Consider the following 124,526-nt stretch of genomic DNA (forward strand, 5'->3'; position numbering starts at 1 on the left):
TGGGCCAGTGCAAGGCGGTTTATCCACACACTGGAAGATACTTCAGCCTTAAACAGGAAGGAGATTCTGACCCAGGCCACAACATGGGCGAATCTTGAGGACACTCTGCTGAGTGAAAGAAGCCAGTCACCGAAGGACAAAGACTGTATGATCCCACTTGAGTAGCCAAATCCGTAGAGGCAGAAAGTAGGACGGTGGGTGGCGGGGGCTGGGGGAGGGGGAGCGGGAGTTTGTGTCTGATGGGGACAGAGTTCCAGTTTGGGAGGATGGAAATTTCTGGAGGTGGATGGTGGTGATGGCTACACAACACTGTGAATGTGCTAAGTGCCACAGGATTGTCCACTTGCATATGGCTAAGTTTATGTTACCCGAATTTCATCTCAATTTTAAAGATTAAACTGAAGAACAGGTGGCTGGACAGTCTCGGGCCCCTGAGCCAGAGTTTGCCAACCTCTAACCTAGTCCATTATTCAAACTCCCCCTCCTGCTTCTTTCTCCTCACCTCCCCTAACCTGCAGCTAAACTCCAGCACCATCCTCATGCTCACGACCCACCCTCCACTGTCCCTGAACCCCCAGCCTCAACCTCACCCTGTCCTCCTGCTCTCGCCCCCGCCCCTTAATCTACCCTAATCTCACTCCCCTTTCCCCACCCCTCTTCATCATGCTACCTGCCAACACGGCACGATCACCCAGGGAACGTAAACAAGATGAACAGTTTCCTGGAGGGTGAAACACAATTCTGTGATTCATGATCTATGTGCGATTACATTTCATTACATAATTCATTATATTGCATGATAATTACTGTGTTCCTAATGCTACAATTACATATAATAGGTTCCACAATTATGCATCCTACAATTACACAACCATTCTTCCCATCACCATAAAGTACAGGAATAAACGAGGAGGAAGTGGTGGGTTGACATCAGAACCCGCCCCGATCCAACCTCTTTCCAGGCAGAGGCTGCAAAGCTGCAGCCAGGCTCACAGAGTTTCCCCCGCAGCTGGGCACATGCTCAGGTCCACCCACGGAGATGCCTGGGGGCATCTGGAAGGCAGAAGAGACCGGAGCTGTCTTGGTTTTTGCTTCCCCTGTTCACAGCCAGGCATAGAAACACGTGTTGTTCTGGAATCTGCATTCCCTTGTCCAGTGACAAGCTTGGTGGGTGTTGAAAAGCAGTTGTGGTGGACACAAAGGGGGCGTTCCATTTCTGGATCGCAGCTACAGGGTATGTGCCCCAAGTCAGAGGTGTCAAGGACCTCCTGCCTCCCTGCCTTGATTTCAGGGAGCCTCAGATCCCCTGGTGAGCAGGTTCTGCAGAGTCATTCCTGTAGGACCAGTCCTGGTCCTGCTCTCCTGCGCCAGGAGTGGAAAACTCTGCCCCCTGGACCTCACCCAGCCCACTGCCTGTTTTTGTAAATAAAGCGTTATTGGCACAAGGCCATGCTCCTTCATTCATTCATTCATTCAGCTCAATCTGCGGCTGCTTTCATGCTACAACCGCAGAGTTCAGTCTTGTGAATTTCCTGTATTAAACCCTTTGTGTTAAAAGACCTCAAGTGGTTTTTCGGGATGCCTGGCTGGCTCAGGCAGTAGAGCATGGGACTCTTGATCTCTGGGTCATGAGTGTGAGCCCTGCATTGAACATACAGTTCACTTAAAAAAAAAAAAGACCTCAAGTGGTTTCTATTTCCCACCCTTAATCCTGACTGCTATGCTACACCAGGATACAGAAGAAATTATGATACATCACATCCACAGACCCAGCCACAATTACAGTCTGCTAAAACGATGCATATGGTAGACTGAATAACCCCTCCATCAAAGATACCCACATCCCATTGCCCGGGATCTGTGAAAGTTTCTTTCTTGCTTTTTTTTTTTTTTAAGTAGGCTCCACACCCAGCATGGAGCCCAACACGGGGCTTGAATTCACAACCCTGAGATCAAGACCTGAGCTGAGATCAAGAATCTGACGCTTAACTGACTGAGCCACCCAGATGCCCCGTGAATATTACTTTAAATGGCAAAAGGAGTGCTGGCTTTGGCAGCACATATACCTAAATTGGAACGATACAGAGAAGCTTAGCATGGCCTCTGCGCAAGGATGCACGGAAATGGCAAAAGGAACATTGTAGATGTAATTAAGGATCTTAAGATGATGGGAAGCTTATCCTGGATTATCCAAGTGGGTCCTAAGTGTAATCACAAGGGTCCTTGTAGGTGGGATGGAAGAAGTAGGAGACGTGATGAAGAAGTAGGAGACGTGATGACAGAAGCAAAGGATTGGGGAGATACAGGAAGTGGCTGTGAGTCAAGGCATGCCAGCAATCTCCAGAAGCTGGAAAAAACAAGGACATGGAATCTCCCCTAGATCCTCCAGAAGGAATCCAACCCTGCTGACATCTTGACTATACCCAAGTGAAACTGATTTCAGACTTTTGAATATAACTTGTGATATATATATCAGCAGAAACATGGAAATATGACTCTTCTGGAGATTTTATCAGAATAAAATTGGGATTCCCAGTCACCACTTTTAAGCTTCTAACCTCTTCAGTCTGGAGGCAGAATCTGTTTTAACCAGAGAGATTTCATAGCGAAGGATGCTTCACTTCATGCCACAAAGAAGACCCTTCTAGAGACTCATGTCCCCAAGAGGCTGAATGGGATTGGTGCAGGATTCTCAACCAGAGCCCTGTGGACTTCTGGGCCAAATCAGTCTTTGTCACGGGGCTGCCCTGTACACTAGAGGATGTGCAGTGGCGTCCCTGCCCCCCCTCCCAGATGCCAATAGCACCACCCTGAGTCACCACAACCAGAAATGTCTCCAGACATCACCCAATGTCCCCGAGGAACAAAAACACCCCAGCTGAGATCCACTGGGTTAAGATAAGATTTAGAAACATCCCACGTAACTGGAACACATGAGAAATGACTGTGATGTTCTATGAGAGATTAATAAACTTGCATCATCCACCTCCGTAAACACACGATGAACAGTCAGGACTAAGCAAGAAGGGTAAATACGGTAGCCGCATGAAATGAGCCGTGCACACACGTGAATCCAGCATTTTCACCTGCATTGACTCACCCAATTGCAGGAAGGATGTGTCGTGTAACACGGCTCGCAGTCGGGCGGTGACAGTCCGGGGTCAGAACGGCCGCGTGAGTGGTGGTCCATCACCATCGCTGAACATTGTATGTGACAACCCAAAAAGAACTCATAGACGTCTGCCCTGATTAGAACGCCCACAATATGTTGTTAAATTTAAAAAAGAAAATTGCTGAAAAACCAGGTGCAATTTGATCCCATGTTTATGGAATAAAAATTTGAGTCGGGTGGAGGATGTGGGGGGAAGGTCGAATCCATTTATGGAACATGATCCTCTCTTTGAAAACGTGTGTATATTTGCACCATGCGCATGGGTGAGACTGGAAGGTTTTTCACCAAAACGTTAATTGTTGTCGTCTCTGAGGATATAGGATTTAATTGGGCTTTTTCAATTTGCTTAGCTGTATGTTCTAATTCTTCCACAAGGATTACACACCGTCTGTGTTATTTTGTAGAAGCCTTGGGTGCGTACTTACGCACTCCAAGGGCTTAGGAATCTTGAGAACCTTTCAGTATTTGACGAAGAGCTGGGTGTGGCTAAATGCCCCGCCTCCATCACCTGGGGTGGGACCACTCTGAGGCACATGCTCTGTGCTGTCTCCTGAGGTCCCCAGAGGCCCAGACTCAGTTGCTCATTGACGCCTCCTGCAGGGTTCCCCCCTCCTCGTCTCACGTGCCCACCCCCCATCGGGGCTTCCTGGGGTCACTTCTGGGACAACTCAAATCCTCATCTTGGAGTCTGTTTTCTGGAGACCCCAAAACATGATAGCGTCTCTCCTCATTCTGTCATCGGAGATGATCCTGCAGTTGACCTCACAGGATACATTGCGGTAGGCCCCAGCTGTCCCTGAGCTATTTCAGGGAAGTTTTATGGGGCAGGCCAGGAGAAGGGGCTCTCACTACACCCTCCCCCCTCATCCCTCCACCATTGGGCTTCCCTCCAGCGCCTGGTCTCCTTCCACATCTTGGCCAGCAGTGGGGGGCGAGGGGGGGGGAGCGTGAGTGTGTGTTGGTGGTGAGTAGAGCAGTGGACCAAGAAAAGAACACAGACTGATGTGAAAACCAACCAGGAACGTTTAATAAAAAAATAAGCAAGTTATCCAGGACCTGACCCAGTGAGCAGGTATCCCTAAGAGAGCAAAGCACCGCTGGCTGGCTCTGACATTCATTCCAGGCTGAAGGCACAGCGAGTCCTCCAGCCCATGCCGGGGAGCACCTGGTGCAGCCAAGCCCATGCAGGGCCCCAAACACACAGTCCCACCAAAGCCTTGAATGTAGGAACCCCACGGAGAGGGCAGAGCCCACGCCTGAGATGCAGGCCAGGGAGGTCAAGCAAACGGGGTGACAGGTCAACACGGGAGCACAGGTGAGCACAGGAGACCCAGCCCCTGTCTTCATCCCTTGCCCCCGCCAGGGGGGCCGGGTCCAGGGGAGCCTGCGTGTGGCCATGTGGTCGCTGGGGCCTGCAGCTGCCCCTGGTGAGGGGAGAGCCACCCTCCCTCCTGGGTGGTGGGGGGACTTTGTCTGCGCACAACTTGGGTGACCGAGGGACAGGTGGGGATCAAACTCTCAGCCAACCATTCTCCAGTCCCACTGGGAGTCCATGAGGTCTGGTACGCAGTAGGCGCTCGATAAACGCCTGCTGCATGAAGAAAGAAGACTCATCTTGTTCATCTCGGTGGCCCAGCCCTTGGCATGTGGCCCCGCACACACGTGGGTGATCCGATGCTGACCCAGCAACTGCCACAGCGTTTGGTATCACTAATGCCTGGCCCACAGCAGGTGCTCTCTAGATGAGTCGGGAAGAAGCCAATCCAAGAGTGAAAAGCACCTGGTTCATCTTCACCCCCAGCACCAAGCTCAGTTCCCAGCATACAACAGGCATCAATAAATGCTGAGTTAATAAGGACTTGTCTTTGGGTCACAAGTACCAGGCACATAGTGGGTGCTCGATGGGTGTTCAGAGAAATGAATGAAAAGTGTCTCGTTTACCCCAATATTCTCAGAGCCCAGAATGGCTGGTGCCCAACATACAGTAGGCATTCAATAAATACTTCAATGAATTAAAACAATGACTATGTATCACTAGTGCTGATTCTTGGGGGGGGGGGGCGGGAATCAAAACAAGCTTGACGCCTGAATCAGTCACCGGCCGAGGGGATAATTAGGCCTCACCCACCGCCGAACACGGGAGCCCGGTACCCGGTGAGGACTCCAAGTGTTCGGCACCCGAAGACACGAACGAGGTCTGGTTCCCCCGATCCCCCGGCGCCAAGGCCCGCTCCCGGCATACAGTAGGCCCTGCGTTAAAGCTGCCTGCGTGCACGTGCTTGCCCAGCCGGCTGCACGCCCCTCGTGGGGAGAGAGCCCTCCGCCGCCTGCCGGGGTCCGCGGGGGGCTGGGGGGTGCCGGGCCCGCGAGGCCGGCTTCGGCGTTTGGCCGCCGGCGCTCAGAGCTCGTCGCGCGCCGCGCTGTCCAGGGGCGACTGCAGGACGTCCGAGTTCTCGGCCTCGCGGCTCAGGGCCTGCTGCTCCCGCATCTTCTGGGACTTGGCGCGGTCCCAGTCGGTCTTCACGTGCTCGTTGTTCCACACGACTGAGGTCTCCGTGTCGCTCACGTACCCATCGTCCCCTGTGTAGTGCGTGGGGTAGACGAGCAGGGGCTCCACCGAGAAGGCGCGCAGGTTGCGGGGCGAGAAGTGGGCCTTGTACTCGGACCTGGGGGGCGGGTGGGGAGAGGGGGGACCGGCGTGGATTGGGAGTCGGGGAAAGATGGAGGGGGAGGTGGGAGGGGACAGACTGAGACAGAAGTGGGCGGGGGGGGGGCAGGCATGGAGGGAGGAGTAGGCAGAGGAAAAGAGGCGACCCGGGGGTCCGCCAGCCCCACGCCCACTGAGCCGGGACAGACCCACGGCAAGACCCCGGCCCGTGTGCCCGCAGTGAGTGTCTCACACTGGGTGCTTGTCAAACATGACCGGCAGGAACTCGTCGACGGGCAGCATCTTGGAGAGCGGCTGGGCGGCCAGCAGCTTGCGGGCGCCCTGCAGGGAGATCACGTAGGCCAGCGTCCAGTAGGAGTAATCGGCCTCCACCAGGTTCCTCACGCGCGGCACGGCCTTCTCCGGGTGCTCCACCTGCATCCGCTTCCGGCCCACGTAGCTGCGGGTGCAGAGTCAGGGTCCTGTCACCCTCTTCCGCCCGCAGGAGAATGCTAACTGTGCAAGTCTGAGATCCAGTGAGCCTCCGTCACGCCCTGGGGTGGGAGCGGGCTGGGTGTGTTCCGGGGAGCAACCAGGAGGCTGGTGTGGCTGCCGGACCAGGGAGGACCACAGGGGTCTGGGACGTGCAGGGAGGAGATGAGTTTTTTCCAAGGGTACTAGGGAGCCATGGGAGGATTTGGAACTGGAAAGGGGAAGACGTCCTGGACACTCTCTGAGGCTGAACCACAGGAAGGAGTGGGGCTAGGAGGGAAGCTGCTCTAAGTTCAGAAGGCTGTGGGGCAGCTGGGCAAGGTGCAGGAATGTGGTGAGTAGCTGGGGATGAAGGGATATGGCTTCTACACCTATTACTAGCACGGTCCAGAGTCTGGGGCCTAGAACCTGCATCAGGGGCCCTGTGCGCAGGAGAGAGAGAAGGGGCAGGGGGGAGGGCGAACCAACTCACCTAGAGGAGATTCCAAAGGACTGTTCCAGAAATATGCTGGCCACAACCTACCTAATGCTGGTCTAAGACCCAGGCTCCCTGGGTATGCCCCCACATTCAGCCACGCCCCCAGCTCCTGGGCACACCCCCAAGCCCTGGCCACACCTACCCCAGCCCACACCCCAAGACCTTCAGCCATGCGCACAGGCTTCCAAGTCAAATCTTAGGCACACCCCATCTCCTACAGGACTCACCAAGTCTCCAAGCCCTGACAGAGCCCCCTCCCCACAGGCCAGGTCCCTAGATTTCCAGGTCATCCTCACAGGCCTTTGGCCCTACCCCACAGGCCCTACCCCCCAGGCCTTAGGCCCATAGGCCCTACCCTACAGGCTTTAGGCCAAACGCTGACTGCTCTCAGATCCAGGGACCACGGGGCCCCTCACACAGGCTACACCCGAGTCCCCTTCTGCCACACCCCCAAGAGTTGGCCCAGCCTATTAACCTGCAAAGACCCTCAGACCTCCAGGCTCTGCGCCACACTTCTGAGCTCCAGACTGCAGCCCCACCCCACCCCAAACTGAGCCCCCGAGCCCCGGCCCCACCCCAGTGCCACCCAGGGCCCAGACCCCATGGCCAGCCCTGCCCCACACCCACATGAGGTCCCAGTCCAGACTCTCCCGCTCCACGTCCCGCATGAGGTTCAGCAGGCGTCTCTTAAAGAAGATCTCAAAGCGCAGGTCGTCCTCGAAGACAAGCGACTTCCGCAGCCCACGGTCCACAACCTGAGGGAGGATGCCCTGCCCACGTCAGACAGAGACCAAGGGCAGACCTGACCCTGAGGTCAGCTCTGCTTCAAGGCCCTGGGGCAGCAGGAGAGAAGCAAACACAAGCCTTCCTCACCATCGTCTGGATGGACCTCTTGGCCATCAGCTCCTCACACACTTGGTGACATGCGCCCTGACCTTGGCCGTGGCCCGGCTTCTACTTCCTACCCCAAGGTCTGTGCCTGTGCCGATGCAGAGCACCCCCCAGTGCGGCGGCAGGCAGGCCCCCAGCCTTCAGGCCTCAGGTCAAATGTCACCTACTAGGCCCTCCCCAACCACTGGCCAAAGCTGTCAGCCGAGGACAATTCATGGCCCTCCTGTGGGTGCGTCGCACTTAGTTTATTGTGGTTTGCCATCAGTCACCCCACATCCCTGGGCTGTGAGCCCCCCGCAGGGGCCCACATCTGTCTTGCTGGCTGTCACATTCCCACCACCAGGCCGGATGCACAGCAGGTGCATGGGTGCTCGCCGAATGCACTTGAGAATCCTCAAGACTGAGGAGGGTGACTGTCATCTGCAAGAACAGGGCACCCTCCTTGCTCACAGAGCTCACCCCTCTAAGAGGCAGGGCTGGGCTTGAACCGGGGTCGGGCCACCCGGATACTGCAGCCTCTGCCCCATGCCATCCATGACGAGTCTCACTCAGGGAAAGAGCACCGTCACCTCAAACGCCCGGATGCCCCATCTGGCCCATGCCCGGTGGCTCCAGGTTTGACTCTCGGCTTCTGAGCTTGGCTGACGAGCCGCTGGCGCGGGGTTAGTGTTGCTTACTGTCCCTGCGGCCATCACTTCTCCTTGCAAATGCTGAGCACAGAGTCCAGGCTCCAAAGACCCGTGGCAGCAGTGGGGTGGGAAGAGGCCTCCCTTGGGGGTCCTGGGCCTGAGACCCCACCTTCTGTGGGAGCCGGGCTCATCCCTCCCTCCCTAGTCTGCTTGCCCATCTGCACAATGGAAGGACAGCAGCTGCCCCAGCCAGGCTGCAGGTGACACGCAGGTGAAGTCATCTCCAAACAGAGGCCCTGTGTCCTGCCCAAGTTTCAGAAGCCTGCAGGGGGCGCCAGCGAGTCCCTCCCTGAGCTGCCAGAAGCTTGAGGACGGCCCTGCCCTCCCCTCCCCTGCCAGACCTACCTCCTTCCAGATGTTATAGTGGCTGAGGAAGCAGCCCAGCTCGCCCTTGGTGAGGGGCCGCCCGTGGTAGGGGTCCCGGTAGCCGGGCAGCATCTGGATGCCCAGCGCCTCCACCTGGCTGGTGTTCATGGCTCTGGGGGCGGGGAGGGGGGGTCAGAGGAAGACCCACCGGGCCGGGCCTGCCAGGGAGTGGTCTACAGCCCAGTGCCCACCAGCTCCTCCCCCACGGGGGGACTCCGGACGCACTTGCCGTCCACGGCCTCCACCAGCCGGCTCTCAATCTCCTGAGCCTGCAGGGCCCGCAGCATGCGCTCCCGCCGGTCCTGCCGCCGCTTCAGGTTGATCATGAAGACCTGCGGCCCAGAGCTCTGGTCGCACCCTCCGGGCCGGCCCCCGCCCCCCACCCCAGCCCGCCAGGGGAGGCCTGGCTCACCTCGTCGAAGCCCATCTTGTCTGGCGTCTTGGGGGGCACTGAGATGAACCTGGAGGGCTCCGCCGGCGGGTGCTTCACTGTGAGGCAGACAAGCCGGGGGTTGTCAGCGGGGTCACTGGGGGAGGGGCTCTAGCCTCTTAACAATGTCCCTTCCCTCCCCCAGCCCCTCTGGGACCCCCGACACCCTGAGCTCCTTAGCCTGGCACCATTCACAATGTTGGTGCTAGTCTCTTTCCCCCAGCACCCCCTCACTCTGGCTGTTGGCACTGCCCCAAATGCACCCCTTCCTACCTCAGGACCTTTGCACATGCTGGGCCTCTGCCTGAAACACCTTTCCCTCCTCCCCTCCTTCCCCTGAGTTCTCAACTAAGATGCCCTCTTGAGCTGGAGCAGGGAACCTCCTCCTGGCTCCCACAGCATCTGGCTTTCCATCATCAAACCCCAATCCTGTGGGCCCACCTCCCTGGCTTTCTGTCTGTAGGCCACAAGCCCTGCAGGACAGACACCAGGTCTGCCCACTGAGTCCCCAATGCCCAATGCTTGGTACACAGCAGGCACTCAATAAGTACTCATAGAATGAACAAAGAAATGATGGCAAGCTGTATGACCTTGACCTATCGGGGCCTTGGCTTTCCTCATCTATAAAATGGGGCTCCAATTTTATTTTTTATTTTTTAAAGATTTATTTATTTGTTTGAGAGAGAGAAAGTGTGCATGAGTTGGGGAGGGGAGGGACAGAGGGAGAGAGAATCTCAAGCAGACTCCCTGCTGAGCGTGGATCCCGACACGGGGCTCAATCTCAGGACCCTGAGATCATGACCTGAACTGAAACCAAGAGTCAGATACTCAACCGAATGAGCCACCCAGGTGCCCCTGGACTCCAATTTTAAAAACCTCCTCCACCCAGAGGTTTCAGGAGAAGATGCCATGAAATGACACACATTATGGGTTGAATCGTGTCCTCCCCAATATGTGGGCATCTTAACCTCCAGTACTTCAGAATGTGACCTTATTTGGAAATAAGGTCTTTACAAAGACAATCAAGTTAAAATAGTGACTGGGGTCCTTATCAAAATGGGCAGTTTGGATCCAGCCACGCACACAGAGGGGAGACCACAGAGACACACCAGGGGAAGGGGACTGTGTGACTGGAGTGGCGTGTCTACAAGCCAAGGTATGGCAAGAATTTCAGAGTGGCCATGATCACTGCCCTTCTCGCTGCTATGAACAGTGCTCAGACCATGTCCCCAGGGGCCTGGCCTGGCACACCCTGGTGGCTTCCTTCAGAAGGATCAGATCCACAGGCGGATAGGAGGCTGGGGAGGCTGGCCCAGAGGAGCCCAGCCTGACGGTGATTGCGGCATCTGCCCCGTCAAGAATACAGGCCCTGTGTGAGTCTGAGGGATAGACACAGGCCCCTCTGTCTGGGACAGGCCGGGGAACAGCCCAAAGCCAACCTGGTCCCCCAGGGACACTGCATCCCTGGGGTTTCCTCCCGTCCAGGGCTCTTCACAGCTCTGGCTAGCCCCTCCCCCCTGCCCTCTTTGGGGAGCTGGAGACCAAGGGCAAGATGCTGGGATCTGAGCACCCAGGTTCAAACTCCAGATGCCTTTTCCCCTCTCCTGAGCTTCTGCCCCTCCACTTGCGGCTATGGAGGGCAACAAGGCCTGCCTGTGGGGAGGGGGAGGATCTCCTCACTCTTTGTCGTCAGTTCTGGGAAAATGGAGCACATCAGGCATCCAGGAGCAAAGCAGTGAAGCCTTTCCAGAAAGTCACATCACAGTGATTATAAAAACCTAACACCTTCAGACCCGTCATGGGGGTGAATAATCAAATTTCGCCAAAGAGAGGCCTGGCCTCTGTCCCCAGCTCCTGAGAGGTGGAAGCCCTCTGAATATTCTGCCTGACAAGACTATCTTTGTTTGCCTGGGATCTTGGGCCACACTGGGTGGTCTATGCCAAGGGTGTGATTTAGGGTAGGGGGTCTTAGGCCACGTGGAATCAGCTCGCCCCCTGCAGGGGCTAGAGACGGAGATCACCTGTGTGGCAGTCCGCCGGGTCCGTGTGAGTGAGCCCCAGTAAAAACCCTGGACACCGAGGCTCAGGGAGCATCCCTGGACGGTAGTACACCATGCGTGTTGTCACACACTGCTGCCAGGAGAAGTGAAAGCTGTCCACAAGACTCCACAGACAGGGGACACCCAGAAGTTCCATGCACAGAACGCCCTGGGTGTCTCCACCCCAGACACCCCTTCCCTTTGCCGACCGTAACCTGTGTCCTTTCGCTTGTCATAAACCCTAACTGTGAGCGTAACAGCTTCCAGTGAGTCCTGTGTCCTGCTAGTGAATTATCAAACCTGAGTGTGGTCTTGGGGACCCGCAGACCTTGCAACTGGTTTAAGAAGTAGAGCAATCTTGTGGGTATTTCCTCACTTCACGCCCACTGAGCATGTCTGGATCTCCCTCACACGCGTGCACGGGAAATCCACAGCAACCCTGGGGAAGATGGGAAACACCCTCCGTGTCCCTCATGAGAAGGCTGGTAAAGTAACGTGTGACGCAGCCAAGACTGGATAAATCTATGGTTAACACAACACAACAAGACAGGGAACGAGCCGCAGCTGCACATGGCGGTCACGCCAGCGCCCGTGAGATGCTGGGCAGAAGACATGGCGCTTGAGAGAGGCACGCTGGGTGATTCCACTTACAGAAGCACGGGACCGCCACAACCCATCAGCCGATGAAATTGGGGTGGCGGGAGGGCCAGGGGAAGGCCAGGGCCTGGCCTGTGGCTGGTGACAGGATATAAAAGCAATCATCACGCCACACGCACACCACCCATTAGCACAGTGTGCGTTAACACTCAACAAATAGGATTTATACTAAGCAAGGGTTACGGGGCCGATGGGGAAACATGCTCCATTGTCCACGAGCAGGGAGCGGGGAAGGAAGCAGGTTGCAGGATTCCCCACCCACAGGGATCTCACTGAGCCTTTCTGCAAGTCTGAGATTTCATCGTCAGACTTTCGAATGCATGAAAAATCATATGCACAGCCCGGGTCCAGGTACCCACATATGGATGGAGAGAAAATGCAGTCTCCGCCCAGACCAGAAGGAAGGATTTACACAAATATCTGAAACCTCCAGACCCTCCTTCCATTTGTTCTGTATGCTTTGCTCTGGCCCTCGAGACACAGGAATATATTCACCCCTCTGGTGACTTCAGTTTCTAATAGTTTCTAACTGAGCCTGGGTGGCTCAGTCGGTTGAGTGTCTGACTCTTCGGCTCAGGTCATGTTCTCACGAGGGCCCCGCATGGGGCTCTGCTGGGCGTGGAGCCTGCTTAAGTCTCTCTCTCTCCCTCTCCCTCTGCACCGCCCCTGCTCTCGTACGTGCTTTCTCTCGCTCTCTCAAAAAATAAAAAATAATAAAAATAAGACTTATTAATAAAAATAAAATTTAAAAAAATAATAAAATCAAGTAGGAAAACTATGGCGGCCTGGGAGACATTTCTCAGGGGCCAGTCACCAGTCGGAGCTGGTGATGAGCAGAGACCCACCTCTGTGATTGCGGCCTGGTGGGGCTGCTGGACCAGGCCTGGGCATCTGAGTGACAAACACTCAGGTACCGCAGGGGTCTTCACCCTGGTGACCTTGCAGCCTCCAGGTGTCACCTCAAAATACCCCAAACCCCCAAAACAAAGAGGGCAGAGGGCAGGGTGCGGTTCCATCTCCAGCCACCAGGGGGTGCCATAGACAGAACTTTCTAGAGAGAGGTTTAAGAGTGGGAAAGGAGTCCCAGAGCAGGGCTCCTCCCTGTCTGTGCAGTGGGGGGATCAGCCATGCTGCCCCAGGGCCTTCTGGGGGATGTGTGTGGCCAGCACACGGCCAGGCCCTCATAGAAGTAGACATGTATCACTGTGTGGTGGCCCCGGAGCTCCCCAGCTGGGGCAGGAGCCAGCTCAGCCCCGTGTGCTTGTCCCAGGTCAGGGGCCCACTAGAAGGATGGCTAGTTTACTAGTTTATGGATTTATCTGTATATATATTAGAAAGACATGAACTTGCAACTATGGTAAAAATACCTAGTTTCCTTTTTTAAATAAATGTATTCAAGTGAAAAAAAAAAAGTGTCTGCTTAAGATAAACATTAAATAATGGTGCGTCTGGGGTTTGGCAGGGGCATGGATGAGGACACAGCCCGAAATGGCGGTGTCCCACGCACTGCCGTGCACATAAAGGTCCCTCAGCGAAAACCTGCTGCCCCTCTGCTCCCATACCCTCTACGGCTCCCAACCGCCCTTGGGGAAAAGGCCCGTTCCTCAGCTTGGTGTCCAAGGCCCCTGCCCCAGTCCCGCCTGCCAGCTCTGCCCAGCTCGCCACCTTTATTTCTGCCCCGTCAACCTTGGCTGTTCTCTGAGCTCACGTTCCCTCCAGCCTCCTGGCCTTTGCCCGCGTTGCTCCCTCCAGCTGTAATCCTCTTCCTGGCCAACTCCTACCCACCCTGCATCTTCATGCCACCTCTTCCCAGAAGCCCATCCTGACTGCTCTCAGGATGCCGTGCTTGCAAGAGTGGGGACAACCATCCACCTTGCTCATGCTGGGTCTCCCGCTCCCAGCAAAGCGACAGACACACGCGCCATCAGCGCTCAGGCGCCAGACTTGAGGTGGCAGAGAAAGGGAGGTGACTGGGCCCTCCCCGTTTGGCGCGGGCGGACTCACCCATGACCTCCAGCTGCACGTGCATGAAGCTCTCGGCCTCGTCCTGCAGGGAGCTGTGCGCTCGCAGCGGTACCGGCAGGAAGCCGTACACCTCCTTGTTGCAGACGTACATCTGGACCTCTGCGGCCGACGGAACAACCCCACGTGAGCACGGCGGAGGCGGCAGCGCCCCCCGCCCCCAGCCCCGCCGCACCGCCCAGGGCGGGCTTGGAACCTCAACAGGTCCCCCTGCTCCCGGCACCCGGCAGCGACTCCTCAGCTCTCCAGCTGGGACCGGGAGCCGGAACAGGGGTTCGCGCTGGCAGGGAGGCCCGGAAAAACTCCAGAGCTGTTAACGGGAGCGCCTCGCACGGCCACCGCCTCGATCCCCCCAGGGGTTCCGCGGTTCCGCCACGCGGCCGCCCCCACAACGGGACAAGAAGCCACCCTGAGGCAGGAACAGCAGATGCGGCTGAACCAGGCGGCAGGAACGGCACCCCCATCTGCATTTGCCCTTTTCGGGGTGGTTGAAGCTTTTGGGCGTATCTTTTTTTTTTAAGTAAAAAAAAAACCCAGTGAAAAATGATTTTCACCTGAACTGGTTAACTTTTCTGTAAAGGACCAGATGGTCAATATTTACGCTTGTGGGCCAGACAGTTCTGTCTCAATGACTCAGTTGCAGCTAGAAGGCAGAAGCAGCCAGAAATGAGACTTAAATGAATAGGCGTGGCTGCGAGCCGATGAAACTTTATTTATAGGCACTGAGATTCAAATTTTATACAATCTTCAGATGTCACAAAATGTTATTCATTTTTTTTTTCCCATTCAGATGACCAAATATAGACTTCTCATATATATTTGGTCTTTGTCCACAGTTCCAGGCTCAGTTCCCAAAACCCTTGGAATTTCCTAGATGTTGAGAGCTTAAAGGTGTCTCTTACGTTAATAAGTGACTTTTGGGAAGCACTTAAAGAGGAACCTCCCTCCCCCAACACACACACTGGTTGCCAGCGGAATCAACCATGAATAGAGGGTTGGAACTTTCAGTCCTACCCCTCTGATCTCTGGGGAGAGGAGAGGAGCTAGAGGTTGGATTGCCAAGCGCCAATGATTCAGTCAATCGTGTCTATGTAATGAAGCCTCCATAAAAACCCAAAAGGATGGAGTTCAGGGAGCTTCTGGGTTGGTGAACACGTGGAGTGTGGGGAGAGTAATATACCTGGAGCCTGGCGGGGGCAAGGAAGCTCTGCACCCCTTCCCACATACCTCACCCTAGGCATCTCTTCAACAGGCTGCTCCTGAGTTATATCCTTTTATACTACACCGAGTCATCTAGTGAGTAGATGGGTTTCCTGAATTCCGTGCACTGCTCTAGGAAATTAATGGAACCCAGGGAGAGCATCTTGGGAGCCTCGGATTTATAGCCAGTTGGTCAGAAGCACAATGAGAACATGGGTTTGTGGCCGGCATCTGAAGTTGCGGTGGGCAGCAGTCTTGTCAGACTGAGCCCCCCTCAACCTGTGGGATTTGACGCTATCTCTGGAAAGATAGTGTCAGAATTGACTTGAATTGGAGGACACCCTGCTTGTCCTACAGAGACGATGGCTTGTTGGTGTGGGGAAGTTTCCCCCCTCCCCCGACACACACACTCATGACAGAATTAGGTCAAGGAACCCAAAAGACATACTTGGCTTGTGGCTATAGAAAAACAGATGGTGGGCCAGATTTGGCCCATGGGCCATTGTTTGCCGAACCATGGTTTAAAAAAAAAAAATGAGAGGTCAACTGTGGCTGGCTGTGTTCTCTTTCTCTTTAAAATGTTTCTTCCCTAACTGTACAAATAGGGAGTAATTATGCTCAGCTACAGAAAACTGGGAGAACACAGGAGAATATCAAGATGAAAATAACCTTCAATAAAGAGGTCTTAAAGATATGGGGAGTGAAGTGACCCGGCAAAGCCGAGGCTGGGGAGAAAGAGAGTCCTGGGGACATCACCTGAACAGCTGGATACAGCCACACCTGTAGCCATCCCTGCACCCTGCAGTTCTGGTTCTGCGAACCTTCTGTGGGCTCGACGCTGGTCCCAGAGAGCCAGACAGATGCCCCCGTGCTGGCAAACTCCCTGTGGGCTCACCTGCTTGCTTGCAGGAGAAGGCAAAAACGATGATGTCGTCAAAGGACCACGTGTAGTCAGGGTGAGGAGGATAGAACGCCAAGTTCCTGGATGCCGCCTTCCGCAGGTCGATCAGGAAGGTTGAGTGCACCATGGGAACGGCAAAGCAGCCCCGGCGGTCCCGCTTGCGAATGGGGATGTAGGCAGGCGTGCGCTTGTAGTAGCCCTGCAGGGAGGAGGGCGCAGCTCTATATGGGGGACCCTAGAGGTAAGGCTGGAGGCCTGGGACAAGGGGAGGCACAGAACAGTTGGAGAGCAGGACCCAGATGCCAGCCTCTGGCTGTGGTGGGCTCTCCCCGAATGCAGAGCTCTGGGCGCGGTCAGGCCTCGTGTCCACCCCCGGAGCCTCAGGCGGTGGGGCAGGGGCAGATGGGGGAAGGCAAGCAGCTGTGCGCCCGCAGACCTAGCTCAACACGTCAGATCAGAAAGGAAGCACTTGAAGGAGGAAATGAGAAAGCTGAGAAAGGGACTGGATATTTGTGACTTACACAGGATTGAACATCAGAAGTAGGACTTCAGGGAACTTGGGCTACGACATATTTTTTTAAATAGAAACCACTTAACTGTTCACTTTAAGGTGGTGAGTTTTATGTTATGTGAATTGCACGTCAATTAAAAAGATAGGAGGAGACAGGAGGGGGTCCTGGCTCTGGCTTGGCCCCCACTCCAGCACCTACTCTTTCACTCCTCCTGGTGTTGCCCACAATCCCAGCCTCAACCCTAGGGTGGGACTTATGGCCCAGGCTTTGGCCAATCAGAACCTGGCATTTTCCTGGCTTCAGGAATTGGCTCAGGTGTAGGAGGAGACTAGACAAGGCCCAAAGTGGACTTTGGCTGGATGGTGATGGGATTGTGTCCCAGGAGTCTGAAAATGAAGCCACCCAAAGGATGGAGGAAGACAGGAATGTTGTTTGAACACCTGGATCAAGCTGTGCCTAAAGTCCTACCTGGCACCACGTCTTCCTAGCTGTGTGAGCTTAGGCAAGTCAAGTCCTCTCTCCCTGTATTTCTGTTTCTGCCTCAGTGACTGGGAAGGGGGTGGGGAGGAGAGGGCACAATCACAGGCCCTCCGTCAAGGAGCTATTTAAGGATTATCACCATGGTGTTGTAAAGTGCTCACCATGAAGTGGTATGATAAGTTAGACTCCAGCCACGGTCCCCACTCGCTCGCCCCCACCATCCCCCGCCCCCACCCTACCCCAGCAGCACCCTGACCTGGGAAGTCATCCCGCACCAGAAGTTGGAGTACGCGGCCCGCGAATCCAGCATGGGAGCCACCACTGTCTTATTCTCAGCGATGAGGAGACTTAGCATGTTCGGGTTGAGGATCAGGTTGTCTGCATCCACAAACTGCAAAATACCCAACAGAGCATCAGCAGGGGCCACGGGACTGACCTGGGCTGGCCATAGCTCTGAACAGCTGGGGTGGAGGCCAGAGTCCTGGAGGGGAGGAGGGGGGCGGTCTGGGGATCCTGGAGTAGCAGACGTGGCCCTGGAAGCCAGCCGGTTCCGGTTCCTCCACGGCCGGCTCTCCCCCTAGTGACAAGCCAAGTAACGCTCACACAATGAAATGCACTCCGTAGCAAGAGAAGGGACAGACCACACAGCACAAAGCAACACAAATGGGGCCCAGACGTGCCTCTGGGGGGGCACATGGAACATGACAGCGAGTGTACCATACAGCGCCATTTATGGGAACTTTTCAAATAGGCAGCGCCTGTCCATGAGTCGGACGGTGGGAGCAGAGGCCAATTCCTCGGGGAGTGGCTGGGAGGAAGGCACTTTGTCTACTGTGAATTACGTGCTGATAAAGAGTGTACAAATCCGATCTTTACGTAAGCCTTTTGTTTTCCTTTAGCGCCTTACATGTTGGGATAAAAAGATGGTAGGTAACTTGCTTGGTGCAGCATGGAATAAAATCCACCAACCCAGGAACAGGGTCACCATCGGGGGCTGGGGGGGTCCTGCTGGTCCCCCCCAAAACCACGTGTCACCAAGGAGGCTCACTGCAGTGCTGTTGGTCACACAAACTGGGGAACAACCCAGGAGTCTAGCAGTGGCGAATCAGCTAGAGAAGTTCCGGCCCCATCCCACTGCAGAGCGAGTCGAGACAGCTAGGAATCGCGCCACGGAAAAGGATCAGGCGAGGGTGTCCCTGCGCACTGGGATGTGAAGACACGCAGGCCACGATGCATTACAGAACTCTTAGGAGGAACTCTTAGGATTGATTGATTTTTAAATGCATCTGATCCACAGATACGCTTTCTGCCTCCCACGCAGGATTTTTTTTTTTTTTTTTTTTAAAGATTTTTTTTATTTATTTATTTGAGAGAGAGAGAATGAGAGACAGAGAGCATGAGAGGGAGGAGGGTCAGAGGGAGAAGCAGACTCCCTGCCGAGCAGGGAGCCCGATGCGGGACTCGATCCCGGGACTCCAGGATCATGACCTGAGCCGAAGGCAGTTGCTTAACCAACTGAGCCACCCAGGCGCCCCCACGCAGGATTTTTAAAACCTTTAAATCACTTGCCACACACAACAGCGAGAACTAGAATTCCAGCCTTCTCTGGCAACTCCAGAATGGCATTCCCACAGGGCAACCCCCAGCTGGAGATGGAAGGTGGCTGTCCCCTGGGACAAGCCGCGGGGCTGTTCCCTGCCTGGCCCCTGCGAACATTGATATGTGTGACCTTTGAACATATACACAATAAAAACACCCAGAACGGTCTGGCAGTTCCTTGAAGAGTTACACACAGAGCTACGTATGACTCGGTGATTCCACTCCTAGGTACGCACCAAGACAACCAGAAACAGACATCTGCACACCCATGTTCACAGTGGCAGTGGCCACGAGAGCCAAACAGTGGAAATGACCCACGTGTCCATCAATGGAAGAATGGATGAACAAAACGTGGTCCATCCACACAATGGAACATCACGCAGCCTTAAAAAGGAACAGAGCTCGGACACACGGCTACAACATAGATGAACCTTGAGAACATCGTGCTGAGTGAGAGAAGCCAGACAAGACATGGCACATAGCGTATGATTCACTTATGTGACTAGAACAGGCACATCTATGACAGAGAAAGCAGACTAGTGGCTGCCAGGGCCTGGGGCAGCGGGGGGGGGGGGGGGGGGGGTAGTGACTATTCATGGGGACGGGGCATCCTTTTGGGGTGATGGGAATGTTCTGGAACTAGAGTGAGGTTGTGGTTGCACAACATAATGAATGTACAAAATGCCACTGAGTTGTTCCCTTTGAAACAGTTAATTTTACGTTATGTGAACTGCACCTCAATTAGAAAACACGGAAACCAGCCAGAAAGTGAGTCTCTCTGGGAGGTAAGATTACAAGGTTTGCTTGTTTTTTCTTCCCTAAGTTTCTTATTTTTTCTCGTATATTTTCTTACAAGTAACACCCATAGCGTTTGCAAAAAGAGAAAAAAAGAGGTGCTTTTTTTTCTTGTAAAAAGAGGTCTTTTTTTTTTTTTTAAAGAATTCCTTTTAATAACAATTTTAAAATACCGGACAAACGATTTCACATCCCAATATGGATTTCCAAAGTCCCCAGTTACAAAAAAATACTGGTATGTCAAAAGCTGTTTTGAGTTTTGAACCAACATGTAGAGTTCCACCCAAGTTTACTGAGGGAAAAAAGTGAAAACCAGCCAGCCTCAAACCATGAAAGCAAAACCCAGGGAAGCAGACAAGGTGGTCCTGTGCTAGATGGTTCCAGGAGGTTCCAGTCCTACCTCTGCGCCTCACTGGTTCCGAGACTCCAACAAACACGTTGTCACCTCCCTCTCTAAGCCTCTACTTTCCCATCTGTAAAATGGTCTGATTAAGGCATCAACCTACAGGGCCCCCAGGAAGAGCTTGTTCCATTCTTTCTCCTCTCTGCAGTGAGAAGCCAGGGATATGGGGTCCTCCTGTCACCCCCACGTCCAGGGACCTGTCCCCTTGGCCCAAGAAGGCATCCTCAATTTACTTGCCTTTCTCTACAGTCCTGCTCCAGGCCTCCTGCTGTCCCCCCTCCTGCCCCAACAGGCTCTGCTCCCCATGACAGCCACAGGGCTTCTGAAAATCATAAATCAGAACACAGCTCTTCCCTGCTTATATACCCTCTGTGGTTCCCCATTACCCTCAAAGTAAAAGCCAAATCTCTGCCTTGGTCTGACCCCACCCACCACTTCAGGACCACCTCCATCACACCCACACTGGCCTCCTCGCCAGTCCCTGACGGCCCCAAGCTTGCACCCTACTCCGTTCCCTCTGCCTCAGACACTGTCCTCCAGCTTCCCCCGAGGCTGGCTTCTTTGCTCCTTCAGGTCACGGCTAGGGTCCCCTCCTAAGAGAGACCCCCAACCCTGCTCACTCGTCACTACACCCTGACTATGCCATCTGTTGTGACTTGAATGGTGGCCCCCAAAAGATAGGTTGAAGTCCTGACCGCTGGTACCCTGTGACTGTGATCTTAGTTGGAAATAGGGTCTTTGCCAATGTAACTAGGATGTAGGTTTAGATGGGGTCAGACTGGAGTAGGGCAGGCCCTAAAGTCAATGACTGATGACCTAATAAGAGGAGGAGAGACAGAGAGACAAGCCCACGGGACCACAGAGGCAGACAACGGAGGGACACGGCCACAGGCCACAGGCCACAAGCCGAGGAGCACGTGGAGCCCCCGGAGCTGGAAGAAGTGAGGAAGGATCCTCCCCTAGAGCCTGTGGAGGGGGCAGGGCCCTGCTGACACCTTGACTTCAGACTTCTGGCCTCCAGAACTGGGAGACAATACACTTCCGCTGTTTGCAGCAACCCCCCCCCCCACCAAGGTGTGTGGTTCTTTGTCACAGCAACCCCAGGACACTGATCCATCACCAGCTGCCTTTCTATGAGCACAGCACTTGCTGCCTCTAGGTACTTCCTCACTCAGTTTTGGTTTCTGGTCACGGCCCCCCTTCCTGGGACACTAGGAAGGCAGGGCTCAGCCTGGGCTGATCCTCACTGCATCCTCAGGCTCTGGCAGGTGGCGGGCCAGGGAGGGGCTGACTGAATAAAGAAGGTACAGACCACAGCTCGGGGCCTGGCGCCTAGATGGAAACCAAGCACAGGCTCTCTCAGGCTGGCATCATCGCATTCAGCCTCCACGGGGAGGCAGGCCCAGCGGCCAGCGCCATCCAGCCCCACCCACACCAGGGGAGGGGGTCACGGCCAAATCAAGGGGTTGGGCTGAAGGAGCTCTCACAGGCCTGCGCGCAGGTACCTTCACACAAATGCATTCCAGCCTGAACCGTCCCTTCCTCCAGAGGCAATGGCCGGCCCAGGAGAAGGAAGTGAAAGTCACGCCTCAGCAGCCCAGCGTCTCCAGCGCCCCCCAGATCTCCACCCCATCTTCCAGCTTCTCGGCAGTCACCCAGAGGAATTGTGGGGTGCACAGAGGTGGCAATAAAGAGGAGACAACCCAAGGGTCCAACCACGGGGGATGGTTGGGGACACCAGCTGACAATTAAGAACCCCGGAGGCCCTGGATTGCACCCCAGCTCCTCCGCTAACCAGCTGTGTCACCTCTGACGGCTCACTGCCCCTCTCAGAGCCTGTTTCCCTCTGTAAATGGGCTTAAGGATGGTCTCCACAACCCACTGATCTCCTCCACGATCTCAGAGTAGCTGGCTGAGAGACTCACCAGGATGTAATCAGCCCACATGTCCCGGGCAGATTTCAGGGCTGCCTGGCGCAACTTCATGACGTGCTCATAGCGCGAGTCAGACCAGTGTTTGGGGCCCTCCTCATCCAGGTAGGACCTGCGGAGAGATGGCTGTGATGCGCTAAGGATGGGGCCCTACGGCAACCCAGAGGGCAGTGGTCAGAGAGGGCTTCCTGGAGGAGGGGATGCAGGCAGAGAGGTAAAGAAATAAACCCTGAAAAGCTGAAAGGAACCGGGGGCCTGCACTGCCCAGGGGTGCATGGGGAAGCTAAGCAGCAGGGCTGGCCCTGGGGCATAGAGTGAGACTGGGAACAAAGCAATAGGCGTCCACCAGGAGGACAAGGGAGTGAGAGAACTCTAGGTGCAGGGAACTGTGGGGGCAAAGGTCCAGCTGGAGGACTGCGGCGGCGCACTGAAGCTAAGAGCGGGTCAGAGTAGCCACGGGCAGCCCTTAAGGCTGCAGAGTTGGGCTGGAGAGTCAGGGGCAGAGGGGCTGGGGTTATCACAGGACAATAGGGAGTCATGGAAGGTGTGTGAATAAGGATACAGCCCAGTTGCCTGGTGTGGGGGGGGTGTCAGGGCAGAACCTGAAACTCACCTGGGCTCTTCTGCCGGCCGCCACTCCACGGAGTGGTACAAACTCTTTACAGCCACCAGCCATTCCCGCAGCACAGCCGATGTGTTGTCTGAGTTGTGGTCTGTGGCCACCCTGCAAAGCAGAGCAAGGCCGTCAGCGCGAGACGGGAGACTGAGGCAGCACCGGGCAGCCTGAAGCAACAGGGGCTCCACACCCCCAAGCTGGCCTTCCAGCAGCTTATAGCCCTGGGCAAGATGCTTCCCCCACCGCCATGCCTGTTTCCTCATCTGAAACAGAGATGAGGACGGGACCTGCTTCACTGGGCTGCAGAGGGGATTAAACAAGCCAATTTTGGGAAAAACACATTAGACACTGTTAGTACTACTGAGCACCTAGGATCTTATAACCACATTAAGTACTAAATATTGTGATTTAATTTAAAAATGTATATATCATCTACCCCCATCCCACCTTCCTCGATTCTCTCTTATGAACAACACTATCTCATAGTGGCCTGTGCTTCCTCATTAATTCAACAAACATTTCCTTTTTCTTTTCTCTAAAGATTTTATTTATTTGACCAAGACAGAGAGAGAGAGGGAACACAAGCAGGGGGAGTGGGAGAGGGAGAAGCAGGCTTCCCGCCGAGCAGGGAGCCCGATGCGGGGCTCGATCCCAGGACTCCGGGATCATGACCTGAGCCGAAGGCAAAGGATTAATGGCTGAGCCACCCAGGCGCCCCTCAACAAACATTTCTTAAGCACCAACTGTGTGCTTGCATTATCCAGGCTGGGGAATCTGGGATGGAGGGGTGAGGGCCATTTAGGAGTCCACATGAAGAGGAGAGCTGCTATCCCCTCAAATAAGTTGTTATTAAGTTGCCAACAATAGCAGTGGTGACTAGTAACGACAATATAATAATAGCCACAGTTCTGGTCACTGAGCACCAAGCCAGAGATGCCAGGCACAGGGCCTCACGTGCATTAACTGGTTAATCTTCGGAGATGAAGGCAACCAGAGTTATATTAATGCCCCCATTTTCCAGATTAGGAAACCGAGGCAGGAGGCGGGAAGTGGGAAGTCACCAGTCAGCCGACATGGCTCTGCCCCATTCCCCTTGCGGGAAGGATCCACTCCCCGACCCTTGGCCACCTGGTCCCGTTACCCACCCACCCACGCTCGTTAGAGGGCAAGGGATCTGACTCAGGCTGGGTTCAGGATCCAATGCAGAAGCTGAAAAGACTTCCTGTTAGTGGAAGTGCAGTGTGGAGCGTGGGGGCTCCGCGCTCCCCTTCTTTGGAGCTGTGAGTGCTCCGAAGGCGATTTAGGGGTTAGTCCCAGGCAGAGCGGCCCAGTCCTGGGCTGGGCACGAGTGGTCCCGGATCTGCCCTACCCGCGGGGCCAGAAAGCAGAGTGCGGTCGGACAGTCCCACAGCGGCGGGACAGAGACGGGGAGGGAGGGACAGCAAGCAGAGGGCCCGCACGTCTGGCCCGCTCCGAAGAGGGAAGCAAGCAGGGGACACGCGCGGGTCCGGCCAGCCCGGTGCCAGGGCAGCAGGCAGCGCGCGGGGTGGAGCCGCCGGCGCCGGGGAGGGGGCGGCAGGCCGGGCGCGGGGAAGGCGGGTGCCGCGCTCACCACAGCGCCGTGCGCTCCCGCGGGTGCCGCAGCCTCTCGAGCGCGCCCAGCGTGGCGGGCAGCGCGTGGGCCGCGTTGCGCGCCACCAGCGCGATGAGGACTCGGGGCGCCTGCAGCGGCGACTCGGGGCTCCAGCGCTCCTCCGGGAAGTAGGCGGCGGCGCCCGGCGGGCCCCCCGGGGGCGGCAGCGCCAGCAGCAGCAGCAGCAGCAGCAGCACCGGGCGCGGCCGCCAGCGCCGCCTGCACGCGCGTGGGGCCGCCGCCATCGCGCCACGCGTCGCCTTTAAGCCGCTTTTCTGACGGCGGACGCGGACCGCGCCTCGAGCTTGCCACGGGACCCCGCCCTGCCGCGCGCCTTAAAGGGGAGGAGAGTGCCTGGCGTGAATCAGCCGTCTGGGCCCGCTTCCCGGACCCCTCCTCCCGAGGGCCTTAAAGGCACGAAGTGCTGCTGACTCGACTCCCGCCAGGAGTCACGTCAGTCGGCTGGCCCGCCCCGACGCCCGGCCCCCAGCTCCCGCCTTAAAGGCACAGAGCGCTCCTAGCTTTCCCATTTCACGTGACTCAGTGCCGTAAAGGTGTCAGAGCTCAGAACGCCCCGTGCCTCCTGACGCCTGCCCCAGCCTGGACCTTCGCCTGATACGCCATACCGCTTCCATTTGTATAGGACCCAGTCTGTGCCACCAGGCGGACCTGGCTAGTTAGGACCTGGTTTCACAGGGATGTACTCAAGGGCTGGTGGGTATTAAGCGCGGGGTCCCTGGCGTCCCCAGACCTGGCTTCAAATTCAGCCCCCACCGTGGGCTCCCAGTGTGAGCCTCAGTTTGCCCATCTGTAAAATAGGGTCTTACCGACCCCGCAGGGTTGGCGTCAGATGAAGCCACATGATACTTGCAAGTGCTGAGCACGCGCTCCGGAGGCAGGGTGGGAGTTTGCATAGAAATGCTACCAGGGGATTGTTTCCCCATACTCTAATGTACTTTCTAATTGTTTGTTTTTGTGTCATTCTTAAAAATTAAGTTTTAAGAAGGATGCTCAGGTATACATTTGTTCATATGGTGGTCGGGAGGAAAAGATTCAGTATTGTTAAGTAAAATTCAGGGCCCAGGTCATGTGGCCTTGTGCTCAAGGGACAGTAGGGCCTGAACTTAAGGAAGTAGGACAGGGCGGTGGGCTTGATCCAAAAGCCCCAAATCTCCCAGCTCGGCTAGCAGAGTCACCTGATACTTGCCCTTCCTCCTCCGCATGTCCTTCTACTTGTCCATCCCCTTCTTCCAATTTCATTTCTCTCCTTTGCTTCTGTTCTCCACATTTTTTCCACAACAATCCTTTGCTCAAGTTCAGTTTTTAGCTGAATATTTTGGAAACACAGCCTAAAATGTGCTGGTTATACAATTGACTAAGGGGGTGAGGGATGGGAGTGGAGGAAAGGGATCTGGCCACACTTGGTCACTGCTGAATCCGAGAGGGGGCACACAGGGGTGTACTTTTGGGGTACGTTTTGAAACTTTCTGTAACAAAATGGCAAAAAATATTTTACACTCTATGGACCTGACAAGGAAAGATCATTCATATTAAGTTAGAAAAACAGTGACAAGACACATCCCATACCCTGATAAACTGAGAAAAGACTGGAAGATTTTAGAACCATAAGCAAATAGTGATTTTCTCAGAGGGCAGGATGACAAGTTTTTGTTGCTCTAATTTTACAGAGCTAACATCACGTTCTGGGTTAAAAATTAAAAAAAACAAACAAACAAAAACAGCTGTACAAGGGCTGTGAAAGCACAAATGTATGTCAGAAGTTTGAGTTGGAGGGTAAAATCAGGAAAAGTGAAGAAAATCTTCCTTTTTGGGGAGGCTGAAAACTCCAGGGCGGAATGGGAGGAAACTATCTCCATGGAGCTGAACCCCTCTGAAAGCTGAACCAAGAAGGACCCTGGGGAAATCCCTCAGAATCTGCTCCGGAAGCAGCTGGAAGGCTTGTGATAGGGAGAAGCTGCCAACCCCCAGTAGACAGATGACTCTTCTGGCAAGCAGAGGGAAGTCAGCAAATGCTTCACTCTCAGCTGGGAAACTTGATACCAAGTTAAGATTTGGAGCAAATAAACAAACCCAAAAGGCCACAGCAGGCTGAGGATAAAAGTACCTGTAACCTGTATAACAAAGCATTAATATCTTTAATATACAAAGAATTATTAGAGATCAATAAGAAAAAGATAAACTCTCCTGAAAAGTAGGTAAAAGCCATGAACATGCAATTCACTTAAAAAACAACAACAACAAAAAGCACAAACATAAAAATGGCCAATAAACATATTTTTAGGTTCAGTGTAATCATTAATGAAATTCAAACTAAACAATGAAATGTGTGTGTGTCTCAAATTGACATTTTTTCTTTTGTGAAAATTTCTAGTGTTTGGAAAGGATATGGAGAATATGCACAAATGCTGCTAATGGGAGTGTAAAAAAAAAAGCCCAGCTTTTCTGGAGAGGAATGAGGTGGAGGTATGAGGGTTATAAAAGCCTTGAAATGGTGCATATGCTTGACTCTGAAATTCCACTAGTAGACATTTATCCAATGGGAACGAGGACTGAGGTGTCCAAAGACTCAGCTGCGGAATGTTCTAGGAGGAGGCAGCGGGCAGAGTGACTGGACCTCGGTACCAGAGCCTGGCTGCTCAGGGCAAGTTCCTCTCTGAGCCTCAGCTTCCTCATCTGTAAAATAGAAAGTGTCATCAGGATGCCAAAACACATCAAATGCCTGGCACAGAGTAAATGCTCTGTAAATGGAAGCCTAGCAAAAGAAACTGAGCAGAAAATGACAAGCGCCCAGAAGATACGTGGGCCAAGGAGAGGAACAAAGTTTCACAGAAAAGAAGCTAAAAACAGTTCTTAAACACACAAAAAGATGCTTAATCTCATCTCCAACAAGACATGCTCATAAAAATGATGCCAAGATGCCATTATTCACTCAGAAGATCTGAGAAATCCTGAGTCAGCTGGTAGCCTGTGCAGTCTGTGGGGAAATGGGCCACCTGCACACAGGTAAGGGTCACCAGGTGGGACCAGACTGGTGGAGAGTGCTCTGGAGACTGCTGTTGAAACACCAAACACAAATGCTCAAAACCCTGAGATTTCATACTGGGGGATTTACCCACAGAGACCTGCACTTGCCTGGAAAGTATGTACAAGGTCATTCCCTGTAACATTAACAGTTAGTTGGAAGACGAGAAGCAAAATGGCCATCATTGGTTAGATTCTGGTCAAATAGATTAAGGGGCCCATTTGCAATCCCTCATCCTCACTTGCGAATCCCCAAATATTCTGACACCTAGAAGTCTTTCTAAGACAGTTTAATCTCCATTTATCCCAGCACTTATGTATATTCATCAGTTTATCTACAGTGATCAACTACGGGAGGCTACCCCAGATCAGCAATGTATTAGTGTATTAGTTAGCTATTGCTGTGTAACAAATGATCCCAAAAGTTAGCAGCTAAAAACAACACATATTATCTCAGAGTTTCTGTGGCTGAAAAATGTGGGAGCTGCTTCGTTGGCTCTCACAACAGCAATACACAAGGGGATTGAGCTGTGAGCTGTTCCAGAATCCCTGCACCTGCCCTGGATTCTGAACATCCAGGTTATAGCCGTCCTGCCCACCGGTCTGCTTCTAGTTGGACCAGTTGTTTTCTGCCCCATTTCAGGGAAGTCCCCATGACACATTTCCATCTCACGGCTGGAGTTGAGGATCCCTGCCCCACCAGCAGTGTCAGCCTCAGCCCTACGTGCATTTACTGCTCCAACAAAGAGCTCGCTGTAGGATCCTGCAGTAGGCCAGGCTGCCCTGGCCCTGAGCCTGGCTCCCTATACCCATCTCCCAGAGCAGCCCTTGTTGTGGTGGACCCAAGGCTCCCATCACCACAATCTCCCCTCGCAGTGTTGGGAACTGGTAGCTGCTGGGAGAGACTCCATGGAGTCCTAGTCCCGGCAAGAAAAAATGGGACACAAATTCCTATGCATGCCAGAGAGTACCTCTGTGGCTCAGACAAACACTGGCTCCCCATTGCCCTTTTACCATGAGCTTGGCCAACCTGGCTGGGTCAGGGGATAAGATATATATGCTGTTCCATCCAGGAATCCACACTTAAAACCATCCCTTACACCCCATGCCAGGCCCCACTACCCCCCAACAATTCACTGGCATGGCCCAAGGGCTTTTGAGGTCCTCACCTACTCCTGTCTGGTCCCATGGGGCCTCCGAGCAGCCATCCAGAGTGCAAGACACGTCACTGGCACCAAGGGCCTTTTTCAATTCTAAAGTGAGAGATAAAACCTTGGACCCACCTGGGGACTCCATGCATTCTCTCTGAGAGGCCACAAGAGGGCAAAGGATGGGAGGAAATGTCTCAACCAGGAACCCCTATTCAAATAAGCCTCTCTCCATACCTGTGCCCATGGCAGACATTGCTAGCCGATCCCCACACTTTCACTGAGCCCCCTACCAGCCCCACCTGCCAACACAGCACTCCAAGCAGACATTACAAGTCAATTAAGGACATGTAAAACCTCTAGGAACAGAAACTCTCTGAAGTTAGCTGTTTCTGGATTTTTTTTTTTCCAATTAGAGAATAGCTTTTTCTCCATTAAAATATCCCTTTTCTAAGGGAATTTAGTTCTTTTTGTTTGGATGCCCAAAGACCAAGGACATCCTCACCCTCATTTCCTGGCTCCCAGAACCCTACTGTCTTTGGTTTTCTCCCAAGAAAGAGGAGAGCTGCCTGAGTCCATCCTTCACCTCCAGGACTGTGCCCTCAGCCTCCTCCCTGGCTTCCAGGATGGTCACTGTTGCCCTCTGCTCACACACTCTCCATGGCTCCCCCTTGCCTGCTCAATAAAGCCTAACCTCCTCTGCCTGTTATTTCAGGCCCTGCACACCTGCCCCGGCAGCCTCCAGCCCCCTCTCCTTCCATTCTCCTTCATGTCCTCGGCATCAGCCACGTGGATGCCATGACATGCCCTCAGTCTCACATGGCTCATCCCAGCACACATCTCTGCAGTCTCAGGCATTAGGTCGTGAACAAACTGATGAAGCAAGAAGGAGAAGAGATGGTTCTGGAGCTGCTCCCCAGCCCAGAAGATCCAAGAACTCTGGGGGTTTCAATGTCAGCCCAGAAAGAACAGGGAGTGGTTACTGAATGAATAAATATAAATGTCTACCCCCAGTTTCCGAATTTTGCCTCCTTCCCCTCATCCTGAGAACTCCTACACACCCCTCACGGCCTTGCTCCAATGCCCCCTCCTTTAGGGAACTTCCATCACTGCCCCTCGAAGACTCACTCACCCTAGTCCCCATCTGTCCCAGTCCTACCCTAGGGCTAGTGTTAACAGAAAGTAAGAGGTGATGGGGAACGTGGTAGAGCATGGTACACACAGCCAGGGGTCACCAGGCTTCCTTGAGCCATAGAGGAATGGGGCTCACCTCTGTCAATCCTTTGCAGCAGGACCCCCTGGACAATGTCTTTAGAGATGCCCTCGATGGTTAGGGCCGGGCTACCCACAGCAAGGACGTCTCCTTCAAACTCAAGCAGCTCCTGGAACAGAGGCGGCTGAGGGGCTGGGCTGGACGGGAGGGTTGCAACTTTGACCCTGATTAGCTGGGGGGGGGGGGGGGACTAAATTTCCTCATCTCTACAATGGACTCCTCGATCCATATTCCCTCAGGCTGTTCTGGGGATCGGTGAAACACAGCACATCACATCTCAATGGGAATAGTGCGGCTATCTCTGCTAGCCCTCCCACCCAACTGCCTCGGCGAGAGGATCTTGTCAGCAACTGAGGCAGACCCCTGCCTGGCGCCCCTGTGTGACCAGGCCCTTGTGACCTTCTCTCTCGCCCCCTTCCTACGCCCTCACTCACCGAGCTCCAGCCATGCGCGCCTCCTCACTATTCCTCCCACACACCGGGCACCGTCTGACCTCAGGGTCTTTGCACGTGCTGTGGCCTTCTGCCTGGACCACGCTTCCCCGGGACACGGCTCATGCCCTCGGTTCACTGCTTCTCAGGTATCATTCTCACCGAGAGCCTCCCTGACCACCCGGCAAACCCCCCAACACACACACATTCCCTCTTTGCCTCCTCCCTTCCCTGAAGCCCATGTCACCCACTGATATACGATGCCTGGGCCCCCACCGCAGCTCTCAAATGACAGACGCTGAGCACTCTCATGGGAGAAGCAGAGGGCATCGTGGGAGCCCAGAAGAGCCATCCACCCCAACCACAGGGCTTAGGGAACAAGAGTCTCTTATGGTCACAGTGACTCCGAGGGAGAGAGCACTCTGCCCACTTTATAGAAAGAGACAGACACTTGGTTGTCCTCTAGGATGTGCACGCGCGTGCCCTCTTACTCACCACTTTGCAGCTCCCCTCCAGCTGGTGCAACACAAAGGGCAAGAAGATGCAGAGTAGCCACCCGCGGATGAACTTGCTCTGCGCCGAGCTGCTGTCCGACTGGAACTTCTGCCGGACACACACAGTGGCCGGTCCAGTGGCCATCGGAGCAGCCAGGCCCACTCCCATGCCCTCCCGGCGGACCTCACCTTCAGCACACGTCCCCGGACTTTCTCCAGCTGCTGGGCAGCCTGGGTGCAGTCCAGGGCTGCGGTCAGACCCTGGTCCGCCAGCTGTAGGAAGGTGGTCACGGCGTCGGCCATAAGCTGCAGGAAGAGCATCTGATAAGCCCCCTGGGAATCCATGCTGCGGCCTTCTGGGCCCTGCGACTACCTGGCTGACCCTTCTCAGCATCCAGACTGACCCGACCGGCCACTTTTCCCCAACCTCCTTTTTGTTTCAAGAAACAGCATCTCCCTCCACTCAGGACTTGGGAGTCAGGCAATCAGTGGGAATCTATGTGTAATCTAGCAGAAAGTGCCCTCCCCTCTGGAAGATGGTGCCAGGGTGCTCAGTCTGGGGAGCAGAGAGCTGGTCGGAGTTCAGCCTCCTTGTCTGAGTGCTCTTGTGCAGTGTACAAATTGAACAACTGTACTAGGCAGCACTTGGTCTTCTCAATCCCTGTCTCCTTCACTCACCATGTCAATTAGCAGGTCCCATTCCCTTGGCCTTCAAACACACCCCACTTCTCTCCATCAACAGCACCCATTCTGGTTCAGGCCTCCTTCTTGCCTCTTCTACTCCTGCCCCCAACAGTCCCCCTTCCGCAGGTAGGGCTTCCTAAATCTTGAATCTGATCACACCCCTCACCTGCTCACACACCTGCTGGCGCTCCCCATTGCCCTCAGGACAGAGCCTGGCCCCTTAGCCCCATATTCAAGTCCCTGACCTATCTGCCCATCCACCTTGCTGGCACATCTCCCACCTTTCTGCCCTTGATTGAAACCTACAACCCAATTTCTCTAAATGGCTTCATTTCCTCCACATGCAGGCAAACTCCCTCACCTCTGGGTGCTGATCCACAATTTTCGCTCTACCAGGACATACCCCACCCCCATTCTTCCCCCTGCTGTCTCAGTTCAGAAGTCCTCTCCTCCTGGAGGTCCTCCTAACTGGAGATGAATCGAGCACCTCCTCAGGGCTCCCATAGCACCTCGTGTGTCCGCACCACAGCCCTGTCCACCGCATGTGAGCCCAGTGAGGGAGGCTAGGTCTGTTGGTCATCACGGTCTCCCTAGCACCTGTTCAGTGGACTCTGCTGCCCCTGCCTCCTTCAGCCTCCCTCTCCCCCTCACCTGCTGTGCGAGATCCTGGGCCCCAAACACCAGGCTTTGTGTTCCAAAGAAGCCAAATGGCACCACCAGCTGCCCCAGGTGCCCCTGGCTTCGCTCAGCCTCATGGTAGCAGGTCTGCATCAGCTCTGGGTCCCACGGCATCTCCCCAAATGAGTAAACCTGGGCTCCAATGGCAGGCAGGTGAGAAAAGCACCATCAGTTGATGGAAAAGCAGGGCCAAGGACCTCACAGCCAATTCATAGTAGGAGAAATGCAAATGGAAATACATCCCACCTCAGTCATTACCCCCAAAATGCATAATAAAAGTAACAGGTATGGTGTGATGGACATAAAATGGTAAAACCTGAAAAAAATGGGTAACATGCAGTGCTGGCATGACTGAGAGGAAATAGGCACACTCAGCCCTTGTCACATCTACACCCACCACCTGATGCCCTCTCTGTGCTGGGGGGCTCTGCAGCTGCAGAAATGAAGTAATCCAATATGGTCTTTGGCCTCAAGGAGCTCACAGAAAAGTTGGGGGAGATAAACTATAGACAAACAACTACAGGGGCATGTAAACCCATCTGTGAGGAAGGAAACACAAGTAGCTGTGGATGCAGAGAGGGAGCAGGGAAAGTTCCTGGAGGAGATGATTATGAAACAGAAGCTTAATGAGTTGAAGTTTTCCTGGCTCTTAGTAGGTCTTCATTTAATAACAGAAGAACTGAGGTGACCTGTGGAGCAGAATTCACTGGCTTAGGGAATGGGGTGGGCTCCAACAACAAGGGAATGGGAAGAGGAGGAATTTGAGGGTAGGTGACTCCAGACTCATGTTGCTAAAATGCTACTCTTGTCATTTTACTCCTCCCCCAACCATGTTTTAAACTGTGCCCCCAGTGACCATAGCGTGGTGATCTACAACAAGTAAAAAGCAGCCTAGAACAAAGTTCAAGAAAGGTTTCCAAAAGAGATTTTCAAACAGAAAGATGAAAGAGTTCATGCAACTCTTCTGTAAATTTAACACACTGCCGGTCCATCAGATGAACACCCCCCCCCACACACACACACACGCACACACTGGAGCTCACCTCCTTGCGCAGCTGCGTGCCAGAGGAGTTCCCACGCAGATGGCGAGACAGGCGGTCCATGCCCTGAGCTAGGAGGGTCTGCACTGCCGAGAGCACGGCTTCCATGGTGCTCAGCAGCTTTTGCGTGACCAGGGACAGCTGTGTGTCCACCTTCCCGCGCAGGCACGACTCCAGGGGGCGCTGGACCTCGACTGGGAGTGGAAGACACTAGCCTGGGTCTCCTCCACAGGGGCTCCGCAAAGGGGGTGGAGGCGGCTCTGGGCTCAGCACGAGGAGGACAGGAGCTCAGACTCTGAGCACCCTCTTCTATCATTTCACACCAGAGAAAACTGAGGCTTTGAGAACGGCAGCAATCAGCTCAAAGTCCCACGCCCCAGAGGGAGAGTCCGGATTCCAACCCGGTTCTCTTGGTTACTGAGCGGAGTGGGAGCCTCCGCCATCTGACCGGGATATCCCCGGTCAGGTCTGCCACTGCCTGTGCCTCCACCAGTCTCCCGACTGGGTGTCCCTCTCTCCATTCCTAACCCAACGCCCTTCCACGCCCGGACCTCCCTCTTGACCCCGCCCTTGTCTCGCATCCTGGAGCCTCGGCCACGACCAGACTCTCACTGAGACCCAGTCCCTTGTGCCCGCCCGCCCTTTCTTCCCCTTCCTTCCTCCCCCTCCCCCACCCCGCCCCCCCCCCTGCCCCTGCTCTGCCCAGCTGGGTCTCGGGTCGGGATTCTCGGCCCCACCCCTTACACCCACCCGGTTCGCTTGCCACCTCTCAGGCTCTCGTCCCCGCCCCTGCCTGCCCAGGCCCCGCCCCCCGGGCTCACCCCGCAGCCTCCCCGCCAAGCGCTCCTGCTGCCGCAGTATCTGGTCCACGTCGGGCCGGAGGGTTTTCTCCAGGACCGCGAGCAGCTCGTCCTTTTCCGGCTGGAAGGCGCGGAGCCCGGCGGAGGCCCGGGCCAGGACGGCGGCGTGCACTGCGTCTAGGAGCTGCCCGGCCCGGCCGAGGGGACCCCACACGGGCCAGAGGCGCGGGAGGGAGCCGAGATGGGGCGGGGGTGCGAGAACAGAGAGACGGAGACGCAGAGAGACGCAGAGAGAGTTTAGGGGACAGTGGCGAGGAGGGGGGAGATGGGCCCCCGGGTCCGGCCCCCCCCGCCGTGTCCCGGCCCCACCTCCGCGACCCCGCGCCTACCTCGGTCCAGGCCCAGGCACGGTTGCGCCCGGGCCCCCGCAGGCCGGGCAGGGTCTGGGCTCGCAGCGCGGGCAGCAGCTCCCGCATCAGCACCCCGGTCAGCACCTGCGGGAGAGGGGACCGTGAGCGCTGCGGCGGGCCTAGAGGGTCCCGGGGACGGCCTTGCTTGGCACTGACCTCGGCGTCCGAGCCCAGGGTCACATCGTCGTCGCCAAAGTGGCCTTGGTGCCGCCGATAGAGTCTTACGGCGTCCAGGAAGGCACGGGCAGCGGGGGCCTGACTTCGCTGCAGGACTGAGGGGGCAGCTCCTCAGTGCCAGCCCACTCCTCCCCTGCTCTCACCTCCGCCTCGCTCCCTATCGCCCCGGGAAGGAAGCCCTCGACCTCCTCACCAGGTCCCAGAACGCCCAAGGCTCACCCATCTCCTGACCCTTGCACAAGCAGTGCCCTCTGCAGGGAACACGGTGCCCCAGGACCATCACCCGCCCATAAGGCACCTTTATAATACGATTTAGGAAAAAGCATCCGCTGTGGGCAGTCACAGCCCGGGCTGCCCCTCCACATAGGCACATCTGTGCACTCAACAACCTGCTCAACATATGTGTCGGTCCTGTTCCCCTTCTTCACCTAGCTGGCCCCTTATCCTTGTCAGACCCCAGGCTTGACTTCCCTTCCTCCCCTCCTCCGAGTAGCCCTCCCTGATCTCCCAGGCTAAGCCGCCACAAGGCTGTGTCCCCAGCGCAGCCCTGCAGCCCAGGTCACTTGTAACTGCCAGTTGTCGCTTCTGTCTCCCCCCACAATCCATTTCATGAAGAAACTAGACACTTGGAGACGATGACCCCATGGCCAGCAGGGGCAGCCACCTTACCTCAGACTCCAAGACCCACAGCTGCCTGGCCTTTCCCAGGACCCACCTGTGCCACGAAGCCGGATGCCACCCTGTAGGGCTAGCCTCCAGGCTCGCTGCGCTTCTCCCGTGGCTGCAGAGAAACAAAGGTGCCGGCGGAAGGGGTGCTGCAGGAATAGGGGGAAGTTCACCGGCATTTCCAGGAGGGGGTCAGACTCTTCCTGCGTATGCTCTCCTGCAAGCGGGCAGAGGAGATTGTGTCTTCATTCACGCACTCACTCTACAATCATTCGTTCACTAGAAGAAAACACCCATGACACGCTTAGAGGAGCCCCCAGCGTGGGCAGTTGCTCAATAAGGATGAACCACGCTTTCATAATTGCACTCTCCTGATTCTAGCTCAGTCCCAGAGGGAGGTGGGCCCATGGCAGACAGACATCAGCAATCCATCCCAGCATTGTTTCCCAGCCTCAGGATCCTCCTTAACCCGGAGGCCTGGGCAGCCACCACCAATCAAGCTGAGTGGGCCCGTGATCTGAGCCCTGCTTGCCCTGGGGGCTCAGCCAGGTCCAGATTCAAACCCCGCCAAAACATTTGCTAGCTCTATGTGTAGGGCGCAGTTTTTCTATCTGAACCTCCGGTTTCCTGCCTATAAAATGGGCTTAAAAGTGATACCAATGAGATATTATTGGGAGGACTGTTGGGGGGATTGTTGCGGGGGGACAAAATGAGTGAATTTCTTTTTGGTTAATTAATTTGGGGTGTCCTAAATCCTCAGTGTTTGGTTCTGATTTCCAGAGTGATAGATGGGACCACAGGAAGATGCAGGAATCCGGAAGGCAGAAATCGCTGGTCACCCCACCCCTTCAACCGCAGCCCACCCACCAGTGCCCATCTCCCCATATGCTCGCCGAACCCAGGTTTTATTGTTTTACCCTTGCTACTTCGATTCTGGTCCAATGTTCTAAGTCTCCTTCTCTCTCTGATGAGAGTGGATATTTCTCTTGCTAGAGCTGGGGTGCTCACCCAAAGGCAATACTGCCCTCAGCGGATACCTGATGATGTCTGGAGATATTTTTGATTGTCACACCTCTCATGGGGGGGGCGGGGTGCTACTGCCATCAAGTGGGTGGAGGCCAGGGATGTTGTTCAACATCCTGCAATGCACAGGGTGTCCCCTTCCCTGCAAAGAATGATTTGTCCCCAACTGTCAACAATTCTAAACTAAAGAAACCTGCTCTTGAGGTCCCAGGAAACTTACCTGAGGAGACTGGGCAGAGAGTATCCAACAGGTGGAGATATTCACGCTGGGAAGTCAGGACAGTATACCCTGTCAAGGCCATGGAACCCAAGGGATGGCCCCCATTTTCATATTCCTATGAAAGGCATCCAGAGAACCAGCTTGGGACAGGTCTAAACGGTGCCTTCCATGTCCCAACTGTGGGATCGGGGGAAGGCTTAGGGCTAGCTAGGGAAGTCCTCCACCCACTTTCCCTCGCTCCCTGTAGTCAAGCACCCAGCACCCACTGTGTGCTAGGCTAGTCCCAAATATTGTCTGAGGATTATTTCACTAAATCCTCACAGCCCCGTGTGGCCTGGACCACCATCATCCCATTTCACAGAGGTGGAAACTGAGTCCCAGGGGCACAAATGACCTGCCCAAATTCCCAGCCAGATGTGATACGCAGAGGCCTCTCACAGTTTCAACCTCAGCTCTGCTGATGACCATGTGTAAATCCCTACTCCTGGCCTGGACCTCAGTTTACCTACCCAGCCCAGCAAGAGATGGTCACCCATCCCAGGCCAATCTCATAGGGACCCTCAATTCATACTAGGTAACTGAAGAAAGGAAAGAGGACCATGTTGGGAGCTGGACCCCAAACCCATGCTGAGGGGAGTGGGATGGTGAGGCCAGAACGGAAGAGACAAGAGACACTTGCTTACCTCCCTGTGGCTGAACCACTCCAGGCGGCCATCCCCACGCAGGACACAGAAAATCGGCTGCCACCGAGGTGGGTGGCCCCCAAACCGGGTCAGAGGCCCTCGGTACTCCCGGACTCGGGGAAGCTTCTGCAGGAGGAGGGGCCGATGGATGTCAGGGGCACAAACCAGTGTCCCCATGTCCAGACCACCTGTAGAAAGCATCCTCCATCCATCCCAGCCTCCACCAAGTACAGGGAGGTCGGGTGCTGTTGCTATGGCACCTCTGTTCTTTCTCACATGCTGAGAGCATGCACTTGTTTGTGACACTTCCACATACAAACTGATTTAATCCCCCACAGCCCCCACTTGGAAGCGGACTGTTCCCCACTTGAGCCTCAGAGGAGACCCCAGCCCTGGCCAACATCTTGATTGCAGCCTGTGAGAGACCCCAAAAGAAAGAACTCGGGAGGCTGTGTCTAGATTCCTGACCCACAGCAACTGTAAGGTAATACACGTGGGTTGTCTCCAGCCACTGACGGTGTGATGTGTTGTTACGCGGTGTTAGCTAACTGATACAAGAGGGATTGGTGGGTCATGGAGCAGGTGTAGTTCGCCTTCATTCGAAACAGCCAGTCCTCTGTCCACAGACCCCTCCCTTGGGCATCACTTTATTATCTTTGTTACTCTTCTCACTACCTGGCCACCTGAATTGTGTGCATTTTGTTTCATCACTGGGTCCCAGAGCAAGGCCCAGTGCACAGATGGTGCTCGATAAATATTCAATGAAAAAATTAACTGTATTTGTGATGTTTTCATTCTTCAATGGGGCAGTAGAAACTCGGGTGTTTGTTGAATGATTCTCCAAACTTTCTCTGAGGCCTGAGATTTTTCATAATAATATTGTTAGAACATTGTTATAGAGGGGCGCCTGGGTGGCTCAGTCGGTTAAGCGTCTGTCTTCGGCTCAGGTCATGATCCCAGGGTCCTGGGATCGAGCCCCGTGTCTGGCTCCCTGCTCAGTTCTCTTGCACTCTCTCTCTTCCCACCTCTCTCGCTATCTCTGTCTCTGTCTCTCAAATAAACAGATAAAAAATTTTAAAAACTTAAAAAATAAAATAAAATCCTTAAAAAAAAAGCATTGTTATAGGGGTGCCTGGGTGGCTCAGTCATTGAGCGTCTGCCTTCGGCTCAGGTCATGGTCCCAAGGGTTCTGGGATCGAGCCCCGCATCGGGCTCCCCGCTCAGCGGGAAGCCTGCTGCTCCCTCTCCCACTCCCCTTGCTTGTGTTCCCTCTCACTGTGTCTCTCTCTGTCAAATAAATAAATAAAATCTTTAAAAAATTTTAAAAAAACATTGTTATAGAAATGATATATAAAATAAGTATATGATAAAATGTTCAAACTGAAGCAAGGGGAAATCCCCCACCCTGCTTGAACCCCAATGTCAACTGTGCCTGGGGCCCAGGTGGCCAGAACCTACAGGTGGCAAAAGGTGCAGGTGGGACGACACCTGGGGTCCTGTGATCCCCCAAGCATGACAGGGAGAGCCCCAGGTGAGAGAAGGCTCTGGGTCCACAGGGTGGGGGAAGCCTCCAGCCCAGGGCAGGCACAACTGGGAAAAGAGGCATCTGAGAAAGATGGGAAGACTGAGAGCCCTTGATTGGTGCAGGGACCCAGGGTCAGTAACCAGCATGGACTCCAGGTTCAAATCATGCCTTGCCTCTTCCTGGCAGGGTGACCTCAGGCAGGTCACCTCACCTCTCTGTGCCTCAGTTTCCTCACTGGTCGAAGACTCATTTCACAGGCTGGTGAGGACTGGGGGAGTCGTACGGGGCACGTGGAGCCATTTGTTGGCTCAGGAGACATCTGGAGCTGAGCCAGGCAGCTCCACACTCTTAAGTTCCATCGATAAACTCTTCTTGAGCTCCTACTCTGTGCAGGTACCAGGTGAGCACAAGGGATATGGGGGAGGGGGAGGGGGACAGACCTGGCCCCTGCCCTCACAGGGCAGACAAGTGAGGGAGGCAGATGTGTGACCCAAGGCTTCCCTGGAAAAAGAGCGGGATGGGGATCCCAGAGGAAGCACCCAAACCAGGAAGGGGCTGTGGTGATCAAGGAAGGCTTCTTGGAAGAAGCGTGGCTGGAGCATGAGGAAGAACAGGAAGAAAGCACCAGGCAGAGGGCCCCACATGTGCAAAGGTTTGAGGGTCCAATGGGCATGCTTTTGCATGGGCTGTCCCCTCTGCCTAGAATTCCCTTCCCACTCTGGCTTCCAGATCTGGTTCTTTCTCATTTGTTACATCTCAGCTCAGAGGGGCCCTCCCTGCACCCCAACCCCCTGCCCCCCAACACTGCCTTTCATCTTGTCTTCATAGCACTTATCAGAAGTCATCCTGCATCATGACCTGTTAACTTGCTTGCTCATTTCTCCCCCCAACAGACTGTGAGCCTGGAGGGGGGTGCAGAGCAGGATCTTCGACCACCACTGCTGTGCCGCCCCCCCCACCCCCCCCACCCCCGGTGTCTAGCCTAGGGCATGGTCTGCAGTAGGCGCCCAGGGAATGTTTGTTCAAAGAATGAATTTTTAAACAGTCTCCTCAGGTCTTGGCGCCCCCCTAGGGTCAAGGTGGAAGGAGGCCCCCAACTGAACCAAAGCCGCCCCCCCAGCTTCCCTCACTCAGCCCCCCTCCCTTTGCGGCACCCACTTTACTGCGCATCAGCTGGCATCCGGCTGGCTCCCGGGGCTCCAGCTCACGGGAGATCTGTCGCAGGACAGAGGCTCCCAGCTGCCTGCGGTAGCAGGGCAGGAAGTTCCTCAGCAGGGTGTCCACCTGGCCTGCAGGGGCAAGGGGACAGTAAGGTGGTGGAATCAGGCCCTGGAGACCTGCCTGGGGAGGCCAGAACAGGCAGAGAGGCCCCTTGTGAGCTCCCGCCATCGCCCCAAGGGTGCCCAACAAGACGTGCTCCAAATTCCACTCACCGTCCAGACTGTTTCTATCCACGTGGGGGCAGGGGGCGGGGGAATTAAGTGACTCAGGCTTAATTTGTAACTGATGCACAATAAACTTTAATTGCATAAAGCATACAATCTGATGAAATCTGACACCTTTACACACCCAAGAAACTATCACCACGATCAAGATAATGAACTAATCCATCCCACCCAAGTTTCCTCTGGCCCCTTCCCTGGGGAGAGTTTCAAAATCTTTTAAAAGCCTCACCCTAGCACCAGAGAACTTTCTGCATCCTGATAGGAAGTGATCACACAAGTGTTAAAGTCCTTCAAGCTGTTCCCCTAAGATGTGTGCACTTGGCTGTATCTAAGACATAAATCCATCCTGCTGCCTGGAATGTGGACCCAATGGCTGGAGCTTCAGCAGTCATTATGCGCCACGAGGTGGCCTTAGGCACAGAAGCCACACATGGTAGAACCATGATGTGGAAGGAGTTCAGGTGTCTAACTTTTACCAGGTTGCCTGCCACTGTACCTCTCTATAGGCAAGAGAAATAAATCTTTATCTTGTTTAAGCACCTATAGGGAAAAAAACAACAACATGGCATAGAGTAATTTACTCAATCTTCACAATGGTTCCATGAGGTAGGCATTGTTGCTATTCCTGTTTTACAGATAAGAGAATGAGACCTAGAGAGACGAAGTCATTCACCCAAGGTCACACAGAGAGTGAAGGCAGGGCTATGGTGCGAACTTGGATGGTCTGGGTCTGAGTGTTTGCAAGACACGCCACATGCCTGTGGACATGCTGTTCCCCCTATCTAGGATGCTTTTCCCACATCTCCCACCCACCAACTCCATCACAACCCTCCAGCCCTGGCTTGACCATTATCTCCTCAGTGGGCAATTACCCACCCCTTCTTCTTCCCCCGACTTGAGGAACCTACGGGTTTTCCCCTGTGCTTAGTCAACTGCCATTTTTGTAATGATAACTTGATCTTCTTTCCTGGTCTAGATCATGAACCCAGGAAGGGTGGAACCATTCTCAACCCCATTGTGTCCCCAGTAACCAGCACATACTAGGTGCTCAACCATGTAAAGCCACCAGCCCCCTCTTAGTCTCGAATCAGAAACTGAGCCTGTTTCCCCCTGCTTGTCCCTTCCCACCTAGGAAAATCACCCCAGGAGATCTGGCTGAGCCACCTCTCACCTGGTCCCTCGCCTTCATCCTGAACCCATGCCCTGAATAGGGTTACCAGATTTACCAATTAAAAATACAGGACACCAATTAACTGTGAATTCCAGATAAATTAGGTGTCATTTTTTAACATAAGTATGCTCCCATGCAAAATTTGGGACATACTTATACAAAACAAGAATATTCATCACTTATCTGGAATTCACATTAGTAGGGCATCCTACTACTTTAGTCAGACACACAGTGTCTGACAACCTTAGCCCTGAACCCCACCTGCCCCACTCCCACCCCACCCCATGCCAGCTCACCCCTCAGGTGCTGTTGCTGCCGCTTGTCCAGGGGGCTCGAGGGCCGCCCACCCATCCTGCTGCCGTCTCTAGGGGTTCCCTCGAGAGCAAAGCAGACACTCCCTCCCCTCTCACAGCCCCCAGGTTTCTGGGTTCAGGGGCACCCTGGGAGCCAGGCAACTGGTGAGGGGCTTGGATGCTGTTGAGACCAGCTGCCTGGGAAGCCAGAGCATGGCCCCTGTGTGAATGTGTGTGTCGGGGGTGGGAGGGAATGCCCGCCCCACTCCTACCCTGCCCTGCCCCACCCTGCACCTGCGTCCTCCTGGTTCCCCTGGGGCCAAGGCCTTCAGAACTGCTGGTTTCTGCGGGGGCTGCCCGGGCAGCCCCAGGGGTGGGTTGGGGGTATGGAAGACTAGAATCCTAGCTTTGGAGGAGGGATATGCAGGGCCAACACCAAGCAGGACTGGCAGCAGTTGGTATGTGGGGCAGAGAAGGGGGATGGTCAGGAATGGGGCGTCTAAATCCTGGTTCCCACTTCCACTGTGCCTACCCCCTGATGGGTGATGCTGGGTTCTGAGAGGATCCAGCACTGACCCAGCAGCCTTCAGCAACCTCAGACTGGGGAGGCAGAGCTGGACAGACACCCCCAGTTCCTGGGGTCAGTGCTGGGGCAGGGGGAGAAGGTGGGGGGGGGCTGTTGGTGTGCCATGGACTGGTGCGATGCGTCCCCTGTGTTCCTGTTTTGTCAGCCTGTTCTCAATCAATGCACATAGCTCTGGACTGGATCAGCCTAGTTGGATCTCCCTACCCCTTCACCTGTTTTTCCAGTGGCTGGGAGAGAGCAGCCCTCAGTTGGGTGAAGGAAGGAAGGGAGGGAAGGAGCAGAATCTGTGTTCCAGGCTGAAAATATGATCAAATGGGAGTCTCACAGGCTTTCAGATGAGGGGAGTGTTGTGTTCCAGTGGCCGGAATGTGGATGTGATGGCTGGAGCATGTGCAGTCCACCTTGGACCATGAGGTAAAACCCACAAAATGACAATGGCACAACTATGATGTAGGAACTGGGGGTCCGTCATCCCCAGAACTCTTGGAAATCTGAAACTCTACACCCATTAAACAGCTCCCCATTCTCATGACATTGCTCCACCAACCCTGGGTGTCCTCCCTCCAGAAAAAGAGCTAACCCTCCATTTTGTTTAAGCCACCAGGAACATCTGACTGTAATCCTCACCCATGCCCCAGGATTCATTTCTCCTCTCAACAAACATCACTCCTTGACAGCCTGAGTGTCATCCTTGAACTATGTGCCAGGGATGCAGAAGTGGGCAAAACTGACCGTGGTCCAGCTCCCATGGACCATCAGTTGGCACACCAACAAAACTGTCAGATAATGATAGAGGTAAGAAAGAAAAATAGAACAGGAAGAGGCAGAAAGTACCAGGGGTGGAGTGGGATTGGGGAGGTGATGTTGCACCGCGACCCAAAGCAAGTGAGGGCGACGCTGTGCAAAAAGCTGGAGAAAAAAAGAATACTGGGTCGTGGGCACAGCACACACAAAGGCCCTGAGGTGGGAATGTGTTTGACAGGTTCCAGTAGAGCACAAGGTAGGGAGGTTAGTGAGGGGCAGACACAAGCAGGTCTGGGGCAGGGAGATCTGTGGCTACAGGGAGAGGGTTGGAGAGGTAACACGTCCCAGAGGCCCCCCACATGGGGTCCCCATGTCTGTCTCATCACTTCCCTCTGCTTCTTGGCACCCCCCTCCTGAAACACTGGGGTCATGGCCACCTGCTGTTGCCTAAGCCTGTGGCTGGGTTGCTTTCTCTGCTTTTCTTCATGTTTCCACCCTGGCCCTGTCCCACTTCCTCACTCTCACATCTGAGCGACAGACCCAGACAAGATGTTGAAGGAAACTTCACTTTCTGTGGTTTTGGCTTCGGGGTTTCAACCCCCCCAGCCTGATCAGGTGCCTCTGCAGGATGCCCCCAGCCTCCAAACTTGGCAAAGCTCAAGCATGGCTGAGGGACCCCATGCACCCACCAGCCTCCCCCACGAGGCTGACGGGTGGGCCATGCACAGTCACACCCCAGGAAAACGCTACAGCGCCGGCACATCACTGACTGGGGCTGCTCGGCATATTCAAGGCTCTGAGAAGGCCTGCAGCAGAGCGGGACACAGAGGCTGCCACTGTCCGTGTGTGTGCAGGGAGAGCTCAGTTACGTGTGTAGTGGGCTGAATGGTGTTCCCCAAAAGGATATGTCCACAGGCTACTATCAAGAAAACCAAAACACGTGTTGGTGAGGATGGGAAGAAATTGGGACCCTTGTGCCCTGCTGCGATGGTGCAGCCGCTGTGGAAAACAGTATGGGGGTTCCTCAAAATGTAAACGTAGAATCACCATATGAATCAGCCATTCCACTTCTAGGAATATCCCCGAAAGAACCAAAAGCAGGGTCTTGAGATATTTGCCCGTCTGTGTTCCCAGCAGCTCTATCACAATAAGCGAAGCGTGGGAGGCACCCAAGTGTCTGCTGACGGATGGATGGAAAAACCGGGGCATGTGCATACACTGGAATATTCTTCAGCCCTAAAGAGGAAGGAGATTCTGACCCAGGTTCCAACACGGATGAACCTGGAGGACGTTACGCTGAGTGAAAGACGCCAGCCACGAAAGGACAGACACTGTATGATGCCACGTATAGGAGGTGCCCGGAGTAGTCAGATGCAGAGGGACAGTGGAATTGTGGGTGCCGGGGGCTGGGGAAAGGGAGGATGGGGAGCTGTTTAATGGGTGTAGAGTTTCAGGTTTCCAAGAGTTCTGGGGACGGACGGCAGTGACGGCTGCACAACAGGGAGAACGTACTTAACACCGCTAAACTGGACACTTAGAAGTGGTTCAGATCGGGGCGCCTGGGTGGCTCAGTCAGTTAAGCGACTGCCTTTGGCTCAGGTCATGATCCCAGGGTCCTGGGATCAAGTCCCACATCGGGCTCCCTGCTCAGCGGGAAGCCTGCTTCTCCCTCTCCCACTCCCCCTGCTTGTGTTCTCTCTCTCGCTGTGTCTCTCTCTGTCAAATAAGTAAATAAAATCTTTAAAAAAAAAACAAAAGAAGTGGTTCAGATGGTAAATTCTGTTACGTTTTTTCACGAACACACACACACACACACACACACACACGGAGGATATGTCCCCTGGAACCTCCGATTGTGACCTTATTTGCAGCTGTAATTCTTAAGGATCTTGAGGAGAGTTCATCCCGGATTTAGGGCTGTCCGATGTCCACTGGTAGGTGTCCTTACTAGAACGGGAGAGGACACACACAGAGAGACACAGGGGAGAAGGACACGTGACAAGAGCGGCAGAGATTGGAGCGATGTGTCTACAAGCCAAGGACGGCCGAGGGGTGCTGGCAGCCACCAAACACCCGAAGAGAGGCACGGGACAGATTCTCCCTCAGAGCCTCCAGGAGGATCCAACCCTGTGGACACCTTGATTTCAGACTTCCGACCTCCCGAACTGGGCGACCATAAATTTTGTGGCCCTTTGCTCCGGCAGCCCCGGGAAACTCATCCAGGGCGCTGCATCCCTGCCCTCCCCCCCGCTGGGCCAAGGGCTTTGGGTCACACGCTCAGCCTGGGCATCCCCGCTTCCGCCGCCCACCAAGGACCACGAGACAGTGGAGACTTCAAGCAAATGTTCCCTTTAATATCTGGTCACGCAGAGCCATGGCCGGTGGGCTGAGCACCCCGGGGGCACGGGGCTGGCGGCCGGACCCTGCGGCCTTCCCGTGGCACCACGCAGCTTTTTGAAAATGAAGCCTGGAGCGGTGGTGGCAGCAGGCCCCAGCCCAGGAAGGTCCCGGCCCACGAGGGTCATTTGCGGTCCCCGCCGCGGTGTCCCTAGGGCCAGCTACAACGTGGAATGCTTCTCAAAGGGCACAGTCAGGAGTCCGGCCGCCGCCTCGTCCAGGAACCAGCAAAGTTTCCCGGTGTGGGGCTGGACCAGGGCGGCGGGGAGCGGGTTCTCCTCCTTGTCCTCTAAAATGCGCTGCATAGAAGAAAGGGCAGGAGCGTGAGGCCCCACCAGCAGCCCCAGCTCCCCTCAGAGCTCCCGGGTCCCCCCACGGACAAGACTGTCCTCCTCTCAAGACGTGATGCTGCCCTTCCAGCTGTCTTAGCTTCAAACAATCAGCAGGTCCCTTCCTTCTCTATCGTCCGTGACCGCCGCCGAACAGGGGCGTCAGCACACGGGCCCTGCACAGACCGGAGTCACTCCTGCGCTCTGCAGATCACACCTTGTCTCTGTCACAACCGTGCAGCCCTGCTGTTACACAGCAAAAGCAGCAGCGGATGCCACATCGACAAACGGGCACAGCCTGTTCCTGTGAAGCTGTATTTACGGACGCTGCAATCCGAATTTTCGTAGAATTTTCACAGGTCAGAGAATATTCTGCTTTTGCTTTTTTTTTGTTTTCCCCATCCGCTTTCAAATCCTTCTTAGCTGGTAGGATTTGGTCCCGCAGGCTGCGGCGTGCTGATCCTTTGATGTGACCTCACGATCGGCGGGAATCATAAATACCGCTTTCTGATAGCTGGGCCTGCCCCATGCACTCTGTCATTCACAGCCCTGTGAGGTCACCTCTATTCCCACCCCCATTTTACAGTTGGGGAAGCTGAGGCTTGGGTGGCCTCCCATGAGTGTACTCTGAGCTAAAACTGCCTGGACTGACCCTCAGGAGGTCCACAGGGAGGAGCCCTCCCAACCCACCTTGCAGATGGGAAAGTTGAGGCTTGCGGGGGGACTGAAGTGGCTGCCCAAGGCCATGCTGGGCATCACCGGCAGGCACGCTGGTCTGCTGGATTCTTTACAGTCTGTACCCTTAACCCCAACACCAAGCCACCCCGTGAGGACATCTGGACTCAACAGTTTGGGAGGACGAATTATTATTTGTTAATTTTCTAAAAATATTGCCAGTTTCTTCCATAGTTGGTCTTTTTCAACGATGGCAATTAAAATATCTTTTTTATTATTTAGTTTACTTTTAATATCTTATCTATTCTATAGTTTCCTAAAATACTATGTATAACTGTCTCTTTTTTTCTTATTCCTCCTTTTTTACTTATTCCTACTATATAATTTTCCTCCCTGATTAATTTTGCCAGGGGTCTATCTTTGGGACCTATTACCATTAAGCTTTTAAGAGTATTAACCAATTCAATTAATTTCTTTTTTAAGATTGTATTTTTTTTTTTATTTTAGAGAGAGAGAGAGCACGAGCTGGGGGGTGGGGGTGGGGTGAGAAGCAGAGGGAGAGGGAAAGAGAATGCAAAGCAGACTCTGCACTGAGCGCACAGCCAGACGTGGGGCTCAATCTCACAACCACGAGATCACCACCCCAGCCAGAACCGAGAGTCAGACATGTAACCCTGAGTCACCCAAGTGCCCCTTAACCAATTCATTAATTTCTGATTTTAACGTCATGTATTCCTTCCACTGACTTTTTCTACATTTATGGTATTGTTCTTTTTCTTAAGTCTAAGGTGCTCAATTTATTTAACTATTTTTTTATTTAATAATTTTTTTAAAAGAATTTATTTTTAAGTAACCTCTACATCCAATGTGGGGCTTTGAACTTACACCTCTGAGATCAAGAGTCACATGCTCTACCGACTGAGCCAGCCAGGCGCCCCTATTTAATACTTTTTAAAACTGCCTTTTCAAAGCTATAAATTTACCCCTGAGTGCAGCTTTGGCCTCATCTCATCAATTTGATTTGGTAATTGTTTATTCCTAACTAGCCTGTAATTATAGTTTCCATCTCCCCTTCAGCCCAAGAATTACTCAAGTACCTTGGGACCTGGTGCTTCCAGCACAGTAATATCTGGGGTCATATTCCATCCCTGGGCCCACATGCCTTTGATCTTCTTGGGAATAGGGCCCTCGGCCATTACCTTCAGGACAGCTGCCTTGCCTTCTCCAGTTGCCACGAAGATGACGGTTCGGGCCGCATTCAGCACAGGAAGTGTGAGGGTCACGCGCTGTGGTGGTGGCTTTGGGGAGTCACTGATGGGGGCTACGATCTTCTCCCGCTCCTGGGGGAGGGAAGCCCAGATGGAGACAGAAGGACAAGGTCCCTTCAGCTTCTCAAGCATTCACACACACCTGGCATGGTCCATCCATCATTCCATGCCCTCCTACCGGTCCTGTGGTACTTGATTTAAACCCTCATTTTAAGATAGGTGAACTGAGGCTCAAAAGGGTTAAGCCCAGCCAACTGGCAGAGGCTGACTCAAACCCCGCTGGGGGTACCTCCTGGCCCCCCAAAAGTGGCCTTCCCTCTGGAAGCCCCAGTCAGCAGAGGCTCGTGTGGTGCACTTACCTGCAGGAGGGGGTGGTCTGGGAAGAGCGAGCAGGTGTGGCCATCAGGACCCACCCCGAGAATTAGCAGGTCAAAAACTGGAATGGAGTCCCCTTGGAAGGCCTGGGTGGGGGAAAAGACAGTCCTGCGACGTTGTGGGGGGTACTCGAAAGGCACAAAGACAGTGGTCAGAAAAAGAATCCCAAGTGGTTGTAACACAGGGAGCAACACTCAGCCTCACCTGCATGAAAGGGACTCTATGAGGTTCCACGTTTCACCCGTCTGCCTGGCCAAGAGTCTGGGGACACAACGTCCCCAAGATGTGAGAACCAAGACCCACTCCCAGAGGGTCAGAAGCTGGGCCACCCTAAGGGACCCAAAGGCGGGGCTGTGGCCTCTCAGAAGGGGGATACTCAATGGCATCTGTCCAGGGTGGGGTGGGATTTGCCAACCACCTGTGGGGGGAGTTTTTGCTGGTGACAATCATGCAGCGCCACCCGCAGGGCTGCTCCCTCACCGCCATGTGGATGAGGCCTCCCTGGGGCCACACCGGGGGACTCACCTGTCTCAGCTTCTTGGCATAGTCCTCAGCCGCCTCCTCCACAGGCAGTTGGGGGTTAATGGTGATCACCTGGCTGTCAGGAATGGGCAGCCTGGAGAGCAAGTGGGTCTGCAGCAGACGGAGGGACAAAGTCACCCGACAGCAATACACGGCTCCCAGAGGCACGAGGTTTGCATGGGTGACCACCTGGATTCTCCAGGCGAGGATGCCTCCAGGACAGGACTGTCCTTACACCCACCTCCTCTGTGAGTCGGGATCCCAGTGGCATTCCACCAGGAGTCTTTCAAGTCCAGCCTGATTGGGGGCCTCCTGGCCCTAGCCGGCACCCGTGTGGCTATAACCATAGCCCTGTTTCAAAGCCCCCAGGGTCCCCTGCACCTCAGGATAAAACCCAGCCCCTCTCTGCCCTCCACGAGGCTCTGCTGACCTTGCCACCCCAACCCACACATAAGCCACTGCCCTTGCCTGGGAAACTCCTATGCATCCTTCAGAGCACCTCCTCTGAGCATCCACACCCGAGCCTGCGCCTCCCCCATACGGCTGCGTGGAGACACCACATATGAAGGTGGTAAGCACTGACTTCTCTTCCGGCTGCCACTACGGGGTATCCCTGCCCAGCATATAGCACACCCTGGCCTCGGAAAGGTGGATTTAATTTCTGTGGAAGCACCTGGAGTCAGGCCTCCTGCAAGGTGGAGGGCTCTAGCCCTTTCCCTCATCGCCCCAGATGAGCCTTTGATCTGCTCCAGGAGGGACACCGGTGACCCCGACCTTGGTGCCTCCCTTCACACAGGATCTTGGAATCCTGTACCATGGAGACAATGCCAAGTTGAGCCACGGAGAAAAAGGAGGAAGCCGCAAAAAATACTGTATTAGAAGGGGCATGGGACAGGGACATGGAGTAAACACACCAGACCACATAGGGCTGCCTGCCCTGAACACTGGCCCGAGGAGTAAGAGCTCTGTATGGAGGGTAATGGGGTGTCAAGGAGGGTGTGTGAGCCAAGGAGGGACAGGGTCAGATCTGTTGTTGGAAAGACCTCCTGCTTTGTCCAAGGTCCCCATCGATACACACCCTCAGGGATTACATTGAGCAAAGCCAGTGGGGAATCTCAGTGCCCTGTTTCTGTCACATGATCCTCTCCTTAGCTGCCCTTCCCCTAAGGCTCAGAGCCATGACCTCCTCCTCCACCTGGCCTCCTGCCAGAGAGCCAGGGGCTGGAGTGTCAATCAGGCAGTTTCCTAGAAATGGAACTGCTGGTTGATTCTCTCTTAACATCCCTCGGGCATTGAGGAACCATTGCCAGGAAGGAGGTAGCCCCAGCTAATCCTCCCAGCCCAGACGAAGCCCTGGCCTGTGCAGCAGAAGATGCATAGAGCACACAGGGTGAGCAAGAGAACACTCCCGCTGAGAGCCCCAGGGTGCACCGGATCCGTCTTGAGGATAGAAGCAACCCTGTGTTCCTATACTGGGTTGACTTGTGGCCCCCCAAATTCATGTCCACCAAGAACCTCAGAATGAGACCTTATCTGGAAGGGTGTCTTTGCAGATATCATTAGTTGACTTCATAGTAGAGTAGTGTGGGCCCTGAATCCAATGACTGGTACCCTTATGAGGAGAGGACACAGAGAGAATCAGAGAAGGCCATGAAGAGGCAGATACAGAGATTGGAGGCCAAGGACCACCAGGAGCGCCCAGAGGCTGGAAGAGGCCAAGGATCCTCCCCTCGAGCCTACAGAGGGAGTGTGGCCTTGCCAACACCTGGATTTCAGGCTCTGGCCTCCAGAACTAAGAAAATAAGTTCTTGTTGTTTTAAGCCACCCAATTTGTGGTCCTTTGTTAAGGCAGCACCAGGGGAGTCACTTGACTCCCCTCACAGGGGAACTGGCAGAAGCAGCAAATCTTTGCCCCACATCTATTCCCATGGCATCGAGTTTGCCTTTGCCATACCCTCTGCCCCGGCTCTGCCCCTGGCCAGGTCCTCACACCTGCAGGCCTCAGCTCAAACATCATCTCTCAAAGCACCCCTGCCCCTCACCATCCTGAAGGATCTTCCCGGGGCACTTTCTCTCTCACACTATTATCTTTTGTCCATACTGCATTATGTGAATGCTCTGAGTGGATTTCCCTGATTTATTTCCCTGTGTGTTGGTGCCCGGTGCCCCTATGAGCCCCATGAGGGAACTGCCCAGCACCCCCATGTCCCCAGCGCTGGATACAGGGACACATAACGAACATCCCCGCAACATTTTTTTTAACTTTTTTTTTTTTTTACTGTTTTGTTAGAATTTTGTTACTTGAGTAAGTACAGTTTGCCTAATTAAAAAAAGAGTTCTTCAAAAAAAAAAAAATTCTTCCAATTCATGCAAGGTAAAAAGAAAGAAATGCGAGCCCAGTTTTTAATGAAGCTATTGAGGAAGACACAAAGGGAGGCCCCTGCCCGTGAGATGTGCCCCAGGTGCTGTCTGGGGGGTCCGGTTCAAACCCTGGCTCCCCTGCTGGTCATCAGGAGACGCTGGCACACAAGCTCTCCTCTTCTGGCCCCAGTTTCTCCATCTATGAAATGGAGGAAATAACGGCCCCGACCTCATAGGTTATTGTGAAATTACATGAGATGATGTGGATAAAATGCTTGGTAATCAGTAGACCTTCCTTCTTATGACAAAACAAACAACAAACCAGGAAATCTTCAGCTCAAGCTTCTATGCAAAGAGAAGGCAACACACCCAGAACCTGAGCAACCTGAAGCTTCTGGCTAAGCCCGCCCCTTCCACACCTCCCTGGGCGTGTCTTCCCCGTCCAGGGCAGGAGGAGTCGGCTCAGATGCAGCCGGAGGACCCCAGGGCAGACCACGCCTCCTCCAAGCCTCAGTTTCCCTGATTCTATAGGACCTGAGGCCACAAGCCAAAGATAACCAGCCTGGGAGGTGATCAGAGCCCAAAGCTGCGTGTAGATCATCACGAAGGCGTCCAGGTTGGAGACGAGAAAACTGAGACCCAGGCTCCACGCCAGATACCTCCTGCCTGGCCCTTCCCTAACTCTGCCTTGCAAGCCACCAGGCTGGGGCGCCTGAACTTCCCTAGGTCCCTGGAATGGGCCACTCGGTTTCACCTCCACGCCCTCGCGCAGGCTGTTCCCTCTACCTGGCCACCGGATAAAGCATAAAGAGACTTCAAGGCCCCTACCGGCCCACTCGGGTGGCAGTGGAGGTGGGAGTTCAGCGCACCCAGCAGACCGTTCCCAGGCAGTGCCAGAGGGCAGAGTGTGACCCTACGCGACCCCCGTGGCGGGGTTCAGGAGGTGGGCGCGGCCTTCTTGGAATGACCCCCGGCGGCCCCCGTAGTCGGGTGCAGGCGGTGGGCGCGGCCCTCTCGGCGTGACCCCCGGCGGCCCCCGTAGCTCTCACCCGGTAGAGACCGTACGTGCTCTCGGCGTGCTCGAAGGGCACGAGGCGCTCGTCGCAGAAGCCCACGGTCCAGCGCGCGAGGCTGGCGGGGCCGGCGGGGGCGGCGGCGGCGGGCAGCTCACGGGCCAGCATCGAGACGAGGCTGCCGCCCGACAGGCCGAGCGCGAAGCGGGCGCGAGCCCCCGCCAGGCAGCACGCCGCCCGCTGCGCCACCAGTTGCGCTAGCGACGCGCCCAGCTCCTGCGGGCTCGAGAAGACCGAGATGAGGTCCGGGGCCGGCGCGGCCATGGCGACGGCGGCGGCGGGGAGGCGGAAGCGCTCCGGGCAGCCACCAGTGCGCCTGCGCGAAGGCCGGCCCTGCCACACGGCTGTCAGTACCTTCGGGCGGCCGCCTCTGGCACATGCGCAGTCCCACGAGTGAAGTCGCGGCAGGGCCGGGCCTTCGGTCCGAAGGGGCTCATTGATTCTTTGCACGCCGTTCCTGGGCTTGAGCGGGCGGAACCCGTGCGATTGCTCTCAGCCTAGTGGTGTCAGGGCGGGGCCGAAGAGAGGATCCTAGAGGTGGGGTCCCCAAGAGGGGATTGCGGGGTGGGATGGAGGGAGGAGATGGGAGATTTCCTGGAGGAAGGCACCTCTTGGTGGACTTTGAAGTTCCCGAACCTTATAACATTTATCTTGTTGCTCTTTGTTGTTTCCCTCTTTAATTAAAATATAAGCCACATGATGGGGCGCCTGGGTGGCTCAGTTGGTTGGGCGACTGCCTTCGGCTCAGGTCGTGATCCTGGAGTCCCGGGATCGAGTCCCGCATCGGGCTCCCTGCTCGGCAGGGTGTCTGCTTCTCCCTCTGACCCTCCCCCCTCTCATGCTCTCTGTCTCTCATTCTCTCTCTCTCAAATAAATAAATAAAATCTTTAAAAAAAAAAAAATAAGCCACATGAGGACAGGGTTTGTTTTGTTCACTGATGCCTGGAAAGCCCCCTGAATCAAGCCTGGCGCAGAGTTGGGCCTGAAAACATACTTGTTGAATTGCTTCTGCAAATGCTCTCTGGGGATCTCTTGTGTCTCTCTGAGGTTCCAGAGAGGCCTCCACCCTGCTGTTGCCTGGAGAAGCTCCTAGAATGGGGCAAATGGGTCTTGGCTGATGAGAAAGGGTGTTCCAGGGAATAGCATGGGCAGAGAAGTCTGGAAAGGAGAGAAGGCCTGCTGGGCCTGGGGAGCTGGGCCACTTATGGGGCTGGGGGGTATAATTCAGTAGCCTATAGTAAATGCAAGGAGACATGCATAGGTAGTACATCTTTAAAATCAGTAACAAATTAAGGAAACAGTCCATTTACAATAGCATCAAGAATAAGGTACTTAGTAATGAATTTAATAAAAGAATTGCAAACCTTGTGCACTGAAAACTACAAAACTTTGCTGAGAAAAAAAGAGATGATCCAAATAAATGGGAAGACATCTTACGTTTTTGGATTGGAAGATTTAATATTGTTAAGATGGAAGTACTCCCCAAATTAGTCTACAGATTCAATGCAATTGCTATCAAAATTCAGATTTCCTTTTTTGTAGAAATTGACAAGCTGATCCTAAAATTCAATATGGAATTAGAGGAGGCCCCAAGTAGCCAAAACAATTTTGAAAAAGAACAAAGTTGGAATACTCACACTTCCTGATTTCAAACTTACTACAAAGCTGCAGTAATCCAGACAGTGTGGTATTGGCATAAGGAGAGACATATCAATGGATTAGAACAGAGAATGCAAATATAAACCCATACATCTGTGGTCAATCTTTTTTTTTTTTTTAAAGATTTATTTATTTGAGAGAGAGAAAGAGTGCTGCACATGAGCAGAGGGAGGGGCAGAAGAGGAGGAAAAAGGAAAGAATCGGAAGCAGACTCCATGCTGAGCGCAGAGCCCAACGTGGGGCTCAATCTCACAATCCCAAGATCATGACCTGAGCACCCAGGTGCCCCAGTGTGGTCAATGAATCTTTAACAAGGGTGCTGGGATCATTCAATGGGAAAAGAATGCTCTTTTCAACAAATGGAACAAGACAGTCACATGCAAAAGAATGAAGTTAGACCCTGTAGTGGTAGAACAGTAGACACCACCCCCCCCCCCCCAGTCACCAAAGGTGTCTACACCATAATCCTCAGAACGTGTGAATATGTTGGGTTCCTTGGCAAGAGGAAATAAAAGTTGCAGATGGAATTAGGTTGCTAATCAGTTGTCCTTAAAATAGATTACCTGGATGGGCCCCATGTAATCACCAGGGTTCTTATAAATGGAAAAAGGAAACAGAGGAGGGAGAACCAGAGGAATGACAGCATGAGAAAGACTCACCCACTGTTGTTGGCTTAGAAAATGGAAGAAGGGGCAATGAGCCAAAGAATGTGGGTGGCATCTAAAAACTGGAAAAGGCAAAGGAAATGGGTTCTCTCAACCTCTAAAGGGAATACAGCTGTGACAGTGCCTTGATTTTAGTCAAGTGAGATCCATTTCTGACTTCTGACCTTCAGACTGTAAGATAATAAATTGGTGTTATTTTAAGCCAATAAGTCTGTGGTAATTTGTTACATCAGCACTGGAAAATTAATACAGATCCCCACCTCACACCATATACAAAAATTAAAAAGGATTGGAGTGCCTGGCTGGCTCATAGCATGTGACTCTTGATCTCGGGGTTGTGAGTTCGAACCCCATGTTGGATGTGGAGATTACTTAAAATCTTAAAAATTAAAATGGATCAAAGACTTAAATGTAAGAGTTGAAACTAAAAACTCTTAGAAGAAGAAAACAAAGGCATAAATCTTCCTAACCTTGGGTTAGACAAGGACACCAAAGCACAAACAATAAAAACCAAGTAGATGAACTGGACCTCATCAAAATGAAAAACTTGTGTTTCAAACGACACCAGCAAGAAAGTGAAAAGACAACCCACAGAATGGGAGAAATTTGCAAATCATATATCTGATGAGGGTCTAGTGTACTGAATATATTAAGAACTCTTACAACTCAACTTTTTAAAAACCCAGTTTAAAAACGGGCAAGGGTTCCGAATAGACATTTCTCCAAAGAAGATACAGAAATGGCCAATGACCACATGCAAAGATGTCCTGTCCATTAGCCACCAGGGAAATGCAAATCAAACTATGAGATACCACTTCACAGACCCACTAGGATGACTATGACACAAAAGGACAGATAGGGGCACCTGGGTGGCTCAGTTGGTTAAGCATTCCACTCTTGGTTTTGGCTCAGGTCATGACTTCATAGGTCATGAGATTGAGCCCCAAAAGGGCTCTGTGCTCAGCAGGGAGTCGGCTTGAGATTCTCTCCCCCTGACCCTTCCCCCATTCGCCCTCTCTCTCTAAAATAAATAAATAAATAAATCTTTTTTAAAAAGTCGTAAATACACGTGTGCGCACACACACACCCTCTCATATTTCAAAGTTATCTAATTGCTTCTGTAATATGGCCCCACCCCTTTAATCCTGAAAAATTACGAAAGCTCAGGTTCAAGACAAACTTGGAGGAAAGAACTGCTTTTATATGCTAGACACCTAAGTAATATAGAGCATAGGCCAAATCTCAACACTACTCATTAGATTGGCTGCTCTAACTCCATTTGCTGGAAATAATCTTGACTGCCTGCATGCAGTAGCTGGAGAGTAAAAAGGAAGGGCTGAATCCAGCCTGGGGTAAGGGAGAGATAACTGCATTCACTCATTTCCAAGATGCTGAACACATTTTATCTTTCAAGCTTCTAGGCGATTTTGGTCCTCTGTGGTTAAAGGGTAGTCTTGGAGCAGAGAGCAGAAGGTTGGGATATCAGATTGGAAAAGGAAGGCAAGAAAGAAAAGCATAAATGTCGCCATCACAAGCAGGCATACTTATTCTAGAAGGTATGATCATGTGGACACTGTGTTGGTAAGAACCTGGTGGAGAGCATGGGGCCCCTTAAGCACCACAGTTGGGGGAAGTGAATGAAGGTGCTGTAGACAAAGGTGTGGTCAGGTTAAAGGATGGTGAACAGCCTAGAGCGAGAGCATCAGCTAGAGGATGTTTCCATCATTCAGTAAATGGGACAGGAAGACGGAGAAGTTATGGGGACCTAGAGAAGGGTGGTTGCTGGAGGAGAGGGTGGCAGACAAGAGCCATGGCCTTCAGTAGAAGAACATAACCACGATCAGACCAAGGTCTCCCGCAGAATAAATACTCTGACCGCTTTCCTCCTGTGATCTGTTGGTGTCACCCAAGGGTTGAATCCATTGTACCAGAAGGGCCAGGGAGCCAACTGAGGCAGCCCATTGTGACAGCTTCCGAGGAAGCAGAGCTGGGTGCGAAGGGTGGAGGGTAGCTCTGGAGGGACAAATGGGAGAGGATACAGCACAGACATGGAGGGGGGGAAAGCGTTATTATGCAGGCTGATCCACAAAGTGTTGTTCAGGCGAGCTTTATTATTTAGCACGCTTTGCTTCAGCCGAAGTTGGGACTAGAGGCTTTTGCTCTGATGTCCTGGTTCTCACGATGCTGATGCTTTGCACCTATAAGAAGCTGTCCTGCTCACCAGGGCTCCACACGTCCTCACTCACCATCACAATACACCTGAGCCTTCGCTCAGATGCTCCCATTTCACACCTGGAGAAACCAAGGCTTGGGGAGCATAATGGTTTCTTCGTTCATTCATTCAGAAAACCATTTACCAAGCTCCTCCTGTCCTTCAGGGCTGTCCTCCATCTGTCCTTCAATGCTGTCCTTCATCTGAATGAGCCTGCCCTCTCCTAGCTCACACCCCCCTGGAGAAGTCAGACAACTAACAGGTAAGCCACATAAACACAAGGAAAAAAAAAACACAGCACAATAATGGAGATACTATGGGAGAGAAGGTGACTGGGGGCTGTAGAGATTGGGAAGTGAACGAGAAGACATTTACATGGAAGCCTGAATGGCAGAAAGGACTTGGTTGTGTATCTGAAGGAAGAGCATCTCCAGCAGAGGCACGATGAGGCTAAAGCCCCAAGGTGGGAACCAGCAGAAGGCAGGCATGTGTGACTGGAGACTGACCACCCAGGCCAGATGGGAAAGATGAGACTGGAAAGACTGATCTTAGGGGAACCTCTGGAGGGCTTTGAGTAGGGGAGAGACCTGGGGTCTGTTTTTTAAAAAAAATCACTTTGGCTACTAGGTGAAGGGATTGTGAGGGATGGGATGGAAGCAGGGAGGCCCCTAGGAGCCATGTTTAGTAACACTAACTAGAGAAATCTAGTGCTGGCTGGGTTCAGTGGGTTCAGGGTCTGTCTTGGAGGCAGGGCTCCTGGTCCTTTCTAAGGGATGGGCCATGGAGCATGAGAAAAAGAGGAACCAGGACTAAGTCCCGAGTTTCTAGCTTACTTAATTGGATGCACATGGAGCTTAAACTGAGACAGAGAAGCTGGTTGGGGAGAAAACCCAGGTCCATGTGTTGGCCATGTCTTGTCTGAGATAGATATATTTCCCAAAAGAGTGCTGGCAAGGATGTGGGAAATTGAAACTCTGATACACTGTTGCTGGTGGGACCATGGTTGCTTTGAACAACAGTCCGGCAGTTCCTCAAAATATTAAAGTTACCATATGACCTGGTGGTTCCACGCCTTAGTTTATACCCGAAAGAATTAAAAACATACGTTCACACAAAGACGTGTATATGAATGTTCACAGCAGCATTACTCACAATAGTCAGTGTAAATACTTAATGTCCATCAACGGATGAATGGTCAACAAAACATGGTCCATCCATACAGTGGAATATTATTTGGCCATAAAAAGGAATGAACCTGGAAGAATCTTAAAAACATGATGGTGAGTGAAAAAAGCCAGACACCAAAGACCACATGTTGTATGATTTCATTGACATGAAATGTCTAGAACAGACAAATCCATAGAGACAGAAAGCCAGTTAGTGGCTGCCAAGGGCTGGGGGAGAGACTTCTAATGGGTAGGAAATTTCCTTTTGGGGGAATGAAAATGTTCTGGAACCAGACAGAGGTGACGGTTGCCCAACTTTGCGAACACTAAATGCCACCAAACTGTACAATTTACAAGGGTGGATTTTATGGCATGTGAATGACACCTCAATTAAAAACAGATCAGGGGCGCCTGGGTGGCTCAGTTGGATAAGAGACTGCCTTCGGCTCAGGTCGTGATCCTGGAGTCCCGGGATCGAGTCCCACATCGGGCTCCCTGCAGGGAGTCTGCTTCTCCCTCTGACCCTCCTCCCTCTCATGCTGTCTCTCATTCTCTCTCTCAAATAAATAAATAAAATCTTAAAAAGAAAAAAAAAAAAAAACAGATCAGTCGGAGTTGGCCAGACATGCGGTGTGGGAACAATGGTTCAGGGACAAGGGACAGCAGGAGCAAAGGCACGGAAGCCAGACACAGGCTGGCAATGACCAATCACGGTGGAAGGAGAAGAGCCTTCAGGATGGGAGTGCCAGCCAGGGAGCCTGGACTCTTCCCCAGAGTGACGGAGACCCTTGAAAGTTTGGAGGCAAGGTCCCAGCCTGCAGCCACCTCTCCTTGGAAGGTTCTCGTGTCCTCAACTCCGTCCTCCCCATGCCCTCTCTGGCATGCTTCTCCTTCCTCGTCCCTCACACACCGCTCAAGCCCGGCTGCTCGTGGCCCATGTGCCGATGCCAGGCTGGGGCAAGTTTCTCTTCACAGGGGCAAACATCCCCTCCGTACACATCCTTCCAGGGCCCCTCCATAAAGGAGAGGCTTGGGGCGGAGGGCCTTCTGATCCTGGCTTTCCTCCTGACCTAACAACTGTCCCTGGGGGCAAGTCACAGAACTTCTCATTCTAAAAAACAAAAACAAAAACAAAAAACAGCTCTTGGGGCGCCTGGGTGGTGCAATTGGTTAAGCATCCAACTCTTGGTTTCGGCTCAGGTTATGATCTCAGGGTTTTGGGATCAAGCCCTGTGTCGGCCTCCACGCTCAGAATGGAATCTGCTTGAGATTCTCTCTCTCCCTCTCCCTCTGCCCCTCCTGCTTATGCTGACTCTCTCTCTCTCTTTAAAATAAATAAATAGGGGCACCTGGGTGGCTCAGTTGGTTAAGCGACTGCCTTCGGCTCAGGTCATGATCCTGGAGTCCCTGGATCGAGTCCCGTATCAGACTCCCTGCTCGGCAGGGAGTCTGCTTCTCCCTCTGACCCTCTCCCCTCATGTGCTCGCTCTCTCTCATTCTCTCTCTCAAATAAATAAATAAAATCTTTAAATAAATAAATAAATAAATAAATAAAATCTTAAAAAAAATACAAAGCTCTCAAGCCATCCAAAGGGATGGATCCTAAAGGCATCTTGCTAAGTGAAAGAAGCTGGTTTGAAAAGGCTGTATGTCGGGGCGCCTGGGTGGCTCAGTTGGTTAAGCAACTGCCTTCGGCTCAGGTCATGATCCTGGAGTCCCTGGATCGAGTCCCACATCGGGCTCCCTGCTCAGCAAGGAGCCTGCTTCTCCCTCTGACCCTCCCCCCTCTCATGTGCTCTCTCTCTCTCATTCTCTCTGTCTCAAATAAATAAATAAAATCTTCAAAAAAAAAAAAGAAAAGAAAGAAAAGGCTGTATGTCATAGGATTCTAAGTGCATGACCTGGAAAATGCAAAACTGTGGAGACCATAAAAGATCCATGGTTGCCAGGGGTTGGGATAGGAGGGATGAAGAGATGGAGCACAGGGGATTCTTAGGGCGGAGAAACTATGATACCATCACAGTGGACGCACGTCAAAACCCACGGAATGTACAACACAGAGTGAATGCTAATGGAAACTATAGACTGCAGGTAATAATAACGCGCGGGCATAGACTCATCAGTCATTACAAATGCAGTGTAACGCAAGACGTAAATAGTAAGGGAAATGGCAGTGCGGGGTAGAGAGTATATGGGAAGTCTGTACTTTCCACTTGTTTTTTTATAAACCTGAAATTGCTCTAATACATAAAGTCTGTCATTAATTAAAAAGACAAACACAGAGCCTACTGCTGAGAGTCACCAGTATTATTCTCCTGCCAGCTCAGAGGGAGCTTCTTACCCTGCTGAGAGTCACAGGCTTTGGAACAAGAAAGGTCCTGCTGGCCCACTTTCTCACCAGGAGCCGCTGGCATTGACTTCATTCCCCTCCTCATGCCTCAGTTTTCTTATCTGTACAGTGGGGACCATGGTGGTTGTGAGGTCTGATGGGATGTGATACAGAATACACTTGCTTTATCAGCACAGCGGGACACTCCATCCCCAACGGCAGCGGATCCTTCTCCTGCCTCCCTCTCCTTGTGAACTGGGCATCCAAGGACCAGCCCCAGCCATCAATGGTTCATCCATCCTTGAGCCAACCAGGGTCTCGTCCATCCCCCACCCCCCATCCATCCCCAGGGCTGCCCCCTCCCAGCAAATGCTCAGTCATCACAAATTTTTCCTCCTCTGTCCCCTGGAGACAAGACAAGACAGACATTATAATACTGCAGGTGGAACAGCGGAAGTTGCGACTAAGTGTCTAGACTCTGGAGCTGGGGGTCCTGGATTAGAACGCCAGCTCCAATAGCCACATTTGCAGCTCTCACCCAGAGCTATGGCCACACTGGGGCACCTGCCAGAACCCACAGGCAGATCGGAACTGAAGCTGGGGCAGGACTTTGTGAGGCCCCAGAGGCTGCCGGGAGGCAGCGAGGATGCTAACCCGCTAACCCGCATGCAGCCTGTCCCCAGACCCCAGAGGCCTTGCAGCTGGGCTTAAGGCCACCCGGGGGGCAGCAAGAAAAGGCCGTGTGTCTTGCTGGTGTCTGGGGAACATGAGTTCCCCAGCAAAACGTCCTGCCGTCTGAAACTCAGAAAGGGTTCTGCGCCACATGGGGACGGACAGTAAATAACCGGGATTCAGGCCCTGGACATTCTGCAGGTTTATTTCTTAAATTCAACTAGGAAACAAAACCTTGGTGCTTGGAAAGGCCCATGTGCAGCAGCGCTGGCCCCAGTGTTTGTGGGGCTGGATGCCGCTGCAGGAGGAGGGTAGGACGGACAGTCTGGGTGGATAGTCCCAACCACAGGAGTCTAGGATGAGCCACCAACAAGGCTGGTGGGGATGTCCGAGCCATCCCGGCTGTGTCGTCCAGGATGTCACCACCAACGCTGGGTCTGAACTGTCACCAACAAGGCCAGCAGGGTTATTCAATGGGCTGGAACCTCCAAGGCCCAAAAGTCCATCTCTGACACCACCCCCAAGCAGGATACTTCTCCCGACACCGCGGCTGCCACTCCTATGGGTCCCACCAGCAGCCATGCCACATGGGGACACCTGGGAGGTCTCTGCCAGGGTGAGCGTCTGAATGGTGAGCCGAACAGCCACCCAATGCAGTCTTCAAGGCCCCTCTAGTAGGAGCTCCATGGAGGCGCCTAAAAGGAGACATCTGGGCAGGGGCAATGTCAAGTGGTAACAGTCAATTCTGGAAGCTTCTGGGCATCAGGAAGTGCAGACAGGGTGTGGGAGACCCACCAAAGATGGTGAAGTGCAAATGGCAACTGGCCCAGCCTGGGAGATCTCTGGCTGGCCTGGAGGTCCCTTGACAATGCCCCCCTACATCCCGGTGGGCAGGGCAGACCACCCGTGGTTCCTCCCCTCAGGAGGGAGGATGGAGGCTCTGCCTGGAGCTCATACAGGGCAAGGATGTGCTGGAGCCCGGCAGCCTAGGGAGGCCCGGACTGAGGCTCCTTAAGGCACAGCTGAGAGGAAGGCCAGGGGCTCCACTCTGGGTCCATGACCCAGCAGGGACGACCCACAGAGGCCCCGAGGGCAACTGGGCCCTGCGCGCCTACAGATCCCAGGAGAGAGCAGAGGAGGAGAAAGAGGGAAGAGGCGAGAGCGGATGGAACAGGGGGGAGGCGGAGAAGCAGGGAGAAAACACACACACACACACACACACACACACACACACACACACACACACAAATACAGGGGCAGGAATTCGGGCAGAAGAGAGCCCAGAGGGGGAAAGAGGAGAGTGAAGGTAGCAGAGCCATGGGCTCCTGCTGGGGTCCAGTTGCTCAGCACCAGGATGGTCCCACCTGGTGCATCTGGGCCAGCTCCTCCCCAGGCAGGGTTGTCTGGCTCAAGCCTCCCTCGCCGGCAGGGCCTGCCTCACCAGCAGGGCCTGCCTAGAAGTCTCTAGTGGGCGGAGGAGGAGCGTCAGAGGGCAAAGGAACCCGAGCAGATGCGGGTGTAGACACCCTGGTCCAGGGGCAGGTAGTGGCCCTGCTTCAGGTCCAGGAAGAAGAGCCGGTCTGAGGTCTGGCGTGGGTCGAAGCCCTCGTGCTGCAGTCGAGTCTTCTGGATCTTGAAAGTGCCTGTGGGGGTGGGGATGGGGGTACTCAGCAGAGAGGGTTCTGGGAACCCCCAACTCACATCCTGTCCTACACCTCCAGGCTTCTGCATAGGCCGTCCCCTCAGCTGGAAACATTCTTCCCCATTTTGCTGCCTGATTCTCCCTTGTCCTTCAGATCCTGACTTCATGCCCCCTCCTCCAGGGAGGCCTCCCTGACCACTTCCCCATCACAGCCCCATACACTGTGTATTCCCTGCCTGGGCACGTGTCTACTCCCCACGAGACCAAGGCAGGGCTGAGTCTGCCACACAGTAGGTCAGGGGTCAGCAACCTGTAGCTGAGAGCCGAACTCAGCCCATCATCTGTTTTGTAAATAGTTTTTATTGGCACAAAGCAACACCCACTCATTTACACACCGTCTAGGGCAGCTTTTGCACAACAGAGGCAGAGGTAAGTTGTTGGGACAGAGACTACATGGCCCGAAAAACAGAATATTTACTAACTGGTCCTTTAAGAAACAGTTTGCACTCCCTGCAGTGGACAATTAAAGAAATGTTCCATGAAAGATAAGGCTAAGGGGCAGGGTGAGTAGGAAAAAACCGAGGCAGGAGACCTGTGTGCGTTAGAGTTGGGAAGGTTTCTTGTTTTAAATAAAACTTCAAAAGCACAAACTATAAGATTAAAAAAAAAAAAGGTAAGTTTGTATCAAAATGAAGGGCTTTTTTTCAACAAAGGCCCCATTAACAAGGTTAACAGACTCCCAAAGAGAAGACTCCTGATGTCCGAAAGTGCTAAGGAATTAACATCTGGAATATTAGGAGAAACTCTCGTCAATTGAAAAGAAAAAGAGGGCGCCTGGGTGGCTCAGTTGGTTAAGCGACTGCCTTCGGCTCAGGTCACGATCCTGGAGTCCCTGGATCGAGTCCCGCATCGGGCTCCCTGCTCAGCAGGGAGTCTGCTTCTCCCTCTGACCCTCCCCCCCTCATGTGCTCTCTCTCATTCTCTCTCTCTCAAATAAATAAATAAAATCTTAAAAAAAAAAAAAAAGAAAAGAAAAGAAAAAGAGAGCAAGGCTATACAAAGATGGGCAAAAAATACAAACAGGTGATTTACAGGAGTGGAAACCTCACAGGTATGAGATGAGTTGCTCAAATTTCCTAGTCATCAGAAAAATGCGGGCAATGGGAGAAAGGCACCAGACACCGCAGAATGCCTAGTGGGGCTGGGATCGACAAATGGGAATAAATCATAGTGCAAATAAAATAAGAGAAGGGCCCTACGGGCACCCACAGTGCCCACTGACCATGAACCATTGCGATCAGACTTGGCAGGGGGGCCTAAACCGGGACAAATAAGCAAATGGTTGCTGAACCAACAGACACAGATGGACAGACAGACAGACAGGCGGGAGGCCGCACCTGTGGTGTCCACCTGGGGCAGGAGGCGTAGGAAGATGGGCCGGGCATAGGGCGCCAGGACCTTCTGCAGCTCCTGGTACAGCGCATTGGGGCTCAGCTGGCCGTGGGGGTCCGCGATGGCCGCCATGCCTGCTTTGCCCTCCACTCCTAAAGACAGAGGTTTTGCTGAGAACACCCCACCTTTTGTCCCACTGCAGGGCTGGATACACCCTCAGACAGAGGCCCCTGGCCTCTGATCTCCAGTCCCTTCCATCTGAGATAACATTTGTTGAAGCAGTCACCATGTTATTGAGCTCCTGCAGCACTCCCTGCAACCCTGAGACAGTCGCTTTCATGATCCCATTTTCTGGATAAGGAAACCGAGGTTGATGATCATTCATGAGGGGTGACTCCAGATCCAGTGCTCCCACCCAGGCTGCCGTGTGCAGTTACCCAGGTTGAGCACTGCCCAAGGGCACCCGTGCCTCCAAGCTTGTGCAGGTTTGGCTCCTCTGGGGCTGCCATACCCTAGGACCAGCCCCACAACCCCAGCTTGCCTGGCACAGCCACCCCATACACAGCCACGTCTGTCTGGCCCAGCAGGCGGCTCAGCACGCTCTCCACCTCTGTAGTGGAGACATTCTCCCCACGCCAGCGGAAGGTGTCCCCGCTGCGGTCCCGGAAGTACATGTAGCCCAGCTCATCCATCACCAGCACATCACCTGGCAGAGGGGAGGAGGAGGAGAGGTGAGATGGTGGCCCACCATCCCCACAGCCAGCCCCCCAGGGTCTTCGCACCTGAGAGGTAGGCACTGTCACCCTTGCGGAAGACACTGTGGGCAATCTTCTTGCTGGTGGCACTCTCACTGATGTAGCCATCGAAGCGACGCAGCGGGTCCTGCTGGTTGATCTGGCCCACAAGGAGGCCGGGCTCCCCTGGGGAGGAGGCCACCCTCAGGCTGCGCTGGGTGGGCAGGGGGTGGGGGCCCCAGTTCCCCAGGGGACTGGGCAGGGCCTGGCTCACCGGCCTGACATGGGATACAGAGGCCCTGGGCATCCCGCAGTAGTTCCATGGTGTCCTCATTGACCTTCACCAGCCGGATGGGGTACACATGGGGTAAGATACGGCTGTTAAAGCCACAGGAGCCGACCTGGGATGGAGCGAGCGAGTTGGAGAGGAGCCCCAGGGGGCACGGCGTCCTCCCAACTGACACCTTGCCTCTCCTGCCCCAGGGCCTGGAATTAGTGAGGGCAACCCCCGCATTGCCTGAACTCTGTGACCTTGGGTGATCTGAAAAAGGGGGTCTTAAGGGCAGTGCCTCCTTCCCAGGACTCAGGCCCCCTCCTCCCACCTTCCCAGCCACCTCCACAATCATGTGAGGAAACCTACTGACTGGTCACCACCTCCTGGTCCATAAAACCCTCTATACTGGCAGGAAGTACATGCCTAGAATGACCCTGCAGCCCGCTGCCCGCTGCAAGTCACCTTGCCTGGCTCAGGCCGATGAGTAGAAATGCCCATCTCTATGCTGTTGGGTATGTTTGTTAGAACAGCAATTTCTTTCTTTCTTTTTTTTTTTTTAAGATTTTATTTATTTATTCGTAAGAGACAGAGAGAGAGAGGCAGAGGGAGACGCAGGCTCCCCGTTGAGCGGGGAGCCCAATGCGGGACTCGATCCCAGGACTCCGGGACCATGATCCGAGCCGAAGGAAGATGCTCAACCATCTGAGCCACCCAGGCACCCAGAACAGCAATTTCTGTTAGCATGGCCAGAGTATCTTCTGGGGCTGTCTATTCAACAGATATGCATGGGGGGGTGGGGGGGTGGGCAGGGCCTGGTTCTCAGGTATTGGGTTCCCAACACCGAGACAGACACAAAGCAATCCCTGCCCCCAGGCGCTTGCTTTATAATCATTCTCCTGATCTATGCCTGGCTCGGTAAGGCTTGATAAGAGAGGGTTCTGCTCAGGCAGAATGGAGACAGTGATTGCTAATCATAAATGCATCTGCAGAGAGCCTGCTACCTGGGGGTGTTGTGCTGAGCTCATGGTCCCAATGAGCTATCATCCCCATTTACGGATGAGGAAACCAAAGCCCAAGGAGTCTGAGTGACTTACCCGGTAGGAGGGGATGGGCACCCCAACCCCCGCCCAGGATCCCCCAGAGCCCTGCTCTCCCCTGCCACCCCCACAGGTGGGACCTGAGGCTCAGAAAGGCTGAGGCCCTGGCCCAAGGTACACCGCCTTGCGGAGGACTCGAACTCTGGAGGTATAGACCCGGGACTGTGTGTGCCCTGCCAGTCCTGGGAGCTCCCCCTTCCTCCGCCCTGTGCGCCTGGCCGGCCCCTCCCAGCAGGTCAGGCTGTTCTACGAGAACGCGGGGGCCAGGGAGGCCGAGGTGGCCGTGATCCCCAAACCCTACAACCTGCCCGCGCCACCCTCGGCCGCCCACCTTGCCGTCCATGTTGGCAATACTGCAGTTGCACTCGGTGGCTCCGTAGAACTCGCCGACCTGGCGCACGCCGAAGCGCTCGGTGAACTCCTCCCAGATGGCCGGCCGCAGCCCGTTGCCCACGGCCAGGCGCACGCGGTGCCGCCCCTCGGCCTCCCGCACCGGCTGCTTCAGCAGGTACCGGCAGATCTCCCCGATGTACTGGACCACCTGGGGGGAGGGGGGGGAGCGAGAGGTGGGCCCGAGGGGAGTCTTCCCTCCAACCGGGGCGCTAAGAACAAATCGGTCTTAAGGGCCATGCAACAAGCGCCCCCCCCAAGGCCGTTTATGCGTACCCCTTGCTGAATCCTCATTCCGGGGGCGGGGGGCAGAAGGATGCATTCAGCGTCCCCCATGCCCCTCTGCCGCCCTTCCATTCCCCACGCTGTTTCCAGGAACCCACAGGCAGTGCAGGAAGATGGGGCGCACCGCTGACACCCCACAGGGCAGCCCTCAGCCCAGAGCCACTGTCCGACGCTGTTCCCCAGACCCCTAGCTCGGGGTGCATGCTCCGCGCTGCCTCTCGGAGCCCCAGTTGCCCACCGGGTCCCTTGCTCCTTGGCGCCTCCCTGCAGGGCTCCTTCCCTCCCTGTCTCAAGGCTCCACTCCTGGAGGGTCATTTCCCAAATACCCCAGGGGCCTACCAGTCCTCATCTCTGGGTTGACTTCCAAATGATTACCACCACCACCCCCAATTTTACTGAGGGCCACCAACAGTAAGTAACTGGACCAAAGCTGATAAGTGGTAGAAGCTGATTTGAATCTGGGCAGCCTGGCCCCAGAGTCTGAATGAAGAAGTTACATGCTCGGGATTAACCGCCAGGCTGATCATCACAGCTCCAAAGCGCTCACAGCTTCCCCTCACACACAGGATGAAGTCCAAATCTCTGCCAGTGGCCAATTCCCTCGGGCCCCACCGTCCTCACTGCCTCTTCTTCCATTTCCCACCAACAGCTGCTGCCACACAGGGCTCCTCCTCAGGGCCTTTGCACATGCTGTGCCCTCTGCCTGGCGCATTCTTCCCCGGGATGCATCTGGGCCCTCGGGGTTTGAGTCAAAGATCACTGCCACGGAGAGACACTCCCTGAACAGCACTTGCTAAATCTCTGATGAATAAACAAATGTGCTAAATACTCTACCCACCAAGCACAGAGCTCATTTGTTGAATTCTCCCAACACCCCCATGTTGGACATGAAGGCACTACATGGTCATCAGCTGCTGACCAGGCGGCAAGCAGGGTGGGGCAAGATCAGAAGGTGATGGTGCTGAGTTCTCTCCCTTCGCCCCTAGGCTCAGGTCCGGTGCCATGTCCGTGGCCCAGCCCATCTCATCTCTACGCAGGACATAGGACACGGCCTGGCCAATCAGCCCAGTCCATCCCCAGCTACTAATTGGTTCAAGGATGAACACCTGACCAGAATTAGACCAGTGAGAATCAGCCCTGGGACGTCTAATAAACCGAGAGGAAGAGAGAGGCTCTTTCTCTCCTGGAGCTGCTGGGAGCCTTCCCAGAGAAGCAGGGCTGGGAAGGAAGCTGTACACTCAGGAAAGAGAAAGACAAGAAATAGAGAGAGACAGAGGCACTCCTGGATCAGGCTGTGCCTGAAGCTGTCCCCATGTGGCCTCTTCAGGTCCATGAGTAATAAATCCCCTTCTTCAGGAAGCCAGGGTTTAGGTTAGGCTTTTGGCTCCTGTCAAATGACACAAAGTCCTGCCCAAGTACTGCCCTCCAAACCATCACCAGATAGTCCCGGCCATGCCCTGAAGAGCTCTCAGCTGTCCTCTTCAGGCCAGGGGAGGAGCAAGTCAGCCATGATTGAGGCAGCTGAGGGGACAATGACTTCTCCTCACGGCCCTGAGGCTGTGTCCCTGCACTGAGAGCAAACACTTGATCTTTACCTCTGGCCTGTACCCTCGGACAGACCCTGGGCTGAAGGGAAGACAGCTCAGGTCAGTTCAGAGAGGCAGACACCAGATCCTTCGAGGATTCTGTCTATTCCTTAAAGGGCCCCTCAGTGTTTAATGGGTACCTTGTCTTGACACAGAAATTCCCTTCTTAGAAACAGGACAGACTATCAAGGGTCCAGAGACAGTGAGCAGTGCCCGATGGAGTATGGCATGTCAAGGACAGAGAGGGACCCCAGACACTGCGGGCCTCCCACGAAAAAAAGTTGAACTTGAAGCTGATCAAGTATCTAGACCAGGGGTTCTCAACCACGGGCAACTCTGTCCTCACAGAACACTTGGCAACATCTGGATACATTTTTAATGCTCACAACTGGGGGGGGGTGCTCCTGGTATCTAGTGTTTTCAGGTCAGGAATGCTGCTGAATATCCTATAGTGCACGGGACAACCCCCGCCCCCAGAATGATCCAGCCCCAGATATCCTTAGCATCATGCTGAGAAACACTGTGATGGACCCAACGGACAGGAAACACCGGGGACAGAGGAACACGTTAAGAGACACCCCGGCAATATCCAGAAAATACTATAGGACACACAACCCTTCAGTAAATACAAGACAGAAAAAAAGAGAGAGAAGGGGCTCCTACAGATGAAGGGATTCTCATGAGACACATCGACTGGTCAAAATGTGTGGGTCTCCTCTAAAAACGGATTTTTTTCAAATTATAGAAACAGGGGAAAACCACATTTTGACCCAGTGAGACACTGGCGATGGAACCGCTGCCCAGATTCCCGATGACACTGAGAGGTCACTGTTACTTTTTGGCTGTGATGATGGTGCTGAGCTTACGGGTGGTTTTTTTTTTTTCCCTTTTTTTGTTGTGTTCACATATAATAATATAAAATCTACCATCGTAAGCACTTTTAAGTGTACAGCTCGGTAGTATTAAGGACACTCACACTGTTATGCAGCCACCACCATCCTTTTATTTTGTAGAACTGAGACTTTTTATTTTATAGAACTGAGACTCTGTCCCCACTAACCGCTGACTCCCCACCCCCTCCCCCAGCCCCAGGTGCCCGCCATCCTACTTCTTGTCTCTATGACTGTGACTGCTCTCAGTCCCTCATATAAGGGGAATCATACAGCGTTTGTCTCTTGGTGACTGGCTTATTGCCCTCAGCACAATGTCCTCGAAGTTTATCCATGTTGTGGAATGTGCCAGAATTCCTTCCTCTTTAAGGCTGAATAACATTCCGTAATATGAACGCACCACACTGCGCTTATCCATTCACCTGCTGGTGGCCCCTGGGTGGCTTCCGTGTTTTAGCTATTGTAAATCATGCTGCTGCGAACAGGGGTGTACAAATATCCTTTCAAGACCCTGCTTTCAATTCTTTTAACAATAGCCCTTACCAGACACAAAGGGCCACATAGTGTGTGAGTCCCACTTACAAGACATGTCCAGAACAGGCCAATCCATAAAGATAGAAAGCAAGTTAGGGGTTGCCTTGGGGGCTGGGGGAGAGGGGACAGGGATGGGGAGTGACTGACTGCTAATGCAGACAGTTTGGTGTGATGGAAACATTCTGGAACTAGACAGAGGTGGTGGTTACACAACATTGTGAATATCCGAAACACCACTGAACTGTCCACTTTAAAAATGGTTTCTTTTATACAACTTTTGCCTCAAAAACAAAACAAAATGGTTCTCATCTTTCAGAGGTTTTCCGGAAGCATCTCTATGAAGGACACACACTGCTTTCTGGGGCTGCTTCACAATGAAGAAGGAGGGATGTGGGTGGGGCTAGAGGGGGCACGATGGGGGGTCTGAAGGCCCCCTGGGGCCAGTGACAGTGCTTGGGAATCGCCTATACTTTCTGTCCACGTTCATGTACACAGACTTTGCGCGCTCCCCGAAAACAGAGCGTTCCTAGGAAAGCTTTCATAAGCTGAAACGGCGTCAAGGAAAGCATATCCCCTGCTTTCTAAAAGTTTGAATTACACTTCCCTTTTACAAAAGACCTACATTAGTACCAGAATGTGTTTTTAGTTTTTTTTTCCGTAAAAGAAAAAATCCTCTTCGGATTTCTTTTGGTTAGTGAAATCAGGTATTGATGTAGGTCTTTCCCCACAGCGAAGCCAAAAAACTGGCACTTTCAGAGAGTGGGGGATAGCTGTATTCACAACTCTCGATAATCAAGTTTATAAAACAGACCGTTTCGCCTTTCAAGACTTGGTTTAACAACATTCCTCCAGGGTTCCCCACAAGCAAAACAGAAAATCCTCAAAAGTGGAGCAGATCACAGCCGTTGCCCCCAGGGGTCCCTAGGATGCCAGCCCAGAGCCCCCACCCTGCCCAGCTGTGTGACCTGGGCAGCCAGCCTAAACTCTCTGGGCCCCACCTGTCCAAGGTGAGGTAGGCACCTGCCAATGTGTCAGTCCTTGGCCACAGCCCATTCTCTCCTCTCTCCTCACCTCTTCTTCCTGGAGGAACGTGCTAGCACCTGTGTATCTACCACCATCAGGGCACTGAGATCCTCAGCCTGGTTTCCTCTCCATGGAGGGGAGACGAGAGGAGAGGACGGGGGCCAGCACCCCCCGCCTCCTCTCCCCCTCCAGGACCGTGGATGTCGTCCACCTCTACCTCATGCTTACCCCATCTGGAAGCCCCACACCTAACCAGCCCAGGGGGATGACTGGACACACTGGCCTCATTTCCTGATTTCCAGCAGCCACCAGCAGGGAAGACGCCGGGGGCACAGGGCGGACTCTTTAGAGAACTCAAGCAGCCTGGGCCCAATCCCAGCTGCAGTTTAGGCCTCAGTTTCCCCACCTGCAAAATGGTCTTTGTGATGCCTTTGCCCATTCTCACGCAGTCATGCAGATCCACTGAGTTTACATGGGGGCAGGTTTAGCCTGGGGCTGGCCACCCTCCTGTCCCCCTCCAGAGTGGCCATTCCGGCCATGGGGGGGCGGGGCGGGGAAGGCTGGAGGCCGGGCGGCAGAGTGGTTGCACCACAAGGGTGGCCCAGCAGGTGGAAGGCGGCGGGGCGGCGCGGGAGGGGCGGGGCCTGACCGTGCAGTTGTACTTGACGCAGTCATCCCAGAAGCGGCTGGCTGAGAACTTCCTGCGGAGGACCACCGTCAGCCCGTAGATGAGACACTGCCCCACGCCCATGATGTTCCCTGCGGAGAGCGGGATCGGTGAGGAGTCCCCAGTCCCTGCCCCCCACCCCGCCCCCACCTGCCCGAAGTACCTGCCGAGTGATACAGGGGCAGGCAGTCATAGAGCACGTCTGCCACCTGCATGCTGTAGGCGTGGTGGCCGAAGGCTGCAATGCGGTAGTACCTGCAGGGGCGGGGAGTGCAGGGGCTGGGACTTACATCCTCCGGGGCATGGGAGTGGGGGGAGCATGGGGGAGGGGGGAGGGACACAGCAGGGACCCAGGCAGAGCCAGCCCAGCTCACAGGGGTGGGGGAGAAGAACATGCTGCCAATAATTGTCCATGGTGCTAGGGGCCATGAGGAATACAAGAGAGCTGAGAAACGGAGAGGGGCTGAAGGTGACACAGCCAGAGAGGTTGGGGGATCCTGTGTGGAGAGGTGACACATGAGCTGAGACCTGGTGAGAAGGAGCCATGGTGGGGGGGGGGAAGCTGGGGAAGGGCGTCCAGGTGGTGGGCACAGCATGTGCAAAGGCCCTGAGGCTAGAAGGACCGTGGCAGATCTGAGGACATGTAAGGAGCTGAAAGGGCACGAGCAAGGGGTGGAGAGGAGGAAGAGGACAGCAGAGAATTGGCAGGCGTTGCACAACACGAGCATGGATTTTACTCCGAGGGCCAAGGCAGATACAGGGAAGTCTGGCAAGGGGAGGTGTGGTTTAGGATTTTTTAAATCCTCCTGTGTCCACTGAGGCGAACAGGGCCATTAGGGGTAGGAGCAAGAGCAGCAAGAGACCAAGGAGGGACACAGAGCAGCACTGTCCTGAGATGGGCCGTGGGTTTTACTGGGTTGAGATAGAAATGTCCCCAAGATCCCAACAAGATCTGAGGGAAGGGGTCAGCCGTAGAGGCGACCTAGAGTCATTCCCCAAAGCTGGGGTGAGGCCCATGGGCCCCTTACCTGCTGTGCACTACAATGGCAGCCTTGGGCAGCCCTGTAGTCCCCGAAGTGTAGATATAGAAGAGTCGATCTGCAGGAGATACACGTGTTGGGGACCGAGGACTGGGTGGGTGGGATGAGGGGACAGGGTGGGCATTGGCAGAAGGGCATCCCACCCTGGCCTCACCATCCATGCCCTTGTCAGGGGGCTGTGCCAGGGGGGCTGTGGAGGCGTCCCTCAGCAACGGGTCCAGGAGCTGGGTGTCCGGCAAGATGCCCTCGGGCCCCAGTTCTCCAGAGCAGAACTTGAGCAGGCTCTTCCCCAGCTGTCCGCTCACCTCGGCCACCACTGCAGCCCAAAACATACGTCACGGTCAAGGACAGCCAGGGCCCCTCCCAAGGCCTGGGAGGCACCACACCATCTCCCGGCCCTGGAAACCCCAGGGTCTCAACTCAAGATGATACCTGCCCCAGCCTCACCTGCTGCCAGCTCCCCTCCAAAGATGAGGGCCTTGGCACCCGAGGTGCCCAGGCAGAAGGCCAGGGGCTCGCGCCGTAGGTTAACGTTGAGCAGAGCGGCTTCCACACCCACCTTGGCCAGGCCCAGCCAGAGCCCCACGAACTCCGGCCGGCCCTCCAGGAAGATGGCCACCACGTCACCTGGTGTGAAGCCCAGCTGGTAGAAGAGGTTGGCCACAGCATTGGAGTAGGCGTCCAGCTGCGCGAAGGTCCAGCACACATCACTGCCCGCATCCACCAGCGCCAGGCGATCCGGCTGCCGCCGCGCCACCACCTGGAAGATCTGCGGGATGGTGTGGCCAGCGCGCTGGTGCCGCCGCAGCTCCAGACGTACTCGGATCAGCACCAAGAGGCCGCTGGGAGGGGGGGATGGAGGGGATGGCATCACTAGGTGCCCTGCCTGGCCTCCAGAAGACCTCTCCAAGCCTCAGCATCTCCAACTGGAGAAAGCAGAGGGAAAGGTCCCTGCGCCCCCAAGGATGGCAAAGGTTCAATAAGGACCTTTTGGTTGCTGGGTCTCTTGGGGTACTAAGGGCATAGAAAGGGCTATTTACCAGCCAACCCAGAAGTACACAGATTGTCAAAGCTGGCCATGCCATGCCATGAAAATCAGAGTTACTCTGTCTTTCTCCACTCCAGCTAGCTCAGTGACCCTGAGGGAGCCAGGGCCCCAGTCCTATCCTTCTTTCTCTCTCCTGGGACATCCAGAGCCTCCCATGGACCCCACCACCACCTTCAGCCTGGATTTCTCATGCTCCATCCACCCCAACCTGGCGTCCTCATCATCTCCTCCAGGAAGACTTCCAGGGCTCAGCCCCTGCACGTACCCACTGCTCCTCCATCAAGGCATAGAGTCCCCCAAATGGGGCCAGACTGGGGCAGGCACTGGCTGCGCTCAGAAAATGCTCTCTTGACCACCTTGGGAGCTCTCCCTATCCCCTATACTCCATCAAAGCCCCTGTGCAAAGCCACTCGGTAATGAGTGTATTCCCCCCACCCCCAGATTGTGAGCACCCAGGGGGAGTCACATCTGCATTGGCCGAGGAGCCTGGCACGTACCAGGTGCCCCGTAAACAGGCCGGACTGTGCTCATGTCCCCGAACCTGGACCTCAGTGTGCCCTCCATCCCTAGAGGTAGCAGCCAGCACAGAGACAGACTCTCCCACTCCTCTCCCAAATAATGAGCACCTACCATATGCCAGGCCCATGATGGGCAAGACCCAGTGGTGACCCAGACATAACCCTTCTCCCCCTCCAACTTTCTCCCACTCCACCTCCCTTTCCATCCTGCTCCCCCTGCCACCTCCCCCTTGCTCACTCACTCCAGCCACAGGGCTTTCTTGCTGTTCCTTGAGCACACCCGGCACGCTCCTACCTCAGGGCCTTTGCACAGGCCATGCCCTCCGCCTGGACCACTCTTCTGCCAACATCCACATGGCTCCTCCCCCCACTTCCATCAGGTCTTGGCTCAAATGCCACCCTCTCGGGTGGCCATTCCTGGACACCCATCTGTTACTGTACCACCACCACCCCTTTCTGGTCCCTGCTTTGTTTTGTTGTTGTTTTTTTCTTCAACACAGCATTTATACTGTCAAATACCATATGCAGGGTACTGATCTACCATCTTGCCCCTGGGCTCTCTCTCCCTGTTCTGGATGACAGGGACTTATGTCTATTTTTGTTCTAGGCCCTGGAGAGACAGCAGTGGAGATAGACTGAGGCCCCACTCTCCTGGAGCGCAGTGAGCCTGCCACAAATAATCCCAAAGGACAGTGTTGGAGGAAGAGAGAGAGGCATCTGGAGCTCCCAGGCCAGGCCTGAACCCCGCAGCCCCAAAAAAGCAGTCACATCTCTGTGGCTGGCCAGATCTTTGGTGAGAGGAGGGGCAAGGTCTCAGGGCAAGGCCGCTGTGAAGAGGGGCAGGCATCGGGACAGCTGTGAGGAGCATAAACAAAGGGTCTTGGGCAGGTTGCTGCCCACCGTTCCCTCTGGGTGCCTTCCCTGTTACTCTCAGGGTGACCGATGGCCTCCAATCCCAGAGCTCTGCTCACCAAAGCCTCTGTTGGCAGTGACCAGGGGAAGCATCTGACCAGGAGCCTGGCACATAGTAGGTGCTCAGCAAACAGAGGCTGAATGACTACATTCAAGCCCCTAAACCCGGAGCCCAGCATCCTGCCCCTCCTGGCGACCAGTGCAAAGGCACAGATTCCTTCACACCCCAGATGGCGGCGAGCACCTGCTTTGCACAGGCGAAGCTGATCAGGTGGGAGAAGCAGATCGGTGGGAGCAGGGGGCCAGGGCTGGGGCTGGGGGGCTGGAATACTGATGGCAAAGGGGCAGAAGGAGTCTTGTGGGGAGATGGGAATGTTCTGTATCTTGATGGTGGTGGTTACCTGGATGTGGACCTTTGTCAAAACCCCAAACGTACACTTAGCATGGGTGTATTTTATTATATGTAAGTGATACCTCAAAAACAGCCCATGAAAACAGAGCCAGTTGGTGGTTGCCAGGGGCTAGGGGGAGGGGAAATGACTGCTAATGGGAACGGGGTTTCCTTTTAGGGTAATGGAAATGTTCTGGAACCAGACAGAGGTGGTGGTTATGTAACAGTGAAGTGTGCTCAATGTCACTAAGGTAAATTTTATACACGCTTTACTACAATAAAAATGAACAAGACAACTCAGGAAGACTGTCTTGCAGCAAGGTTAAAAAGGGGAAGTCCTTGCCTTCCAGAGACAGACTAGAAAACTAACAGGTGAAAGGATGTGCCAGTGGGACTCAAACAGCGGAGGAAGAGCAAGTGAAGGTCATGGATGCTGGGGGATGGGCACATGGGCTCATTACGTTATTCTCTCCACTTCAGTAGGCACGAAATCTTCCATAATAAAATCTTTTATTTATTTTTATTTTTTATTTTTTAAGAGAGGGGCAAGGGGCAGAGGGAGAGGGAGAAAGAGAATCTTAAGCAGGCTCCATGCTGAGCATGGAGCCCGATGAGGGGCACGACCCCGAGATCATGACCTGAGCCGAAAACAGGAGTCAGATGCTTAACCAACTGAGCCACCCAGGCGCCCTCCCCCCACAAAAATGTTTTAACCTTCCAAAGGGCCTGTGAAGCCCTACCTGCCCCAGTCCCATCTGTCTGCCCACTTCATCACCCTCTATTCCTCTAGCTTACTCTCGCCTCCTTCCCTGATTTTCAGCACAGCAAACGTTCCTGCCCCAGGGCCTTTGCCCATGCGGTTGCCACTGCTGGAATATTCTCCCCCAGACCTCTCATCAGGCTTCCTGTCTTTATAGATGTAATTAAGGTACGTAGGAGATGAGATCATCCTGATTCCCCAGGTGGGACCTAAATCCAATGACAGTCTTTTTAAGGAGAGAGAGAACACAGAAACACAGGGGAGGAGACTGGAGTGGCGTGGCCACAAGCCTCGTGAAACCTGGAGCCCTCAGAAGCTGGAAGAGGCAAGAGAGAATTCCCCCTAGAGCCTTCCAAGGGAGCATGTCCTGCCAGCACCTCAGTTGCAGGCTTCTGGTCACTGGAACTCTGGAGAAGACAAATTCCTGTGGGTTTAAGCCACCGGGTTTGTGATCATTTGTTATGGTAGCCCAGCGACACTCATACAGTGGCCACGGGCAGGTGCCTCCCTCTCTGGGCCTCCCGGTAGATGGGGACCATAAGATTCCACACCTCCCAGGGCATGGTGGGGAGAAAAGAGGCAGAGGTAGATCTCTGAAGACGGGGCCCAGCACGTCCTATATTCTCAATCAACTCTGTTGCTGTCCTCTCCCCACGGAAGGAAGCACTGTCAGTAAGAAATTAGAAGGGAATTAGCACTTTATCTACCCAGCAACTTCACTCATATCTACCCTGCAAGGAAGAGAGAGGAGCAAGCAAGTTATAAGAGCAGGGGTCAGCCCAGGAAGCCCCCAGGGGTAAGGGTCCAAGGAGGAGGCAGGACTGATTTCTCAAGCATCTGTCCGGGAGCTCTGAGCCCCAGCATGGCCCAGAAGGAAAAAGTGCCCTAGAGTTCATGGTCTTAATTCAAAGCCTCCTCGACTGCCTAAAGCTGTGGGGCCTGGGCAGACCCTGCCCTCTCTATAGGCCTCAGTTTCCTTACTTGGAATGTCTGAAGACTGAACCTAATGACTTCTGAGGTGATCTCCAGCTCAACAAAGTGTAGGTCCCGCCACTGCCCTATTTACAAACAGGAAGTGGGGTCCAGAGCAGCCACCCAAACAACGCAATTCTCAGCCTAATACCTGTCAAGTGTGTTAAGTGCCCAGACAAGAAAAAGGGTTGAATAAGAGGGGTCCGTTGTTACTCTGCCCAGCGGGATCCTGCCTCTGAGCTTTGCACCTGCTCTTCCCTCTTCCTTTCCCCAGGTCTTTGCAAGGTTGGCTCCTCTCATCTGCCTACTTACACCGGAGGCCCTGCCCTAATCACCCTGGCTGAAGTCGCCACCAGCGATCCCCGCCTCAACCCAACATGTTCGAGCCTTCTTGTCAATTTCTGATGTTTTATTGTGTCCTCATTTCCTTCTCGATTATTCTTCTCCCTCGCTAGACTGTGGGCTCCACCGGACAGGAACAGTACCTGACACATTCACAGCATGTCACGCTGAACATGGCATTCACCCAAGCCCAGATGGGGTGTGGCACCCAGGAGGTCCTTGAGGACGGATAGAACAAATGACTTTCTCCAATGCAGACTAGCCAGAATCTAGCCATCTCAGCAGCCTAGCCCGGCCCCCACCATCACACGACGGGACCAGCGCTGTAGTCAGCTCTTCCTGGTCTCCTGGCTCTGCCCTGGGCCAGGCCCCACTCCCTCACAGTGGGGTGAATGGTGGTCCCCAAAAGATATGTCCAAGTCCTGGCCTCCAGAACTTGTGAAAGTGACCATGTGTGGGAAAAGGGTCTTTGTAGATCTAATTAAGTCGAGGACCTTGAAGAGATCATCTTGGATTAGGGTGGGCCCTAAAGCCAATGACAGATGTCCTTATAAGAGACAGAAGAGGAGACATAGACGTAGAGAAGAAGACCACGTGAAAACAGAGGCAGAGATTGGAGCGGACATAACCTCAAACCGAGGATCTGCCACGGGTGCCAGCAGCCACTGGAAGGCAGGAGAGAGGCATGGGAGATTCTCCCTCAGAGCCTCCAGAAAGCTCCAGCCCTGCCCACACCCCGATTTCAGACTTCTGGCCTCTATAGCCATAGCAGAATTCATTTCTGTTGTCTTTAGTCACCCAGTCTGTGTTACTTTTGCTACAACAGCCACGGGACGCGAATACGGGCATACGTCGGAAATACTGTGGGTTTGGTTCCAGACCACCACAATACAGCAAATAACACCACAAAGCAAATCAAATGAATTTGTTTCCTAGGGCATATAAAAGTTCATTACACTATATTCTAATTTATTAAGTGCACAATAGCCTTACATCTAAAAAAAAAAACCAATGTGCGTATCTTAACACACCCCTCCAAAAAAAAAACTTTATTTAGCTCCTTTCTTTAGCTAAAACATGCTGACCATCATCTGAGGCTTTGGAGAGTCCTAATCACTGATCACAGATCACCGTTAGCCAATATAATGATAATGAAAGCCTGTGAAATATTGCAAGAATTACCAAAATGTGACACGGAGACAAAACATGAGCAAATGCTGTGAGAAAAAATGGTGCCAAGAGATGTGTGCAACACAGGGTTGCCACCAACATTTAATTTGTAAAAAAATAAAATAAAAATAAGTAAATAAACCAAAACCAAAAAACAAAGCAAAACAGTAAAACCCAGAGTATCTGCGAAGCACAATAAAACGAGATATGCCTGTACACCATGCTTCATCTTTGACCTTTGTCTGTCTTGCTTACTGTTCTCACTCCAGCACCCCATGTCCACCGTCCGGCGACAAGTGCACTTTCTGCCTGGTTGCCCCAAACCCGCCCTGCTGAGCCACCTTCCTCCTCCTTGGTGCAGACCAGTCTAGCTGTGCTGCTCTCCTGCTCAGAACCCTTCCCTGGGCACACGACACTCCTCTGCTCAGTGTTCAAATCCCTGGAAATCTGGCTGCTGACCCCCTTGGCTCCTTGAACTCCCAGCTCATACACCTCCCTGCAACACATCAGCCACTTTCACACAATCCCTGCAACATGGGACATGGCAGTCCCATGTTCCCTTTCTTCTACCCAGAGAAGCTGTCACTGACATGTAATGGCTGGAACCACAGCAGCCACCATGAGACCATGAGGGTACCCAGCTGGAGACGCTAAACCTTTGCAGCAAGGATGGCAGAGCACAAAGACAGAAGGAACCCGGGTCAATGACAACATGCTGCACCATGAACTGACCAACCTGAAGCCATCTCATGTCAGAACTCCACATTACATGTGGCTGTAAGTATTCCTTACTGCCAATGCCATTCCGAATTGGGATTCACACTCCTTGCACTCATAGGTAAGTGCAAGCTCGGAGGGGTAAGCATTCCAGGTGGACAGCACCATGAGTGCAAAGGCCTGGAGGCAGGAAGGAGATTGACACATTTAAAACAGAGCCAAGGTCAGTGGGCTAGAAAGGAGTGAACAAAGCAGAGAGTGGGAGGAGACTGCACAGTGATGGGACTCTCTCCATGGCTCTGGATCATTCCACTAATTAGAAGATCGGTCTTGGCACATTAAAGTCACATGGGGGAAATGATAGTGTTATTCATTTGTAGCTTCCAATGAGCAGAAGATGGGGAAGAACCCGATGTCCTGCCGTAGGGGAGGGGTCCGATGAGCAATGGCCGGTCTTTACAATGGAAGGCTGTATAGCCTTTTTTTTTTTTTTAAAGATTTTATTTATTTATTTGAGACAGAGAGAATGAGAGAGAGAGAGAGAGCACATGAGATGGAGGAGGGTCAGAGGGAGAAGCAGGCTCCCTGCCAAGCAGGGAGCCCGATGCGGGACTCGATCCAGGGACTCCAGGATCATGACCTGAGCCAAAGGCAGTCGCTTAACCAACTGAGCCACCCAGGCGCCCCTGTGTAGCCTTTTTGAGAATGGGGCCCCAACACAGATGGATGAGGAAGGAGCCACAGGTGAGAAAAGTCACGGGTGATTTCACACAAAGATGGCAGATCAAAAACCCAGACACTGACTGATCATTGTGCTTCCCTATTCTCCCCCCTACCCCCCTTCCCAAAATAGCCAGTAAAGGGATTTTTTTTTAATGTGAACACAAAGACTAGGAAAATGGGAATGGAGACCAAATTACCCCACTTTTGGAAGCTGGGGAACAGTGACAACAGGTGGGGGTCCCTGGAGGGGGGAGAAAGCTGAATCCTGGGCTCAAGTGCGGAATAGGTAGAAATGTGTCTAGGGGGCAACCTCCTATATAACATCAGTAAGTCATGGGGATGTGACGTACAACATGGTGACAACAGTTGATAATACAGATCTTCCTCAGGGCACCTGAGTGGCTCAGTCGTTAAGCATCTGCCTTTGGCTCAGGTCATGATCCCGGGATCCTGGGACGAGCCCCGCATCGGGCTCCCTGCTCCGCGGGAAGCCTGCTTCTCCCTCTCCCACTCCCCCTGCTTGTGTTCCCTCTCTCGCTGTCTCTCTCTGTCAAATAAATAAATAAAAAATCTTAAAAAAAAAAAAATACAGATCTTCCTCGACTTACAGTGGTGTTACATCCCAATAAATCCACCGTAAGTTGAAAATACCCTAAGTTGAAAATGCATTTAATACATCTAACCAAACAAACATTACAGCTTAGCCTGGCCTACCTTAAATGGGCTCAAAACACTTATATCAGCCCACAGTGGGCAAAATAACCTAACACAAAGCTTATTTATTTATTTATTTATTTATTAAAAATATTTTATTTATTTATTCATGAGAGAGAGAGAGAGAGAGGGGCAGAGGGAGAAGCAGGCTTCCCGCGGAGCAGGGAGCCCGATGTGGGACTCGATTCCAGGACCCTGGGATCATGACCTGAGCCGAAGGCAGATGCTTAACCATCTGAGCCACCCAGGCGCCCAACACGAAGCTTATTTAATTAAGTGTTGAATATCTCACATAATTTATTGAATACTGTACTAAAGTGAAAAATGGAATGCTTGTGTGGGTCATTCACGTCCATGATCGTAGGGCTGCCTGGGAACTGTGGCTATGCGGCTTCTGCCCAGCATCACGGAGAGTCTCATACCCCCTGTCGGTAGTCTGGGGAAAGATCCAAATTCAAAATCCAAAGTACAGTTCCTACTGAATGCATATCACTTTTGCATCACCGTAGAGTGGAAAAATTGTAAGGCCAGGGATTGTCTATACTGTATTCCATATTTGAAAGTTGCTAAGAAAGAAAATAGATCTTTAAAAAAAAAAAGATTTTATTTATTTATTTGACAGAGACACAGAGAGAGGGAACACAAGGAGGGGGAGTGGGAGAGGGAGAAGCAGATTCCCGCTGAGCAGGGAGCCCGATGTGGGGCTCGATCCCAGGTCCCTGGGATCATGACCTGAGCCCAAGGCAGACGCTTAACGACTGAGCGACCCAGGTGCACCAAAAGAAAATAGATCTTAAAATTTCCCATCCCAAGAAAAAAAGCATGTAACTATGTGTGGTAATGGATGTTAACTAGACTTATTGTGGTGATCCTTTCACAATATGTACAATAGCAAATCATTACATTGCACACCTGAAACTAATATAATATTACATGTAAATTATGTTTCAACACATTTTTTTTAGATTTTATTTATTTATTTGAGAGGGAGAGAGAGTGAGAGCAAGAGAGAGCACAAGAGCAGGGGGAGGGAGAAGCAGGCTTCCCACTGAGCAGGGAGCCCGATGCGAGGCTGGAACCCAGGACCCTGGGATCATGACCTGAGCCGAAGGTGGATGCTTAACTGACTGAGCCACCCAGGTGCCCCTCTTTTTTTTTTTTTTTTTTAACAATTGTATTTATTTATTTTAGAGAGAGAGCAGGGGGAGCAGCAGAGGGAGAGGGATAAGCAGACCGCACTGAGCGCAGTGCCCCACGGGGGCTTGATCTCACGACCCTGAGACCATGAACTGAGCTGAAACCAAGAGTTGGACGCTTAACCAACTGAGCCACCCAGGCGCCCCTCAATACATTTTTTTTAAGTGATCACCTTGCACACCAGAGAAGATTGGAGGTCCATCCACGGGAAGGTTTCCAGATGGGGCACCTCCCTGCAAATGGTGTTAAATGAATGTTTATCTGCCAGATGCTGAGCCCCTAACACTTGTCCCCTCTGCATTCCTGGGATCCTGCTGATAAGGCCTGTACCCTCTAGGCAGGAGACCAGAAGAGCTTCCCGTGAGGAATCTGACCAGGCCCAGAGGAAAAACCCAAACACGCTGCAACTAAAGTTTCCCCAAAGCACCACTGTCAAGAACCCTGTCAAGAAACTCACAGTTGAAGAGACCCCCTTGGGGCGCCTGGGTGGCTCAGTCGGTTAAGCGGCCGCCTTCGGCTCAGGTCATGATCCCAGGGTCCTGGGATCGAGCCCCGCATCGGGCTCCCTACTCGGCGGAGAGCCTGCTTCTCCCTCTCCCTCTGTCTGCCGCTCTGCCTACTTGTGCTCTCTATCTCTGTTAAATAAATTAAAAAAAAAAAAATCTTGGGCGCCTGGGTGGCTCAGTTGGTTAAGCGACTGCCTTCGGCTCAGGTCATGATCCTGGAGTCCCTGGATCGAGTCCCGCATCGGGCTCCCTGCTCGGCGGGGAGTCTGCTTCTCCCTCTGACCCTCCCCCCTCTCATGTGCTTGCTCTCTCTCATTCTCTCTCTCTCAAATAAATAAATAAAAAATCTTAAAAAAAAAAAAAAAGAAAAGACCTCCCCACTCACCACATATATACCCATGCTGAAAGCTTCTAAATGGATTTACAACCAAAGATTCAGACTCCTGGGGATTTCCTCTACTAGAGATGATGGAAACTAAAATAAACCAAGAAGAAAATTTTTCAGGAAAAAGAGATGTGCAAAGAGAAAACAAAACTAATAATGTCAATAATATCCTTGGAGATGTAAGAAAACATATTGCATCCACAAAACAAGAATGAGATACTATTAGAAAAAGCTTTCAGGGAATGAAAAAAAATTCCTGGAAAATTAAAATGTGAGGGCACCAAAGAATGTACAACACACAGAATAAACCCTAATGAAAAATATGAGTTTCACGGTGCGCCTGAGTGACTCAGTTGGTTAAGCGACCGACTCTTGATCAGAGTTCAGGTCTTGATCTCAGGGTAATGAGTTCAGGCCCCACGTTGGGCTCCACATTGGGGGTGGAGCCTACTTAAAAAGAAAGAAAAGAAGAAAAATGTGAGTTTTAGTTAATAAAAATGTATCAATATTGGTTCATCAATTGTAACAAGTATCCTACACTAGTAAAAGATCTTAATAATAGGGGAAACTGTGGGAGAGGGTAAGGGGATATATGGGAACTCTGTACTCTCAGATCAATTTTTCTGTAAACCTAAAACTGATAATTAAAAAAAAAAGAAGAAGAAGTCTTGGGCACCTGGGTGGCTGTTTCTGAGCATCCAACTCTTGATTTCAGCTCAGGTCATGATCTTGGGGCCATGGGATCGGGGAGTCTGCTTGAGATTCTCGCCCTCTGCCCCTCCCCCAACTTGCACGCACACACACTCTCTCTCAAATAAATAAATCTTTTTTAAAAAAATGAAGTCTTGGGCACCTGGGTGGCTCAGCCATTAGGTGTCTGCCTTTGGCTCAGGTCATGATCCCAGGGACCTGGGATCGAGCCCCACATCGGGCTCCCTGCTCAGCGGGAAGCCTGCTTCTCCCTCTCCCACTCCCCCTGCTTGTGTTCCCTCTCTCGCTGTCTTTGTTTCTCTGTCAAATAAATAAATAAAAATGAAGTCTTGGGGTACCTGGGTGGCTCCGTCGGTTAAGCGTCTGCCTTCAGCTTGGGTCATGATCCTGGGGTCCTGGGATTGAGCCCCACATTGGACTCCCTGCTCCATGGGGAGCCTGCTTCTTCCTTTCCCTCTGCCTGCTGTTCCCCCTGCTTCTGCGCGCTCTCTCTGTCAAATACACAAAATCTTTAAAAAATGAAGTCTATAAAAAAGTAAAAATAGAATCTATTACTTTAAACAATAATGATCACAATAAAAAATTTCAAATGTGAGGGCATAAGTCAAACATGAATAGAAAGGTTAGAAGGTATGTTTGAAGAACTACCACAGAAAGTAGGATAAAAAGATAGAGATGGAAAATAAAAGAGGAATAAAAAAGAAATTAGAGAACCAGCCCAGAAGGTCCAAATTACATTTATTCAATAAATAGTTACCAAGCCAAATGCTGTTCCAGGTACTGAATAACAGGAGTTCCAAGAAGAACAAATGAAATAAAGGTTAAGTAAATCATCAATATCATTCAAGAAAAATTCATTGGCCTGAAACCAACCAACAGATCATACAATGAATGGAAATAGCCCACCATCTTGAAAAGATCCCACAAGCTTTCAGAAAGAAAAAAAAAAAACAACAAATCAGGAATTGGAAGGGTTTCAGGCTTCTCAACAATAATCATGTGAGAAGAAATGCCTTCATTTTCGAAGGAAAATAATTTCCAACCTAGAAGTTTATACCCAGACCATCAGTCAAGAGTGAGGGTGGAAATTAAAATGTTTTCATACATGAAGGGTCTCAAAAAATTAATTTCTCATCCATATTTCTCCAAAAACTAATAAGGATGTGTTGCAACAGATCAAAGGAGTAAACCAAAGAAGAAAACCACCAGGGACCCAGGAAACAGGTGTACATGCATATAGAGAGACAGGAAGAGAGTGAGGACAAGGGGGATAAAGGGATGTCACATCCTCCTATTCCACGGAGGTAGATGACAGATCAAATCTCCAACTGAAAAAATGCAGATATTGTCACATAAGCCATTTAGAGATATGAAGTTAAAGCCCAAAAGATTCAGACAAGAGGTAAGAGTCATTCCAGGTAGGGAAGGAAAAATGTGGGTGTGGGTGAAAGGTAGGGGACACAGCTGCCGCTTGAGGTAGAAGGCTTAGCGTCTTTCATCTTGAAGCTTGCATGACTTTAATAAAAGTAAAAATTACAAGTAAAAATGGAAAGAAGGCACCAGGTGAGAAATATGATGGAGAACGTGCGGCCATCTGTAGGCACGGAGAACAGGAAGGTCTGTGCATATTCCTGTAACTGTGTCTTGGGAAAGAGACAGAAGATGCCTCAGAGGAAGGAAACTGCAGGGCTGGGGGCAGCAGAGAGGACAACATTCACTATAAACCTCTCTCTAACATTTGAATTTTGTACCATATGTTATATATTGACTATTACACAAAAAAAGTGAAAAAATATTAAAAGACAGCGTCGGGACACCTGGGTGGCTCAGTCGATTAAGCATCTGCCTTCAGCTCAGGTCATGATCCCAGGATCCTGGAATCGAGCCCCACATCAGGCTCCCAGCTCAGTGGGGAGTCTGCTTCTCCCTCTCCCTCTGCCCCTCCCCCTGCTCATGCTCTCCCTCCCTCTCTCTCTCTGATAAAGAAATACATAAAATCTTTTCAAAATAAAATAAAATATAGCTGTCTATATATCCACCCATCCACCTCCCTGATCAGATCCTGATATCTCACCCATTCAACAGTAAACAGAATAGCTAAGATGAGCAGCCTTGGCATTTCTTGAGCACCTACTAGGTGCCAGTGACTGAGCTAACCTTATGGCCACCCTCCAAAGTAGGGTCCTAAGATTTCCACGTGACAGGTGACAGGATGAGGGGGGTGCTCAGAGAGGTGAATTCACATGTCCAAGGTCACACAGCAAGTCAGGGCAGAAGAGCCCAGAATCAGGCCCCCAGCAGGGTCCCTCTGCTCTTCCTCAGGCTTGCCACAAAGCATTAATAAAGCAGTCACCATGTACCACGTGACAAGCCAAGTGCCCATGTTGCACACAGGCCGTGTTCGATGCATGCTTCTTGAGGAGGAGGTACTACATAAGGACTATTTTTACAGGTGGAGGAACTGAGACCGGGGGTAATGCTCCACAGGCCAGCAAGGGGCAGAGCGGAGGTCCACAGCTAGACACGCTGGCTCTGGCCACCCAGCCCCCAACCATCCAACCTACACAGCCACCAAGGCCCCCTCTACCAGCTGACGGCAATCGGCAACAATGCATCTGAGTGCCTACTGGGTACCCAGCTCCCCTCTAAGAGCTTCCTGTGAGTAAACCTGACAGAGCACCCCAAGGACCCCAGGAGCTGATGCTACTTTTATAGCCACGGGAAAAGGACCACCAGCAAGGCTGGGAGCCACAGGAAGTAGCCCCCGCAAGGAGGTCCCCCATCCATAGGTGACACTCCAGGAAACAGACACTGAGGCTGGAGCTAATCATGATCAGGTTACACGAGCATTCATGATGGGGCCCAGCCCTCACCGCCTGCCCCGTCCTGCCCTCGCCCCCATTTTCTCTGGAGTACATCCACGTGGGCAGGCAGTGGATTCCAGTGCTCAGCTCCAACCACATGCCTGGGCTGCCCCACCTGGCGGCAGCCCAAGCCACCCCCACCCGGAGACAAAGAAGCCACTGTCCGCCTCTGGGCCCTTCCTGAGACCTTTTCTCACCCTCTGTTCCTTCTGCCCCCTCATGTTTTCACCCCGAACCCCAGAGCACCAGGGCAGAAAGAAACCCAACACGGATAAACGGGATCAGATTTTGTGCCACAAATACGGGATACAGGATGAAGTGGGGCCAGGTGCTTAAATATTTTCTGATCCCCGGGTCTAAATGCAGCCCCACCACCACCTCCAGCACCACACAGTAGCTAAGAACATGGACTCCAGTGCCCTAAGCCCTCCTTGGCTGTGCATTCCTAGGTAAATGACCTCATCTCTCTGTGCCTTGCTTCACCAGCCTGTAAAGTGAGGTTAGTAGGCATTCCTTCTTTACAGGACTGTGAGACCATTACAAAGCCTGGCCCCTAGAGAGGGCTATACAAGCTGTGTCAGTTAGCTATCACTGTGTAACAAATTCCCTCCAAAATTACCAGCTGGAAACATTTATTATCTCACAGTTTCTGAGGGTCAGGAAGCCAGGAGTAGCTTAGCTGGGTGGTTCTGGCTCAGGGTGTCTTGTGAGACTGCAGTCAATGTGTTGGCTGGGGCTGGGGTCATCTCAAGGTTTCACTGGGACAGAATCCACTTCCAAGTTCACTCACGTGGGCTGCCTCCCATCACAGCAGCCAGCTTTTCCCGGAGATAGTACCCAAAATAGAAACCACAGTCTTTTGTATTACTAATCTTGGATATAATATCCTATTACTTTTGCTGTATTCTGTTCATTGGAAGCAAGCTGCTAGATCCAGCCCACACCTGAAGCAGGGGGGATCATATGAGAATGTGAAGACCAGGCGGTTGGGCCATCTTTGAGGCTGCCTCCTACAGAAACGTGTGTGAAGCCCTGTGTCAGGGAGCTGGAGTCGTCCCAGCTCCTGCCCCATCCCCGGGGTAGACAGCCAGGCACGGATACTCCGGCTCAGTGAGGCAGAGCTGGGGCCTGGACAAGCCCAAGGAAGCCAGGGAAGGCTTCCTGCCATGTGCCACCCTATGTGGAGGCCAGGTCCACAGTGGCATGAAGACCCCACACAGCTTCTATTGTGCCCCCGCAGGGCCCACAGCCTGGTTGGGGGAAAGAAACTCAAGAATTAAAAGGCGAGAAAGCAGACACATAAGAGAATTACAAATGACGGGGCACCTGGGTGGCTCAGTCGGTGAAGCATCTGCCTTCGGCTCAGGTTATGATCTCGGAGTCCTGGGATCGAGCCCCGCATCGGGCTCCCTGCTCAGCGGGGAGTCTGCTTCTCCCTCTGCCTCTCCCCCGACTCATGCTCTCTCTCTCTCCCTCTCAAATAAATAAATAAAATCTTTTCTAAAAAATCATTTTAAATAACAAATGCTGCTAGTGGCAACCAGTCAAGCTTTGGAGCCACACCGCCTAGGTTCAAATCCTGTCCCCACTACTTGCCTCCTGTGTGACTTTGGGCAAGTGACCAAACTACGCTGTGCCTCAGTTTGCTCATCTGTTAGATGGGGACAGGAGAGCAGCCACATCACAGGGTTGCTGGGAGGGCTTAAAGAAGTCATGTTTAGCATGCCTGGCATGGAGGGAGCACTCTGTAAATGTTGGCCATTCTGCCAAAGAGCAGCAAGGTGGGAGGGCATACAGGGACGCAGTGTCAGGAGAGGGCTCTCTGGGGTGACACTCAAGCCACGGCATGATGAAAAGGAAGAGCAAGAGTGATCCAGGCAGAGGGAGCAGCAAGTACAAAGGCCCCAGGGTTGAGCATGTTGAGGAATAGCAAGAAGGCCAGTGTAGCTGGAAGAGTGACAAAAGAAAGAAAGCGGGGATGGGCCTGGGTGGCTCAGTCGGCTAAGTGCCTTTGGCTCAGGTCATGATCCCAGGGTCCTGGGATCAAGCCCTACATTGGGGCTCCCTGCTCAGTGGGGGAGCCTGCTTCTCCCTCTCCCTCTGCCGCTCCCCCTGCTTGTGCTCTCTCACACCCTCTCTCTGTCAAATAAATAAATAAAATCTTTAAAAAAAATTTTTAAAGAAAAGAAAGGAGAAGAGGTTGGGGACATGGTCAGAAACCTCGCATGGTCTAGATTCTAAGGGCAACAAGGAACCATGGGAGAGTGTTGAGTAGGAAAATTCAGCCAAGCGTCCCCTGAAGGAGGCAACATCATAAGGCATCACCAGGCAAAAGGGTTCAGCGTGTTCCAGGCAGAGGGAACATCCTGAGCCTGACAAGGCAAGTTGATGTGAGGGTCAGTTGAACCTATGGAGGTGGGGAGTGGCTAGTGGGCAAATCCTGGCATAGGTCACAGAACCTAGTGTCCAGCTGGAGGTTGAATCTTTCTCCTGCAGAGGATGGGGGTTGTGGAGGGTGTGTGAACAGACCGCATGGTCAAATCTGCACGTCAGAAAGACCAGAGGCAGGGGCCAGGCCATGGAGAGAAAAGGACGAATCTAGAAGGTTCAGAACCAATTGGCAGTGGACCTTTCCCCAGCTCCACACCATCCTGCCGCTCACAGAGCCTGTTAGTTCCCCCACCTCCCCTGAGAGGATCAGCTTGGCCGATCCACAGCAGGTGCTCAGGCATTCCCATGTGGGGGCTGTTACTAAGATTTGCTCTGATGGGAATCCCCAGCAACCCCTATTTCACCCCAGGAGGACCCCCAACAGCTTCTTCAAGCAAGCCCCTCGGAGACACCCCAGAGACCTTCTTCCAAGGATACCTGTATACGACACCAAAATCCCCTCGTGAGAGATCACGGTCTCTAGAGATCCCCAAACAAGTCTTGGAATACACAAAAACCTCTCCACAAACCCTGAACCCCTCAAATCCTGCACAGATCCCAAACTCTCAAAGAGCGCCCCAGGCCACAGAGAAACCGGTAAATGGCCCCCAGGAGATACACACCCTTCAGGAACCCTAAAAGTCTCTTACAGATGTCTCAAGAAGCCCCTTCATCCCTCACCCCCCCGAGAAAGCCCTAAAAACCCCAAAGTGTCTTTGCAGCCCCCAAAGACCACTGGGTCGCCACTGTGGGCCCTTAGGGACCTACCAGAATCCCTGAAGAGCCTCTAGAGGCCTCTCACCGTCACCAAGTCCCCACAAAGACCCCAAATACCCACGGCCTCCCAATCAGCTCCAGCTCTCTGGAACCCCTACCAGCTGCCCAAAGATCCCCAAGTTACCTTCCAGCCCCCTGAGGTCTCCCAAACACCTCTAGAATCTTGAAACTTACTCATCTCCTTCCAGAGACCCTCAAGCTATCCCCTGCAGTTCCCCTCAAGAGACCCCCCCCAACCCGTCACTCTTTCAGGCCCCGGCCCCGCCTCTAGCCCCGCCCCCATCTAAGCATCGCCTCCAGTCTCCAAAGCCCCTCTCCCCAAGCCCCCAGGGCCCCCGACTCCGCCCCTGCAACACCCTCCCTCTGATCACCCGCAAGATGCGCAGCCGGCTGGGGCCCAGGCCCCAACTGCACTCACAAGAGGTCCCGCCTTGCGGTCTTGCAGACGATGCGCAGGAAACGCCAGCCGCCGCCGCCCACGTACACGCCGAGCGCCGCCGCTGCGCTCCAGGTCCACGGCAGCCCCAGCAGCCACAACAGCACGAGCGAGACCACCGAGGCCGAGCCTGCCCCGGGAGCCTGCATCCTGGGGAGGCGGAGAGCGCTGAGGCCGCGGACCGCTGGGGCCCCGCCCCACGGCCAGCCGGGCTCCGCCCCCAGGCCCGGGCTCCGCCTCCTCGGAGAGCCCAGGCCACCCCCTTCGAGCCAAGCCCCGCCCTCGTGCCTGGAATTGGCCCCGTCCCGGACAGACTCCGCCCCCGGATCAGGGCTCCGCCCCGTCCCACGCGGGACACAGGCCTCCCTTTGTGTTCCTAGCCCGGCTCAGGCTTCTTTGCCAATTATTAGTACAGGCCACGCCCTCAGACGCAGCTCTAGGACTTCGCCAGTCACTGTCAAGCCCTACCCCATGTTTGACCTAGCGGCTGGACTCTGAACCCAAGCTCCACTCTCACGACTTGGCCCCAAGCATGGGCTCCACCTCGTCCCTACCACAGACAGAGGCCCTTCCCAGTCACTTGACCAGCTTTCCCCCATTGCCTTGACCTAGCGCTGTCCTCGGTTACAGGATCCACCCCAGTACCCACAGGTCCTGGGCTTTCCTCCAAGTCCTGCTTCTAGCCCTACTCCGCCACTCACTGAGCCCCGCCCCCAGCCTGCCCTCTGGTCCCGCCCACAAACGCACGCCCCTCCCCCTAGTCCCGGGCCTGGCCCGCCCCCAATCCCAGGTCCACGTTCCACCCCTGGCCACTAGCCCCGCCCTCAGGCTTTGGCCCAATCGTCATCCTCCGGGCCTCCCTCTGGCCCACCTAGAGCCTAGGCCCCTCCCCATCTTCCAGCCCAGGCCCGCCCCAAGGCCCTCTTCCGACCTGTCTAGCTCCGAGCTCCTCAGCCTCTTAGCCAAGGCCCGCCCCTTTCCGGAGGCCATGACCATAGAGAGGGGCCCCAGGCCAGAGAGACAACGGCCAACGAGACCAGGGGGCTAGAACGGCCCAGAGAGGGCGTCCGCTGTCTTGGAGACACCCAAACCGCTCCCCCCACCCGCCTCCGCGCGGCGTTTAGAAAACACGTGCGCCCGCAGCCTAGGGGCGTGGCTCCAGGCTGAGCTCTAGATGACAAACGGATTCCTACCCGGGGGGGACCAGAAAGTCCTGGTTCACATCCAGGGCCTGTCTGTACTGGATTCTTGCCCCGTTTGTCCTAAATCTAGGCTCGGACGCCTGTTGGGTCTTAAATACACATTCCAGGGATCTGGAGAGTCCTAAACTCAGCCTAGGAGCCCCAAAAGGTTCTAAATCCAAACCCCACCTCAGTCTTAATGATACATTTCAAGGACCCAACTTATCCCAAATCCATATCGCAAAATCTTGTCAAATTCTCAGTGTAACACCCCAGGAGCCCAAGGAGGGCAAAATCCACACACCAGGTTCCCACCCGCCCACACCCAAAGTCCTAAATGCCCACCCAGAGACCCAAAAGCCCACCTCCTGATCAGGCACGGGCCAGCGCTGGCCAGGCTGCCCACCACCCTGGTCCCTGGCTGACCTGGAGCGGCTCACAGACCCTCAGTCTTGGCTGCTTCCTCGTGGGTTCCCAGAAGCTCAGGCAGGGACGATGAGGCCAAGACAGAGGACTCCAAACCTAGCTTGAGAAGGTGGGCCCTCCAGAACCTCTATTTCTGCAGACTCCCGGGCCCTGCTCTGCCTGTGTCGTGCGCATGCAGGCCACTGCCTTGGATCCCTCCCTCCAAGCTCCGCCTCCTTTGCCCCCCTGCCCACCCCACCCCAGCTTGTTTTCTGCCTTGCTTTGGCCGACCTTCTCAGCTCTCTCCTTGGGAGGTAGCCAGGGCCTGCTTCCAGCACCATTTGGAGGACAGGGTTGGGCAGGCTCCCACCCCTCCCACATGCCACCACTGGTCCCTGTAGTTGCCCAGGGTTGGTGGAATGGGGGGCAAGGAGGCAGATCTGGAGGACAGGCCCAGAGCCAGCCACCAGTTGGGGCCAGAGATCAGCAGAGTCAGTAATGACCGGTAACTACAGCTGCACTCTTATCCTGTCAGGTAGCACTCTTGTGCTCACCCCATTTTACAGGTAAAGAAACTGAGGACTGGAGCTGTCACATTAGTTGGAGTTGAGATTCACTCATTCACAAATGTGGGCTGGAGGCTTGCTCTCCCACCTCCCCCCACCTCCTCCCCTTTCCTTCTTCCCTGAACTTCTCCTCCCCCTCCACTCTCTGACCCTGATACCTCCATTCTTCCCCACTTCCTCCCCTTCCTCCTTCCGTTCTCTATCCCCCACTTCAGCTTTCTTCCTCCCCTCCCCCTTTCCTCCCCTTCCCCTTTCTTTGCTCCTCTGCCTACTTCTTTCCCCTTCTCTCTGCTCTGTCCCTCCTCCTCTCTACCCCTCCTCTTACCCCCTCCCCTACCCTTCTGGCTTCCCTCTTCCTCCCTTCCTCTTCCTCCTCTCCCCCTTTCTTCCCTCTCCCCTTCTCCATCCTACCAAGTTTACTGAGACCTCACTAAATAGTGCCCGTGACAATCAAACTCTTCCAACTCTGCCCACAGCTCCTGGAGATACTCTTATGGGTCCTCAGTCCAAAATCCCCAAATCCAAAAGGCTCTGGAAACCCAACTTTTTCTTAAGGTGGTGCCAGAACTCCAGGTGTAGGTGTAGGCAGATAGAGTGAGGGGTTCCTGAAAAAGAAAGATGAACCATAGCTTTCTTAATACAAGAGAAGTCATTTTAGGTTCCCAGCCACTTTGTGATCTACACCTGACTGGCCCTCATTGCCCAAGCACATTGTCAAGTCCAATTGCAGAAGTTCCTGGGAAAACTAACATCCACTACCAGGCCAGGGGAGAGCCTCACCATCTCAGAAACAATAAATCGGGGGTAAAACTCCCAGTGCTTTTTCAGAAGTAAACGTTGACCCGATACACAGCCTTGAGGCATTGCAGGATTTAAACCCCTTTGAGCTCTCAAAACACTGATGACTTTTGCCCCAGTTCTCTACTGATCTTTCCTTTGCCCAGCCCCTTCATGATTATGCATGCACCCTTAGCTTAAAACTTCCCCAATTTTGTCGTATGGAGGGAGAGGACACTGCTTTGGGAAATATCCTCGGTGCTCTCCCTACTTGTTGCAAATAAAACCCTTCCTTTTCCCACTCTTTGGCTTGGTTGTCTTCCGGCTGGACACCCACCAGGAGGAGAACCCAGTTTCCCGTGACAGAGGAACCACCTCCCTCTCCCCCCTCACCTCCCCCCTCCCGAGCTGACCCAGTCCACTTACCGTGGTCATTTATCCTTTTGTATCCCTGTTATCCCTTATTTATGCCTTTGCTTAATGGCTCTTCCTAGGCCCCCAGGGGCATCACACGATATACAGCATCTTTTACCCTTGATTACTTTCTTAAGATACAAAAAACTCCCAATTCTTTTTTTTTTTTTTAAGATTTTATTTATTTATTTGACAGAGAGACACAGCGAGAGAGGGAACACAAGCCGGCAGAGTGGGAGAGGGAGAAGCAGGCTCCCCGCCCAGCAGGGAGCCCGATGCGGGGCTCGATCCCAGGACCCTGGGATCATGACCTGAGCCAAGGCAGACACTCAATGACTGAGCCACCCAGGCGCCCCCAAAAAACTCCCAATTCTGAAATACAACTGTCCCCTGGTTTTCTGGATGAAGCACTGTCTTATCCCCATTTCACAGACATGAAAACTGAGGCCTGGACACGGGGGCAGACTCAGGTTCTACCCTCCAGCTGGTGGCCTTGGGCTGGCTGCCTCTCCCCTCTGTACCTTGGTTGCCTTCTGGGTGATATTGCCTGCCTGCTGGAGCACTGTGCCTCAAATATTTCTTGATCACCACTGCGCCACGGTTGATGAGGGGCTTCGCATCTGCAGAATGAATGGGCCAGGAACACACTAGGTGTAGGGGTACGGCCAGACATGCATCTCCCTCCCCAGGGTGACCACAAGGGGCTGTAGGCCACAGCAAAAGAAGTTCTTAGGACTTTCCAGAAGGGGAAAAATGAAGCATACATTAAAAGTAGAATATTCAAAGATCATAGCTTGGGGGTTTCACTATAAATAGAACATGAGCACCATGTGGGAGTGAACAATGTCTCTCTGACAAATTCATGTGCCCAGTACAAGTAGGTGTGAGTTTCTTCTGGTGAGTTTCTTTCTGTCATAACAAAGTAGCACAAACCAGGTGGCTTAAAACAACAGAAATTTATTCTCTCACAGTTCTGGAGGCCAGAAGTCCAAAATCAAAGTGTGAACAGCCACAGTCCCTCTGGAAATTCTAGGGGAGGATCCACGCGTTTCTTGGCTAAGACCACCTCACTCCGGTCTCCACCTCCGTGTCCACATGGCCTTCTGCCTGTATGTGTCTCCTCTTCTGTCTCTCTTTTTTTTATTTGACAGAGAGAGAGATAGCGACAGCAGGAACACAAGCAGGGGGAGTGGGAGAGGGAGAAGCAGGCTTTCCGCTGAGCAGGGAGCCCGACGCAGGGCTCGATCCCAGGACCCTGGGATTATGACCTGAGCCGAAGGCAGACGCTTAACGACTGAGCCACCCAGGCGCCCCTCCTCTTCTGTCTCTTATAAGGACACTTGTCATTGGATTTAAGACCTACCTACATAATCCAGGATGATCTCATCTTGAGATTTTTAATTACAATTACCTCTGCAAAGACCCTGTTTCCAAATAAGGTCACAGTCACAGGTTCTGGGTTTAGGACTTGGACATCTCTTTGGGGGCCACCACTCAACCCACTACAACAGAATAAAGGGTTAGAGTGATAGTTCTCAACTGCCCCTTTGGGACACTGGGCAATGTCTGGAGACATTTTTAATTGTCACGACTGGAAGACGGGGTTGCTCCTGGCATCTAGTGGATCAAGGCCAGGGGTGCTGCTAAGCATCCTACAACACACAGGACTGCCCCCCCCACAAACAATGAGCTAGCCCCAAATGTCAAGGGTGCCACAGTTTGGAAATCTGGGATAAACAAAAGCCCCAGTCAAGTTGGACTTGGCCCTGCAGCCCCACACGCGTCATTCACTGGATGACTTGGCTTTGAAAATCAGTTTCTCTGAGGCTCTCTGCTTCACTTGCACAATGGAATAAAATCGTACAAACCTGGTAGGGCTGTTCCGAAAACAGGAGACTGGCACCTCATAAAGATTATAGGAGAGTTCTCCACTACTGAGATCATTGTGCTCTCAGTGCATCTTGCATTCACAACACAGCCGGACTTCCTGGGGTTCTGGTAGGGTGAGGAAAATCTGACCAGGAAATTGTTTCTAAGCAGAATGTGACAAGGACACATTAGGAATGAGCCCATTCAAAAAGCCTGGACAATATGAATTAAATCTGGAGAATGAGGATTTTGTGATTTCCTTTTTATTTTTATTTATTTATTTATTTAATTTATTTTTTGGAGAGAGAGAGAACAAGCGAGAGCACGTGTACATGAGCAGAAGGGGCAGAGGAAGAGGAAGAGAGAGAGAATTCCATGAGGAAGAGAGAGGGAATCCCCAACACAGGACTCGATCTCATGACCCTGAGATCATAACCTGAACTGAAATCAAGAGTCGGACATTTAACCTACTGAGCCACCCACGTGCCCCATTCTTTTTGATTGTTTAAAGCCAACACGAGGGCGCCTGGGTGGCTCAGTTGGTTAAGCGACTGCCTTTGGCTCAGGTCATGATCCTGGAGTCCCAGGATCGAGTCCCGCATCGGGCTCCCTGCTCGGCAGGGAGTCTGCTTCTCCCTCTGACCCTCCTCCCTCTCATGCTCTCTGTCTCTCATTCTCTCTCTCTCAAATAAATAAATAAAATCTTTAAAAAAAATAAAAATAAAAAATAAAGCCAACACGAAGTTCCTTTCAGAGTCTCTCATGTTTTCCTAGGCCTGGAAAGATCCTCTAGACCTGGTGTATTAGTTAGCTATTGCTGTGTAACAAATCACCCCAAATTGGAGTGGCTTCATACAACAGGGATCGACTATTATCAGGACCCCATAGGTTGCCTGGGCAGTCTCTCTGCTGGACTCGGCTGGCTCAGGCAATCTGCTACAATCTGCCAGTGGCTGGACTGGAAGATCACATGTGTGGCAGTTGGTGCTGCCTGTCCCGGGAGCGTCTAGTTCACCTCTGTGAAAATTAATGAAGGGAAATCTCACTGAAATGCAGTTGAAGGCCAGAAGGGGGAGCTCTCCTGCCGGTACCACTCCCACTTCAATTACAGGAAGAGATGTCAATTATAGACCCTTAACAGAAGAATCAACAGGAACGAATTATCATTCATAGACCCCAACAGGAAACTGTGGACATTGCATCTCCTATTAGAAATTGACTACCCAAGCAACTCTGCCAATGAGAAAGCATCATCAGCCTGAACTCCTGCTTCTCCCCAATGGACTTCCCTTCAAAACAACCCCTCCCAACTTCCTCTTTCTCCATAAAATCCTCTCCTTTGTTTGTTGGACAAGCCTATGGTTTTTGCCATAGTTTGCTGGTCCCGAATTGCAATTCTCTGCTATTCCTGAACAAGCACATTTTTGTTGGTAAAATAATTGACTGTTTTAATTTTAAGGTCAACACCTCCATGTGGCCTCTTATCCAATAGGCTAGAACAGGGGTCTGCAAACTGCAACTCACCAGCCAAATCTGGCTCGCCAGAAGCTGAGAATGGTTTTTACATTTTGGAACGGTTGAAGAAAATCAAAAGAGTAATATTTTATGACACGCGAAAATTCTATGAAATTCAAACTTCAGTGTCTGTAAATAGAGCTTTATTGGAACCCAGACACATAAATTCATTTACATATCGTTCAGAGCCACTTTTGCAAGACAGTGGCAGAATTCGAAGTTGCAAGAGACCCTATGGCCCACAAATCCAAAAGTATTTACTACCTGGCTCTTTACAGAAAAGCTTTGTCAACCCCTGGGCTAGATCAGCTTCCTTACCTGGGGCCTCTGGAGGCAGCCTTCCAAGAGAATGAAAATGGGAAGCGAGGATAAGACTCATCCTCCAAACTCACACCTCACGCGCACCACATTCTCTTGTTCAAGCAAGTCATGAAGCCAGTCCAGATCCAAGGAAAGGGGAACTAGTCTCCATCTTTTGATAAGAGGGGGTTGCAAAATACTGTGGCCATGATTTTCATCCTTACCAAGGGATCTTAAGGTGGGCTGTCCCGACTGAATTGAGGAGGGTGGAGAAAAAAAAAAAAACCCACAGATTTATTTTCATTAACTTCTATTGACCTCAAAAATAAAGTTTGCTAGCAAAAATGGATTTTGTTTGGAAATAGTAGAAAATTGTGATTCGGGAGAAGCAAACTACAGCAAAAACCATAGGCTATTTCAACAAAGAACATGAACGTTATTTTATGGAGAAGAAGGGAGGAAGTTGGGAGGGGTTGTTTTGAAGGAAAGCCCGCTGGAGAAAAGCAGTTCAGGGTGATGATGGTTAATTGGCTGAGTTGCAGGGGTAGTTGACTTATTGTAGGAGATGCAATGTCCCTCTTTTCCTGGTGGCAGTTGGAACTGATCATTCTTTCCTGTGGATTCTTCTGTTGAAGGTCTGAAATTGACCCTTCTTCCTGTAATTGACTGGGAGTGGTATGGTGAGAGCTCCCCCTTCTGGCCTCCCATCTCCATTTTAGCAAGTTTCCCATTATTAATTTTTACACTTCTAACTGGAATGCAGCATGTTTTTCATGTCCTGTCAAAGCAGGTATCGGCCAGCCCTGTGACTTTGTCTCCTGTGGAAATCAAAGATAATTTCACATCATATCCTGGCCATTGCAGGCAGGCATCTCAAAATATCATTTATCACAATAGAAATCACAATCATTTGTAGAGCCCTGGTGAATCACGATTACTTAACCCATTCAATTCATGAGGAAGCACATATATTTTACATCACAACTTAATAAAATATTTTCACACCCATATGTCAGGATGACTGCTTTCCTTTGCAATCCTGTGCTTTTTCTTAATGGATTTCTAGCTGTCTCCAGAGAAGGAGCCCATGGGCAGCCTGCCCCTACCCTCGGAGGCAGCACAGAATCAGGCCGCGGTTTAGGCAGATTAGTGAGGTCCTAAACCGGCCTCCTAAAGATACCTAATCCCAGACCAGCAGCCAGCCAGCAGGCCCAGGGCCACACAAAGTCCCTCAGCCGTGTCCCCAGCTCTCAGCCAGGGCTGCCATGGCCTCCCTGTTCTCTGGCCACGTCCTGATTCGCAACAACAGCGACCAGGACGAGCTGGACACGGAGGCTGAGCTCAGCCGCAAGCTGGAGAACCGGCTGGTGCTGCTCTTCTTTGGCTCTGGGTCCTGCCCGCAGTGCCAAGCCTTCGCGCCTATCCTCAGGGACTTCTTCGTGAAGCTCACAGATGAGTTCTATGTGCTGCGGGCAGCCCAGCTGGCTCTGGTGTACGTGTCCCAGGATCCCACGGAGGAGCAGCAGGATATGTTCCTTAGGGACATGCCGAAGAAGTGGCTCTTCCTGCCCTTCGAGGATGACCTGAGAAGGTGAGGTGGGAGAAGAGGTCAGGGAGGGCTTCCTGGAGGAGGAGCTATTTTTGCTGAAAGGTTTGTTTATTGTTGCCTCTGTTCCATCTGGAATTGATGAGCACGTCCTGTGTGCCCATCTGTACCCAGACGGGGTGGGGAGGGGGCCACCCAGGGGGGTGCATACGCCCATTTCTATTTAGCTCCCAAGGAGCTTACAACCTAGTTGGGGAGATAGACGTGACACAAAGACTCAAACAAATATATAATAAGAAACTGCAGTAATGGTCCAGAGGACAAAGGGAGGATGCCATGTGGAAATATAATGGGGAGACCTTGCTGAGGTTTGGGGTCAGGGGATGCTTCCCTGAGGAAGTGGCTTTAAAGAAAGACCCCAAGGCCAGAGAGGATAGGAAAGAGTGAGGAGAGGGAAGGGTTTCCAGGCAGAGGGCACAGCAGAGATAAAGGCTGGGAGGCCACCAGAGAAAGAACAGCCAGTTCAGGGAACTGTAAGTAATACCAGATGGGAGAGGTCTGTAAGCATCATGTGGAGCAGCGCCACAAACCCCATCTGAACGGGAGTGGATGTGGTCCTCAGAGTAGCTGGGAGCCTGTGAGGAGGGCCCTGGAGCTGAGAGAGAGGTGGGTAGGTTCAAGCTTTGCACCCAGCTGCCCAATAAACAAAACTACAGCTCGTGGCTTTCTTAGAACCTTCCCCTTTTCCGCAGTAAGGCATCCCTTCTTTTTATTTATTTTTTAGAAGTTTTTAGATTTTATTTTTTTAAGAGTTTATTTCTTTATTTGACAGAGAGAGAGCACAAGCAGGGGTAGAGGCAGAGGGAGTGGGAGAAGCAGGCTCCCAGCTGAGCAGGGAGCCCGACGCGGGGCTCACGATCCCAGGACCCTGGGATCATGACCTGAGCCAAAGGCAGCCGCTTAACCGACTGAGCTACCTAGGCGCCCCTAGATTTTATTTTTAAGTAATCTCTACACCCAATGTGGGGCTCAAACTCACAACCCTGAGATCAAGAGTCACACGCTCCTCCGACTAAGCCAGCCAGGCGCCCCGGCTTTCCTTCTTTTTAAACTCGAACTTTTCATTATGAAAAATGTCCAAGATCCCACAAATTGGAAGAAGCATACAATGAAACCCAGAGCAATCGTTAACAACTTGCCATATTTGCTTTATCTACACGCCTGGGGAGCTTGCACGGAACCATTTGAAAATGAGTCGCAGGCTTTCTGACACTTTACTGATTTCGTTAATTTTGCTCCACAAGTTGAAAGTTTCTAGAGACCTTCATTCTGCACCCAGCATTATCAGAGTTTGGATACTTGCTCACTCCTTCTGCCCTCTCTGCTGCTGAGGGGGATCTTTCCTGCGAACGGGCAACATTTCCCTTCCCAGGGTGGGATGAAGCTGTGAGGGCATCAGAGACAAACTCGGACCTGCTGACCTCGTTTGAGGCAGGGTCCTCTCGACAAAGCCTTCACTCGGGCTAGGTTAGGTGTCTGGACAGAGAGTGAGCGATTCCCCACCCCCTTCTCCTCACCCCCCTCCTCTCCACCCTACACACACACACACACACACACACGCACACACGCACACACACACGAGCACGCTGACGGTTCCCAGATAAAACACAGGCTGCCCAGTTAAAAACAAATTTCGTGTCAACAATGAATAATTTTTTAGTATATGTTTTTTTATTTTTTTAAAGATTTTATTTATTTATTTGACGGGGGGAGAGAGAGATCACAAGTAGGCAGAGTGGCAGGCAGGGGGAGAGGGAGAAGCAGGCTCCCCGCTGAGCAGAGAGCCCCACACGGGGCTTCATCCCAGGACCCTGGGATCACAACCTGAGCCAAAGGCAGACAGATGCCTAACCAACTGAGCCACCCAGGCGCCCCAGTATACATTTTTAGTATAAGTATATCCCACATAGTGCATGTTGTGATGTGATATATAATATATAAAATATAATATAATATAATATAATATAATATAATATAATATAATATAATATATGAAATGGTAGCATGTCTGAGGTATTGGAAACACAGCGCAGAGGCCACAGCGGCCTGGCCTGGTCCCTGGGCGCCCCCAGCACACACAGTGCACACGGAAGGCGCTCAGTAAGTCCTGGGAGGGGGGATGTGTGGCTCCCCAGCTCGGGATCAGCGACCGGCTTCCGACCGGCCTGCCCGCCCGCCCACCCCGCAGGGACCTCGGGCGCCGGTTCTCCGTGGAGCGCCTGCCGGCTGTCGTGGTGCTCAAGCCGGGCGGGGACGTGCTCACCCGCGACGCCACCGACGAGATCCGGCGCCTGGGCCCCGCCTGCTTCGCCAACTGGCAGGAGGCGGCGGAGCTGCTGGACCGCAGCTTCCTGCAGCCCGAGGACCTGGACGACACCGCGCCGCGGAGCCTCACCGAGCCGCTGCGCCGCTGCAAGTACCGCGTGGACCGGGAGGCCCGGGGCAAGCGCGGCTCGGGGCGCGGGAGCCCGCCCGAGGGGGAGGGCGGGGCGGAGGGCGGCGGCGCCGGGGAGCTGTTCTGACCCCTGCGGGGAGGATGCGCCTGGGGATTCTGTGCTGCAACCTCCCGAAGAGTGCCGCCCGGACACTAAGGGGACACAGCAGGGGACACTTGAGGCAGACGTCCTAGCGTTGGGGAGCAGCGCCAACCCCCAGCACGGGGGCCTCGGACTAAACAGCGGGGCTTCAGGAGATGCAAAGTGCTGCGGGGTGGGGGTGGGGGTAGGGGTGAACAGGAAGACAGGCAACCCATTCAAAACTAAGCAAAGGACCTGAAGAGGCATTTCTCCAAAGAAGATACACAAACGACCAGCAAGCACACGAAAAGATGCTCAGCGTCATTAGCCATTAAGGAAATGCAAATCAAAAGCACCGTGAGATCCCACTTCACACCCAGTAGGATGGCTGTAATCAAAACCCAGCACATAACAGGTGTTAGCAGGGAAGTGAAGAAAGTGGAACCGTCTAGCATTGCGGGTGGGAAGGTAAAAGGGTGCAGTTGCTGTGGAAAGCGGGGTGGGGTTCCTCAGTAAGTTAAATATATTATGACCATAATTACCAGCAATTCTACTCCTAGGTATAAACCCAAAAGAAATAGGGACTCAAACAAATAACTGTGTGTGCATGTTCTAGCAAAACTATTCACAACAGCTAAAAGGTGGGAAAACCCCAAATGCCCCTCAACAGACAAATGCATAAGTAAAATGCGTTCCATCCATACTGTGGAATGCTATTCAGCCATTAAAAGGAATGAAGAACTGATACACGGTACAACATGGATGAACCTCAAAAACATAAGGCTCAGTGAAAGAAACGGACACAGGAAGTCACATAGAGTCTGCCTCCATTTATATAAAATGTCCAGAACAGGCAAATCCAGAGACAGAAAGCAGATCAGTGGTTGCCAGGGCTTGGGGGAGGGGGAGTGGGGAGTGACTGCTAATGGGGAATGGGGTCTCCTTTAAGGATGATGAAAATGTTCCGGAACTAGACAGAGATGCTGTTTGCACAACACTGTGTATGTACTAAATGCCACTGAATTGTTACTTCAGAATGGTTTCTTTCATGTCATGTAAATGTCACCTCAATTTTTAAAATTAAAAATAAATAAATAATAACAGAAAACGGGCCATGGGAAGAACAAAGCCCAACAGCAAAAGACAGGAGTGCCTCCTCAAGCGGGGGCCCTAAAAGGGCCTCGTCCAGGAGGCGACGTTTCTGCAAAGCCTGGAAAGAAGGTTGAACGGAAGGGAAATCGCGGCCAGTTGCAAAGTCCGCAGGTAAGAGACCGAATATCAAAGTGAATTATTTAGAAATTCGTTCAAGTTTCCTTTTTTTTTTTTTTTAAACAATGAAACAGGTGCTTAGGGCAGTGGGTGGTGTGGGGGTCGCCTTAATGAGTTTAGGGGCTTGTGGGGCTCCCTGGATCCGGCCCCCGAGCCCTTGCGGCTCTTGGGGCGGCCTCTGTCCCTTCTTCGCCCCGCCCCGCGCCGGCCCCGCCCGGCCAGGACCTGGAGGCCGGGAGGGGGCGCCCGCTGGGTCCCCGGAGGGAGGAGAATACTTCGTCCCAAGTTTTCGCGGAGTTTCCTCGTCCCCACCGCGATCCGCACACGAATCCCTCTACGGCCCCCCAACTTTCAGACACCCCTTGCCGTCCCGCCCTCTTCGGAACTCCTGGGAGCCCTTGGACGCCCACCCAACTCCCCTGCCCCGTGAAAATCTCTTCTATTCCTCGACTGCCCCCCCTTACCCCGCCCCGCAGACCCCCGCTATGGCCCGGTCGTACGGCGGCCGGGTGCTGGCCGCGATGACCCTGCTGGGCATCCCCGCGGCCGTGCTGGCGGCGCTGGGAGCGCAGCTGCTGTTCCAGCTGCAGGCGGGCCGCGCGGAGCTGCGGGGACTGCGCGCCGACGGGCTCGGCCCCGAGCTGGGTGCCGGCCCCGGGCTGCCGGAGGACGCGGCCGGGGCGCTGCTGCCGCTGGCCGCCGCGCTCGCCGCGCTCGCCCTGGTGCTGGGCCTCACCTGCCTTCTGCTCGCCGCGCTCTGCGGCCACCTGGGCGCCGAGCTGGCGCGGGGGCCCGGCCCCGGCAGGTAGGACAGGCCCCTCCTCCCCGAGGCCCGGCTGGGGGCTGGGCGAGCCCAGGCGAGCCGCTGCCCCTCTCGGGGGCCTCAGGTTGGGGGAGAGCTTCCGCGCTTCCTTTCTTCCATCCCGTCCTCCCTTGCCCCCCTCTCTCCATCCCCCACTCCCTCTATCATCCCTCCCTCCCTACATCCTATGTTAGGTGAAAATTTGCAGCACGTGCACCGACCGCTGCACCGTCCGTTTTACAGAGGTGGAAACTGCGGTCACAGAGGACCCAGGGGCGGCTGGCCCCGTGTTGATAGCGCTTGTCATTGAGGGAACCCTAAGCTTTCCGTGCTTCTCTCGTTCTGCGGACTAGCCCAGGGAAGGCCCGCGGTCCCTGCGCGGCTGGTGTTGCTACCTCCCTTTGTAACTGTGTCTCACACAGGGGAGGCTGATCTCTCTAGGCTGCCGGGTTTGGAAGCGGGTGGACGAGATTTGAACTTGCTTCTGGTAGAGCCAGAGCCTGTGCTCTGGCCCTGGGTGGGGTTCCTTCCTCAGGCACCTGGGCTGAGGAACATGGGTACCGGGGCGGCAGGTGTCGGGGCAGGGAATGCTGGGAGGAACCTTCCCGGTGTTTCCCCTCCAGGATGCTGGGGGAGGGGAGGCAGAATCAGGGTCCAGGATTCCACGGATTAGAACGGATGGGAACTTCCACCACTGGAGTCGATCCCACCTAGAGTGTGCACTATCCATTCCATAGCTCAAGGGGTGTTGAAATGCACTGGTGGGTCAGTCAACAAATATGTGTTGGGTGCCTGCAGAGGGCTGAGCCCCGCACCGGGAGTAGAGGACACAGCAGAAACCAGGCGGACCCAGACATGCCCTCGTGGGGTAGACAATAGAGACAAGACAGTAATGTCAAGTGAGGATGAATGCTGGGAAAGGAAGAAAATGGGGTGATGCTGGGGAAGACAGGGTGGGGGTTGAGAAGGGACCATCAGCGGAGGCTTGAGTGGAGACTTGAAGGAGGAAAGAAGGCAGAAGATCTGGAGGACAGTGGTCCAGGCAGGGGGAACGCCATATGCAAAGGCCCTGGGGCAGGAATGAGCTTGGGGTGTTAGAGGGAGGTCGAGGTGATTGGTGTGGCCGGAGGGAGACATGAGGGAGATAAGGGCAGGGAAATCAGGAACTGGACCATGTAGGGCTCCTTGTGCTGTGGTGAAGATCTTGGGGTTTACTCTGCCTGAAAGTTATGAGAAAGGAGGGGAATGATCTGACTTCAGTTTGGAATAACCCCCTCCAGCCACCGTGGAAAAAAGGGGCCAGGAGGGCAGGTGGTGGGGAGACCAGGGAGGAGGCCACTTCCACTGCACCGGTGGGAGGTGAGTGATAATGGAAGCTCTCAGAGCCTCCGTTTCCTAAGCTTTCAGGAATGGGGAAGGGAGAGTGCACACAACAGAAGCACTTAGCATGGTGCCAGGCTCAAAACCAAGTCCTCAATCAGTCTCAGCTCGTGGGAATCTCTTTTTCTATCATCTCGGATAACAAGTTACCCCTGGTTTCTTCATTTCCCAAATAAGCTTATGGTCTGTAAAATAATGGAAGTCAGGTGTCTAGCAAGTGTCTGTGCATAATAGCTGCTTCATGAGTGTTGGATGTTTGAATGGACTGATGTATATGGGTGGGTCATGGGAGGGGGGGAAGGATGGTGGATGGATGAGTGGTGAATGAGGGATGGATGAATGGACAGATGGATAGTTGGTTGGATTGATGGATGGTGAATGGGAGATGGACAATGGATGGATGGGTGGGTGAAGGATGAGTGGATGGATGGATGGATGGATGCGTGGGTGGTGAATGGCAAATGAATGGATGGATGGATGGTGGCTGTTTAAATAAGTGACTGGATGGATTAATAGGTCCTGGTTAAATGGATGGATGGCTGTATGGTTGAATAATTGATGGGGATGGGTAGATGGTAAATGGTAATGGACATTTACCTGGAAGGATGGATGAGGGGGTAGATGGATGGATGGATGGATGGGTCCTCACATAGATCTCAGGTCCCCCAAAGCTGGGCCACTCTCCCTCCCTCTCCTCCGTGGCCTTCTCCCACCAGCTTCACCCCCTGAACCCGTTTTCTTCCTGCCCCCCCTCCCTCCCAGGTCTGACTGGTTTCTCTATGACTGCCGCCTCCTCAGACACGTGGCCCTTGGCCTTTTCTGCTGTGGGGTCTCTGTCTACTTAGCAGGTGCGTGCCGGGGAATAGAATATGGGGTGTAGAGCCCTGGGCGGGGGTGGCCAGGGGTAATGACCCCATAACTGAAGTCAGCTCTCCAGAGCCAGTCTGCCTGTGTTCGACTCTCGGCTCTGACACTTTCGTGCTCTGGGACCTTGGGCAGATTCCCACTGCGTCCCAGTTTCCTCATCAGTACAGTGGGGATGCATACATCCCTGCCTTCTAGAATTGCTGAGGGGATTCTGGGTTAGTCCCTGTGAAAGCCCATGCGTGGCATCTGACCCCAGTGGGGGTTCCATAAGTCGTATTGTCTTCAGAACATTCTTGATTCTTCAGTTTCCTACATTTGGTTTGAACAAAAGTTTTCATGTCCTTGGTGGTTTTCTGGAGATAGTGTTTCACAGGTTGGTCTTAGTAAAAAGCTGTTTGGTTACAAATATCAGAACCTTCAGCTCAAGAATGGCTTAGGTTTAAAAAAAAAAATGCTTTATAAACCAGAAATGCAGTTGTAAATCCCAAAACATGAAGCAAAACAAAAACTAATAATGTGGGTACTGGAAGGACACAGCGCACAGTCTTCCCTTCCCTGACCTGTAATAACTTTTCTTAGATCAACATTCTCTCACCCACACTTGCCAGTAAAGGAACCAAATCATCAAGTTTCTTTAAAGAGACTCCTGACATTTTATATTTTGTTCTAATCTTGAAAGATGTGTTGATGGTGCCGCAGACTCAGTGCTGAATCATACATAGACCACGGGGACCCTTATAAACAACCCGTTTTCCTGGAAGAAGAAAATATTCCGCTGAATGAAAAAGAAGGGATTTGCTATTACTGTCTTTTTTTATCATTACTATTCCTACAACAGAAAAATAGAAGTTTCGAAGAGATATTTAAATTATTTATTTGTGAGATGTGAGCCTAGGGTTCATTATGGGAATATAAGGGTATATATGGGTATATAAAGTGCAGGGAACTCTGCATAACTTTTGCTGTTTGACTTAAGAAAATGCTCCAGCTGTGAGTTTTTTAAAAAAGAGAGTGGATGAGGTGACTCATGTATCTGTAAAGATCGGGCCTCAGGTGCAGCTGGTTCTAGGTGCTCAACAAGGTAATCAGAAATGCCTCTTGTTTCACCTCTTCACCTGCTATCCTCTGGGAAAGATGCCTGTATCTGTAAGTGCTTTCAACATAATGCCTATAACCTTGAGCCTTTTCCCAGGCTGGCAAAAAAAGTGTTGGAGACTTGTAGAATAAGATATCCTCATTCTAGTATACAAGAAAACTCACAAAGAGAAAAAAAGGTAACTATGTCAGCCTCATTAAGTGTTAAATTAAGAATTTGTTCAGCTCCCATTTAGATTCCTTTTGAGGTTAGGTGACCTCACTCAGCAAGAATTCCCAAGCACATCCAGCCAATCATCCAATCATCCATTCATTGCTAGCCAGAGCCAAAAGAATAATTGAAAAAACCTTTTCAAAAATGTGTAGAGCAAAAAAAAAAAAGTCCTTGGCCTCACTTTAATATGTCAAACATGATGCAGTGTGGCATCTTAAAAGCAAGAGTACAGAGCTGGAGAAAGCATAAAAACAGCCAGCAAAGTGCCAAGAAAGCTTCCATCCCACTCTGGGCTTCTCTTCAACCAATTCTCCCGCTGCTCCAGTAAGAAAATTCCTCCCTACCCATAGCCCAGTCTAAAGTCCCAGGGCTGGCTCTGATTGGCTGGGCTTGGGTCATGTGATAGCTCTGCACCAATCACTACAACCAGGGGAAGCAATGCTCTGATTGGCCAAGCCTAGTACCATACACATCAATGATGCCGGAGAGGTGGGTCCGTGCTCCTACATTAGCGATCAGGGTGAGGGTAGGGACTGGACCCGTGGTTCTCAATGGGAACAGATTCTTCTGATCCAGGGGACATCTGGCAATATCTGGAGACATTTTTGGTTGTCAAGACAGGGAAGGGGGAGAATGCTACTGCATCTAGTGGGTAGAAGCTGCTAAATATCCTACAATGCACAGGACAGTGCTCATCAAAAAGAATGGTGCCAACTGGGAGCTGCACAAGTCAACAGAAAACTAGTACAGATTGGTCCTCAAGGTCAGGTCACCAACCGTCTTGTTCAGACCAGCAAACTGAGGCCAGAGAGGGGCTGTGACTCACTGAAAGTTAATCACGGGACTCAGGAAGTCTGAGATCCGGGTTGTTTTAGTTGTGGTCAAGTATGCATAACATAAAATTTACCGTTTTATGGTAAAATGCATGTGACGATGGTGTGAGAGGATTAGATAGTTAAGCTGTGTGCCTATCATGTATGGGTTTCTGTGACTGCCCTCTGTTTGGGAGAGCTCTCCCAGGGCTTGGGGAGCAAACGTTTGTTGACTGAGTAAATGAGAGCCATTTCTTTCCCCAGCACTGTCCATCTATGCCCTGCTGCTCTTTGAGATCGAGACAGGTGCAGCAGCCGCCTCCATCCTTGGAGTGGGTGCTCTGGTCCTGGTGGCGGCGCTGACCCACACTCTGCTCCGAGCTGCCCGGGCCACCCGCCGCGGTCTCCATGAACTGTCCCCACCGCACTTTGAAGACGACCCTGTCCACCCTGCTAGAGTCTCCAAGGCCAGCCCCGGGGCTCCACCCCAGCAGGGTACCCACCGCCGGACCCCCTACTCATCCTTCCCAGAACCTGGGGGCCCCCTTAGACCCACGTTCGCTGCTACAGCACCTGTAGCCATGGGGGGAGGCCGGGAGACCAGCCTGCCTTTATCCTACATGCACCGGACACTGTCAGTTGGCAGGGGGCACTGGGAAGGGGTGACCCACGAGATGCGCAGCATGCTAGGCCACCGGCCAGGGGGCTCAGGGAAGGACTCCACACTGGTGTGAACCCAGGGATCAGGGATAGAGACCTGGTGTCAGGCAGCAGGAAGAGGACTCTGTAAAGATAGGTCCAGGCTCAGCCACAGTAGCAGTATGACTTGATTTCTCAGCATCCCTGGCTTGTGTCCTCAAGGTGGCTTCATGGCACAAAATGGCTGCCAGGGTTCCAGGCTTCACCTCCTCTCTCAGAGGGAAAGGCTGAGGCCAGGGGGTGCTCAGAACTTTCTGGAAATCTTCCTGGGAGGCCTTGGGACCCTCCTGCTTATACCTCACTGGCGAGAACAGAGTCACATGACCACATCTCCGGGCAGGGGAGGCTGGGAAATGTAGCTGTCCAGATGTTAGAGGCCGGAGGGGAGGGTCGGGCTTAAACAGTGGTTCTCTAAATGTCTCCATCCGTTTTACAGATGAGGAAACCGAGGTCCAGAGAGGGGCAGTGACTCACCAGGAGTCCCATGGCCAGTACTGAGCGTCAGAGTCAGGATTCGAACCAGGGTTCTGTAACCCCCATGCTGCTGACAGTACAAGTCTCAGACTCTGCGACTTCTTCCGGGCTGTGCGCATTTGAAATCCGTGTATGCTGAGCTCAGAGTGGCCCAGGGCCACAGGGGCACCTGGAGGGCTGGACCCAGCCTTCTGGCTGTGGGCCCCTGGCTGAGGGCTTTGCTGCTCTGTGTCTCAGTTTCCTCCTCTATAAAATGGGGACATAAGCGGTTCCCCCCTCCTAGGGCTCCATTCCAGGTGCCTGTGCACAGTTGGTCCTCAGTGCATGTCCATCTGTGCTGTCATCAGTCTGGGCCCCTGGTGGCAGGGGGTTGATGGCCATTTCTGGGGCTCACGAAACTGCCAAGGCTTAGAGTGGATAACTCAGAGCCCCAGGGATCTCCAGAGGCCCTAGCCCCACTCCCATCCCACATGACCCTCAAATAAACTCTCACCCTCGCTATCTCCTTTGTCACTTGAGCTACATCCAAACATGCTGTGTGGTCAAGCCCAGGCCCGGGGTAATGGGTGGGATGACAGGAATGGGGTGGGGAGGCAGAAGTGGGGGGCAAGGGTGTACTTCTTGTAGACCCTAGTCGGGGACCCATGTATATAAATCTTCATGCATATAAATTTCACCGGGGGTGGGGATGCCTGGCCTCCACCCTCACCCCAAATGGACAGATGTCCCCAGAATTCTCCCAGTGCATCCCTTCCTGGGCTACACAGGCACTCTGAGGCCCAGGGAGAGGAGACAGCTCAGCCACAAAGTGCCTTAAAGCCCCCCTAGGACCCTTCCCAGTGGACAAAGAGGTGACAGCGCTCAACTGGGGGAGCTGGTCCCCCAAGCCTGACCCTGGCAGGGACCCTGCTGATCCGATACACGCAGACCTGAGTGGCCAACCAACTCTGACTTCAGCTGCCTCCTCCCAGAGCCGCCGGGAAGCTGCACAGACCTCCTTGCTGGTGGAGTGGAGGGAAGAGATAACACACATGAACGTCCCACGTGGCGCCTGACACGTGGGGCACCCAGTAAGCATGGGTTCTCGGGGAGCATAAGAAATATCAATGAAAAGGATCAAATAAGAATAAATGTCGGGGCACCTGGCTGGCTCAGTCTATAGAACATGCGACTCTTGATCTCGGGGTCGTGAGTTCAAGCCCCATGTTGGGCATAGAACTTACTTTAAAAAACAAATAAATAAATGTCACGTCTTTATCACATGCCTGGTTCTGCAGGCATGTGCCAGGCACTTTCCTGGCCTCAGTTAATCTTCAGGACAACCCCACTTACAGATGGGGAAACTGAGGCCCAGGAAGTGAGGCCACATGGTGGCGATGGCTGGAACCTCGTTACCCCATCACAGAGGGCTCCAGGACAGAGCAGGTTCTTGAGAAACACCGGGAATTGCCGTTTCTGAGAATCCCCTGGAACAGGGCAGGCCCCCAGGACTCTGGGGTGTGGGAGAGGAGAATGAGGAGGAAGGACCACGGCTGTCTGCCAGCGAGCAGCACCTCATCTCCTGGACTGGGCAGGGGAACCAGAAGCTGGACCCCTCAGCCTCATCCCCAGGGCCAGGACTAGGGTGCAGGTGCAAAATTGGAGACCTGAAAGAATTGAAAACAGGTATTCAAACGAATTCTTCTACAAACACATTCATAGCAGCACTAGTCATAACTGCCAAAAGGTGGAAACAACCCAAATGTCCATCAACAGATAAGCGGATAAAAAATGTGATCAATCCATGCAATGGAATGTTACTCAGCCATGAAAAGGGACAAAGCGCTGACCCATGCTACATATGGATGAAGCTCGAAAACATCATGCCGAGTGAAAGAAGTCACACACAAAAGGCCACATACTGTGTGATTCCACGTATATGAAACATCCAGAACAGGCAGATCCACAGAGATGGAGCAGATTAGTGGGTGCCAGGGGCTGGGGGAGTGGGATGGGGAGTGATTGCTCATGAGGACGGGGTTTCCTTTCTGGGTGATAGAAATGTTCTGGAACTAGACAGGAGTAATGCTTGCACAACATTGTCCGTGTACTAAATGCTACTGAATTGTATGCTTTAAGATGGTGAATTCTGTGTTATGTGAATTTCACCTCAATCAAGACAAATTTAAGGAGGCACTTGATCTCAGGCTCCTGCAGGGGCAGGTGGGCCCCTGAACTAAAATGAGCTCCTTAAATGTTGCACCCCTCGAGCTTGCTAGCCTCATTCTTGTGTGACCCCTGATCATCCTCGTGGGACCCAGAATAGGAGCCCTGAAAACTATGCAAGGTTCCAGCTTGGAAGGCCAGCTGGGAGCGCTGCCCATAGCCCAGTCGAAACCTACCCCCCTTGCCATCTCTGCCCTGGAAGGGACACCAAGCATCCTCATATCTCAGCCAGAATCAGGTGAGAGGGGATGAGGCTGGTCCTGGGGCTGGAGCCAAATGCTCAGGTTGCTCTGTGTCCTCCAGGAGCTGGGACAGACCTGGCTCAGGGAACAGTCATGCGACCTGCCACTTTAGTTTCCTTTATAAAATAAGGTGGCCTCCTCCCCTCCACCAAACACAGCGATGAGGACCAAATCAGAAAAGATATTGATGTCTCCATTAATTCCACGGGCCATGCAAAAACCAGCAGCTGTCGGCATCCTGGTGTGATTAGAGAGTGGACAATATCTCTCAAAGATGTTGCCTTGGATTGGGATCATCAGAACCAGACCTTGAGATGATTTGGGGGATGTGGTTTGTTTATGTGGGAGGGTACCTCAGGAAGCCCTACAGCCCTTCGGGGACACCAAGGAGCAGACAGTACTGTGGGCAATTGAGGCTCCATGCTGCTAGGGACCTCTGGGAGACAGCATAAAGCACACACAGCAGAGTGATCCCCACACTGGGGTGTTTATCCTATGACCTCCATCAGGTATTGGCTGAGAGCTGCTTCTAGAGAGATTAACCCCTCACACTTCTGGTCTTCCCTGTGCACCAGCTGGACACACCCCTGTGGCCAAAGGAGGCCCCAGGCAGGGTTGGAGGTATTTGCTGGGAATGACATTCATCATGGAGAGATGAACATGGAGGGGGTGAATGGGAGTGAGGCACAGAGAACATCTGCTCCAGCTGTGTAAGCATTTCTCAACAGCAGGTACGGTGGGGGATACTGAAAGCACTTAACCACACTATTTCCGGTTGAGAAGAACTATGGAGTTTTGGGAGCCCACCATGGGCCAAATACCCTGCCTAACTCACACAAGCATCGCCGTTGTTGTCCCCTTGATACAACCCGTCTCTCTTCTTTAGTTCTATGCATGCAATCTACTGAAAGTGGCAGAGTGGAGCTGGGGTCCTCTGTGCTGGTGACATTTGGAATGGAAGGCCAGATGCCACCTTGAAGGAAATTGCTCAGCACAACAAGGGGCATATTCCCCCCCCCATACACACCCCAGAAAACACTTCATGAACATACTTTAAAACATATTTCACGAAATAAGAATTTTGAAAGGACCTCATGAGCCCTCCATCTCAGGACGGTTCTAGGTACAGTGCAAATTCGACCTTAGGCTCAGAAGAAGACCCGAGATGCAAAACTGAGTTGATTTGGATAAATGGAGCAAGAATCACATAAATACTACCTGAAAATCCAGCACGTTTTCTTTCCCTGACTTCAATATCCTTTGCGTTTGTATCCGTTAGCTCTTGCTGCATAATAAATCATCCCCCAAAGTTAGCCGCTCAAAACAACACCCATTTATTATCTGACAGTTTCTGTGGGTCAGGAATCTGGGCATGGCTCAACTGAGTCCTCCCCTTCAGACTGCAATCCGGGTTCGACGGGGGCGGGATCTCCTTCCAAGCTCACTTCGTCGTTGTTGGCAGGAGTCCATCCATTCCCTACAAGCTGTGGAACTGAGGGTTCCTTTCTGGCTGTTGGTAAGAGGCTGCCCTCAGTTCCGTGACACATGGACCTCTTTATAGGCCAGTGTGCTTTAGCAAAGCCAGCAAGAGAGCCTGCAACCAGACGGAAGTCACTGTCTTTTAGAACCTAATCATGGAAGTGACACCCCATCACCCTTGCTGTATTCAGTTGGTTAGAAGTGAGTCACTAGGTCCAGCCCATACCCAAGGGAGGGGATTACAGAGGCCTGAACACCAGAACACCATGGTCTTTGGGGACCATCTCAGAAGCTACCTCACGTCTCATAAATTCTCTTCAGGCTCTGTTCAAAGACAAGTAAAAAGGGCAGGTGGATAAGCAAGATGAGAAAGGGGTGTTTTCCATACAGCACAAATCAGCTGTTTTCAGTTAGGATCTCTAAGCCGGCAAGAGTGTGCAGAACAGCTAAGGAATTCAAGCTCTGGCAAGACAAATGGCCAAAATTAACACAACTGACAATGCCGAGTGTTGGTGAAGACATGGGGTCACTGGAACTCTCATTCATTGTGGGTGGGAGGGTAAATTGGTACAACAGCCTTGGAAATCTGCTCGACTGCATCTGCGAAAGCCGAACATAGGCCTCGCCTACCACCCACAATCTCCACTCGGGGCATTTACACAACAGGAATGAGTGCGTGTTCCTCCAAAGACATGTACAAGAGTACTCAGGGTGGTTTTGCTCAGTGGCCACGGACGGGAGACATTTAGCAGCGGGGGAACAGGTGAACAGACTGGTATATCCATGCAGTGGACTCAGCAACGAAAAAGAAAGGAATTATTCAGCAATGAAAACGAAGGAATTATTCATACAGGCAACACCCTAGATAAATGTCACAGACATGATATTGAGCAAAATTAGCCAGACTCAGAAGAGAACTCGTTAGGGCATGACACTTCTATCAAGTTCAAGAGCAGGCAGGATGAATGATGAGGTAGCACCCAGTAGCTTTAGGGGGCTTGAAGGGGGGTGGCAAGGGGATGTTTGAATCTAGCCCAGATGGGTGCTCTGATCGAGGGGTGGAGAGAGCAGAAGGGGCCACAGCTGGACTCAGCAACATTTGAACACAGGAAGTGTGGATTTTGAACCAGGATGTGGTTGCATCCCCCAGGCACCTGCTTGGACTTTGCACTCCAGAAACCGTTCGGCTGGGAAGGCCTTTCAGGGATGGGAAGTGTTTCTGCAAGTCAGTAGAGCAGTTGAGGGACGCGTGCATTCTCCCTCAGAGCTGCGCTGGGGTAAGGCCCATTGAGATACCCATTGTAAAGATGGAGAAACTGAGGAATAGAGAGGTTAAGCCACTGCTCAAGGTCACCAGCGAGTGAGCGGTGGAGCTGGGACCTCATCTCGCCCTATGACACCTATCTCAGGTGGGAGCAAGCCAAAGGCAGGAAGGATAAAGCTTTGGCTCCCTCCTGTGTAGCCCAAGATGGCGTAAGCTCAGCCATGGCAGTCAGGATTGATGTGGCCCAAGTCGGGCGTGGGTGGGTGGGCTCCGAGGTGAGCCCGCACTTCCCCAGGCTGTCCTCGGGCCCCGTGGAGCTCAGAGGGTTGGGATTTTGCCGGGTCATTGGCCTAGCAATACCAGCAAGTCCAGTCAGATCCGGGGCCAGGATGGCTCCTCTGGGGGCCCCTGGTCACCCAAAGAATGCCCTGGAAAGCGATCCAGAGCTGGTTTCAGGGTGGCCAAGAGGGTGACCAGGGAGAACAAACAGCCTTTGCTTCCCGGCCAGATCAGATTCCACGGCCGGCGCCAGAGCAGCCTGGGCGGGACCGGCAGGTGGCAGCTGTGCCCAGAGAGGGGAGAGGTGGGGAGATGTCTCAGCACCAAAGGCCTAGTTTTCCCAAGGCAGCTGCGCTATACGGGGGAGGGCGCACATTTTGCGCAGCCTCCCCTGGTCCCCCCTCTCCAGGACAGCTTGCTCTCTCTCCTCTCAGACTCCCAGGACAGGGCCATTCTGCTTTCCTCTGACCCCAGAGCAGGACAGGATCTGCCCCCTCAGACCCCCAGGACGGTGCCATTAGATACAAGTCCCCGGGTGGGCCGTACGCCCCTTCCGGGGGCCCAGTGGGGCACGTTCTGGCCAGTGATCTGTGAGCAGAGCTCCGACGAGGCACTTACAGGCCAGGGTATTTCACTGACAGGGCAAGAGCTTCCTGAGCCTGTCCCCAGTGCTGTGGCAAGATGGTGGCAGCACCTTCGGGCAGGTCTCAGAGACCGTGACCAGCAGAGTCTGTTGCTGCCCAGCCGTGGGCACGTGGTACGAATGAGAAAGAAGCCTTAGTCTTTCTAAGCCACAGAGATCCGGGGACGTTCCTGACTGCAGCAGAACCTGGGCCACCTGACGCTACGGGGACCTAGGGTGGACAGAGCAGAAAAGGAAGAAGCGTGGGCGTGGGAGAAAAACGGCGTGAGTCTGGGGTCGTTAATTTACAAATCGGTCCACCCCATTATGCTTAGATCCTGTATTTGTGAGTCCCACGCGAAGAGTTGCCACCCCCAAACCAATATTTGCAGCACTTTGTGGTCATTCAGGGACATGCACAGAGCAGGGGGAAATGTGAATCACCGAGGCACATGGTTCCTGTTGAGGTGGGATGCAGTGACGCTCCGCCAACTTGCTTTAGCTTGGACTGTGAAGAGGTGGCCTTTTTATGGTCTATCTAGTGGCACGTTTTTCACATTTTTGTGCTTTTTCGTTGGCAATTTTGCTATTTAAAAAGGTCTGCAGGGGCACCTGGGTGGCTCAGTCGGTTAAGTGTCTGCCTTCGGCTAAGGTCATGGTCCCAGGGGCCTGGGATCGAGCCCCGCATCGGGCTCCCTGCTCAGCGGGAAGCCTGCTTCTCCCTCTCCCTCTGCCCCTCTCCCCACTGGTGCTGTCTCTCTCACTTGCTCTCTCTCTCTCTCTCAAGTAAATGAAAAAAAAAAAAAGGTCTCCAAGCATAGTGCTTAGTGTTGCCTCTCCCCGAATGCAAGAAGGCTGGAATGTGCCCCTGGAGAAAATGTGTGTTAGGTGAGCTTTGTTCAGGCATGAGTTATAGCTCAGATGGTCAGGAGTTCAATGTTAACCAATCAGCATTATGTATTAAACAAGGTGTCTTGAAACACACACAAAACAAGGTCATGGATTGATTGCTTGAGAAAAATGTGACCAAAGGCTTGCAGGAAGCTACTTCTGTATTTGCTGCGGAATCCAGTATTCCCTGACTCAGTTTCACTGCAACGTTATAGAACGTAAGGACAGTGAATAATGAGAATTGACTGAATGTATCCATCACAGAGCAGAGCAAAAAGACACATAGAACAGCTTGAAGGTGAAGAGAGCAGGCTCTGGATTCAAATCTCAGCTGTGGGAGCGCCTGGGTGGCTCAGGTGGTTAAGCTTCTTTTGCCTTCGGCTCAGGTCATGATCTCAGGGTCCTGGGATCAAGCCCCACATCCAGCTCCATACTCAGAGGGAAGTGTGCTTGTCCCTCTGCCCCTCCCCCTGCTCATGCTCGCTCTCTCTCTCCCAAATAAATACAATCTTTAAAAAAGGAACATCTCAGGGACGCCTGGGTGGCTCAGTCGGTTAAGCGGCTGCCTTCGGCTCAGGTCATGATCCCAGGGTCCTGGGATCGAGTCCCACATCGGGCTCCCTGCTCGGCGGGGAGCCTGCTTCTCCCTCTGCCTGCCTCTCCCCCTGCTTGTGTTCTGTCTCTCTGACAAATAAATAAATAAAATCTTTAAAAAAAAATAAAATAAAATAAAAAAGGAACATCTCAGCTGTGACCTTAGCTGCCCCTGCCTCAGTTTCCCTATCTGTAAGATGCGCAAAACCAGGGCTTCATAGCGGGGTGTGGGAACACCAAATGAGATACTGTGCATCAGGTGTTGGGGATTTGATCCCCTCCCCACGATCTAAACGTAACTGAAAGTATTATTCCTGCTACGAGCAGTGATGGAGGGGCAGACCGGGTCTTCTCTGTGATCTACAAGCCCACTCAGTCACTCACTGAGCCTGTCTCCCCCTCTGCGGAATATTCTGGGAGGGGCAGCAGTGCTGCCTCCCCTCCCCGATTTTGCTTACTGGGTGGGCATCTGCCCCCGACTTGTGCTGGGTGTGCGTGGCAAAGACCTCGAGCCACAGAGGACCCGCAGCCAGGATCGGGACTCCAGACAGTGGGCACAGGGTGGTGTTTATTGCCAGGAGGACGCCCGCGTGGCCTCCAGGCACCAGAGGGTTTTGACACAAATGACTTGAAGGCACTGGTTTCCGTCCAGCCCCCACCCCTGCCCTGCAGGGCCCCGGGGGCGAGAGACCCCATCACCAAGCAGACCGGTCGGTCCTGCTCCTTCTCCAGGGCTGTGGCTCTGTTGGGTGGCTGAGGCTCTAGAACGCCCTGCGCCGCCAAGGTTCCCAAGATGCTGCAGGGCGGGGTGGCTGCCAGTCCCGGGGTGGTGGGGGTGTCGGGCAGGGGGCTCTTCCCTGGGGCTGACCAAGAGCTACGAGACGCTGGGGGGTAGGCGTGCAGCTGCTGTCTTCTCCACCACGAAGCCGTAGTTATACTGGGGGGCAGTGTTGGGGGCAAGGAGAACACAGAGTGAGTGAGGGGCCACAGCGGTGCGTGAGGAATGGTGAGCGGGTGAAGACCATTAGGGACTTAGCGAGCTCCAGCCCTTGGGAGATGGGGTGTGGCTGGGGGAGACTGGGGTAGCAGGAAGGTGGGGGTCCCCCAGCACCCCATCCTGGGCCCCGCACCCACCTCCTCCTCAATATCTGCCAGCGACTTGATGGTCAGATCGGCAAAGGCAGAGAAGGCCTGGTGGGCAGAGGCAGGTCAGTCTTGGGTGGGGACCCTAACCTGGAACTCCATTCCCTCATCCTCAAGGAGGGCCTCCCCCAATATTTGCCTGAACATCCCTTCATCCTTCCAGCCACAGCCTCCTGCCACCAGCATCTAGTTGTTCCTCCCGATTCCCCATTCTGTGACTAAGACCCTCCAGCTTCTGGCCTCCTCCAACCCAGGAACATGGGCCTCTGTGCTGGGGCACTGGGTACATGGATGACCCTCTGCATCCTGACCCCTAGGAAGGCAACTGGCAGAGGCAGACCCAGGCTCCCCAAGCAGAGACTCACCAGGGGGCCACAGCTCTTGCCCTCGAACCGGGGGTGCAGTGTGAAGGGAACACCATCCATGGCTGAGGAAAGCAGGTAAGGGTAGGGGCTGAGACACAGGGAGCTTGCGGCCTGCCTGCGGTCCACCCCAACCAGAGAGGCCCAGCCCCAAACCCCAGGCTCTCCCCAGTCTTTGCAAATATTGGGGAGGCCCAGGCCTGGTTCCAACCCTGGCCCCACCCCTTCCTGCCTATCCCACCTTGAGCCAGTCTTGCCCCACCCCGGTGCCTCAGTTTCTTGCTTGGCACTCACCTGAGATGCCGTAGAGGTTGGAGGCCTCATAGATGGAGTCACTCCTCCGCAGAGTAGACGCCCGAGAGCCTAACCTGGACAGGGTCCGCTCTGGAAAGCCACCCTTGCTGGTGGAGGCAGGACAGCGCAGGTCAGGCCTAATTCCCCCCACGGCTGCCCCATTCCCAAGCCTGAGCACTCACCTGGGCTGGGCATGTGGGTCCAGGGAGAGGCCCCGCATGTCCTGGCTGAGAGCTCGGGGCTTGGGCACCGGCCTTGGGGCCTTGGCCTTCTTGCACCAAATGGCAAAGCCCCCCATGTCCCTAGAAGGAAAGAGAAGTAGGGAGGGGTCCTGGCCCAAGAGGATGACCCCAGCCCTTTGGGGGATTTGCCTTCTATCTTAGCCCTCGCCCTGAGCAACATCCGAATTAATAGTGCTGGGTCCGATCACAGAACTGTGTGCTTCAGACTCATCAACTCACTCCTCACAAGAACCTTGTAAGACTGATACAATTAGCCCTGTTTTTAACCTGTGGAAATTGAGGCACAGGGAAGTGACAGAAGGCACGCAGGACAGTCCCTGAGGGTCAGCAGGGCAGATATGGGAGCTGGAGGGCAAAGGAGGCCAGAGGCTGGGGGTGGCCCTACCCTACTCGCAGGTATCCCGGCACCGTCTTGGTCTTCCCACTCAGCCGGACATCGAACACGGCCGTGTCTGCAGCCCCCAGGGGCATCAGCTTCACACACATGCGTTTCTTCTTGGACACAGAGGCCTCTGGGAGTGGGGGGGGGGGGGGGCAAGGGAGTGAGAAGAGGGAAGAAGCAGCGAAAGGGGCCCAAAGATGGCTCCAGGATGATGCTCGCCAGGGTGCTGTTTAAGGCAGCTCCCTGGACAGCTTTAGGTCAACGGTTAAATCAAGAATGGTAGAGCCAGAGGAGGGGACTCCATGTAGCCTTTAAGAGCCGCTGGGGCAGGCTTATCTTTGGTGACATGGAGAGGCATTCATGGGGTGACCCTGGGCACCTACAGCAAGGGTGGGCATCTGTGGAATCAGACAGAACTGAATGCCCATCCTGGCCCCGCAAACCTCACTTTTCCTTAGTCCTCTAATCCAGAGATCAGCAAACTCTGGCCCATAGCCAAAGGACGTCCAAAATCTGCTTTTGCAGGGCTTATGAGCTAAGAATGGTTTTCTTGTTTTTAAAGGATTGGCGAGGGAGGAGCGGGGGGCAACGACACTATCTGGCCCGCAAAGCCTAAACTATTTACTATCTGGATCTGCGCAGAAAAAGTTTGCCAACTCCAATATCAATAGATACACCCTGAGAGTCAAATACACATGACAAGTCACAGTGAGAGGCAGGGGGAGCCAGGTGGTTGGAAAGCCGGGCGGTCAGGGCTGGGAGGGCAGCACCAGGGCTACAGGAGCCGGAGGAGAGGGCTGGGGAGAGCTAAGCAGAGACCTGAAGGAAAACCAAGTATGACTAGCCGGAAGAGTCGCGGAAGGGTGCTCCAGGCAGAGGAAACAGTGTGTGCAAAAGCCTGGAAAGGAAAAAGCTTGGAAATGGCCCGTGGTTCGGCTTGGCTACGGTGTAAGATGTAGCAGGAACAGTAATAAAACAGGTCACAACCCTTACTCTAGGTCAGAGGCTGTACCAATGGCACATTTTTACGCGGGGCAGGGCATGTGGCCCCGCCCCAGAACAGGGCTCGACTCCACAGCCAACCCGGTCATCACCCAGTGCATCGAGTGGGCGGTCGAGGCTCGGAAAACAAGCACCTGTTGTCCCTCCACCCGTCCCTGGTCCTACCCACAGGGACCCCAACGCGGCCCCCTACCCCACCCCCAACCTCCGACGCGGGCCTCACTGGAGTCCAGGGGGTCGCAGACCGGGGAAAAGCCCGGTGGGAGGGGGCTCTTGTCAACCAGGACCTGGATATCGGCCACCACATTCTCCTGCGGATTCTGAGGGGGAGGAAGGGGAGGACACAGCGACAGTCACGCTGCAGCGGGGACAGCGCGCCTGGCGTAGGGCCCCGCAAAAGGACGGGGAGTGGGCGGACCCCGGGGATGCCAAAGGAGTGCGCCCCTTACCTCTAGGCTGCCCAAAGAACTGAGGCACAAAAAGTAGCCAGACTTCTGCGCGAAGCTCTTGCCGAAGTTGGCGGGCGCCCCTTCCACCGTGCAGGAGATCTAGGGCGTGGACCGGAGTCAGGACCGGGCTCCTTCCCCGACGCGGCCGCCTCTGCCCCCACTAATCCCCCGGGCCCCCGACGTCGCTCACCGCACTGAATCCCCGCGGCGGAGGCGCCGAGGCCGACGACCAGGCCAGGCCAGTCAGCGGGGCCGTGTCGGTCCCGGGTCCTGGATCCATCCTCCCAGCCAAGAGCCGAAGGCGGGGACGGCTTCGGAACTCCGAGCCGCCGACCCGCGGCTGAATTAGGGTAGGAGTCTGAACTACAAATCCCAGATACCATAGGGAAGGCGCGGGGAGGGGGGGGTCAAAAGAGCCGTCTGCGCGTGCCCGGAAGACAGCTGGCCAATCGTGTGGGAAAGGGAAGCCACGCCCCCGTACGTCGCGCAGGCGCGCCCATGAGCGACGTTTGCGGAAAATTGTGTCGCTAGCTTCTCACCCCCGGCTATTTCCGACATCCCAGCTCTGCGCCAGAAAGTCTGGGCTTGCCCTAAACCAGAACTACGCTCCCCAGAATCCCTTGCGGCATCAGCCTCTCCAGAGACACGCATGGACTTCTAGGGGAGAAATGTGAAAAAGCGCAATTCTAGTTCTAGGAAGTCATCCTAAACTGAAACTTTCATGGGTTATGCAGGGATTAGTTTAAATAACAAAACATACGGGCCGCCATGAGCCATGAAATCTTGTGTAACTTGAGGACTTGTTCATGTTACTGGTGGGAGACTCTGCGTTGTGTGAATGGAGTCTCGGTTCTTGGATTCCCCACGGAAGATTTACCCGAGGATCCGCGCTTGAGTAAAGACAGCCAGAAGGAAGGTGGCAAGCGCAAAGCAGTTCATGAAGAACCGCACACTCTGGAGGTGGGAGAGCGGGCAGGCCCAGAAATGGCAGCTGACCTGAGGCTATAGGGGTGTCGTTTCCTATTATGTTTATGAGCATAGCGACGGTGGTCCGCTACTGAGGTTTCCGGTCATCTAAGGGACTCCTCCTACCGGTTGGGAGGGGGAGTTTTTGGCTCTCCCGCGTCTTGCCGGAAGTGTCGTGGCCATCTTCCCCCGCAGGGGGGCGTGAGCTGGGGGTAGAAACCACGGTGTAAATACACTATAATGAACCTAGGCAGTCACCCTGGGGTACAGATTGGAGAGGCGACCACGGGTTCTGCACCTGGGGTTCTTGGTCGACTAGCCCGCTGCCACAAAGCCACAAAGAGAGCCCCCAGGCTTCTAATGTGTGACCTATTTATCGCCGCCCTTGCCTCCAGCTCAGGTCCAGCTAACTGCCTGCTCCATCATTCCCAGACACAATTAGTTTTTTTCAATGAGATATCAAATACTTAATATGGATGCTTTTACACCCCTCAGGGGAAAATATGGAAAATTAGGGAACAGAGGATTATCTCCTCTTCTATATTTCTCCATTTTCTGCAATATCATGGGTTGGCCCACTTCTAGCTCTTATACGACCCGTGAGCTAAAAATGGTTTTTATATATGTAAATGATTGAAGGGGGAAAAAAATCAAAAGAGTACTTAGTGACATGTGAAAAATATATGACATTCAAATGTCAATGCCCATAAGAAACAAATATCCTGGGATGCCTGGGTGGCTCAGTCGGTTTAGCATCTGCCTTCTGCTTGGGTCATGATCCCAGGGTCCTGGGATCAGTCCCGCATTGGACTCCTTGCTCAGCAGGGAGCCTGCTTCTCTCTCTACCTGCTGCTCCGCCCTGCTTGTGCTCTCTCTCTCTCTCTCTGACAAATAAATAAATAAAATCTGAAAAGAAGAAACAAACGTCCTGGAAAAGATGACCCAATAATGAGAAGGGGTTTCAATTAGCATGGAGGTGGCTTGCTTGGTGGCTGTCTGGCTGCATTGGAGGCAGATACCACAGCAGCAATCTAAGCACATGCGAGATAAAACACAGACTGAGATAATGACTCCCAAAATAAGTAACCATTTTTTCCACCAGGACTCCCATGATCCAAACCATTCATTTATTAAGTCCCTAAGCTGGGGGTGGGATCACTCAGGGCATTCACATGTGTCCTCATGTGCTGTAATAAAGATGATACATTAGCAGACTCATCAGATACGAACACACAACATTCTGCTTGGATAATGGCATAGGTGCCTCCTTGCAAGACAGTCATAATGTCCAAGTCCGTCCTAATTTGGCGGACAGCTTTTCTCATTAGGGACATTTCAGGGTTTAGTAGGACAGGCTTTGTTGGCTATCATTTAAGGCTTTACTGGGTGAACTTAGTAAGGGCGTCTATGTGAGCTATAACTTCCTCCAGGCCAATGGACGGAACAAACATGGTGACCAAGTGATCATACCAGTGGAAAACAACGTGCCCATCTGCACTTGAGGAGAGGGAGATTGGCAACTTTTGTTACCGTGGAGCAGATTTCTGGGAGACCCCAGGGTGTAGAGGCCCAACCACCCAGGTGGAAACCAAGCCAAAGATTTGAGCCACACAATCATTGGGTCCCATTTGGATTTATGTTACAGTGATGTCCATCCCATATCCCTGGTGTATTTGGGTTGGTTCTGTTTAGAGTGTTGTTTTTTTTTTTTTTTTTTTTCTGTTCCCCACATTGAGGTACATGAGTGCTCAACTGTCTATAAGCCGGGGTAAGCCACATGAACCCATCCCAAATCTGAGTGATGCCGCCTAAGGCTCTGAGAGTGATATTTTTAGGACCCTTCGGATGGGCTGCCTGTTTCATTCAATCAACAGAAAGAATACCCAATGCCCAATGTTATTGAGAGATGTGCCACAGGCCAGATTTCTGGCTCAGTATTGGTAATATCAGCTGAATTAACAGCACCTGTCCTAGCTTATGCTTTCTTAATGTACTGCTTGAGTGCCTTCTGCTCCCCTCCCTGGAGGAGTGGTATCCACCACAGCAATCCTGACAAGCTAAAGAGGGGTGGCTGCGCGCATACCCACCAGTGTGGATTAATTCCTTTGCCAGGCACACAAGTGGGCCCCCTGTAGAAAGGTATTTCCCTCAGGTGCCCATCCCGTGACCAGACACCCCAGGGGCAGCAGAAGTCTAAGGCCAAAAAGACAGATCTGTAGTAGAAACTTGTATGGGGAAGTCTTGTTAATGTGGCTGCAGCTTTAGGAACCTGGCCAGGTTGTGCATATCAGACCGGACCTGGTGGCCGGGGAGGCAGCCCCGTCAGGCGTGAGGAAATGGGACTAGGGGCAGGACGTGCTCAGGATCCCTGTCTCCTCCCCTCTTTCTGTGGTGCGTGTTCCATTCCAGGTATAGTGGGTTTCCACAGATCTGGCTTAACAGCAGGACAACAGGATCCCGGTGGAGATCGAGTAGATACCCCTCACCCAGGGGGTGAAGTAACTCACCCATCGCGGTGGGAGATCCCATTGTAAACTCCGGGAGATAATGCCTCTCCCAGGCGGGATGGGGCTTGGTGTCCTCAGCAGCCCAGCGCGTTGATCCACCGTGAGAGTCAGGGCAGTTGTTATCTCTGGAGACTCTAATACCTTTTTGGAATTGGGTGCTTCGGCAGGGGTCCCCAGACTGGCAGATGGGGTGGTTGGTTGGTCATTCAAATGCATTAAGCCTGCAAAAATCCCTTCGTCCACCTGGCCAAAGTGGCTTTACCTGTTAGTGATTTAACCTGCTGCTTTAATAGTCCATTCTTCCTTTATCCCAACCCTGCTGCTTGTGGTTTGCGGGGGGATGGAGCCTCCATTCACTGTTCTTCTGCCCAGTCTTGCACATCATGACCCTTAAAATGTGACCCCAATCACTGTCTATTTGATGAGGATTTCCATACATCATACTCAGTTTCTCTAATCCCCTATTGGTGGCAGCCTGCTTTGCACGGTGACAGGGGAAAGCTTGGGTTAGGCCCGATGCAAAGACCTTGCAAACCAAACCATAGTTCAAACCCTCACTCAGGGGGCCTGGGTGGCTCAATCAGTTAAGCATCTGCCTTCGGCTCAGGTCATGATCCAAGGGTCCTGGGATGGAGCCCCACGTCGGGCTCCCTGCTCAGCGGGGAGCCTGCTTCTCTCCCTCCCTGCTCCTGCTCTCTCTCGCTATCTCTGTCTCTCTCTCTCTCCAATAAATAAATAAAATCTTAAAAAAAAAAAAAGAATTTGCTGTACCTTTTCTATAGATTTCCAGGGCCCCATGCCCAGGGAGGTCCCCCTCATTGAGCCAAGCCTCCCTGCAGGCTAGAAGAATCTAATCTATAAGGGAGTGAGTGCTTTTTTTTTTTTAAGATTTTTTATTTATTCCTTTGAGAGAGAGAGAGAGAACACAAGCAGGGGGAGCAGCAGAGGGAGAGGGGGAAGCAGGTTTCCACTGAGCAGGGAGCCCGATGCAGGACTCAGTCCCAGGACCCTGAGATCATGACCCAAGCTGAAGGCAGATGCTTAACCTACTGAGCCACCCAGGCGCCCCAGGAAGTGAGTACCTTGAGCTCCCTGAGCACCACGCAGGGGCCATCAGAGGGCGGGGTGTGTGGTGGTGCTGCTCCTTTTCTCGGCCTCCTGCCCAATAAGAGAAACTCCATCGCCCCCTGGATCCCATAGGTGCACTGCCCACGCCTGGATACTTTCCCTGGCCTTTGGCTGGGATTTGGCAGCCATTTCGATAAGCTCAGCGGGAGTATATTCTCTTACCTTGCACATTTCCTGAACTGGGAGCTGCCCCACTGGCTGGGACTGCTGTTGCCTTCATTGGTAGCAGGGGTCCACTACCCAGCGGTCTGCAGCCTCCTAGCTTTGCAAAACAGCATGCTAAAGTCTCCACGTAAGGCCTCTGTGCGCATTAGCCCAGCCCGTGTGTTCGGGACGTCCCAGACTCACACGGCAGTCCACAGGCATCTGACCTACAAGTAAGTCACCCCTCCCCACAT

General features: G+C 53.3%; 7 protein-coding genes, 1 long non-coding RNA gene and 1 other non-coding gene across 14 annotated transcripts; 4 read left to right on the forward strand and 5 right to left on the reverse strand.

Annotated features, from left to right (window-relative positions):
• The first annotated feature begins 2,041 nt into the window (after positions 1 to 2,041).
• LOC118552439 (U6 spliceosomal RNA) lies at positions 2,042 to 2,148 on the forward strand. Its single transcript, XR_004925540.1, has one exon. It is a non-coding gene; the product is annotated as a U6 spliceosomal RNA (small nuclear RNA).
• A 2,029-nt stretch (positions 2,149 to 4,177) lies between these two features.
• On the reverse strand, positions 4,178 to 24,320 carry COLGALT1 (collagen beta(1-O)galactosyltransferase 1). Its single transcript, XM_036118843.2, has 12 exons — positions 23,933 to 24,320; positions 22,318 to 22,428; positions 21,699 to 21,816; positions 17,233 to 17,367; positions 15,979 to 16,183; positions 13,866 to 13,985; positions 9,148 to 9,224; positions 8,961 to 9,067; positions 8,715 to 8,847; positions 7,417 to 7,544; positions 6,073 to 6,279; positions 4,178 to 5,838 (listed from the first exon to the last, which is right to left on the reverse strand). The coding sequence occupies exons 1-12, from the start codon at positions 24,196 to 24,198 to the stop codon at positions 5,571 to 5,573; spliced, it is 1,875 nt and encodes a 624-aa protein (XP_035974736.1). The 5' UTR covers positions 24,199 to 24,320; the 3' UTR covers positions 4,178 to 5,570.
• A 1,248-nt stretch (positions 24,321 to 25,568) lies between these two features.
• NIBAN3 (niban apoptosis regulator 3) lies at positions 25,569 to 41,404 on the reverse strand. Of its 2 annotated transcripts, XM_036118839.2 has the most exons (15): positions 41,160 to 41,403; positions 39,406 to 39,536; positions 36,723 to 36,848; positions 36,040 to 36,154; positions 34,846 to 35,013; positions 34,110 to 34,225; positions 33,933 to 34,037; positions 33,565 to 33,727; positions 32,747 to 32,937; positions 31,677 to 31,835; positions 30,531 to 30,647; positions 30,343 to 30,450; positions 29,414 to 29,525; positions 28,165 to 28,248; positions 25,569 to 26,647 (listed from the first exon to the last, which is right to left on the reverse strand). In XM_036118839.2, exons 1-15 carry the CDS (start codon positions 41,212 to 41,214, stop codon positions 26,541 to 26,543), a joined length of 1,857 nt encoding a protein of 618 aa, XP_035974732.2. In that variant the 5' UTR covers positions 41,215 to 41,403; the 3' UTR covers positions 25,569 to 26,540. The 2 variants fall into 2 exon arrangements, with proteins under 2 accessions (XP_035974732.2, XP_077909908.1); XM_078053782.1 differs by lacking the exon at positions 28,165 to 28,248 and having other exon boundaries at positions 41,160 to 41,404.
• A 414-nt stretch (positions 41,405 to 41,818) lies between these two features.
• LOC144378859 (uncharacterized) lies at positions 41,819 to 44,236 on the forward strand. 2 transcript variants are annotated; one of them, XR_013440724.1, is made up of 3 exons: positions 41,819 to 42,156; positions 42,340 to 42,537; positions 43,621 to 44,236. It is a non-coding gene; the product is annotated as an uncharacterized LOC144378859 (long non-coding RNA). The 2 variants fall into 2 exon arrangements; XR_013440721.1 differs by having other exon boundaries at positions 43,624 to 44,236.
• Positions 44,237 to 44,819: 583 nt separating this feature from the next.
• PGLS (6-phosphogluconolactonase) lies at positions 44,820 to 51,793 on the reverse strand. Its single transcript, XM_036118850.2, has 5 exons — positions 51,463 to 51,793; positions 48,056 to 48,163; positions 47,515 to 47,616; positions 47,087 to 47,227; positions 44,820 to 45,182 (listed from the first exon to the last, which is right to left on the reverse strand). Exons 1-5 carry the CDS (start codon positions 51,748 to 51,750, stop codon positions 45,045 to 45,047), a joined length of 777 nt encoding a protein of 258 aa, XP_035974743.1. The 5' UTR covers positions 51,751 to 51,793; the 3' UTR covers positions 44,820 to 45,044.
• An 8,585-nt stretch (positions 51,794 to 60,378) lies between these two features.
• SLC27A1 (solute carrier family 27 member 1) lies at positions 60,379 to 91,101 on the reverse strand. Its single transcript, XM_036118840.2, has 13 exons — positions 90,924 to 91,101; positions 89,299 to 89,466; positions 72,191 to 72,585; positions 71,898 to 72,059; positions 71,732 to 71,801; positions 70,867 to 70,958; positions 70,686 to 70,795; positions 65,660 to 65,869; positions 64,232 to 64,358; positions 64,006 to 64,143; positions 63,765 to 63,929; positions 63,229 to 63,375; positions 60,379 to 61,832 (listed from the first exon to the last, which is right to left on the reverse strand). Exons 2-13 carry the CDS (start codon positions 89,463 to 89,465, stop codon positions 61,675 to 61,677), a joined length of 1,941 nt encoding a protein of 646 aa, XP_035974733.1. The 5' UTR covers position 89,466; positions 90,924 to 91,101; the 3' UTR covers positions 60,379 to 61,674.
• Positions 91,102 to 97,608: 6,507 nt separating this feature from the next.
• On the forward strand, positions 97,609 to 100,475 carry NXNL1 (nucleoredoxin like 1). The gene is made up of 2 exons (XM_036118873.2): positions 97,609 to 97,934; positions 100,138 to 100,475. The coding sequence occupies exons 1-2, from the start codon at positions 97,609 to 97,611 to the stop codon at positions 100,469 to 100,471; spliced, it is 660 nt and encodes a 219-aa protein (XP_035974766.1). The 3' UTR covers positions 100,472 to 100,475.
• A 1,744-nt stretch (positions 100,476 to 102,219) lies between these two features.
• On the forward strand, positions 102,220 to 108,060 carry TMEM221 (transmembrane protein 221). The gene is made up of 3 exons (XM_036118844.2): positions 102,220 to 102,539; positions 104,679 to 104,764; positions 107,169 to 108,060. Exons 1-3 carry the CDS (start codon positions 102,220 to 102,222, stop codon positions 107,636 to 107,638), a joined length of 876 nt encoding a protein of 291 aa, XP_035974737.1. The 3' UTR covers positions 107,639 to 108,060.
• Positions 108,061 to 111,834: 3,774 nt separating this feature from the next.
• Positions 111,835 to 121,135, reverse strand: MVB12A (multivesicular body subunit 12A). Of its 4 annotated transcripts, XM_036118847.2 has the most exons (9): positions 119,718 to 119,909; positions 119,528 to 119,626; positions 119,302 to 119,398; positions 118,080 to 118,206; positions 117,635 to 117,754; positions 117,453 to 117,559; positions 117,162 to 117,223; positions 116,788 to 116,844; positions 116,202 to 116,590 (listed from the first exon to the last, which is right to left on the reverse strand). In XM_036118847.2, the coding sequence occupies exons 1-9, from the start codon at positions 119,805 to 119,807 to the stop codon at positions 116,528 to 116,530; spliced, it is 822 nt and encodes a 273-aa protein (XP_035974740.1). In that variant the 5' UTR covers positions 119,808 to 119,909; the 3' UTR covers positions 116,202 to 116,527. The 4 variants fall into 4 exon arrangements, with proteins under 4 accessions (XP_077909934.1, XP_077909929.1, XP_035974740.1 ...); XM_036118845.2 differs by lacking the exon at positions 119,302 to 119,398 and having other exon boundaries at positions 119,718 to 119,925; XM_078053808.1 differs by lacking the exons at positions 116,202 to 116,590; positions 116,788 to 116,844; positions 117,162 to 117,223 and adding an exon at positions 111,835 to 112,118 and having other exon boundaries at positions 119,718 to 119,915.
• Positions 121,136 to 124,526: the final 3,391 nt, after the last annotated feature.

Source organism: Halichoerus grypus, chromosome 1 (genome assembly GCF_964656455.1).
Source record: "Halichoerus grypus chromosome 1, mHalGry1.hap1.1, whole genome shotgun sequence".
Lineage (NCBI taxonomy): Eukaryota > Metazoa > Chordata > Mammalia > Carnivora > Phocidae > Halichoerus > Halichoerus grypus.

What these genes read in the sequence shown, in the direction of transcription:
- SLC27A1 (XM_036118840.2), bottom strand. Translation starts at nt 89,465, where the DNA reads ATGCAGGCTCCCGGGGCAGGCTCGGCCTCGGTGGTCTCGCTCGTGCTG. An exon ending in TTGCCAACATGGACGGCAAG is followed by an intron (nt 64,359 to 65,659) that starts GTGGGCGGCCGA and finishes GCTCCATCCCAG; the next exon opens with GTCGGCTCCTGTGGCTTTAA. An exon ending in GCCCCAGGTGGACACCACAG is followed by an intron (nt 61,833 to 63,228) that starts GTGCGGCCTCCC and finishes CCACCCCCACAG; the next exon opens with GCACTTTCAAGATCCAGAAG.
- NXNL1 (XM_036118873.2), top strand. Translation starts at nt 97,609, where the DNA reads ATGGCCTCCCTGTTCTCTGGCCACGTCCTGATTCGCAACAACAGCGAC. An exon ending in TTCGAGGATGACCTGAGAAG is followed by an intron (nt 97,935 to 100,137) that starts GTGAGGTGGGAG and finishes CCCACCCCGCAG; the next exon opens with GGACCTCGGGCGCCGGTTCT.
- PGLS (XM_036118850.2), bottom strand. Translation starts at nt 51,750, where the DNA reads ATGGCCGCGCCGGCCCCGGACCTCATCTCGGTCTTCTCGAGCCCGCAG. An exon ending in GCACGTACGGTCTCTACCGG is followed by an intron (nt 48,164 to 51,462) that starts GTGAGAGCTACG and finishes CGTCTGCTGCAG; the next exon opens with ACCCACTTGCTCTCCAGGCT. An exon ending in CAGACCACCCCCTCCTGCAG is followed by an intron (nt 47,228 to 47,514) that starts GTAAGTGCACCA and finishes TCCCTCCCCCAG; the next exon opens with GAGCGGGAGAAGATCGTAGC.
- TMEM221 (XM_036118844.2), top strand. Translation starts at nt 102,220, where the DNA reads ATGGCCCGGTCGTACGGCGGCCGGGTGCTGGCCGCGATGACCCTGCTG. An exon ending in CGGGGGCCCGGCCCCGGCAG is followed by an intron (nt 102,540 to 104,678) that starts GTAGGACAGGCC and finishes CCTCCCTCCCAG; the next exon opens with GTCTGACTGGTTTCTCTATG. An exon ending in GGTCTCTGTCTACTTAGCAG is followed by an intron (nt 104,765 to 107,168) that starts GTGCGTGCCGGG and finishes TTCTTTCCCCAG; the next exon opens with CACTGTCCATCTATGCCCTG.
- MVB12A (XM_078053803.1), bottom strand. Translation starts at nt 119,910, where the DNA reads ATGGTATCTGGGATTTGTAGTTCAGACTCCTACCCTAATTCAGCCGCG. An exon ending in CGCCGCGGGGATTCAGTGCG is followed by an intron (nt 119,627 to 119,717) that starts GTGAGCGACGTC and finishes TCCACGCCCTAG; the next exon opens with ATCTCCTGCACGGTGGAAGG. An exon ending in GTTCTTTGGGCAGCCTAGAG is followed by an intron (nt 118,207 to 119,527) that starts GTAAGGGGCGCA and finishes CCCCACTCCCAG; the next exon opens with AGGCCTCTGTGTCCAAGAAG.
- NIBAN3 (XM_036118839.2), bottom strand. Translation starts at nt 41,214, where the DNA reads ATGGGTGGGCGGCCCTCGAGCCCCCTGGACAAGCGGCAGCAACAGCAC. An exon ending in TCTCTGCCCAGTCTCCTCAG is followed by an intron (nt 35,014 to 36,039) that starts GTAAGTTTCCTG and finishes GCCCGCTTGCAG; the next exon opens with GAGAGCATACGCAGGAAGAG. An exon ending in TGGAGGGGAGCTGCAAAGTG is followed by an intron (nt 29,526 to 30,342) that starts GTGAGTAAGAGG and finishes CCTCTGTTCCAG; the next exon opens with GAGCTGCTTGAGTTTGAAGG.
- COLGALT1 (XM_036118843.2), bottom strand. Translation starts at nt 24,198, where the DNA reads ATGGCGGCGGCCCCACGCGCGTGCAGGCGGCGCTGGCGGCCGCGCCCG. An exon ending in CGTGCAGCTGGAGGTCATGG is followed by an intron (nt 9,225 to 13,865) that starts GTGAGTCCGCCC and finishes TCTGCCTCACAG; the next exon opens with TGAAGCACCCGCCGGCGGAG. An exon ending in AGTCTGGACTGGGACCTCAT is followed by an intron (nt 6,280 to 7,416) that starts GTGGGTGTGGGG and finishes CTGCACCCGCAG; the next exon opens with CTACGTGGGCCGGAAGCGGA.